General features: G+C 39.9%; 2 protein-coding genes and 5 pseudogenes across 7 annotated transcripts; 2 read left to right on the forward strand and 5 right to left on the reverse strand.

The window, feature by feature from the left end:
• Positions 1-14,690: 14,690 nt before the first annotated feature.
• On the reverse strand, positions 14,691-32,892 carry LOC308414932 (tumor protein D52-like; annotated as a pseudogene). Its single transcript has 2 exons — positions 32,792-32,892; positions 14,691-15,240 (listed from the first exon to the last, which is right to left on the reverse strand). The product of its transcript is annotated as a tumor protein D52-like (transcript).
• Positions 32,891-35,465, forward strand: LOC308414933 (adapter molecule crk-like; annotated as a pseudogene). Its single transcript has 2 exons — positions 32,891-33,048; positions 34,553-35,465. The product of its transcript is annotated as an adapter molecule crk-like (transcript).
• A 4,431-nt stretch (positions 35,466-39,896) lies between these two features.
• On the forward strand, positions 39,897-41,638 carry LOC308414392 (CTP synthase 1-like; annotated as a pseudogene). Its single transcript has one exon. The product of its transcript is annotated as a CTP synthase 1-like (transcript).
• A 4,030-nt stretch (positions 41,639-45,668) lies between these two features.
• LOC308415640 (glyceraldehyde-3-phosphate dehydrogenase-like) lies at positions 45,669-46,657 on the reverse strand (annotated as a pseudogene). The gene has a single exon. The product of its transcript is annotated as a glyceraldehyde-3-phosphate dehydrogenase-like (transcript).
• Positions 46,658-53,136: 6,479 nt separating this feature from the next.
• Positions 53,137-109,130, reverse strand: LOC308416082 (uncharacterized protein; the record flags this gene model as incomplete). Its single annotated transcript, XM_080911105.1, has 5 exons — positions 53,137-53,223; positions 88,024-88,170; positions 90,988-91,127; positions 92,198-92,445; positions 108,970-109,130. The coding sequence occupies 5 exons, from the start codon at positions 109,128-109,130 to the stop codon at positions 53,137-53,139; spliced, it is 783 nt and encodes a 260-aa protein (XP_080767231.1).
• NAP1L2 (nucleosome assembly protein 1 like 2) lies at positions 54,865-56,250 on the reverse strand (the record flags this gene model as incomplete). The annotated part of the gene is made up of 1 exon (XM_080910611.1): positions 54,865-56,250. One exon carries the CDS (start codon positions 56,248-56,250, stop codon positions 54,865-54,867), a length of 1,386 nt encoding a protein of 461 aa, XP_080766737.1.
• Positions 98,631-99,946, reverse strand: LOC308415892 (nucleolysin TIAR-like; annotated as a pseudogene). The gene has a single exon. The product of its transcript is annotated as a nucleolysin TIAR-like (transcript).
• Positions 109,131-144,179: the final 35,049 nt, after the last annotated feature.

The following is a 144,179-nucleotide window of genomic DNA, read 5'->3' on the forward strand; positions in this document are numbered from 1 at the left end:
AACCACTGAGCACACATGGAGAGACCCATGGCACCAGCTGCATATGTAGCAGAGGATGGCCTTACCTGGCATCACTGGGAGGTAAGGAGGACAAGGAGGCCCTTGGTCCTGTGAAGGCTTGATGCCCCAGTGTAGGGGAGTGCCAGGGTGGTGAGGTTGTAGTGGGTGTGTGAGGGAACACCATCGTAGAAGTAAGGGAAGAGGGAATGAGATAAGGGGGTTGCAGAGGAGAAATTGGGAAAGAGCATAACATTTGAAATGTAAATAAACAAGATATCCAATAAAAAAAAATGACATGGTTTTCTGACTTCATTAAATGAGCAGCTTTTTTTTTTTTTTTTTGGTCATGTTTCTTTTTTAATTATTAAATTATTTTATTTATTTACATTCTAAAAGTTGCCCCCATTTCTGGTCCTCCCTCCTTGAGTTCTTCACACCATCCCCCCACCTCTGAGAGTTTTGGGGTAAACGAGCACCCTGGGACGGAGGTGGAAAACAGGTGGTAGAAAACCGCCAGGGAAAGGAGTCTCTCGAACAGAGACCTGGTGGCAGAGGTGCGCATGGCTCCATACTAAAACCAGGCCTGAGGAGGGAGACCTCGGGGCCAATAAAGAGATAAGACTTTTCTATTTTTTAATATTTACTGCAACGGTGCACTCCCACCCACACACCTACCCCCCACTTGACCCCCACCAGCATCCCTCTTCCCTGGAGCATCAAGTTTCCACAAGATTAAAGGAAACCTCTCCCACTGAGGCCCGACAAGGCAGTGCTCTGCTACACATGTGTCTGGGGCCACAGACGAGCCCAGGTATGCTCCTTTGTTGGTGGCTTAGTCTCTGGGAGCTCCCGTGGGTCCGCGGTAGTTGACACTGTTGATATTCTTATGGGGTTGCAATTCTCCTCAGCTCCTTCAGTCCTTCTAACTCTTCCATATTGATACCCGACCTCAATCCAATGGTTGGCTGTAAGGATCTGTATTTGGCTCAGTCAGCTGCTGGTAAAGCCTCTCAGAGGACAATTATGCTAGGCTCCTGTCTGTAAGCACAATATGGCCTCAGTAATAGTGTCAGGGTTTGGTGTTCGTCAGGGTTTGGATCCCAAGTTGGGCCCATCGTTGGATGGCCTTTGTTTCAGTCTCTTGTCCATCTTTGTCCCTTTGACAAAAACAATTCTGGGTCAAAACTTTTGAAGTTGGGTGGGTGGCCCCTGCCTCAACTCAGGGCCATGTCTAGCTTGGAGGTGGTCTCCTCAGATTCTATCTCCCCCACTGTTTTTCAGGCTATCAGGACTCAATGGGAGATGACATTGGTCATCTTTCTATTCTTTGAAAACAGTATGGAGAACATGGTGATTATTTTCCTCAAAGTCTCCTTTTACTTCAAGTGTGAAAAAATCCCCTGCTGGTGTCTTATGTAAAGATAACTGACCCCCTTTTGACCTTTTGTTGAAATAGGTAAAAGATTCCTTAAAGACATTAATCACTGGGGCACTGGTTACAATGTAGCTGTAACTATTTTCTCATTAACATATGCAGCAAAGCTTCACCAGAATGGAAGGCAACATTCTCTATACTCCATTTTTTTTTTTGTTTCATTCCCTCTACAATTTCCTATAAAGTACTACTAACCACTGCATCTCAAATAACTCTATGTCTTTTGTATTCTCAGTAACAGGAAACTTCTTACCTAAAATATCAAACCTTTGATTCAATATCAGGAGAATGCCCACATTCAGCCAATTATTAGTGGTTCCTCTGTATGTGTGATACTTTTAAATGTCTCAGGTGTTCACCCCATATTTTCTTACAGCCTTTTAAATGCCATAGGTCTGCTGTCTACACATATTGGCTGTGCTACTATTTGTTCAAAAACATCTTTTTAAAATCTTTCCCCAGTTTGGAATAGCACAGTCTGGAATAGATCTTATTTTCCATAGTACTGGAGCAATTCCTAGTGCTGAAAATGTTTCTTTGAAGAAAACCAAATAAGCAGGTGTCTCTTTCCCAGCAGTCTTTTGTAAAGAGATTCCCCTGTAGCCAGATTGTGTAACTTCTATTCTAGACCATAGAAGTTACTGTGATGGTTTGTAACTGCCTGGCCTTATTACAGTAGGTGTGTCACTGTGGGCGTGTGCTTTTAGACCCTCATCCTACCTGCCTGGATGCCAGTATTCTGCTAGAAGCCTTGGGATAATGCCATGTTCCCACCTTGATGATGATGACTGGTCCTATGAACCTGTAAGCCAGCCCCAATTAAATGTCCTTTATAAGAGTTACCTCGGTCATGTGTCTGTTCACAGCAGTAAAACCTTATTTTCTCCTGCTGTCTAGAATTTGTGGCCACTATGATGATATCAGGACTGAACAAGAATAGTCTCAAATCAGTGTATAAGCAGATAGCACTCTGAGGTTATGTTTTCTAATGTGAAAGGGTTTCTGTGGGGATGTCAGACCCCTCAGGAATAGTCTTTCCCTTAATGGGACATGACTAGTGTAGTACTCATTAAGCTCCAAACAACCAATGACTTTCCCAGACCAAGGTACAAATATTACCATAAACCTTCCCCAAAACATATGGCCACATCTGTTACAGAAAATACCCGTGAACATGAGACCAATTTCTGTCATATTGTGTTGAAACAAAAAGGTCCTTGCACTCACGGGTAGCACTAAGGAAACCAGAAATGTTAAACATGCAGGGTTGTCTTCTCAAATAAAAAGATGTATAACCTGTTTCCACCCAGAAATTTGGGGATGAAGGTGGCTTATAACCCAGGTAATCTTTGCCATCTTTAGGGCGAGGCCATAGCAAGATATCACAAGCAAGACTAGAAGTGGCTAATAGTCTAGGTGACTTCAGTATTATCTATATGACTGGAGGTGGCTAATAGTCCGGATGACCACTACAGAGACCACATTTGATCCTCTCCTCGGCCCTTAAGAAGAAATGACATGCACTTTGAGAAGCGTTTCAAAATAATTATGCTTGTGTGGCTCCAGGAAAAAGTTGTATTGTACTTAAATATGCTTAAAATAAACTATTTAGGGTCAGACCTTAAAAATTTGAACCAACACCATCTCACAGATCTGTGTTGAACCAGATTTCCTTCTTCTCTCATGTGAATTCTTATTCTGCCTGCCCTGGTGATCAGAGACCCCCCCCCTCATTATTGCTGTGATAAAACACCATGGTTAAAAGAAACTTGAGGAGTAAAGGGTCTAGTTGAAGTATACAGTTACACATTAAAGAAAATCAGGGCAGAAACTCAAGGCAAGCACATGAAGGCAGGAAATGAAGCAGAAGCCATGGAGAAGTGCTGATTATTAGTTTTCCTTCCATCGTTTACTCAGCCTGCTTCCTAATACACCCTAGGACCACCTGCCCAGGGGAGTAACTGTGCACAATGGGCTTGACCTACTCACACCATTATTAATTAATTACTAATTAATAAAACGACTCATAGTCTTGCCTCTAGGCAATCTGGTGAGGACATTTTCTCAAATGATACTCTCCCTCTCCAAATGACCCTAACTTGTATGAAGTTGACAGAAAAATCAGCCAGCACACTTGGGCAGGCAAAAGTCAAGCAAATTGACTAGATGGGGCTGGAACATGGGACTTGCCGCTTGGACAAAGCTTCCAGACTGAGAGTAGCACAGGCAGAACTATCCAGACTGTTGGCAACAGCACAGATGGGTTTAACCAGATTCTGTATCAGTACATTTTAAAAGTGTAATTAGAAATCATCTAGCAGTCTAACATATGGGAGCACAATTTAAACATTATTTTAACAAGGTTATTACTTTTTGATTTACATAATTATATTTGTAGTGGTTTGGAAAAGAGAGGCTCTCATGTGTCCATATGTTTAAATACTTGGTCCCCAGTTTGTGGAACTGTTTGGGAAGGAATAAGACGCATGCCTTCATAAACAAGATGTGTCACTGGGTGTGGACTTTGAGGTTTCACAAGACTCAATCTATTTCCACTGTGTGTCTTTATCTCTGCCTCCTAGTTGTGTATCAAAATGTGAAATCATAAACTCAATTAAATACTTTCATTTATAAGTTGCTTTGAGCTTATGTTTTCAGAATGTTAGAATCTATAGTGGTAGAGCAAAGGCATGGTGGCAGAAACAACAGATGGCTCACAATACCATTCTCTCTATCTGCTTCATGGTTGTTATCACAATATGTAATCGCCCGGCTACTTCTGTAAGCAAGCCTCTGACTGTGTGCCTTCAAAAAATGAGTTGCCTTGGTCATTCATTGACTTAGTTAGGGTTTGACTGCTGTGAAGAGACACCATGAGCAAGGCAACTCATATAAAGAAAAACATTTAATTGGGGATGGCTTATATTTTCAGAGGTTTAATCCATTATCATCATGGTTGGAAGCATGACACATGCAGACAGACGTGGTTTTGGACAAGCCGAGAGCTCTGTATCTTGATCTGAAAGCAGTAAGGAGGAAACTGTGTTTCACACTGGGCATAGCTTGAGTATATATGAGACCTCAAAGCCCACCTCAACAGTGACACACTTCCACCAATGAGGCCACCTACTTCAAAAGGCCACACCTTCTAATAGTGCCATTTCCTATGGGCCAAGCATTCATCCTCAGGAGTCTATCAGGGCCATACTTATACAAACCACCAGTCATGCTGTCTCTTCTCAGCAATGAAAAAGCAACTAGAATACTTTCTAAGTCTTCATGTTCCAAATTATCCTTGAACCATACATCCAGGCCTCCTTTGTATAGTTATAATTTAAAATTTTGCACCTTATAGTCTTTTGTGGGCCCATGTAAGACATTGATGATCTGGCATCTTTTGCCAATAAGGGCCTGTATATCCTAGCAAATTTCCTTTTGATAAAATGAAATTTCCTGGAATATTTGACCTCTAGGTCAGAGGATTTAGCTTTAAGCCTTTTGAGAGCATACTTAACCACCAAAGTCAGGCTCTCATTTGGTTCTAAGTTTAAGGAATACTCCTATCAAAGCATTCAGAAAGACTGTGGTTACCATAGTAACTGCCTCACTTGTCAAGCTTGTGTATCTCCCAATCCCTTGCACTTTTAGTTTTGGGGACCAGGAAGGATTCACTGAAATGATATAGTTTGGCCTGGGTAAGATTGAGGCACAGACATGGGAGGGGCTAAGAAAAGCAGAAGGGCGGAGGAAACAAACAGGTTTTGTTAAAGCTGGCCCAAGATGAAGACAGCAGCAGAGGACCTGACCTGTATTATCATGAAGAAGGCTTAAAGCTAAGTTGGAGCAGTCCACTAAAAAAGAAAAAAAGAAAAGAAAGAAAGAAAAGTATTAGCCGTGTGACAAATGGAAAAAGTGCCCCAAATTAATTGCACAGAAGATGATATGTAAATTCCCTTTCCTTCACACATTGCTCTATTTGCTAAGTAGCTTTGATATAGAATAAGGTAGAGAAGACCAATTATTTATTCTGAGTTATTGATTTATTTAGTGATTTTCTTAAAGCACTGCTTGTACTGCCTATTTACCAAGCAGGATGTCACTGGCTATCTGAAACAGAGAAATGGCTGGAGAAGTATCTGTAGACTTATGTTAAGGTGATATATGATTAGACATTACAAAGATAGGTGGAGAAAGGTCGAGGAGCCAAAGGAGAGACAGGGAGCAAAGAGAGAAGGAAGGAATCAAGATGGAGCTCCAGAAGGAGGAGCTGGATCCAGGTGGACTTAATTGGTGTTAGGTAGATAGGAATATTTTAAGGGATTTTATAGGTCTTTTATCTCATATAGAAGGGCAGTTTGTATCTTTGTCTATTGGATATAATCTTATTGTTGAGAGGGTATGTGGACTGAGAATTTAAAAATAAGCCTACATAAAAAGCTATTGGGCTTTGGAGTCATGTTTGTGCTGGGCAATGGAGAGATGGAACACGTCGTGACGGTTGTATCTTCCCGGGACAGAAATAACAGGGCGAGCAGAGTGAACAGCCTAAAAAGGGAATCTCGTAGAGAGTGTAGTCTGCTGACCGAGTGACAGAATCCATCTGCTCGGCTCCACACTAGAGTGAGACTGTGGGGACCGATAAAGGTTAAGCCATCCTTTTAATGATTACCACAACAGTATCTGGAAAAAGAGATGAAACAATAGGTTGTTGCCCTTACCAACCAGCTGACTGCCACATAAGCATCAGTAAAATGTTGCTGGCTTGTTTGCCCCACCTTGTGGTTGTATCATATAAATTAGAATGCAAACTGGACCTGGGATGGAGGGCTTTCAGGAGCTGTCCTGGCTTTAATGCAGCATTGACGTTTCCTCTCTTTCATGCTCACTGGTGTCAGAGTGATGATTCCAGAAAGACTCTCACAACAGCTATAAACAGCAAAACTTCATGCAACAAGTGTCCTTCCTGGCAATGGAGCTTCCCAAATATCTTTACTCTTCATTCCTGTGTTGATAGCTTTTGGTTATTTTATACATTTTTATTTCAAATATAATTACATCACTTGCCTTTTTCCTTTACTCCCTCCAGTTTCTTCATATTCCCCACTCACAAATTTGTAGCTTCTTCTTAGATTATTATCACTACATGTAGATATATCAGCACAAAGTCATAATGTAACATTCTGAGTCCATCTTTATTCATGTATACATGGTTTTGGAGCTGACTATCCTATACTAGACAAACAATTAGGAGACTTATTTCTTGGAGAGGCTCTTTTTCTCTCTCTGTCTCTATCTGCCTGTCTGTCTGTCTGTCTATCTCAACAGTCATCAGTTGTCTGTAGTTCCTTATCCAGGGATATAATACTGTGAGGATTTTCACATTCCTGTGTTAGCATTTCCATTGATATTGTCACTGTTCTGATCTTTTTTACATAACCATTTCTATGAGAGACTGTTTCACAACATACTTCATGGTATTCTGGCTCTTATAATCTTTCTGATTTATTTTTCCCAATACTTCCCTAGCCATAAATGCAGGAACTGCATTGTAAATATACCCATTAGGGTGCAGCTTCCCATAATCCACTGATTTCTGCATTGGTCCATGTATTAGCCAGAGTTCTCTGGAGAAACAGCATGGATACAATGGATTTATATACATAAAAACAAAAATTTATTAGACTAGGTTATTGGAGTTATTAGGCAGGCTGTGGCATGTCTGTTCCAATAATGGCAGTCTCCTGAAAGAAAGCGTTCCAGTAATTACTTGGTCTCTGGGGCTGGATGTCTGAGATGGTCTTCAATATATTCCAGAGCCCAAAGAAGTAGGCTCTTCCATGCCAGTGAAGAAATTAACTTGCCAGCTGCTTGGGCTTCAGTTAATTCCACATATAGTCTAGTTGACAACAAAAAATAGCCATTGCAGTTCTGTTGTGGCTTTTTGTGATAACTTCCATTTGCTGTAAAGAGATTTTTATGAGGGGCAATAGTTACACACATCTGCATGTATAAAGATAAGATTTATGAGATAGCTAAGAATTATACTAGTAATAGATTATCTTCTAAGATCTATGAACTCAATAGCCCTGGGAAATTGGCCAGTACCAGACTTTGTTTCCCTCCTGTTGAGTGGGCTTGAAGCCTAACCAGACAGCTGGTGGTTAACAATAACATATGAGCGCCAGTTACCGCACCTTAAAAGAAATCTTGCCATACTGGTCACTACCTATTGTGGCTTATAAGTGTCACAGATGAGCAGAACTATTAATTGCTTTCACAATTATCCTTACAAAGATAAATGGATAGTGCACTTGTGGTATATAAAAACAGTGCAATTCTATTCATCTAAAAATAAAACTCAATTTGCAGGTAAATGGATGGACCTAGGAAAGATTATATTGAGTGAGTAACCCAGACCTCAAGAGACAAATGCCCGACGTTTTCTCTCATCTGCCATTCCTTCTTGCTCAGGTGGGTGTGTACAACCACAGAAAATGGGAAAGTATAAGGGGATAAGGGGAGAGAGGCTTGAAAGGGGGTACCACTATACAGCTGGTATGAAGTGTAAAATAGAATAATGGAGAAGGTGCTCTAACTGGGGTTGAGAGAAGTCAACACCCAGTGAGAAGGGGCAAATAATGTCGAGGTTGCTTAAGAATGCCTCAGGGAATCTTTAACATTTACCTATGACTGGAGAGATGGCTCAGTGGTTAAGAGCACTGACTGCTCTTCCAGAAGTCCTGAGTTCAAATCCCAGCAACCACATGGTGACTCACAACCATCTGTAATGGGATCTGATGCCCTCTTCTGGTGTGTTTGAAGACAGTTACAGTGTACTCGTACATATAAAATATAATTAAATTAATTAATTAAAACGGATTTACCTAAAAACTCATACACAATACATATAAGGAAGTTATGCCCTAGGCCTGACAATGTTCCACACAAGAACCATAGGCTAACAAAAATTCTAGTACCAGGCACTAAAAACCTCCTTTCAAATTATTGGTCAGGGTAGACTGAGTCCCAAAACAAGATAGAATACGGCTGTTCCCCTTAGTTGCTTCTCAGAGATTAAAGATAAGTCTCTATTACTGAGAACACAGGGCTCAGATACTTGGAGCTGAATCTAATTTGAAAGCTTCATTTCTGTAGTTTAACTTCCATGGTACCAGTTCCACAAAAAAAAAAAAAATCCTGATCAGGAGGAAACACTTCAAAGTGCCCCAATGTAAATCTTAAAGAATCCTGAGAAAACTAAATAGACAAGCAAAGAAAGAGGGTGAAGGGAGGTTTTAGAGGCAAGAAGGGTAGCTCAAAAGCCTTGTACTCAAATGGACAAGAAAAAAGGCAGGGAAAAATCCCAAATATTGACAATAAGATGAAATGGAAGAGGGAAAAGAAAACCCATGGTAATTGGTGCCCATATTCGTGTGTCATGAGTCCTCATTAATCAGTTACATCACATTATTAACAGAGTACTGTTATTAAGTTGCCAATTACTCTGTGTCTGTTTTGGCTATTTTGGAGTCCAAAGATGAGGAAACTCAACTATGAGATTGCTAGAAAAGAATGACATTTATCTTCAAATTCATAAGGAAAACAGGACAGGTTTCAGTGGTAGTTCAGTATAGATGAAAAAAAATGAAAGCTGTTCATTTTAAGAGAAGGTTTATGATATTTCAGCTCTAACAGTTTGTGGTTCAGTTTTTAAAAACAGAAATTTGTAGTTAAGATGTTAATGCATTCTTTGCAGCTTTTTAGGTATGTAGAAGTATATTTTTAGTTTAAGAAAATGATAAATATAGATTTGGTTCAGGGATTCTCCCCACTTTGCCTCACAGCCTCCCTGTTAGATGACAGGTTTCTCGAGACTGGTGGCATCTTTGATATGCTGCCAGTGCCACTTTTTAAAAAAAGAAAGTCTACTACTTTTAGCTAAGGCAGATTTTTCACTAAATAAACTGTTAGGCAATGAGAAAGAAGGGAGGGTAGAAGACAAGAACTGAGAACAGAGGAAAAAGAGGACAGTCTTCTTATACTGGATTGAGAGGCGCATATTAGGTAATCGCAGCGTGGGTAGGTTCCCCAGGCCATCTTGTGAAGCAGTTATAGCAAAAACATTCAATGAATGCAAACACAGATGCTTTGTCCTTACTAAATATCATCTCCATGGCTAATTACTCCTATTGTGCTATGTATATCTAATTAAGCCACATCTCATTTAAAATTCATTGGAAGCAAAAGGCTCAAATAATGTGTGAATAATCAGTTGGGGTTTAAGTCCAAGTACTAGTCTAATATTTTCTCAGTTGATCCCTACATTGCTTCAGTGTGCACTTATGGGTACGTGGAGTGCACATGCAAGTGAAGGTCAGCCATTCATGGTGGATGCCTTTCTCTATCACTCTCCAAATTTTGAGTTAATTTCTTTCACTAAAACTAGAGTTCACCAGTGTTGCTAGACCGGCTGGCTAGAAGGTTCCAAGGCCCTTCCTGTCTCTGTCTCACCAGCACTAGTGTTACAAGAACATGGGTGCTCAATTTGAACCCTGGTTCTCATGCTTGTGAAGCAAGCACTGCACTGAGAAAACTCCCCAGCTCCAATTTGCTTCATTTTAAAATCAGTTTACATAATCATAAAATCCAGTTTTTTCATTTCTGGTAATATACATAATATGGAAGGGGGAAATTTTACAGGATTTTACCGCTAAACAAAAAAATACAGGCAACTAAGGAAAAAAGGTATTCCCAGGAATAAGCCTCATAATTGATTATTCAGTATGAATTGATCATCTATGAAACAACATACATACAACTAACAATAAACAAACTAAAAAATTGTACTGTGGGTCTTTGTTCCCGGCTGGGTTGCTGGCGGCCCCACACGGAGATCTCTGGTCAGGGACAGGAGTGGCTTCTGCCACCTCTGCTGCTGGGTCTGGCTGAGCATGTGGGCTCAGGTGAAGAGAGGAAGCCTCAGGCAGGGAAAGGGGAAATCTGTTCCGCCACTTCCGCTGGGTTTGGGCTGTCCCCATTTTCGTTGCTGCCACTGGATGCCAGGCTGGGCTGAACTGAGCCAGTGGGAGGCTCATGTTGATGAATTAAAATTCCTCTACAGGCATAGATTTATCAACAGGTATCTTCATTAAGTGAAATAGTTCTATAATATTATAGGGCACTGGCCTGCTTTATGAAGAACAAAGCAGTATTATATGGCTTTAAGAGAAAATTATTATTTCTGTTCAAATCTGGCCGTAGTCATGGAAACCATACAGAAAGGGAACCTGAGATGAAATAACTATGACTGATGCCCTGTTCATCTCTAGAATCCATCTATGTAGTAACTCTGATGTCAGCCATCACAGGGCCTTCACCCTCTGCTTACGCTAATTACTGTTGGGTCTTATATCACTGAAACCTTTACGAGATGATAATTTCTATCTGGGTACAATTAAGATAATAGTTATTAGATCATTTAAATCCTACCAAGACTTCTGATTTCTGCATTCTAGCTCATCTGATTCCTTAAGTGTATTCAGAAAGAGACTGAGAACATTTAGGACTTATACACTGAACTTGCTCAATCAGAGCATACCAGGTGCCAGTACTCCTGATAATAGGGTTGCGAATAGATGGATCCATAGGATTGGAAACTCCCAAGCCAACAGATTTATCAACATCTATCTGAGCTGGAAGCATCCACCAACTATGTGGATGCTTTCTCTTGGGATTCCATGGCAGAGAACATATTACAGAACAGAAAGGGACTGGACCTCCTCTTTATGTAAGAAAGGGCTCTGGCAAGAGATCACATCCAAAGTACATCTGGATATGTACAATATGGCTGATATAAACCAGTTTGGCTGATGTGAATGATCCCTCTTCATCTGGGTTACATAGCCAGATGCTCTGATGAATGACGCATTGCCCCAGCCTTTGACTAGCCTTTGAGCCTTCCTGGACCCTGACAACAGACACCCTAGTTTCGGCTAGAAGTTACAGAAGACAACACATCATCCCTTGTCCTCCTAACAGGCTGAAATATTAAATCAAAAGGAAATTCCCTGTCATAGGGGGCAAAATAGCTACCTATAATGCCAATTGGCACACCTGGAAAGTGGGCCCATGTAAATATTACTATACGAGGCTTGGACTGAGCCCAGAGCATTGCTTTCTCTATTCTAACATAGGCCAGGAAGCTTCTAGCCTCTGTACAATCTAATCTTCCAAGCTGGCTGATTCAAGATGGCTTCTCTCGGCTTCTGGCTAAATCTCACAGCTCAGAAAATCTGTCTGTTCCCAGTTGCACTTGCATCACCTTTAATCCCAAACAATAACATCTAAATGAGGAACAAAGTGATGAATCAGAAAAAGATTTGACAGAATGAATCAAAGATAAGGATACGCCCAACTCTCATGAGCACAGACAGTAAAGAACCAGTATAGAAAGAGAATTAAGTTCAATTCAGATGGTGTAATTCAGTTGAGTACATTTGAGTTCATGCAATTCTGTTAGGTTCTGTTCAGCTTCTGCAGTGAGTGAAGTCATTGTGGTTCATTTCATGAAATTCACAGTGTCCTGTTTGTTCACAGTTTGGGATGGGTCCTGGCAGCAGGTGAGGCACTGGGGCACTGGTACCCAGTGGTTAGCATTACCACAATCCAGGTGGAGTAATTGTTGCCATGCTCTATCATCTTCTTGGAGATCTTACAGGGTCACTTCTGGAATCTGGGGTCTCTGTCATAGCAGGCTTAAATAACTTAAATGCCCATATTCAGCAGATCTCTAACAAGTTTGAGGACCATTATTTATTAAGTATATAGGAGCTGAACAACCTTGCTTAGCTTTTACTTGCTTTAGGCTATATCTTGAAAGCATACATGAGGCTAAATAAAGCTTTCCCCTCTGTAATTAATGTAATTAGCACTTAGCATACTACAAGAATAATTCTGATCATATTAAAGAATTTGATCCTTTATGAAATGACTATTAACTTGTATGTCTTAATTGTCTTTAACAGTTTTTAAGTTAATCGCTTTTATAAGGTTAGGATTTTGTAGCTTTATTTCTGTTAAGTTTAGCCTTAAAAATAACAATTTATGAATTGACTCTCTTTTGGTGTCAAGATAAGACTTTTAACTCATAAACAGCCCGCAAAGGGACTGGGGGCTTTCCTGATCTTTTTATGGTATAACATATCAGAATATAACAGTTTCATATGTGACTCAGTTTATCAAAATAGCTAAAGTTTAACAAAGCATTCAAAGACAAGGAGGTTAGATATACATTTTAAGCCTGAATAAACCTTAGGTAGAAAAATATCTTCTCTAAGCCAGTGGATCTCAGCTTTCCTAATGCTGTGACCCTCAACACAGTTGCCTGTGCTGTGGAGACCCCTAAATATAAACTCATTCTCATTGCTATTTCATAACTGCAATTTTTCCACAGTTTTGAATCACAATGCAAACATCCAACATGAAGGTGGATCTAGGCTACTCCTATAGAAGGATCTTTTGACCTCCAAAGGATCTCAACCCATAGGTTCAGAACCACTGCTCCAAAACCTTTGGCAGACTGTTTAAATTATTGTCTTGCTGTGTCATAATATATGAATACTTCACTCTCTGATGTTTAATATTTGGTGTATGAACAAATATTAGCAGTGACCCAAATTTTTAGCCTTTTCAAGATAACATATTAATAAAAATATTATAATAAAATACCTTGTAAACTTAAAATTCCCCACAGATTTATAAATTTAAATATTTTTAAAATCTGTTCCTTTGATGTATCCAGGTTTTTTATTTAAATTATCTGTAAAGCTCCAAAAATGTTTTAAAGTAAATTTAAATCTCTCATCTCTGTGTTCTAGTAATATCACAGTAAAGTACATTTTTTACTTCAAGAGTGAAGACACAGGGCACAGCCATAATCCATACAAGGCAAACCCAAGCTCCAACAGTGCAAACAATTCAATGTCTCTAAAACCAATACCACCTGGGTGACTTTTACCTTAGTTACAAAGTTTGGCTTCCAGCAAGGTATGTTCTTGCTTATGAACATATGAAAAAGATACAACTTTAATACCTTACTAAACAATCACTGTTTTTTTTAACTGAGACACAGACTTTATTAAGATTTTCATATGTAATAGAGCACAGTTTCCTTTGCATCCAAGTAGCAATCAGGAATGACAGCATGTCATTTTGTAACATGTAACACTGTGGCTTTTCAATATTGGTTTGCAGAAACCGTATCCTCAATTAAATCTAGTCAAGCTTTTGAAAAATGCTTTAGGGCACTCCAAGCTTGGCAACGAACATTTGGCATGAACAATGGTAAAACTACCACAATTGATAAGTAACAGATACAACCTCATAAGCCATAAACGTACACAGCAAAGGAAAAGGTAGTGGATCAGTAGTAACCGGTTAATAGAGGAACGTAACAGAAACATCTGGAGTCCCGACAGTTCTCAAAGTGGGAACAATTTATACAGTACAGTTCACAGTCACAGACAAACTGACAACATGGGAAGCTCATTTGTACTGGTGCCTTACACCCTTCGGGGTTATCAACGACACCTCAATATAAAGAATACTCAAGTTGTATTTCTCATACAGCTTTCTGTGCTTCCTAAAGGGTGTTAACTTACAGAACTAATGAAATGCACACACACACACACACACACACACACACACACACACACACACACAGACAGACAGACACACACAGACACACCAGTCTACTTTAGTCTGGTATCTTCAGAAACCCAAGCTATGGTCATCATATAACTGTATATCCAAGAAATAAAATGCATCTGGCAGTTTCTCCTTTGAAAATAATGAAATAATTTCAAGACTTTTAATAACCAGAATTTAGGAAAGAACAGTTTTAGTTAGAAATTGATTAAGTGTACAGAGATCCAAAAAAGAATGACTCATATAGATAGCAAAGAAAGATCAAACTAGAATCCAGATGTAAGGGGATTTTAAGGAGAAACACAGTGGTTGCCTGCAGGGACTGCCGGAGGCTCTATGATGTTGTTTCCTATACAGAGAGCCTTCCACACACAATAACTGGTGTTTCCCTGGAGTGGCAGTGAAGATGGTTTCACTTTGTCTCTTTCACAGACTATTTGGCCAAAGAAACAAGTAAAGCTAAATAAAAGCACATCTGGTAGAAATATGCAGTCATCAGTGTTGTCAAAACATGCTTGCAGCACCTGGCAGTGAGCAGCAGGTCGGCAGCTCAGGACACTCGTTTCATCAGCCCTAGAGGTGGCCCCATGGTTGTGGTACTGGTAGCATTCACTGTGGAATTCAGGACTTCTCCAAAATCGACACCAGCAGGCTTGGCTCCTCCTACTTTAGACTTTAAGTTTTCCACTTTTCCTTCGAATGACTTGAAAGTTGTAGAGTTTTTCACGTCTTCCATCTCTTTGGTGATGACCAAGCCAACTGAGGAAATCGCAGCGGAGGCCTGCTGTCCGACTTGTGATAGTTTCGGATGTCGTCTGGTATGCATTGGTTGCCGTCATGTCTTGCCACCCTTTGGCGATATTATGCTTGAATTCCTGAAGTGAGGTGATCCCAAGTTTCCTCTTGATTTCTGCAAGATGCTTCCTTTTTGAAGCCAACACTTGGGACAGAGTCTGGATTTCTTCTTCCACCTGAGTTCCCCTCTCAGCTCCTCTTGCTCCTCCTCCATCAGCATCTCTGGGGCACTGAGCATGGCAACAGCATCCTCTCCTTCCTCAGCCACTGGCTCTGTCTTCAGCAGACCTTGCTCGCCGCGGTCCCTGTCTCAGCAAGCATGGTTTTTAAATCATATCCTTATATCCTTTATAAACTTTTTCTAAATAGGACAGAAATTATCATACAAAAATTCACAGCCCAAAATATCTTGAGGACCTCTTCTCTCCCTGGTCGGTCCACAAGATGTAGTTGCACTTGGTGAAATGGTGGTGAAGCCATAGGTCATCCTTTCCAACACTATCGAAGATGGCTGCCAGTCACATGACTGCCTAAGGATGGCAGCAGGCCACATGTTGATTACAAGTACCATATGGTTCCTTTAAGATTATCTATGCACACACTTTTAATTATCAACCCTATGTTGTAAGTATTACATTAACTTTTTTGTTACAAATATTCTAGATTCTTAGCCATGCCCAAATGATGTTTGAATCCCTATTAGATCTAGTGGCTAGAAAGACCAGAGATAAATTCTAAAGTGGGGAGTGAGTACTCAGGGCAGGAGAAACAATAAGCTTGTAGATTCAAGGAGGAACAGTCATACAAAACAGACAGCAAAATTACACAGTAAGTTCACACACTCAAGGAAGACCAGTCAGAACACACCTCTACCATCTGGTTTTGTGTCAACCTAACACAAGCTGGAGTTATCACAGAGAAAGGAGCCTCAGTTGAGGAAATGCCTCCATGAGATTCAGCTGTAAGGCATTTTCTCAACTAGTGATCAAGGGGAGGAGAGCCCAGCCCGTTGTGGGTGGTGCCACCCCTGGGCTGGTAGACCTGGGTTCTATAATAAAGCAAGCTGAGCTCCAGCTGTTGGAGAATTCACAAGAAGACCAAGACTTTTATTATGAAGGGGTGTTAAATTTTGTGGGTTGATATTAAGGTACATGATACATGATTGGATAGTTGAGAGGTAGGCAGGTAAAAGGCTAGGAAAATGGAAGAGGAGGAAAGGAAGTGAGATTCCAGGGGGAATGAAGATGGAGGCAGATGTTTATATATCTCTTGGCATATCTCTAGCTTGATGAGGTTGTTATTACTATTTTTAAGGGTTTCTATGGGTCTTTTTAAATCTTGTATAGAAGGGTAGTTTGAATCTTTGTCCATTAGTTGTAAGCTTATTGTGTAGAGGGTTTGTGGATTGAGAATTTGACGTATAAACCCATTTGATAAGCTACTGGGCTTTGGAGTCATGTTTATACCAGGTGGTGGAGAAAGGAACATGCCGAGGTGGTCGTATCCACCCAGTACAGAAGAAACTGGGTAGAGTCTGTGCACTCTGTTGCACACTGGAGTAGTGTCTGAGGAGTGAGACCACAGGGGCTGATAAAAGGTTAAGCAATTCATTTTAATATTTACCACACAGGATTTTATCAAACTTTATTTTTGGCCTTTAGTGAAAGGACCATGGTGGGGTTTTTTTGTTTGTTTGTTTGTTTTGTTTTGTTTTGCTTTTGTTGTTGTTGTTGTTGTTGTTGTTTTCAGTTTTTTTATATAGTGGATTACAATGGTAGATTTTTATATGTTGAACTATGCCTGTATCCCTGGGACAAAGCACATATAACCATAGTGGATGGCGTCTTTTTATGTATTCTTGGATTCAGTTTGGTAGTATTATATTGCATATTTTGGCTCAGTGTTCATTAGACAAATTGGTCTGAAATTCTCTTTGTTGTGACTTTGTGTGGTTTAGGTATCAGCATGTCTCAGTTAGGGTTTCCATTTCTAACAGAAACACCATGACCAAGGCAACTCTAATAAGAAACAACAACTTAATTGTGGCTGGCTTGCAGGTTTAGAGGTTCAGTCCATTATCATCATGGCAGCATCCAGGCAGGCATGGTGGTAGAGAAGCAACTGAGAGTTTTGGCATTTTGATCGGAAGTCAGCCAGGAGAAGACTGACTCTTCCATACTGGGCAGAGCTTCAAAGCCTACCGCAACATGGACATACTTTCTCCAATAAGACCACATCTCCTAACAGTTCCATGCCCTATGGAACAAAAATATTTAGACCACCACACAGGATGACTGTGACCTTATAGAATGAGTTTGGCATTATTTCCTCTGTTTCTGTTTTGTGGAATAGTTTGAGGAGTATTGTCATTGGGTTTTCTTTGAAACTCTGGTAGAATTATGCACCAAATCATTATTCCAGGGGCATTTTTTTAATCGGGAGATCTTAATGATTGCTTCTATTTCCTTACAGGTTATAGGACTACTAATTAAGTCCTAATGGTTCTTTGAATTTCTTCAGTGTTTGCTCTCATTTGTCCTTTTCATTTCTGATTTTTGTTAATATGGGTACTTTCTCTCTGTCTTTTAGTTAGTTTGGCTAAGGGTTTGTCTATCTTGTTGATTTTCTCAAAGAACCAGCTTTTGGTTTTGTTGGTTCTTTGCATTGTTCTCTTTGTTTCTAATTGATTAATTTCATTGAGTTTCATTATTTCCTGCAGTCTAATCCTCCTTGGTGTATTTGCTTCTTTTTTTCTAGAGCTTTCATGTGTACTTTTAATTCATTGGTGTGAGAACTCTTCAGTTTCTTTATGTACGCACTTAGTCCTATGAACTTTCCTCTTAGCATGGCTCCCATAGTGTCCTGTAAGTTTGGGAGTGTTGTGCCTTCATTTTCATTGAACTCTAGAAAGTCTTTAATTTCTTTCTTTATTTCTCCCCTGACCCAGTGATCATTGAGTGGAGAGGTATGTAGTTTTCATGAGTTTGTAGGCTTTCTTTTGTTTCTGTTGATGTTGAAGTCAAGCTTTAATCCATGGTGGTCTGATAACATAACAAGGAGTTATTTCAATCTTCTTGGTTTTTATGGTGTGTAATTATTTGTTTCTTGTATTTTCTTGAGTGCAGTTAGTCTTCTCCTAATGATGCCTTATGTCTGTAGTTTCTGATCTCTTTCTTAGGTTTTCCATCTCCAGGATTGCCTCAGTTTGTATATTTTTATTGCTTTAATTTCATTTTCAGGTCTTGGACAGTTTTATTCATATCTTTCACCTGTTTAATTGCATTTTCCTGTATTTATTTTTATTTGTCTCCTCTTCAAATGTCTCTCTACCTGCTTGGATGTAATTTCCTGTATTTCCTTAGGAATTTATTCCTTCCTCTTTAAATGGTTCTATCATCTTTATAAAAAAGTACTTAAGATCATTTTCTTGTACTTCATTTCCATTGGAAATCCAGGGTGTGTTGTAGCAGGATATCAGGCTCTGATGATGTTATATCATCCTGGGTCTTGTTGATTGTGTTCACATGCTGTACTTAAGCAACTGTTTTTTCCTGGTGTTAGATAAATAATCTTGATAGCCGCAGAAATTTTTGGGAATGTGGGGGGGGGGGTTGTGGACCAGACAATGGAGGTCAGGGTACCCCCACTCTAATGGCTGTGCTTTAGGCAGGCCCCACTAGCAAGGTATTAGTGTGGTAATGTTCCAAGATGTTAGTACTTGGGGGTCTCTGCAGGTCTCCACAGGGAAGCAGAATGCTCTTGGAGTCCTGCAAAGCACATAATAACTGAAGATTGAACCCAGAACTAGACAGTGGAGTTCAGGGCCTGTGTGAAACTCATTTCTGTAGGCCATGTCCCAGGAGGACCCAACTGGAATAGGATTAGTGAAGCAAGGTTCCAAGATGGCTAGTCTAAAGGCCACTGAAGGCTACCATGGGGTACAGGAAACTCTTGGGGTCCTGCAAGGCTCCTTAGGATGGAAGAGTAAACCCAAAGCTAGACAATAGGTTTCAGGGGACCACTAACAGCTCCTGCTTCCTGATCTGCTTGAGTTCCAGTCCTGACTTCCTTTGGTGATGAACAACAAAGTGGAAAGTGTGAGCTGAATAAACCCCCTCCCCCAACTTGTTTCTTGGTCATGATGTTTGTACAGGAATAGAAACACTGACTAAGACAAATTGGTACCAGGAGTGGGGTATTTCTGTGACAACCTGATCATGTTTTGGGGAGACTGTGGAAGGACTTTGAAACTTTGAGCTAGAAGAGACAATGAGATGTTAAGAGCTCTGTGGGATGTTCTGTAGGAGCTTGGAAGGTAATGTTGAGAAAAGTGCAGAAGATGGAGGCCTGGCTTGTGAAATTTCAGAGGGAAGATTGAAGACTCTTGTGAGGGCTGTTGCTGTTTTGATTGTGAAGATTCTGTGGTTTTGGTTAGCTGGAGCTGAAGAATCAGCTGTGATTAACAAGATACCAAAACTATCAAAGCAAAACCTTTGCATTACTGGGGCTATTGATGCTGGTCATCTGGAGGTAAGAAATTAGTGGTGATTAAGAAGAGACCAGCATCATTAAGATGAAGTCTTCTGGGAAGGGTTTCCTGAGAGCACAAAGAAGCTGTGTTCCAGAGATACCCAAAATTGTACCTTGTTCTGTAGCTAAACTTGGTAATGTGTAAGAGTCACCCATGTGGTACTGGTTTTAAAAGAATGAAGGGGTTCATGGAGAGCAGCTGAGGCTCCGCACTGTGAGAGGCCATGTATTAGTGAAGGTGCATCCTCAGTTGCAATTAGTGCCCCAGTACTGACAGCAGTGTTTTGGAGATGCCAGTACCATGAAATAACCACCAAGAACAGCAGCGGCAGTGGAGAACCGGCATCTGGAGCCTAGAAGATAAGGTGTGTGCTACAAAGGGCAGATCTGGAGAAGTGACCCAAGTCCTTTGAGGAGCCCAGAAGTTCATAAGTGGATTCCCAGACATTGGTTGGTTAGAGGTTGATTTTGCTTCTGATTGTGACTGTGCGCTGATATTTTTCCCACTTAAAGGAAGCAGTAGAACCCACAGTTAATAGACTTTGAATTGAAAAAAAGACTTTGAATTTTAAAAGAGATTGGATATTTTAATGGGACTGAAATTTTATTATGTGAGATTTTGTAAGACTGTGGGACTCTTAAAGTTATTTAGATCTTGGGGATGAATAAGAAAGTAAGGGTTGAGGCTTAATGGTGGTGTGTTTGTGTGTCAAGTTGACAAGGGGTTACATGTACTGGCCAGTTGTATGTCAACTTTACAGAAGCTGGAGTTATCACAGAGAAAGGAGGCTCAGTTGAGGAAATGCCTTCATGAGATCCAGCTGTAAGGCATCTTCTCAACTAGTGATCAAGGGGGGAGGGCCCAGCCCATTGTGAGTCATACCATCCCTGGGCTGGTAGACCTGGGTTCTATAAGAAAGCAGACTGAGAAAGCCAGGGGAAGTAAGCCAGTAAGTGACATCCCTTAATGGCCTCTGCATCAGCTCCTGCTTCCTGACATGCTTGAGTTCCAGTCCTGACTTCCTTTAGTGATGAACAGCAATGTGGAAGTGTAAGCTGAATAAACCCTTTCCTCCCCAACTTGCCTCTTAGTCATGATGTTTTGTGCAAGAATAGAGACTCTGACTAGGACATCCATGTTAGTTGAGACTGCTGGTCAACCTAAAAGGCCACCCTCTTCCTCAGCTTCTTCCATTTTTTTCTCTAATTCAACAACAGGGGTCATCAGCTTCTGTCCATTGGGTGGATGTGAGTATCTGTCTCAGTCATCAACTTGTTGGGCCTCTTGAAGGGCAGCCATGCTAGGCTCCTCTCTGTAAGCACACCATAGTATCATTAATAGTGTCAGGCCTTGCCCCACCCCACCTTGAGATGGATCCCAATTTGGGTGGGTCACTGGTTCTCCTTTCCCTCAGTCTCTTCTCCATTTTTGTCCCTGATGTTCTTTTAGACAGAAACAATTCTGGGTCAAAGTTTTGGACTGTGGGATGGCAACTCCATCCCTCCACTTGATGCTCCATCTTTCTATTGGATTTGGACTCTACAAGTTCCCTCTCTCCACTGTTGGGCATTTCAGGGGAAGAGGAAAAGGGAAACATGATTAGGTATTTGTGGCAGGGGAAACGGGAGTGAAGCCCTGAGGGCCAGCACAATGAATGGAACAGGCAACCTTGGGAGGTGGGACATGAGGGGACCTTCTAGAATGTACCAGAAAGATGAACTAGTTTCTTACTGGGTAAAGTTTGATAGGCTGTTAATGGTATTTTTTTTTACATGCATCACAATTTTGGCTAATTGCCAAAAAGGAATTACCTTCAGGAAAAAAAGAGGCAACAAGGGGTTCATTTACCGTATCAGAACCCCTTCACTGAACTAGGGTCATGAGAACAAGAAGGGATTAAGCTCTGAAAATCTGAAGTCAGACACCCTGGGTGATTCTCTTTCTGGTGTCTCACTTCTGATATTATAGTGGGGTTTGTGCCATCTAGTTTCAAACTAGATGCTGCTTTTCTACAGCAGATACCATCCTTACCCTGGTCGTTATGTACAGGGGATCTCCAGTAGCACAAATGATATTGTTATGACAGTGGTCAAGACTGTCCTTGCAAGTACCTTGAAAGTAGATAAACTGTTGAAAATGAGCAAGTAGGAGAAAGCAAGCATTCATCAGTTGTGCCATGAACCTTTCTGATGATCCTTGGGACTATTACTACTTTTGTTTCCATTAGATATCCCCCGTGCCCTACGAGGAATGACTTTAAATCTCTCTCCTAGTTGAGAATCTGCCCACTTTGTGACTGCCTTTTATGTTATGTGACTTGCTGCAACCTTGAACCCTTAGCCTCATGGTTGTAAATGAGATGTAACAGGGAAGGTAGATATACTGTTGAAAATGAGCAAGTGGGGGAAAGCCAAGATGGTAGCATCTGCTTGCACCCACTGGAACTCTGAGGAGTCTGAGAGAACCATGGAGGCTCTGCGGGGTGACAACATGGTAGAAAATCAATCTGCAGAGCCCTTAGTACCTTCAGAACAACTAAAAAAATAAAAGTCAAATCTTTATGGGAAGATGCTTTTAAAAATTTAACTCATGAAACTGGAAAGAAAGATCTCAGCCAGGAGGTTGGAAGCACATGGGCCATGTCTGCTGAACTGTGGGGCAACCATGCTGCTTGCCCTGCTGGGAGATAGAAATCACAGGGCAGTAGTACTCCCCTGGCCTACAAGCTCAACAGTTGTGTTTGATAAGCCTTGGGGCAGCAAACACCAAGGACGGTGGTGGTGGTGGTGGTGGTGGTGGTGTGTGTGTGTGTGAGAGAGAGAGAGAGAGAGAGAGAGAGAGGGAGAGAGAGAGAGAGATGAAAGTTCCTGTGGAGACATGTTAATGAACAGGGCTGGTCCTAGGTCCACTTGATGGCCCCAACTTGGAGTCACTGCAGCTCCAACCTATATTGCTTGCTTTGCTAGAAGATGAAGAGTGGTGGCAGTAGTGCTTCCAGCAGGCTACAAGCACAGAGGTAAAGCCCGGTCCTTTAGATAACTTTTAGAGTGTCAAGACATGGAGACCCAGAGGTGTGTGGCAACCAGGAGCTTACTCAGAATCTGCCCCCAGATACCCTGCCTAGCCACAACATCACCCTGACTCCAGACAACAGCAGGATATCTGAGAGGAGCCTTGGCAATGGCCCAGTATTTTTAGTATTTCAGAAACAAGAAAATTTGAACCAGATCAGTGACTCATTGCAATGAATATTTGCATGCAAAGCTTTTTGGGCAAAAAAAAATATACTGTGTGACACCGTGCCGTTTCCAGCCTCACTATGACAAATAAATATGCAGTAGAGAAATGGGAAAGACAGAGGAACAGAGCGGTGAGTGCTCAATGGAGAAAGATGGGACTAGAAACGCAATGGTGGTGATAGGTATGAGAGAAGGCTGTGATGAATGGGGAACATATAGATGCTAAATAGTGCTGACAGGGTGATGTACAGCAGATTTTAGCTTAGGCAGACTCAGCCTTCAAATGTACTAACCAGCTTCACGATCACCCAGGCTCTGAGCAAAGACTGGATATTGAAAGGATTGGGCATCCCAGACCCCGCCCCCAAAGACCTCTATGGTCATGCTGCCCCTGAAGGCCATGCTGTTATCCATGATCTACTGCCCAGGGATGTATTAAAATGTGAAGTTCACGTGGATATCCATGGTCTGGGCTGTCACTGGAGGCCATGTTGATGTGGGTGACCTATCGTTCCAAGGAGGGCCATGTGGATTCACAATCTTGCTGTGGTAGAAGGCCATGATGATGTCTATGGCCTGCACTGCCACCAGAGAGCATGCTGGGGTTTGTGGCATTTGTTAATATGAAGATCATGTGGATGTCCATGCCCCATGCTATTGCTAGAAACCATGTGGAAATCCATAATCCATGGTCCCGCCAACTATGAAGGGAAAGAAAGCTACTTGTACAGTGGTATCAATAACTGCATACTCACAGTTGTAAAAGAGAAGGCTTCTGTGACAACCCCTATCTACACTCCACCCCACCAAAACAAACAAACAAAAAAAAAACATTGTTAGACAGAATGTCAATGTTAGACAGAAAAACATTGACGAGAACTCTTAAAAATTGGGATATTGATGCTGAAGTGTAGCTCTCTACAACTGATGACTTCTAGTGAGGTGTGGGTAGAGAAAGACTCAGTTTTCTTTCAGAGGCTGGCCACTAGGAGTTTGACCATGCTCCAGTGTGTGTATGGGCAACACAAATTGAACTCGGATTTTGTCTTTTGTTTTCTCCTCCTCATTCTTCATTTACCCTCTCCTCCTCCTCCTCTTCCTCCTCCTCCTCCTCCTCCTCCTTTTCTTTTTCTTCTCCACCTTCTTGTCACAAGTAGGGTCAGACATGAAAGGACTGGGAAGTGAGTTTAATTGAGGTACATGATGTGAAATTCTCAGATAATCAATAAAAAATATCATGTTGGAAAAAAAAAGAAACAATCAAATAGATGATGAGTAGCAGTATCCTGAGTGCAAGCCCAGTACATGTTGGAAACCTTGTTGGCTGAGTCTAGAAGGACCTGTGAGTTGCATGTAACCTGTTTTGGTTGGGTGATGTTATATTTCAGGGCCAAGTTACAGGTATGAAGCTTACATAACCAAAATTGTTTCTCCAAAAGGCCTCCAGTCTCCCAATCTGGGGACTAGATAGGAATGGGATGAATGTCTGTGAGCTCCCTGTCATCCATGGCTAATTATAGGATAATAGGTTTGGCTTCTGAAGGTTCTGAGAGAAGTTTGAGTCTCTTAAATACTATTTCAGGATAGTTAATGTGATCTGTGGTTCTCATTAGTTGGGGCTGAAGAGTCATCTGTGATAAACAAGAGTCCCCTGGAGGAAAAGTTTTGCTTTGGGGACAATAGATACTGGTTATCTGGGGTTGAAGAACCAGCTGTGATTAATAAGAGATCAGGGCCATTGAGATGAATCATCTGGAAAGTATTTCTTCAGGATCAATATACACATAATGTAGTCCAGAGGGGCCGAAGCTGCATTTTATGCTGTCAGCCTAACTTGGCAATATGTGAGAGTACTATGTAAGTACTATGTGGTACTGGAGTTGGTGGTATAAAAGTTGCAAAAATGTCAGGACTGTGGGATGAGCACCACAGCAGCAGCTATGATATGAGCTTATGATATGAGCTGTGTGTGGTATAGAGAGCAAAGAATTGTAACTTCCCAAGCCTTTTAGGTCCCAGAAAATTACAAATGCATCCCAGACATTGGACACTAACCTACTTCTGATGGTCATTGTTCCCTGGTTCTTCACTCTTAGAGCTATAATTCTAATTGCTTGCTTATTTCTGCATATGGGCTCCAGAATGAGATGGATAAGTCTTGGATCCTGGGCTTCTCCTAAGTGTATCAATGAGCTAATAAGCTAGAACCTACATGCCTACATGTTTTTTTTTTCATCTGGTTCTGTTTTCAGTTCTGTGTCTGATCACTAGATTATGTGAGACTGGAGAATGGATGAATGGAGCTCCTGGTTTCTCTTAGAGCTTGTGTAATTTACTGAAGGAGGACATTAAGAGATGACCCAGGATTGAGCCATCAGTAAAGCATGGAATCCCACTACTCAGTAGGACCTTCCAGGGGTAGAATAGACCATAATAGCTGTTCCCTGATCACAGACTGGACATACCCATTCAGGTGGACTAGGAAATTAGGATAGGGAAAGGACAACTCTGACCCAAGACTTCTCTATCTTTCCTTCTAAGTAAGTGTTTTTGAGGATTTTGGAATTCAAAAGAAGGAATCTGGAATATGGCAGAGAACTGGAGCATCAAAGAACACACCAAAATACTCTGATCCAATTGCTATGATATAATTTGCCCACCTAGATAAGTCAGATCATCCTGTACAATTCCATCTCTCATTAAATACCCACAACAACCTGTATCCATATAAAGATGTGCAGAGAGGAATATCTATGTCTGCCTCCATGTTGCTTCTTCTTGAGATCTCCTTTCTCTTCTCCCACCTTACCAAAACTTTGTTCCTGCCTCACTCTCTACTGTCCAATCATGTATTACCTTGACATCAACCTATAGGTACACACCTTTAGTCCCAGGAGACAAATCCAAACACAAACAGATATCTGAATTCAAGGCCAGCCTGGGACAAATCAGGTTCTAGGTGAAGAAAAGCTTAAATCCAGACATGGTAGTACCTGCATTTAATCCCAGCATTACAGGAGAAAGAGCCATGGAGATATCACAGTTCAAGGTGAATCTACAGAGCAAGTACCAGGAAAGCCAAACTTAGGTAGAAACAAAGTCAGAAAATAGAAACCTGGTAATATAATAAGGGGGCCATGTTCCAGCCCCAGAAAACAGCAGAACATGGCAGCTTCAGTCATATGGTTCTGGCTTTAGAATGAAAAAAAAGAAGGAATACTGGAACAATTGATGCTGGTTAGCTGGAGCTAAGAAATTAGTGATTTTAAAAGCCTATGGGAGCCAGGGAGTGGAATGTGATGGTTTGTATATGCTTTGGCCCAGGGATTGGTACTTTTAGAAGGTGTGGCACTGTTGGAGTAGGTGTGGTCTTATTGGAGGAGGTGTGGGCTATAAAACCCTCATCCTAGCTGCCTGGAATCTAGTATTCTAGCAGCCTTCAGAAGATCAAAAAGTCTTCTCAGCTCCTCCTGTACCGTGCCTGCCTGGGCACTACCATGCTCCCACCTTGATGATAATGGACTGAGCCTCTGAACCTGTAAGCCAGCCCCAATTAAATATTGTTTTTATAAGATTTGCCTTGGTCATGGTGTCTATTCACAGCAGTAAAACCTTAACTAAGACAATAACCAAAAAATGTTTATGTCTTTAATGTTTAAAGATTGCATTCCCTGGACATTAGACTTATAACCATATGAGATGTTTAGACAACTGTTTTTCACTAATTTTTTTCTACCCAGATATAGAACACCATGACCTCATATCAGTTCAACATTGTAATCCCCAAATGCAGTCATGAGAAACAGTCACACTTTCGGGTGTACTTTTAAATTGCTGATATAAGAACTTTCTCATTTCTTTGTGAGCTATGATCTTTCCTCTTAATACTGTTCTCATTGTGTCCCATAAGTTTGGGTATGTTGTGCCCTCATTTTCTTTATTTTTCCCTCACTCAGTGATCATTGAGTAGAGAGTTGTTCAGTTTCCATGAGAATGTAGGCTTTCTGTTGTTTCTGCTGTTGTTGAAGTCCATCTTTAGTCCATGGTGGTTTGATAAGATAAAAGGCATTATTTCAATTATAGTATTTTCTGTAGGGCTGAATTTGTGGATAGATATTGTTTGAATCTGGGGTTATAGAGTATCTAGCAAAACCCTTCTAGCTTTTACAATATCTGTTGAGAAGTCAGGTGTGATTTTCATAGGTCTGTCTTTGTATGTTACTGGAAATTTTTCCTTAAGCTCTTTTAATATTCTTTTTTGTTCTGTAGATTTTGTTTTGATTATTATGTGCTAGGAGGAGTCTCATTTCTGGATGTTTTGTGTCAGGAAATTTTTAGCTTTAACATTTTCTTTGACTTATGTATCAATTTCTTCTATTGTATCTTCTTCTTTTTATAAAGACCAACATTTAATTGGGACTAGAAGGATCAGAGGTTCATTATCAAGGCAGGAGCATGGCAGCATCCAAGTAGGCATGGTGCAGGAGGAGCTGAAGGCAGCTTGGATGAGGGACTTAAAGCCCAAGTCCACAGTGGCACACCTACTCCAACAAGGCCATTCCTCCTAATAGTGCCACTCTCTGGGCTAAGCACATACAAACCATCACATTCTCTGACTCACATAGACTTGTTCAAACACATGAGTCTATGTGAGTCAAACACATGGGGACTATACCTAGCCATAGCATAAGGAAAAATACATATAGTCCAACTTCCAAAGTCCCTGTAGTATATAGCAGTCTCAACAAAGTTAAAAGTTCAAAGTCTTTTCTGATATTCATCCATTCATATAATTGTAATCCCCAAAGCAAGACAGGAAACCAGCTGGGCAAACTCCAAACTCTTTACCTTCATGTCTGATGTTAAAATGGTCTTCAGGTCTCCAACTCCTTTTTCATCTTTGTTGACTGCAACAAACTTCTTTCTCCTGGGCTGTTTCAACTCCCTGTTAGCTTTCCTCAGCAGGTAACTCACAGCTCTGGCATCTGGAACTGCTTGGGGTCTCCAAGGTAGCTTCAATTTTACAGCTTCTTATTCCAATGTCTGAGATATACACATGATCTTCTGGGCTCCTCTAAAGGGCTTGGGTCACTTCTCCAGCTCTGCCCCCTGTAGTACTCTAGGCTCTGAATAACACTACTCCACTGCAGCTGCTGTTCTTAGTGGTCATCCCATGGTACCAGCATCTCCAAAATGCTGGGGCCTTCTGCTGCAACTAGGCTTCATAGGCTCTCTTCATGGTGCCAAACATTTACGTGATGACTCCTTCAGTCCTGGGCCATCAATTGCAACTGGGACTGCACCTTCACCAATGGCCTTCCCCAGCCTCTCACAGCTGATCTCCATGACCCCTTCATACTTTCAAAACCAGCACCACCTGGGTGATTCTTACACATTATCAAGTATAGCTGCATTATGAGGTATAACCTTGGATATCTCTGGAACACAGTTTCTTTGTGCTCTCGGAAAATAAACTTTCTTGAAGATTTCCCTTCAGTGATGATGGTCTCTTCATAATTACTGCTAATTTCTTAACTCCAGTTAACCAGAATTAATTGCTCTAGTAGACCCTTCTATTCTTGATTCTAAAGCCAGAGACAAATGGCCAAAGTTGCTGAGTTCAGCTGCTTGCTGGGGCTGGAGCATGACCCTTTCTTAATCTAGTACAAACTTTCTGTTTTCCAACTCTCTCATTGCCTAAATTTGCCTGATCTGGAACTTGCTCTGTAGATTAATTTTAACCCAGAGATCAACTTGGCTCTGTCTCCTGAAGGCTGGAATTGAAGGCATGTACCACCATGCCTAGATTTAAGCATTTTCTTTCACTTAGAACTAGCTCGGTCCCAAGCTAGCCTGGAATTTAGAAATATGCTTGGCTTTGACTCCTGGGATTAAAAGCTTGAAATAACATGCCTTGAAACTCAATTTAACAGGGTGGGATCTTTTACCAAGGTAACCACTGTGTTAATTCAATTTCATATCCTTGAATGAAGGATTCAGTTCCATTTCACTTCCTGAAGCCCCTTTATTGTTATTTGAACCATGCATTTTATAGTTTTTCTTTCTAAGCTGTTACTCTTGTTCAAAATGCTCTTTATGAGACTTAAACAGAGAACAAAGTCTCTGTCAGGATTTTTTGAGACTTCTTTGTCAGTACAATTAATATAAATCTCTTCACTTTAGCCTCAAGAAGATTCTTCAGGCAATAGTAAAAAGAAGCCACATTCTTCACCAAAATGCCACAAAAACAGTCTTTAGGCCACATACCGAAATTCTTCTCCACTGAATCTTCTTGGGCTAGGTCAACACACTTCAAATCACACTCAGTAACAAAGTCTTCCATATTACTACTAGAATACCTCATTAACTCCCACTTAAAACTTTTTACTTCATTCCAAATCCAAAGTCCCCAAATCACATTCTTCCAAACAAAAGCATGGTCAAGCCTATCGCAGTCCTTGGTACCAACTTCTGTCTTAGGGTTTGAATTGATATGAAGAGACACCATGACCAAGGCACCTCTTAATAAAGGACAACATTTAATTGGGGCTGGCTTATAATTTCAGAGGTTCAGTCTATTATAATCAAGGTGGGAGTGTGGCAGCATCCAGGGAGTCATGGTGCAGAAGGAGCTGAGAGTTCTACATCTTCATTTGGAGGTTGCTAGAAGACTCTATTTTATGTTCTAATATGCCTAAAATTCTCTCTTCTATCTCCTGTATTCTGTTGGTGATGCTTGCATCTGTTGTTCCTGTTCTCTTCCCCAAGTTTTTCATCTCCAGGATCCCCTCAGTTTGTGTTTTCTTTATTGCTTCTATTTCCACTTTCAGGTCTCACACGGTTTTATTTATTTCCTTCACCTGTTTAATTGTATTTTCCTGTATGTCTTTAAGGGACATATTTGTTTCCTCTTTAAAAACCTCTGCCTGCTTGATTGTATTTTTCTATATTTCTTTAAGGGATATTTTATTTACTCAATAAAGGCCTTTTATTATCTTTATAAGATTTAAGGTTATTTTTTATGTTTGAGCTTTGTTAGGATATCCATAGCTTCCTGTAGTGGGATGGCTGTGCTTTGAAGGTATCATGTTGCCCTGGCTTTTGGTGACTGTGTTCTTTTGAGGTTCTTTAATCATCTGGGTGGTTTTGGTCCTTGGATGTTTTTGTAGTAGTTATTAAGAGGGGGTTGGGACTGGAGAGATGGCTCAGTGGTTAAGAGCACTGACTGCTCTTCCAGAGATCCTGAGTTCAAATCCCAGCAACCACATGGTGGCTCACAACCATCTGTAATGAGATCTGATGACCTCCTTAGGTGTGTCTGAAGACAGCTAAGTGTACTTATATATAATAAATTAATTAATTAAAATTGTTATAAAAAAGAGGGGATTGATCCTTGATGGTCCTAGTATGTCAAGCCTCTGGTGGATATCCTTGGAGTGTATGGTTCCAGACCTGCAGTTCTGTATGGTTAAGGAGCCTCATGTCTGGTGGAGGTGGGTGGAGATGTGGCAGGAGGATGGATATGTCCCTTGGATATCAGGCTGCTCAGTTCAGTTTGGCCTAGCCCAGAGGGCTCGGAGAGCAGGGATGATGAGTGGGGGAAGGGAAGCTTACCTGTATATTTCAGGAGTTACTGGAGGTGGAAGAGAGGCAATAGGAGAATGGGGCATGAATGCTTCTTTTATCTATAAGTGTGTTTCCCTAATTTGTGGAAGTTTTCTTCTATGATATGGGGGTTCTTCATTCTTTTCCATGATGTTCCACATTTTCTGCACATTTCTTTTTGTGTGTTTCTTTTCCTTTTTGTATATTCTTTGCCTATTTGGTCTAGTTCTCTACTTTTAAGCTCTGATACTCTGTCTTCTGTTTGAATTATTCTACTTGCTAGGCTTTTGTTATGGAGTTTATGACCCCTGGGAAGGACTTTTAAAGGCAAAACCACAAAAAGACCTTCAATATCTATGTAAAAACCTGTTCTGTACTGCTAACCTAAGTGATTATGGCAACTCAAAACAATATTTGGGTACCTGTGTATGCAAGTTACAGAAGCAAAAAAATATTAATCCCAGACAAAGGCACGAAGGCCTTCTTATAGGGAACTGAGGTAACTCTTTAGAAGGATTTGTTAATCTAAAATTTCATTGGTGGGTGCTAGGGAGTCACAAGTGGTCAGTGGTCTGCATTTCTGTCATGAACATTTATTTAACCATAGGATGAGATAGAGATACCCAGAGCAGATGGCCCATTCTGAGATAAGATATTTCCCCATTTTTGTGGTTATCTCCAGGCCGTTCTTTGGGAAGGAGTTTTATGACCTTAAGGCCTAGTTCCTGGGACTAATAGTCTGTTCCTAGAGTTGGTACCTTATGGCCTTCTTTTCAAATTCAGGCCTGGTTCGTAAATGGGGACAAATGGGGTTTGTGTTGTCCTTTGGAAAGGATTACTGAAAACTTATCTTCCAGAGACCAGGGTCAGAGACAAACAGCTGGTCTTCTTTAGACATAACAAATTTCCCTTGAGTTTTCTGGTTTAATTATTTTATTTGCTTGGTGTGTTTGCTTATTTACAACTCCATTTTAATTTCAGCTTGAGTTCTCTCCAGTATTTTTCTTTGTTGAATTCTGTTTTCAAGTCCTGGATTGTCTCTGCCATGTCATTTCCATCAATTTCACATTTGTTCTGGGTTTTTTGTGCATCACTCAGGAGTTTGTTTTTTCTTTTTAAAATCAATCTGTTTAAGTTCATTGAGTTGTGTCTTTGCATACTCTTAAATTCTTTGACCTCTTTGATGAGGTTTCTGTTGTTCTTTTAAATTCTGAATCCTGGTATTCAAGATGGCAACAGCTGCCAGCACCCAAGGGACCTTGAAGCAGCTGTAAAGAACCTGAAAGACCCATGGAGGCTTCAAGGGGAGACAAAGCAGAGGATGAGTCTGCAGAGTATACAGTGTCTCATTAACAACTAAAAAAGACACGTCTTAAGGGAAGATGCTTTTTTAAATGGTCTCATGGAATTGGAAAAAAAAGTGGCAGAGTGGAACCATATGTTCAATAGAGTAGCAAAACCGGAGATGTTGCAGTAGTAATGGGTATGGGGTTACTGCAGACAAGGGAGCTTGTCATTGTTAAGTAGGACTAGTCCTCAGCCTTCCAGGAGCTACATGGAACCACTATTGCTGCATCTCGCACTGCCCACTTTGCTGGGGGAGAAGATCAGGGAGCCAATGGCACTGCCCACTGTCTAAGCATAATGGTGATGCTGGGCAAGTTGGTCAAACAGTCAGCACTGAGAGAAGAGAGGTGCGCAGCAGCCTAGACCTCTCACAGATCCTGTTCTGGATGCACTGCCGAGCCACAAGATCACCCTGACTTTGGACAACAACAAGTTATTCTAGATGAGTCTCTGCAGTGGTCTAGTATTTATGGTGCTTCAGAAACCACAAATCTTGAAGCAGACCAATGAGTCATCGCAATAAATACTTGTTTATAAAATTGTTTGGGAGATATATACATATACACAACAGTTTGTAATCCTGCTTTGAAGGATGAATGTGCAATGGAAAAGTAGAAAAGATGACAGAATGGTGGGTGAGTGTGTAGGGGAGGGAGGCAAAACTAAAAGATGCCTTGGGGAAACTGACAGCTCTAGGATCATAGCTACACTGGGGAAATAAGCAGGTTATTGATGAATAGGGCCTTCAGGGTGGTGTGCAGAAGCCTGAAGCTCACATAAGTTCTGTTCCCAAATGCACTGCCCAGTCACCCAATTACCCTGGCTCTAGGCAACAAGATATCCAAGAGGAAAAGTGGTTCATTTTCTGGTTTAAGACTCCTCAAAAGACCTTTAAGGTCCATGCTATGGCCGAGGGCCATGCTGGCATCTGTGGTTCATGCTGCCACCACAGTCTGTTGATTCCCATGGTCCAATTTGCTGCCAGAGGCCATTGAATGTCCATGGTTTGTGATGCTGCCTGAGACCATGTTAATGTCCATGGTCTTTGTTACTGCTAGACAATATATTGGTATCTGTGGCCTGGGCTGCCTACTGAAGTTGTGTTAATTAATGTCCATGGTATGTGTTACCTACCAAAGGCTATGTTGATGTCCATAGTCTGTGCTCCCTTTGGAGGTCATGTTGATGTTATAGTTTCTGTTACCACTGAGGTCTGTGTTGTTACCAGAGACCATGTTTATGTCTGTGATCAAGGCTGTTGAGGTCTACAAATCCATGCTGCTACTAGAGGCCATGTGGATGTCTGCAGTTCATGTTGCCACTGGAAGCTATGTTGAAGTCCATGGCCTGCCACTGGAAATCATGATCTATGCTGCTGCTGACTGCTTTGGGCAAGGAAGTTTCTTTTGAAGTGGTACTCATGACTTTACACTCCTAATTGAGAATGGGAGACATTGATGTCTTCTGTGACAACCTGCCCCCTCAAACAAAAGATAAAAAGAAAGGAGAGAGAGAAAGAGAAAGAGAGAGAGAGAGAGAGAGAGAGAGAGAGAGAGAGAGAGAGAGAGAGAGAGACCTAGGCCATACTACAGTGAGTATATGGGCAACACAAATTGGACTTGGTATATTCTTTTCTTTTGACAAAAAGGGCACAAGGAGGGGAAGGTGGACATGGGAGGAATAAGAAGCAAGTGTAATTGGGGTGTATTGTGTTCTATTTCTAAATAACCAATAAAAAAATACTATGTTGGGAAAAAAGAAAATCTGGGTTTCATCTAAACAACTCCCATTAGAGAACACATCTATAGAACTGCTAGGTTAGGGTGGGTACATATTGACTTGGTCTTTCATAGTGTTTGTATTTTTGAAATGCAATTTGGCCAAAGGCACTTCTTTTATTAGCTATATTATTATTCATTTATTAGATCTGATATGAACACACCACACTGAACCAGAGTACAGGATCTATGGGCTAGGATGAGCCTGAACATTGTATATGGCAAAGACAGAATGAAGATAGAATGAAGTCATGCAGAAAAGGAGCTGGACTGGAGTACAGGCTATACATCTGATCTAAACATGGAGTTTGGAGGTAGCTCTGTAGTTTTGAGAAGGTACATGAAAGGGAGAATCGGGTGAAATCACCTGCCTAGACCCTGGCACAAGGTATGCAGGTCCTGGCTTGGTTGAGTGGTTGGATGGGAATGCAAGAGGTCTTTGACAAAAGAGCTAGAAACATTCAATGGAAAAAGGACAGCCTCTTCAACAAATGGTGTTGGTTCAACTGGCAATCAGCATGCAGAAGAATGCAAATTAATCCTTTCTTATCTCCTTGTACAAAGCTCAAGTCCAAATAGATCAAAGACCTTCACGTAAAAACACTATAACTATTAGAAGAGAAAGTGGGGCAAACCTTAGAACACATAGGTACAAGGGAAATTTTCCTGAACCTATGGCCTATGCTCTAAGATCAAAAATTGATAAATGAGACCTCATGAGATTGCAAAGTTTCTGTAAGGCTAAGAACACTGTCAAGAAAACAAAATGGCAGCCAACAGACTGGGAAAGGATCTTTACCAATCCCACATCTAATAGAGGTCTAATATCTAATATATACAAAGAACTCAAGTCAGATTCCAGAGAATCAAACGATCCTATTTAAAAATGGGGTTCAGAGATAAACAAAGAATTCTCAGCTGAGGAATATTAAATGGCTGAGAAGCACCTAAAGAAATGCTCAACATCCCTAGTCATCAGGGAAATGCAAATTAAAACAACCCCAAGATTCCATCTCACACCAGTCAGAATGGCTAAGATAAACAACTCAGATGTACTTTATGCTCATTGTAACTAGTAAGATTTCAATGCATACTATTAAACCTTTAAAAAATCAAGTACTGAAGGCCCGCAGGGCGCTGCTGGGAGGCTGACACCGGAGCCAGTCCGCTGGGCGGCGGGCGCCAGGGCTGGAGGAGCGCGTGTGCGGGCGGCGGCCCAGCGTGAAGGCGCGGAGGCGGCCCTGGCGGGCAACTTCGACTCGGAGGAGCGGAGTAGCTGGTACTGGGGCCGCTTGAGCCGGCAGGAGGCGGTGGCACTATTGCAGGGCCAGCGGCACGAGGTGTTCCTGGTGCAGGACTCGAGCACCAGCCCCGGGGACTATGTGCTCAGCGTCTCCGAAAACTCGCGCGACTCCCAATACATCATCAACAGCAGCGGCCCGCGCCCTCCAGTGCCTCCGTCGCCCGCTCAGCCTCCGAATAGGAGATCAAGAATTTGATTCATTGCCTGCTTTACTGGAATTCTACAAAATAGACTATTTGGACACTACAACATTGATAGAACCAGTTTCCAGATCAAGGCAGGGTAGTGGAGTGATTCTCAGGCAGGAGGAGGCAGAGTATGTGCGGGCCCTCTTTGACTTTAATGGGAATGATAAAGAAGATCTTCCCTTTAAGAAAGGAGACATCCTGAGAATCCGGGATAAGCCTGAAGAGCAGTGGTGGAATGCAGAGGACATCGAAAGAAAGAGGGGGATGATTCCTGTCCCTTACATGGAGAAGTTTAGACCTGCCTCCGCCTCAGTATCGGCTCTGATTGGTGGTTGGTGAGCTGGTAAAGGTTATGAAGATTAATGTGAGTGGTCAGTGGGAAGGGGAGTGTAATGGCAAACGAGGTCACTTCCCATTCACACATGTCCGTCTGCTGGATCAACAGAATCCCGATGAGGACTTCAGCTGAGTATAGCTCAACAGTTTGCTGACAGATGGGAACAATCTGTTTTTTCCCCCAATTGCCATCTATACAATTTTCTTACAGGTGTCAAAAGCAGTCTAGTTTATATAAGCATTCTGTTACCTGTGATCTATTTTAAGACTGAATTACTCCATTCTCACTTGTATTTACCATATTCAGGGTACGAAACCGGAGGGCTTGTGTGGTTAACTTCTGAGTTGGCAGTTTTAGGTGGCAGTGGCCGTGCCTGTATGAGAAGACGTAAATACATTGCCTCCTTTCTCTTGGGCAAAACAGATCAACCTGTGGAACGCTGATGGGCAGGAAAAAAATGTTACACACTGCTGACCCTGATTTCTTCAGAGGTTCTGTTTTCGTTCTGAATCCATACTGTCAAACGGCAGCAGACTGTTTCCCCCACTCCCATGAAGTAATTGTGCACTGTGTGAACATTACCCAGTGGGATTGCATTTGTGTTTATGGACCATGACCATTGTATGACTCATTCTGACATTTCAAATCCTGAGGATTCTGAGAACACTACTAGAGGCATTTGTCTTCCCTGGATTTTTTTTCTTGGATTCTTTCCTTGTTACTCTCCTCCCCTGTACCTATAAATGGCTTGACTCTTAGGATAGTGTATATCTTCATTCCAGATGAGAAGCAGGATGTGCAGAGCACTTTATTCAGTGCATAGCTTTAAGCCAGTATTGGATTCACTCAGTGGATAAACTCCCAGCTCTCTGCCTTCCCCCAAAGGGGCATCGTAGGTTCACACTGCTACCACAGCTAAAGAATCTTCTTATTGTTGGGACGGATCTGACAGGGTCATTTTTCCTGATTGCTAGTATCCTAATGGGATGCTTAGAGTTCTCAGATTCTACTTGGAGTGGAAGGACCAATCACTTACTGTATCCTATAGAAAGTATCAAGGGCCAAACTTTGCCCTGTGCATCATGTGCAAGTTGTATAAAAGGCAGGTTAGAATTCTATGCATTTGGGGTAGGATTGGTACTTTGAAAACTGTTCCAGTCATAAATTGCTTATGTATAATTTTACATGGCCAAAATAGTTCTTGAAGTGTATTACATTGCCTTAATTTGTGTTCTCCTTTGTCCAGATTTAGTTTACAAGCCCCTTAAAGTATAGGATGATTTATATGAGGTCAGATGCTCCAGAGACTAGGCCTCTGAGACCACAAATTGTAGGGTTTCTTTAGACTATAACATGAGACTTTCAGGTGATAAAGGCACTTGCTGGTCTCTGGTGTAGGTGACCAATAGAAATACCTTATACTTTGTTTTGAACCTCATTTTAGAAAAATAATGTACCTTCTTAGTTGTCCTGTATAGACTGATAAGATGAATTAGTATTCATTGAATATACACCAAATCATGTAATTGCAGTGATGAGCACATTGCTTAGCACATGTGTGTAGAATTTCTGTATGAGAAAGAATGAGCAGGGTGCAGACTTGTTAATGGCCCAGGAACACCAGTTGGCCTAGGGTTGCATGTTACCACAGGCAGACTCAATGAGTTGATGCTAATTAATATACTTTTACCTCACTCTAAGGTAAACGCTTGATAACAACAGTAAATACTCAACTTTAAAGATGTTGGCCCAGTGCTGAGCTCATAATAGGTGCTCAGTGATACTGAATGGACAGATTTGTAGCACGTGACATATTCCACCTAACTACTTGTTAGCATAGATTCTGTAAATCCAAATGCACATTAAATCCTGTTTTCCTAAGCCAGGTGTAATGACCAACACCTTTAGTCCGAGCCATTGGGAGACAGTGGATCTCTGAGTTCAAGACCAGTCTGGTCTACAGAGCTACTTTAGGACAGTCCGTTACAAAGTGAGACCTTGTTTCAAAAACCAAAAATAAATTAAACAAAAAATATGTTTCTGAAATTACGGCATCTAAAACATTTGTAGAAAATCATTGTCACAGCTGATTTGATTGTTGGTATTTTCTTTTGCCTTTGATGCTGGCTTGTGTTGTCTCTTCATTGTGTGTGGTGGTGATGGGATATGCAGCTCTACGGGAATCATAAGAACTCCTCAGTGATTAGTTGTTCAGAGCCATTACATGAACTGTTTGGTTGGATTTGGCTGGGTGTAGCTGTTATTGAACCTCAGAAGATCAAAGGACTTCTTACAAATATCTTCCAAAAACAGTGAGTGCAGTAACCCTGGTCAGAGGCGCTTGTGCACTGTCACGGAGCAAAGTAAACTGAAACCGGCTGCTACGTTCTCTATAATCACTTCTGCAAGAGCCCACTTTTGGATACTAATATTTGACATGGTTAATTCTTATTAATTTGTTGGAATTGTTTATTAATAATACAAATAGATAATTTTAATTTTCCACAAGTAACATTTCACTATTAATGGTTTGAAATGGGTGATAAGCAAACCAATTTGAAATAAAATATGAACATGTGCCATTGTATTATAACACTATACACTTTCTTGACAGTTTAAGTAAATTTTTAAAAAAATGAAAAAAAATCAAGTACTGACAAAAATAGATTCATATAGTTTTATGCAAAAATGCTTTTAAAAATCTGTACATTTATCTCTGATTTTTAAAATAAAGTTGTTTATTAAAAAAAAAAACCCTCAGATGACAGCAGATGCTAGTGAGGATGCAGAGAAAGAGGAACACTCCTTCACCATTGGTGGGTTTGTAAGGTGGTACAACCACTCTGGAAATCAGTCTGGTGGTTCATCAGAAAATTGTACATAGTACTACCTGAAGACCCAGCTATTCCACTTCTGGGCATATACCCCAAAGATACTCCAACATATAATAAGGACACATGTTCCACCATGTTCATAGCAGCCTTATTTATGATAGCCAGAAGCTGGAAAGAACCCAGATGTCCTTCAACAGAGGAATGGATACAGAAATTGTGGTACATTTACACAATTACTCAGCTATTAGAAACAATGACTTTACAAAATTCCTAGGCAAATGGATGGAACTAGAGAATATCATCCTGAGTGAGGTAACCCAGTCACAAAAGAACAGACATAATATGCAGTCACTGATAATGGGATACTAACCCCAGAAAGCTCTGAACACCCCAGAAACAACTCACAGACTGTGTGAAGCTCAAAAAGAAGGAAGGCCAAAATGTGGAAGCCTCAGTCCTTCTTATAAAAAAGAAGAAAAAGGTAAAAAAAAAAAGTGTGTTCATCACTTATTATATAAAAAGTTTTTGAACCATAATATTTTGTAAAATAAATATTTTTTAAAGTTTTGGCATTAAAATCTTTATCATTAAATTCTGTGGTCATTAAAAGATTATTCATGGACTAAATAGATTAGTCATGTTAGGAGCTCTTACTGAGCCATCATGAAGATTGAAGCTTGGATCTCAGCACTCATGCTGGCATTGAAGCAGAAAAGGTACTGCTGGCACTTATTAGCTTCTAGACTAGCTGGTAAAATGTGAGTCATGGGCTTGGGGGGATCCAGCCTCAAAAGAATAGGTGGGGAGTGATAACAGTGGATATTCATCAGCCTTAAGTGGGATGTCTCCATCAAATCCCTTCCCCCAAGGGCTCAAGGAAACACAGAGAAAAGGGGCCATAAAGAATGTAAAAGCGAGGGGATGGAAGACACCAAGAAAACAAGTTCATCTAAATCAATCAACCAAAGCTCATGTGAGCTCACAGAGACTGAAGCAGCAAACACAGGGTTGGCACCCAGGTCCTCAGTGTAGATATTATGGCTTCCTATTTAGTATTTTTATGGTATACCTAAGTGTGCAAATAAATGAGTCACTGATTCTTATGCCTTCTCTTGACCTCTTTTCCTTCTGTTGAGTTGCCTTGTCTGTCTTCAATGGAATGGGTTTTGTTTTATCTTATTATATTTTATTTTGTTTTATTATCTCTTAGATGCTTGTTCTTTTCTAATGAGAGATACAAAGTGAGGGGATCCAGATGGGAGGGGTGTGGGGAGGAACTGGGAGGAGTAGAGGGAGAGGAAACTGTAATCAGGATATATTGTTTGAGAAAAGAATCTATTTTTAATAAAGGGGGAAAATATAATAAAGTAAATGAAATGAAATGAAAGAAATGAAAGAAATAATCAGGAAAAAACTGAATTTCAAAGCTTAAGTATTGAAAAGGTAAAGGTAAATGTATAAATGATATAACATATATGGAAACTCCCAAATATTACACAAAATACTACAGAATTCAGTAAAGTTACAGTATACAACTAAATAGTTGCATTTCTATGCACTAATAATAAAGAATCAAAAAAGTAAATTAAAAATGCCAGAGTTAAATTCATAATATCATTAAAAAATAAAATATTTGAGAATTAATTTAACTAACAAAGCAGGAAACTTGTACACTATTGATTCCAGAACAGAAATGAAGGAAATTCAGTTAGATACAAATGGAGACATATTCATGACCTGTAAGATCCTGTATTGTGAATATGACACTGGGACACGAGACTCTGAAGGTTACAAGAAAAATGATGTATATTCTAGTTAGTGGTGGTGTTATATCAGGAACTGGAAAAGGAGTCATCGCTAGCAGTGTGGGCACAATACTCAAGTCATGTGGCTTACATGTAACATCAATTAAAATTGACCCCTATATTAACATTGAGGCAGGAACATTCTCTCCTTATGAGAACGGAGAAGTCCTTGTGCTAGATGATGGTGGAGAAATTGACCTTGACTTGGGAAATTATGAGTGGTTCCTTGATATTTGCCTCAACAAGGACAATAATCTGACTACAGGGAAAATATACCAGTATGTCATTTACAAGGAGTGCAAAGGAGATTACTTAGGGAAAACTGTTCAGATTGTCCCTCACATCACAGTTGCAAGCCAAGAGTGGGTAATGAGACACATTAATACCTGTAGACAAAAATGGCTTAGAGCCTCAGGTGTGTGTTATTGAGCTTGGTGGCACAGTGGGAGACATTGAAAGCATGCCCTTCATTGAGGTCTTCTGCCAGTTACAGTTCAGGGTCAAGAGGGAGAACTTTTGTAATATCCATGTCTGTCTGGTTTCTCAGCCAAGTTCAACAGGGGAACATAAGACAAAATACACCCAGAACAGTGTTGGGGTACTGAGAGGACTCGGGCTTTCTCAAGACTTGGTGGTGTGCAGGTGTTCAAATCCTCTTGACACATCTGTGAAAGAGAAAATGTCAATGTTTTGCCATGTGGAACCTGAACAAGTGATCTGTGTTCATGATGTTTCATCCATCTACCAGGTACTCTTGTTGTTAGAAGAGCAAGGGGTTGTAGACTACTTTCTTTGGAGACGACCTTCTTATTGAGAGATAGTCACGAAAAAAGTGATGAAATAGAAGGAGATGGCAGACAGATATGATTGCTAACTGGAGACCTGCTCTATTGCTCTTGTGGGCAAATACACCAAATTCTCAGACTCGTATGCCTCTGTCATTAAAGCTCTACTGCATTGGCTATTAACCATAAGTTGGAGATCAAGTATATCGATTCCACAGACCTGGAGCCGAGCACCCTGCAGGAAGAACCTATGCATTACCATGGGGCATGGCAGAAGCTCTGCAGTACTCATGGAGTGCTGGTTCCAGGAGGATTTGGTGTTTGGGGAACAGAAGGAAAAATTCAAGCAATTGCCTGGGCTCAGAAACATAAGAAGCCTTTTTTGAGTGTGTGCTTAGAAATGCAGCTAGCAGTGGTAGAATTTTCAAGAAATGTGCTGGGATGGCAAGATGCCAATTCTACAGAGTCTGACCCCAAGATTAGTCATCCTGTGGTCATAGACATGCCAGAACATAACCCTGGGCAAATGGGTGGAACCGTGAGGTTGGGCAAGAGAAGAACCCTGTTCCAGACCAAGAAATCAGTCATGAGGAAACTCTATGAAGACACAGACTACTTGGAAGAAAGGCACCATCACCGATTTGAGGTGAATCCAGTCCTGAAAAAGTGCTTGAAAGAGCAAGGCTTGAAGTTTGTTGGCCAAGATGTTGAAGGCGAGAGGATGGAGATCATGGAATTGGAAGATTATCCGTTTTTTGTTGGAGTGCAATATCACCCCGAATTCCTGTCCAGGCCCACACCCACCCTACTTTGGCCTCCTGGCCTCTGTGGGGCCTCTCCCATAAAGGTTGTCGCCTCTCACCCAGGGACACTTACAGTGACAGAAGTGGGAGCAGCTCCCTCGTCTCTGACATCACTGAGCTGAAGTTTCCATCAATAAGTCAGGACTGATCCAGATGATTCTTCAAGAAGCCTTCAACTTTTGATAGTTTATAACTATGATTTTACACCCTGCTTTAACACTTTTAAATTATGTTTTTATTAAGATTATTTTATCATGGGGAAAGGCATTTGGAAAACTTTGTCACTTGCATGTCCCATCATTTACACTGGATCCTGCAACACACGTATTTGTGGGACAATACCTTTCAGTTTGTGTGCTTCTTCGATAGGAAGTAGGACTCTGGAAGGGACCTGATGGTGGCCACTGGCTGTTTCTCCAGTCACTTGAGTCATGTCATTGGAATGAATTGCTGTTATTTCCCTAAAATTGGCTCTAAAGCCCTCTCTTGTGTGTGCACCTTTGATTTGAGGGTATTTTTTTTCCAGAATGGTGTTATTGCAGTTGAAATGCAATTTGAAGTTATTTTCTTAATGTGACATATAGCAACGGGCATGGCCATGTGCGTACAATATAGTAGCTGACTTGATGTATACTCCTAACTTAATAAATAATGCGGAACCATTCAAAAAAAAGAGATGACAGTACTACCAAAAGCAACTAGTAAATAAATTCTATCACAATAAAAACATCATGGATGATTTTGTACAAATAGAAAAAATATCCTAAAAATTCACATGTAGTCTCAAAATACCCCTATATAGGGTAATAAGTTTGAAAATAAAAAATAGACTTCTATGACTTAAACTCCCTAACATCAGACTTCTTATAAAGTTGTAATAAGTGAAACATGGGTCTATCATAAAGATAGACAAATGGAGTGAAACATAGAAACCAGGACAGAAACCTGTGAATATGTGGTCAAATGATTTTTACAAAGTTTCCATAGCTGCTAAATGTAGGAAAGACAGTCTTCTTGTGATTAATGGTACCAGAAAATCAATGATGTACATATAAGAATGAAAGTGGAACAATCCTATACATACCCATTCTAACACTGGAATGGTCTATAACCACCATTATTAATTGATGGTAAGAATGTGGAAGTTTAGTGCTTGGACATGAAATGTAAATATATTGATTGGCTAATATGGGTCTATCTTAGTCAGGATTTCTATCCCTGCACAAACATCATGACCAAGAACCAAGTTGGGGAGGAGAGGGTTTATTCAGCTTACACTACCACATCACTGTTCATCACCAAAGGAAGTCAGGACTGGAACTCAAGCAGGTCATGAAGCAGGAGCTGATGCAGAAGCCATGGAGGGATGTTACTTACTGGCTTGCTTCCCCTGGCTTGCTCAGCCTGCTTTCTTATAGAACCCAGGTCTACCAGCCCAGGGATGGCACCACCCACAATGGGCTGGGCCCTCCTCCCTTGATCACTAGTTGAGAAAAATGCCTTACAGCTAAATCTCATGGAGGCAGTTCCTCAACTGAGGCTCCTTTCCCTGTGATAACTCCAGCTTTTGTTAAGTTGACATACAACCAGCCAGTACAGGGTCTTAGAAAAGAAAAACTATTCAGTTCCTCTAATATGTACATAAAAAATACCTTGTCATACTAAGAAATGGCATCACATATTACTGATTCTTCCTTTATCCATAGGATACTTGGCAACATCTAGGCAATGTTTGAAATGGAAAAAATGATCTGAATATTTGCACTTATTGCTGGTGAATCCTTCAATGGAATAAGCACATTCACACAGAGGTAAGATGTACACATATGAAAAACTATTGAGAACTGGGGGAGAATTAATAAATATCAATGTGCTCATTGATATTGGCTTCTTCTGAGTATCTGAGTTCTCATTCTGGATCATCTAGGCTTGTATATGTGTGGGGGGTGGATGACAGAGAAATAATGTGATTGTATAAAAGCATATTAAGTTTGAAATATGAAATTTAATGAAAACATGTAGTTACTTGTCCTGATTAATTTCAACTATCAAGTTGATACAACCTGAGTCACTGAAGGGATTCTCGGGTATGAGATTGATCAGATTAGACATGGCCCGTGGCCATGTCTGTGAGAGATTGTCTTGACTAATGATTGATGTGGGAAAGTTCAACTCACAGTGGGTGGCACCAACCCTAGTCAGGTGGTCCTGGGATGTATAAAATGTCTACCTGAACATGATTCAAGGACTAAGCCAGAATGCAGTTCAGAAAGTAAATCAGTGAACAATGTTCCTTCATCGTTGCTGCCTCAATTTTTGCTTGAGTTTCTGTCCTAACATCCCTTGTTGATAGACTTGTACTTGTAAGCTTAAGCTTCCTTTCTGTAGGTTGCTTTTTGTGTGAGCAACAAAATGAAACTAGAGCAGAAACTGTTACTGGGAGTGTAGTGTTGTTATAATGAATGTGACCATATTGTTTAATGGGGAAGAGTGTGGAAAGTTTCAGAACTTTCAACTAGAAAAGCTGGTAAGTTTAATGGACTTGTTTTCAAACCAGGCCTCCATTATCTGCATTCCTCTGAACACTCTTATTGAGAAAGCCTGATTTGAAAAACTTCAAAAGGAAGCAAAAACTCTTTCAGGGCCATTTGAGTCAGAGTCGGCTGTGGTTAATAAGAAGTCACCATCATTAAGAGGAAATCTGAGCAGTATTTTCTCAGGGTCAGCATAAGGGAGGCAAGGGTATATAACAAGCCAACAGAAAGAACTTGGAAAATAATGTGTAAGGTCTTCCACATGGAATTTGTTTTGAAGGCATGAAAAAATCATAGAGAGCAGTGGAGGCTTTGCACTTTGTGGAAGAGTTGGAATCCCTGTAGAGACACCCTGAGTGGCCACTGATAAAGTGAAGCATCAGTAACAGTAAAGAGACCCCAGTATACTAGAGATGTCAGAAGCATGGGTTGCTCACCAGGACAGTGGGAGGTGTGGAATAGAGCCAACTTAAGCTTATGTTTGAGATAAGTTATGTGTGCTGTAGATGGCAGAGCATGAGTAGTGTAGTGATTTGGAGATCAGATAACCATAAGTGATTTCCAGATATGAGAAATGAAAGTAAAGGATGTGATAGACACTGTTGAATTTTGGGAGTTGCTTTGATCTCATTTTAACTGCACACTAATTTTTTTTTCCATCTTGGAATAATGAATTCTGTAACATGTTGTTTTTATTTTACAGTATTCCACACTTAAGAGATTTTGGATATTTAAATAGACCTTGGACTTTTAAAGTATTAAAATTTTTAGATTGTGGAACTTGTAAAATTTGGGCTGTTTGGGGACTAGAGAGATGGCTCAGGTATTAAGAGCACTTGTTCTTGCAGAGGACCTGGGATCAGTTCCCAGCATCCACATAATGGTTCACAACCGTCACACTCAGACATGCATGTACATAGACATACATGCAAGTCAAAAGCTTAAGCATAAAATGCAAATCCAAAGTTGAATCGTGTTTTATATTTTAATCTTAACATGAGATCTTGGAGACAAGAATTGAAAGGTTGTGGCTTTAAATGTGTGTTTTTGTGTCAGGCTGACAAGTGTATCAGCTGAGACAGCTTAGAGTCTTCTGATGGAGTCTCAGATGTGGAGTTAAGTGGATCAAATTGGGCTCTGGCCATGTCTGTGATGAATTATCTTGACCAATGACTGATGTGAGAGGGCCCAACCCACCCTAGGCAAGTAGGGCTTGATCTGCCTAGCTGATCATAATCCAGAGTACAATCCAGAAGGTAAGCCAATTCTTCAGTTCTTGATTAGGTTCCCACCCTGAATTCCCTCAGTGATGAATTGTTGTTAAAACAAGTACAAAAATGAAACTACACAAGGAGAATTCTGAGTGCTTATGAGAAAACTCCAAGAAAACAAGAAAAGTGACCTTAGTTCCTTCAAAAACACAACATTCTTTTTTTTGGTGCAGCAGAACTTTATTGATGGTATTCAAGAGAGTAGGGAGGGCTCCCTAGGCCCCTCCTATTACTATGGGGGTCTGGGATGGAAATTGTGAGGGAGATGCTCAGTGAATGTTGAGGACCGAGTTAAGATGGGATTCCTCAGCAACTGGGGGCCTCTCTCTAGTTCTCAGTGTCCTTGCTGGGAGGGTGGATGGTCCAGGGTTTCTTACTCCTTAGAGGCCATGTAGGCCATGAGGTCCACACCCTGTTGCTGTAGCCATATTCATTGTCATACCAGGAAATGAGCTTCACAAAGTTGTCATTAAGAACAATGCCTGCTCTTGCATTAAAGGTGGAAGAGTGGGAGTTGCTGTTGAAGTCGCAGGAGACAACCTGGTCCTCAGTGTAGCCCAAGATGCCATTTAGTGGGCCCTCAGCTGCCTGCTTCAACACCTTTTTGATGTCATCATACTTGGCAGGATTCTCCAGGCGGCATGTCAGATCCACAACAGATACATTTGGGGTAGGAACATGGAAGCCATGCCAGTGAGCTTCCCATTCAGCTCTGGGATGACCTTGCCCACAGCCTTGGCAGCACCAGTGGATGCAGGGATGATGTTCTAAGCTGCCCCACGGCCATCACGCCACAGCTTTCCAGAGGGGCCATCCACAGTCTTCTGAGTGGCAGTGATGGCATGAACTGTGGTCATGGGCCCTTCTATGATGCCAAAGTTGTCACGGATGACCTTAGCAGGAGGGCTAAGCAGTTGGTGGTGCAGGATGCATTGCTGACAATCTTGAGGGAGTTATCATATTTCTCATGGTTCACACCCATCACAAACATGGGGGCATCAGCTGAAGGGATGGAGATGATGACCCTTTTTGCCCCACCTTCAAGTGGCCCTGGTGAAGATGCCAGTAGACTCCACGACATACTCATCACCAGCATCACCCCATTTGATGTTAGCGGGATCCCGCTCCTGGAAGATGGTGGTAGGCTTCCCATTGATGACAAGCTTCCCATTCTCAGCCTTGACTGTGCCATTGAGTTTGCCATGGGTAGAGTCACACTGGAACATGTATACCATGTAGTTGACGTCAATGAAGGGGTCGTTGATGACAACAAGTCTCCACTTTGACAGATCCTGAGCAGAAGGCAGCCCTGGTAACCACGCGCCCAACACGGTCAAATCCATTCACACCAACCTTCACCATCTTGTCTAAGAGATGAGGCAGGCACTGCATGAGAAGATGCGGCGGTCTGCCAAACAGGGAGGAGCAGAGAGCCCACAACATTACTCTTGGAATGTATTTTTGTGCCCTGCAGATTGTGTTATAATCACCTATTATCTAAATGCATCTACAGGAGAATTGACATGGATGTACTCTTCAGGTGTCACAAGCAGTAACCCTTTTTATGTACCATTTCTTGTGTATATGTACATACTTGCTGTACACCTGAGCTGCCATTCTGTCCTAGAACCAAGGCACAATCATATTTAATTCATCAAAAGAATACTTATTTTATGGGTACTTGAGATCTTAGTTTCATTAAAGCTGAACTAATCTAAAACCTTCTTCATTGCCCATTTCTAAGACACTCCACTTAAATTTTTATATCCCTCTAGGTTGCTACCGGAGCTTCTCTACTTAAATTCAGCCAAAAGCCAAAAAGAATGATTACCAATATTTCTTTATACTACCTATGATCTCTTTGGAGGGCACAAGAGAAGACTTTGGACTTCAAAGTTGAAAAAAAAAACATTTAAATATTTCCCAAATTCTGCAAAGCTGCTTAAGGCACCTGTTTACACCAGAACTTTCTTCTCACCAACCACAGACCACATGTATCCTTACACATAAAGCATGGGGTCATAAAGCACATGGGCAATGCTTCTTCACCCATTCCTTTTAGCTAATGTGTATGTGCTCCCACACCACTCAGTGACATACTTGAAGACATGGTTCCATGCCTTCATAGTCTGAGACCAAAGATTAGTCTAAAGAAGTTTTTATATCCTAGAAGAGCAAAGCCATAGAAGACATATGTAGAATGTCCATGCCCCTCCCCACACATTCCTGTACACTTCATGTTCCATCTCAGGTTTGTTGGTGTACACACAGAAAAATGGGTTGGCACACAAAAACCCATGCATGCACAGTCAATGGGGGGGGGTGTGATCGTATATGAGCAAACAGACTATGGAGGAAGTAGGTTACATATAGTCTGCTTGAACTCCAGCTTTATTGTCTTTGAACACATAGAATAGATAAACGAACAAATAGTTAATTCTGTTTATTTTTAAATGGCAGACAGAAACTACTTCATTTTGAACATTCCTCTCCAGTTTTAAAATGTGTCATTAGGCAAATAATCTGAAGAAAATACATCTCACACATGTGTTCTGTTTTTTTAATATTTTCTGTTTTATAAATATCATGCTTTATATTTGCACATATTTGTATGCTAAATGAAAGTGTAAATGTTATGTATCTATAGATTGAATATAATTTTACACAATTTTTATTTTCTATAATCTGTTTGTCTCTGGTTACCTCATATTTAAAATGAGATTCATGATATATTTGTTGGCCGCTGTCTTAGACTCCCTTTTACTGCTGTGAACAAACACCATGACCAAGGCAGCTCTTGTAAAGGAAAGCATTTAATTGGGGCTGGCTTACAGTTTCAGTGGTTTAATCCATTATTATCATGGCAGGAAGTATAGTGGTAGTATATGGGTAGACCTGATGCTAAAGAAATAGTTGAAAGTTTCATATTTGGATCTGCAGACAACAGGAAAAGAGAGAAATTGTGCCTAGCTTAGGCCTTTGAAACCTCAAGCCTACCCCCAGCAGCACACTTCCTCCAACAATACCACAGGTACTCCCAGAAGGCCACACCTCCTAATTCTTTATAAGTAGTGCTATGTGGGACCTGAAGCCAGAAGTCCCACACAGCTCTCTGGCTAGAGATGAGAGCCACCTCCGCCACCCCCGCCATTGAATCTGGCTGGCCAGACAGGAGCTTGAATGAATGGAGAGAAAAAAAAAACAGTTTGGCCTATTCGCTGCTGGGTCTGGGAGAGCGGTTCCACTGCATCAGCTATTGGGCTTAGCTGGGCACAAGAGCTCAGGCAAGTGGACAGAAAAACTGGTTTGGCCACCTCCACTGCTGACCTCGGCTTGCTCACGCTTCCACCACTGCCTCAGGGCACTAGGCCAGACTGAATTGGGCCAGGCTGAACCAGGCTAGTGAGAGACTTTGGCACAGGATGCAAGAAGCTTTGGGAGTGAAAAAATCTCTTCCCAATCAAAGGTGTTATCAATTCTTAGAACAAAGGCTTTCAGATGGTGGAATGATTCTTACATGCATTTTTTTTTTTTTTTTTTTTTTTTTTTTTTTACTTTCGACCCAAGCCCCGTGTACATATACAGTTTTGAAATGGTTTGGAGTTTGACCACTGGTACTTTCTATTGGCCTGGCCTGAGGGCTTGGGAAGTCCTTTTCTACATATTTGAGGGAGGTCCTGCTTCTGCCTGGAGCGTGATCGGGTCACGTCTACCTGTGGGGGAGGGAATTGAGGTGTGGCTGATCCTACCTCACCTACGGAGGAGGGACTTGGGGTGCGGTCAATACCCAAAGGGGCAGTGTGGTGCTTATGGCAAGGATTCCTGATTTTAGGGAGACTAGGAAGCTTCCGGCAGTCTCACTTATTATTCCCAGGGATTCAAATGGTCTCAACTGGGAACAGGGTATTCTTAACAGCCTAAGTCCCACTGTGATACTCCCTGATTAGTAAGCATTCAAATATATAAGCCCATGTGGGCCATTCTTATTCAAACCACAGCAGCCACTGGAAAATGGCCTCAAATAAATATTGGGCTTAGTGTACACAAATCAGAAGCTATGAATATACTTGGCAATGTGGAAATACCTCAATAGTATGAGTCTTTTTATGAGACAGATGTGGTGATTAGAATGACAAATGTCCTCTGTAGGACTCAGATATTTGAAAACTTGGTCCCCAGTTGGTGGCAGAGTTTTTGGGCATTTATAGGAAGGTATACCCCTACTAAAGGAAGGAAAATATTGGAAGAGGTTTGAAAGTTTATAGCATAGTTCACTTCCAGTTATCTCTCTTGGTTTTCTGCTTGCAGTTGAATATTTAATCCCCTCTTCCTGTTTTCTGCTGTCATGTCTGCTACTTGTTTCCATACTAACCCACCATGATAGAATCTTATCCATCTGGAACTATAAGCCAAAATAAACTGTTTCTTTCATAAATTGCTTCGGATTGCGATGTGTTGTCTCAATAACAAAAGAGTAATTAATACACTGGTCTTGTGAATAATTTAAATACTGCTGCTCAGCTTGACACTTAGTCTATCTTAGTATTTGCAAATAACTTGGAGACTTCTTGAAATGCAAAGTGTGAACTTTTTACTTTATTTACATTGTAAAATAACTTGGGTAATCATCATTAATTAGTAATTTAGTAATGTATAGTTTAGAATATTTCACAAATGCAAACATTAATAAAATAACAAAAACATTCATATACCTTGTTTATCTAACGTTAAGTTACAGGGGTTGGGATTGGAATTCAGATAGCCTGATCTTAAAGACTAATCCCTCTGATATATAATAGCCAAATACTTTATTTTTATTATCATGTATTAAAAATGGTATTTTATTATATTTATGTTTTTCAAACTATTCCCTAGGAAGATGAAAATTCTCAGAAGTCCTTCCTGACTGTTACTTCAAGTAACATTCAGAAGTCCAAAATCATGTGAATAATTTAAATGCAAGTATAGGTCTCTGGCTTGTCCAAAAGATGCCCCCTCAATTTCTGTTCTCTCTCTCAGCCCTCTCACCCCCACCTTGCTCTCCCCACAATTGAACCCAACCATCCCTGTTCCCCTACCTACCTCTTCTCCCACCCAGTTCCTTCCCTCCATCCACTTCTGATGTCTATTTTATTTCCCCTTCTGATTGAGATTAAAGCATCCTCCCTTAGGCTTTCCTTCTTTTTTGGTGTGCAGCTTGGTCTTCATATAGGTTCCCTAACAATTCTATCGGGGCTATCTCTGATTCTGTTGACTGCCTTTAGTCCCCTTCCCCTAGCTGGGCTGCCTTGACTAGCCCCAGTGGAAGAGGATGCATTTAGTCCTGCAGTGACTCTAAAAAGAAGGTGAGGAGGGAATGGGAGAGGGGGTATGAGGTGGGATGGGGAGGAGTGGGGGACTATGGTCAGGATGTAAAGTGAATAAGTAGATTAATGAAAGTATAAAAAGAATTAAGGTAAAAATTATATATATATATATTGCTTTTTTAATGTTTTAAAGAGTTATTTTTTGTATGTGTGGGTACTTAGCACACATGTATGTGTGTACGCTATATGTACAATTCCCAGGGAGACAAAAAGATGGTGATAAATTCCCCTGGAACTGTAGTTACAGATGACTGTGAGCCACCTGATATGACTTCTGGGAATTGAACCCAGGTCCTTTTCAAGAACTGAAAGTGCTCTTAACCATTGAGCCATCTTTCCAGCCACAAGATTTAAAAATGTGTGTGAGAATTGTGGTACATATACACAATGGAATACTACTCAGCCACCAGAAACAATGACTTTATGAAATTCTTAAGAAAATGGATGCATCTAGAGAATATCATCCTGAGTGAGATAACCCAGTCACAAAAGAACAGACATAATATGCAGTCACTGATAGTAGGATGCTAACCCCAGAGGCTCGCACTGCCCCAGAAACAACTCACAGACTGTATGAAGTCCAAGAAATAAAGAAAACAAAACAAAACAAAACAATCTTTACACAACAAGAAAACTTTGACTATTTCCATGTTACATTTTGTTTTACATGTACTTTATGCTCATTGTAACTATTAAGTTTTCAATGCATACTATCAAACCTTTAAAAAAATCAAGTACTGACTAAAAAATATATTCATATAGTTTTATGTAAAAATTATTTTAAAATCTGAAAAAAAAGTACTGACAAAAATGTATTGTATAATTTTATGCAAAAAATGCTTAAAATCTGTACATTTATCTTTGTTTTGTAAAATAAAGTTGTTAAAAAATGTGTGTGAGAATATATGTCTTTGTCTGTGTGGGAGTATGTATATATATGAGTGCAGATACCTGTAGAAGTCAGATGAGGATGTCAGATACCCTGAAGCTGGAAGCAGGTAACTTGGAACCTGGACCCTCTGCGAAAGTGTTATTACTTGACAGCCTCCAATCATATTTTTAACATAGTTGGAATCTAAACTCTACTACAGGACTATGTGATTGCCTGAGATTGATAGCCTAACTTCAAGGTGTGAAAGACCCTAACACTAAAGATAAATCAAATGAACCTGCATCCCACTCCAAAGTAGGGGAGTAATGAGAGCCTCAAATTGTTTCCCTGGGGAAAAGATTTAAAAAGAAAGAGAAAAATGAAAAACAATCTCTGATATCAAGAATCTGGCCTGGTTCATACAGGTAGGCCATATTAGTCCCTTGTTGGACACAATTCATTTTGTGTAACCTTATACAAAGTCACTTTAGAAGTATAATAAAATGAGACAAAGCTAGGCCAGTTAATTTGTCTAAGAATATGCAAATGGAAGAGTATTATGTCACTCTCATTAATATCAAATACCCCCATGCAAATGCTAAAATGTGTGCATCTTTTTTTTTTTACATTGTAGCACACACGTGTATCTGTGGAAGTCAGAGCACAACTTGCAAAAGTGCATTATGTTCCTTCCCATGTGGGTTCTGAGGATCAAACTCAGGTCATCAGGCTCATTGTCAAGTACCTTTCCCTGATAAGGAATCTTGCCAGCCAGGCTTCAACTGTTTACCAAGTATAGCTTTATCATTTTTCCACTTTTCCAAGGTATAATATGGCCAATATTTATTGAACTAGTACTAATAAATGGTTTCTACTTTTGCCAGTATCTAATCAATCTACAGCAACCCCCTTCTTCTTTAAATATTCCACCAAACTCACAAAGACCAAATTCTCCATTGTGTTCTAACACTTATGGTTCTGTTCTATTCTCTGTGATACACATTATCTTTCTCTGCAGTGAGGACTGTAAAAGCCTTGATAAACCCTAGGTACATTCATTCTTTACAGACCTTTGACCGAGGACACTAACATGAAAGTTATCGAAATGGAGTCCTAGCCTGCTAGCAGGGTAAATCCACACAAAGCACATTAACCATTCTAGTTTATAGACAACAGAAAAGGCCATGGGAAGCTGCAAGGTACTAAGCATTCTTTGCAAAGCAGCAGGAGAGTCACCCATGTTCCTGATGTTTGTTTGTTTGCACAACAGTGTCTCACATAGCCCAGGCTGTTATTAAATGCCTTATATAGCTGAAGCTGGCCTTGAACTCCTGGTCCTCCTGCAGATATCCACCTTCCCAGTTCTGGGATTACAGGAGAATGCCACCACCCCCAGCTTGAAAAGTATCTTTTTATGTTGGGGGGGGGGGTTGTGCACAGTAACAGTATCAAAATGAAAAGAAAAAAATGTGGGGTGAGTTTGAGGGTAGTAGTAAATTTCAAATGTCTATTAATTATTGTGAAAAGTATGCAAATATCTGTATTTATAGGATGCATGTTCGCAGAATCACTTGGTTCTTTAAAGTAGTAAGTTGTCTGTTTCCCTATATACTTCCACTTACTGCATTCAAAAGAAAAGCACAAGAACATCTATTATCATATCTGGAAGATCTTGGCTTTGAAGGTCCTGCCTAGAATGGAATAGAAAAGGTAAAGCTTTTATTTTCTTCTCCAGTTGTACCAGATAGAAATAAGAAAAATAGGCAGTGCTAAAAACTTACCTCTCTGGACCACAATTTAAAGAAAGAGGCATGTTCAATAGAGGATAGTAGAGTTACAGCAATGCTTTTGTTCCACTTGGGTTATATATAGTTCAGTGAGATCACTTCACAAACATTTGGGATGGAAGTGTAGGTAGGCAGCAATAACAAAACAGAGTTAGCATTTCCTTGCCACTCACAGCTTCTATGTGACACAAAAGTGACCAAGAAGGTCCCTTATCCTAGGAGGATAAGTGTAATTCTTCAGAGTTTGTCAAAAGAAAAAGCCTTTTGAAGGGACATCTGAGTGTCCTCAAAGGACAAAAGCAAATTCATCTCTGGACAGTCTGAGCCACTTATTCCACTGTCCCCAGTCAGTGCTGCCCCCAGGGGATACACACAAATAACACTGTAAAAAGATAGATAAGAAATTTAAAATATAGAATAGCACAGAGGAATGTGTTATTTGTAAAGAATACTTACATTATAAAGTAGAAATGAATTTACTGGATTAATTAAAATTAAGGTTCTTGTTTCCCTGCAACTCAATCTGAAAATTAAAATTAGAGCAGTTATAATTAATTTTAAAATATGCATGCTAGACAGTATTGGTAAATTTGCATACATATATAAACACATAAGAATACTTGTAGAAAATAATTTGTAGAAAACAAATCAAAATATTAATAGTGTTTATCCTTGGTGAATAAGAATATGTCTTTTGATTTTAATTAATGTATATTTTTAATATTTTATGTTTCTTCCAATGAACATACTGCCTTTATAGGTAAAAAGTTCATTTTTAAAACATATAACACCATAAAATTTTTATTCATTTTATTTTTCAGTGAATGAACAGAATATGAAATATATTTTCAAAAATGGTGAAGTGTCCACTTCAATGAATGACTCAATACATTATAAAAGAAAAATGCACACTGTATTCACAGTTTACACAATGACACAGGACAATATTTGCAACATTTGAAAATACTATAACTCACATATCAATGATAAACAGTAATTTCAATACAGCTGAGTTTTATTATTTGTCACAGTCACATACAATCAGAAGTTTTGCACTAGCTGTTATCAATAATAAATATGATTTTGCCTGAAATTCTCAACCATATGCAGGCCTCTTAAGCATTCAAGTTTTAAATTCTACTGCATACTTACTGCAAAATGAAGCAGGCACAAAAATAATTAAGTCCACTGGCTAAAGTACTAATAAGGGGGGGAAAGCAAAGCATTCTTAGGTAGGTTTTCAACATTTTCTTTGCAAATTAATAATCTCATTTAGCACTTCTAATAATATTCACAGGCACAGATTAATAGATACATGGCACAAGGACTTCAGAAGAATTATAACTACTCACTATATTAATGCCTTTAATCATTTATCACACATCTTGAAAACATCATACCACTACAATGCAAGGTCAGATTAATTAGTATTTGAATTTTTAAATTGGCATGACAGGAAAAATGCAGAACACAAGACAATATTAAGTGCTTATGTCTTCAGTAACTGCACGTAGGGCAGTTAATTTCAAAAGCATTTACTCTGCTTTAACGATCAATGTCTTCTACTAATGCCTCAAGATTTTTGCAACAGGCTTTAACCTCCTCAATTGCAGCCATCCAATCATCATAAATAATTTTGTCATAAATCTCATCATTAACTTCCCTAACTACACCCTCCTGCTGAGATTCAAGTGCATCACCTGAGAAAAATAACACTGATCTTGGAATTATGTAAGTACGCAAATTATGACCAAGTAAAAAATCATCATTTTCATCCCCTCCATTTAAGGTGATTCCATGAGGAGAGAAGAAATTGAAGAAAGAGTCCTTGGGGAAATCTTCAGTCACCGTTCGGACAGTTCCCCAGACGCGATGTCTCTGTTTCTTCTTGATGGTTCTCAAAGTGACATTCTTCCCTTCGTTCCAATCTATGTCGCAGCCAGTGGCATACTCAATGGCAGTTCCCCTATAAGGGTGCGGATCGTAGCATGCAAGCTTCGACTTCAGCACATAAGTCTTTGTCAACAGCTCATTTTTAAAATATTCATTGGGTTTGAAGTGAAATTCGAGTGTGAAGCTGAGAGGCTCACCGGGATCTGAGAGCTTCACTTTAATATCTGTCAGCAGCTTCAGAATTGGCTCATCATACTTCTTAATCATGGGAGTGAGAGCTTCAACATTTTTTAAAACAGTCAGCCAGAAATCCGGAATCCCCTTAGGATCCTCTTCGTTAACCTCTTCTCCTCCGGTGGCCCCAGGGCTGTCATCCTCCTCCGCCTCCTCCTCTTCCTCGTCATCATAATCATAATAACAGTCCTCATAGCCATCATCTTCATCCACATATTCATGCACCATGCCCTCTTCGTTGCCGTTAGTCTCTTCCTCCTCATCCATCTCCTCCTCAAAATAGTCCTCACAGTCTGATTTATACTCACACTCCTCTTCTGTAGGTTCATAGACTGCATTGATGATCTGCCGTCTTTTTTCTAGTAAGGGTTGATACATTTCGGCAAACTTCCTTTCAATGTCATGAAATTCCCTCAGGAATTTGGATTCCAAATGGGCAGCTCTTGTTTGAAGCTTTTTAAGAGCCAACACTCGGTACTTAACTTTCACTGGGAGACTTTCAACAAAGTCAGTATCTAAAAGATAACCTATAAGTCCTTTTGGACGGTCTGAGTCTGAGTCCTCATCGGTACCTCCGCATTTCCCTGCATCTTCCCCAGACCCTGCAGCAGCTTCGTCACCTTTTCCCTCTTCCCCGTCTCCAGCAGCCACGGTTTCTTCACCATGTTGCCCGCCATCGCCAGGCTCAGTGGTGGCACCTTCACTGTTGTCCTGACTTCCCCCAGGCCCCTCCGCCATTACCTGGCTACCAAGCTCTTCTTGGGTGGATTCAGACAGTTCCTTATGGTCGGCCGACTCAGCCATTGTTTTCAAAAGATCGCCTGCACTTATTATGGTGGCTAAGCCCGCAGATCAGGAGACCTGACCTTCGCAGGAAGACTCACCAATATAGCAGATGAGCGATGATCAGGCAGAGATGGACCAAGAGGCAGCGGTGGCTGGACTGCTGGAGTGATGACAGGCAGCAGGCAGAAGGGATAAAAGGCGGTGCTGAAGCTGAGATGGCAGAATTGAAACCCGGCTGTCTGGGCGGAGACTCGGAGCCGCCTCTAGGCTCTGAAGGAACAGGCTAGAGACTGCAGAGAGAGAGCCGCAGTGGGCAGACCTCCGCAAGCAGCTGCTCCAGCCACTCGGCGGGGCGGGGGGGATGGGGGAACTGGTGCCGCAGTATGATTACGCAGTTGTCTCTTGGATTTTTTTTTAAGTGTATGCAGCTTGCTGCGTCACCCCTTCGCTCCCAGGACTCTTCTCTAATCTCATTTGCCAGATTGTAATGATTGACAAATCCTGGACCAGTAAATTAGTAGATGAATCAAGTTTTAAACTCCACTCGCCTTCCCAGGTTCTCTAATATGGCTGATTCGTCCACCTATGGCTCGTCTTCCACCCTGTATCCGGTGGCATTTTGCAGAAATGCAGTATCATTCATCCAGTTTTCAACTGATGCTATACGTTCAGAAATCCAAAAGAACCATATGGAAACAAAAACAAGGGATGAAAAATTGGGCTAGGCACCAGCGTATTTAGTCCACCCCTATGGTTATAACCTGAGGCTCTGGGGAGGAGAAGAGGGTGGTGGAGGAGCCCACAAACAGATTCTTTGTGGTTTAAAAATACCAAAAATAAGCATAGATGGCCTGTGGGTGATGTGACTGACAGTAGTTTAAATATGCTGTACCCTAGTTTCTGTATTCTTCACAGACTGTATGATTTTTCATTGGAAAATTCTCATATTTCCTGATGAGGAAGTGATGACAGATGAGTATAGGCGAAATGTTGGCTGTGTGTCTGTGTGTGTCTATATGTATGTGTCTGTGTGTGTGTGTGAATAATTCTGTGTGTGTGTCTATGTGTGTGTGTCTGTGTGTATGTCTGTGTGTGTGTGTGTTTGTGTGTATGTGTCTGTGAATGTGTCTGTGTGTGTCTATGTGTATGTGTCTGTGTGTGTGTCTGTGAGTGTCTGTGTGTGTCTGTGTATGTCTGTGTGTGTGCCTGTGTGTATGTCTGTGTGTGTGTCTGTGTATGTGTTTGTGTGTGTCTGTGTGTGTGTGTGTGTGTGTGTACTGAAGCCTTTTGTAAAAGAGCCAGCTATGTGAGTGGTGAGCATATAGGATAATACCCCAGTCCTAAACTGTCTTTCCACTTTCCCTTTTGTGATATTTTAACCTGTAATCACAGCACTGGGAAGGAAAATCAAAAGTTCAGGGGTAGTCTCCACATCTTGCAGTTCTATGGTAGCTTGGACCACGTGAGACTTTGTCTTAAAAAACCAAAACAAACAAAACAAAATAAAAGCCAATAGGAATTTTCCAAAGAAATGCCAAATGTAAAGTACCATTTTGTTTTTAAAATCACAGAATTTGCTTGACATTTTGAAGTTTATTGGAAATAATGCAAATATTAGCACTAAAGAGGTGTTTAAATATCTGATTGCATATTCATACAATAGAAGAATGTGCAGTAAATGAAAATTTCCTCTAAGTAGGGAGCAGTAAGTTATCCCAGTGGGTGGAGGTGCTTGTTGCATAAACCTGGCAAACTGATTCCTAAACCCATGCAAATGTTAAAGGAGAGAACTGACTATGTAGTTGCACCCTGGCCTCCACACATGTTCTTTAGAACTCACCTTGATGATACCCATCCAATAATAACATTTTCAAAATTTGTCTTTAAGGATGACCAGTACATTAATTGTATAAGTATAAGTTAAAATCATAACTAGATACAATTTCATACCCATTAGGAAAGCTTAAAATAAAGAAAGTAGCAAGCAGTGGTGAGAGTAAGGACCCTGGAAACTAGTATGACAATACCTCAAACATCAAGCATGATTATCATGTGATCAAGCAATTCCACTTGTAGATATATACTGAAACACTTGAAGGCAGTCTCAGATGTTTGCATACCCATGTCCACTGCAACACAAGTACATTAGCAAACAGTTGGAAACAGAGCTGCAGAGATGGCTTAGCAAGTGTGATGGTTTGCATATGCTTGGCCCAGGGAGTGGCACTATTAGAAGGTGTGGCCTTGTTGGAGGAAGTGTGTCATTCTGGGGGTGGGCTTGGAGACACTCCTCCTGGCTGCCTGAGGATGCCAGTCTGTTCCTGGCTTCCTTTGGATGAGGAGGTAGAACTCTCAGCTCCTCCTGCACCATGCCTGCCTGGATGCTGTCATGCCTTGATGATAATGGATTGAACCTCTGAACCTGTAAGCCAGCCCCAATTAAATGTTGTCCTTATAAGACTTGCCTTGGTCATGGTGTCTGTTCACAACAGTAAAACCCTAACTAAGACAGCAAGTAAGAGCACTTGCTGCTTTTATAGGGGCACCAGATTTTGTTCTCAACATCAACATGGTGGATCACAACTGCCTGTAACTACAGTTCCAGGTCATCAGACCTTTTTCTTCTGACCTCTGCATATACCAGACATGCATGTGTTACATACATACAGGTAAAGATACATGTAAAATCTTTTTCAATTTTGGAAATAGCCATGTTCACTGACGAGTCAATGGAGAAAAAAATGTTGATAATTTCTCTCAATATGTTGCATATCTTTTAGTGCCCAATAAAATAGTGTTTTTGAAACACTTATAATTTTGATGATTCATTTTATCATTTATATATATATAAGTCCAAGTATAAATACATGCATACGTATATGGAGATCAGACATAGACATCAGATATCTTCTTCAATTACTCTCTGCTTAGTTTTTGAGTAAAGGTCTTTCACTGAACCTAGAGCTCACGATTCAGCTAGACTGGCTGGCCAGCAGGCTCCAAGGATTCTGCTGTCTCTTTCCCCCCACTACTGCCGCAGCTAACTTTCATGTAGATGGCTAGAGATCTGAACATAGGTCCTCCTGTTTGAGCAGCAAGTACTTTACTGCCTGCCTGCAGCATCTTCCTATCCCAATTTTATTATTTTAGTGGACCATGTTTATTGTCACAAGTAAGAAATCAATGTAATCTAAAGTATCAAAGACTTCCTCTTGTGCTGCTCTTAAATATTTATACTTTTAGGTCTATAATGTAGGTTGATGGATCTCTCTTTGAACTAATTTTTATGTTGTCTTATGAGCCTTAGCTTAGCTACAAAAAACTTACATTTACTTCTTTTGCCCTTGCTTGGTCCAGAAATCTTCAAACTCACTAGACCCATAAATATAAGGAATTCTAGGCCTTCTGTTTCATTAATCTGCACATGCCTGTCCTTATAACCACATCGTCACGCTGTCTTGATTACCACTTCTTGAGTTAACTTTTACTGTAAAGTACAAGCCCATCATCATTTCTTTTTCAAATTAACTTTGGCTATTATACTACTTTTGCAATTCTATACATAGTTTGTTTACTTGTTTGATTTCTAAAATTGGGTTACACTATATTGCCCAGGCTGTTCTTGAGCTATACAGAGAGCCCAGGACAACATTAAATTTGCAGCACTTTTGCCTCTGCTCCCTGGGTGCTGAGATTTCAAGCATGAATCAACATATCTATAACTCACCATATATATTTATGTTCAGCCTGTCAATTTTTGGTTAGGGAGACTAAAAATTGTTATGATGTTTCATTGGGTTAATAGATCAATTTATAGAGAATTAGAATTTTAACAATATAAAGTTTTATATGAACAAATGTAAATTCTTTCAGTCTATTTTTTAAATTTCTCTGAAGTACAGTGTCTTGAAGGTTCATTTATGCTGTGACTACTAGCAGTGTCTTCTTCTATTTCAAACCTTAAAAACATCCCATTAGATCTGCCACTTTTGGTTGAAAATCTACTTTATTTGATATTAGAATGGCCACTCCAGCTTGCTTCTTGGGGCCATTTTCTTGAAAGGTTTGTTCCCAACCTTTTACACTGAGATAGTGTTTGTCTTTGTCTCTGAGATGAGTTTCCTGTATGCAGCAAAATGCTGGATTTTTTGGGGGGTTTTTTTTGTTTTTGTTTTTTTTGTTTTTTTTTTTTTTTTTTTTTTTTTTTTTTTTTTTTTTTTTTATGTATCCTGTCTGATAGCCTATGTCTTTTTATTGAGGAATTGAGTCCATTATGTTAACAGATATCAAGGAATAGTGGTTGCTGTTTCCTGCTATTTTTGCTTTTGGAGGTTGAATTGTGCCTGTAAGTCTTTCTTCTTTTGGTTTTCTTGCTTAGGAGTTTTCTTGTTTTTATTAGGATGTAGTTCCCCTCGTTGTATTGGGTTTTCCCCCTATAATTCATTGTAGTGCTGGGTTTGTGGTCAGATATTGTGTAAATTTAGTTTTGTCTTGGAATATCTTAGTCTCTCCATCTATGGTGATTGATAGTTTTGCTGGGTATAGCAGCTTTGGCTGGCACCTGTGCTCTCTTGGGGTCTGCATGATGTCTGTCCAGGCTCTTCTAGCTTTCATAGTCTCTGTTGAGAAATCGGGTGTGATTCTGATTGGTCTGACTTTATATGTTTCCTGACCTTTTTCCCTGACTGCTTTTAATATTTTTTCTTTACTTTGGGCACTTGGCATTTTGACTATTATGTGTCTGGAGGAATTTCTTTTCTGGTCCAACCTATTTGGAGTTCGGTAGGCTTGTTTTATGCTCATGGTCATCTCATTCTTAAGGGTAGGGAAGTTTTCTTTTATAATTTGGTTGAAGATATTTACTGTTCCTATTAGTTGATATTCTTCGCCCTCTTCTATTCCTATTATCCTTAGGTTTGGTCTTCTCATTGTGTCCTGGCTCTCCTGGACATTTTGGGTTAGGAGCTTTTTGGTTTTTGCATCTTCTCTGACTGTTTTTTCTACGTTTTCAATATTGTCTTTGGCCCTCGAGATTCTCTCTTCCATCTCTTGTAGTCTGTTGGAAATGCTTGCATCTGTGACTCCTGATTTCTTTTTTAGGTTTTCTACCTCTAGGGTTGTCTCTTTTAGTGTTTTCTTTATTGTGTCTATTTCCGTTTTAAATTCCTTCTTCCATTCCTTCATCTCTTTGGTTCTGTTTTCCTCTAGTTCTTTGAGTGTTTTTCTTGTTTCCTCTTTAAAAGCTTCTAATTCTTTATGCTTTTCCTCCCGTTCTTTTTTAAGGATCTCTATCATCATCTTAAGGTATGATTTCAGGTCTGCATCTTCTTTTTCTGGAGTATTTGGCATTCTGCTGTTTGCTGTGATGGGAGAGCTGGGTTCTGGTGTTGCCGGGTTGTCTTGGTTTCCTTGGGGTATGTTCTTTCGCTTTCCTCTTGCCATCTTGTTGTCTGTGGTTATATGTGGTCTTGTTGTCAGTTATGGGTTCTTGCCTGTCCCTTGTACCTGGCCTGTGTCCCTGGATATCCTGATCCCTGGCTACTCGGAATCCCTTCTCACCAGGCCTGTGTCCCTGGATCTCTGCTGTTCCTGGTGGCGGATGATCTGAGCGCCTGTTCTGCACTCAAAGTCCTCAGGCTGAGAGAATAGCCCGATGCTGGGTTACTGGTTCCCTGAACCAAGCTGAGGCAGGGGGGGGTCCGCACTTTCCGCATGCTCGGCAGAGATCTCTCTGCAAAGATCTCTCTGCACCCGGGCTATACTATGCCTTAATCATCACAAGAGCTGGACATATATCTATCCTCTATGCTATTGTACCTATTTCCCAACAATATCATTATATAATTTGCCCTTGTTTTGTCTGGACTACTCTTAATTCCAATTAGACAACCCACATGGCTATTATTTTAAGATTCTTACTCCATGACAGCTATTCTCTGTAGCAGGAAAAAATAAAAAATAAAAAAGACACCACACCATGCTACTACCAGTTACTCTCTGGCCCCAGCAGCGATCTCACCACAATAGCCCCAGCAGCAACTGCCTGTCTCATGGCTCTCTTTCTGCTCAGTTACAGTTCCCAGTGACCTGGAAAAAATCAAAACTCTTGAGGCTTGTAATTTATCACTCAGATTTATATCAATAAATTCTCACTCCATATAACGTCTACACAATAAACTCAGAGCCAATTGATGTTGATATAAACTGCCCACCTAGATAAGACAAATTGTCCTGTAATAAGCCATCCTTTATAAGATATTCATAGGTACCTGTGGCTATTTAAAGCCACTTGGATCTAGGTTGTCCTTCTCTTCCTCCATCTTGTTCCTAATTTCTCTTCTATCTTTCACACCTCTCAAAACCTCTGCACCTGCCCTCCTTTTCTACTGTCCAATCACAGGCCTTGCCTTATCTGGTGCCTTCCCTCACCTGCATATAGACATCAATCTACAATTCTCTATTCAAACTCTTCTGTCTCCTCTCCTCATGATTCTCCTTTGACTCTAAACCTAAAAACACTAACCCCCACCTAAGTCCCTTCTACCCAGCTATTGGCTGTCAGGATCTTTATTCACCAATCAGGGATAACTTGAGGATCAAGGTCACATAGCATCACCTGGGTCTATGTCTGTATAGTCTCTGGGAGCAACCAGTATTCCCTTTTGTCTGATCAAAAAAGCTCTTTCTCGAGGAACACTTCTCCATTGTTGGTGGAATTGCAAACTGGCACAACCACTCTGAAAGTCAATCTGGTGGTTCCTTAAAAAATTGGAAATAAATCTATCTGAAGATCCAGCTATACCACTCTTGGGCATATACTCAAAAGATGCCTCACCATGCCACAGTGATACATGTTCAACTATGTTCATAGTGGCCAGCTTTGTTTGTGATAGCTAGAAGCTGGAAACAACCCAGATGTCCCACAATAGAAGAATGGATATAGAAAATATGGTTCATTCACATAATGGAATTCAATTCAGCTATTAAGAACGAGGACTTCATGAGTTTTGCAGGCAAATGGATAGAACTAGAAAATATCATCCTGAGTGAGGTAACTCTGACTCAAAAGGGCATGAATGTTATACACTCACTAACAAGGGGATATTATCAAAAAAAAAAGTACAGAATATCCAAGATACAGTGCACAGAACTCAAGAAGGTTAACAAGCTAAAGGGCCCAAGTGAGGATGCTTCAATCTCACTTGGGAGAAAGAAGAAAGCAATCACGAGGGAGCAGATGGGGGAGGGAGAGACCAAGGTGGGAGAAGGAAGGGGAGGGGAAAGGGGAACATGATTGGATATTGAGGGGACAGGAGTGAATCCCTGAGGACCAGCAGAATGAATGAAAACAGGAAACTGGGAGTTGGGAGCTGGTGGGACCCTCTGGATTGTACCAGAGACCTGGGAGGCGAGAGGCTCTCAGGACTCAAATGGAGGAGCCCTAGATGAAAGGCCCTACAGTGGGGAGAGGGAACTTGTAGAACCCACCTCCAGAACAAATTCACTGGGTGGGGGATGGGGTTGCCATCTCACAGTTAAAACTCTGACCCAGAATTGTTCCTGCCTAAAAAAAAACTTCAGGGACAAAAATGGAGAAAAGAGTGAACAGTAGGAGGATCAATGACTGGCCCAAATTGGGATCTAACTTAAGGGAAGGTTCCAAAGCCTGACACTATTACTGATGGTACTGATGGTATAGTGTGCTTACAGACAGGAGCCTAGCATGCCTGCCCTCAAAGCAACTGACTGAGACAGACAGAGATAATTACACCAACCAGTGAACTGAAGTTGGGAACCCATGTGGTTGAATTAGGGAAAGGTTGGAAGAAGGTGAGGAGGAGGGCAACCCCATAGAAAGACCAGCAGTCTCAACTATATTGAACCCTGAGATCTCTCAGACACTGAGCCACCAACCAGGCAGTATACATTTGCCGGTCCGAAGCCTCTGACACATATACAGCAGAGGACTGCCTGGTCTGGCCTCAGTGAGAGAAGATGCACCTAATCCTCAAGAAACTGAAGGCCTCAGGGAGTGGGGAGGTCTGGCAGGGTGGAGTGGGTCGGAAGATACCTTCTTACAGAGGAGGGTCTGGGGAGGAGGAATAAGATGAGAAACTGTCTGAGGGAAGACTGGGCGGGGCATAAGGAGTGGACTGTAAATAAAAAGATTAAAGATAACTAAAGAATAAAATAAAATATATTACATCACAAAAAAAGCTTTCTCTTGTGATAATAAATAACATACAGTAGAAACAATTATGAAACACTTATGGAAACTTTTAGGTATGAGTTACATTAAAAAATCAAGTCTGTTCATATTTGGCCAAGATAAGGTCTTTTACCAGTTATACTATCTTAATAAGTTTAGAGTTTTGTATATAAATCATTTATCATCTTAACCAGTATTACAATTCTAAAAGCATCTTTTTAGACAAAGAACATCTTATTTATTTATTTTCATCCCAAATGCTGCCCCTAAATCTTAAACAACTTAAATATAATTGTGAGAATATAACTGTCTACTCTTCGACCCTATTAGAAATGTAAGAAGGAATAAATATTATTTGTGTTGGGGCTCAGAAATTGCACCACAACCCATATGTACACCAATCTCATTTTAAAAAGAATAGTTTATTAAACACACACCATAATATTGGACATCCAGGACCACAGAAAGGACTTAGGAGCTTAATTGTGGTACTAATGTGCTCTCAGAGTAAACATTTTTTTTTAATATTTTTATTGAGTATAATATTTATTTACATGTTAAATGTTATCCCCTTTCCTGGTTCTCCCCTCTCCCATCCACCCTCACTCTGCTTTCATGAAGATGTTCCCACTCCCACCCACCCACTCCCACCTCACTGCCTGGCATTCCCCAACACTGGGTATACTGGCTGCTTTTGTGTGTCTACTTGACACATGCTAGAGTTATCACAAAAAAAGAAGCCTCAGTTGAGGAAATGCCTCCATGAGATCCAACTATAAGGTAAAAGACACCCAAACTGGGGAAGCCCCTCACTCAAGTACTGGGAGAACGAAAACCCAAAAACTCAGAGAGAGCCTATCTTGCTGCAATCAGGCAAGAGGTTATTCAAGGGGGAGGGAGGCCAGAGCTCTGGGGACAACACATATCTCACACAGGAGATAGAGGAGTCGACCCTGAACTCAATTAGGGGAGCATATTTATAGGGAAAATTACATAGGCAGTTAGCAACAAGCACATAACAATTTCATTGGTTTATTCAGATTGGCACATTCTGTCTGCTTTTGGATATGATTCAACTCTAGGCCTCTATGTTTTGGGGCACACTGACCTTCATACTAGTTTTTCTCAGGACTGCAGAATCAGACCTTATCAAGACCAGGAGGTCTGCAGTTTTTGTTCTCAGCCTTGAGACATACTTGTCCTCAAGGCAGGGTTAGTGGAGCTAGCTTAAAATTTTAACTCTTTCAAAGGTATTTTCTCAACTAGTGATCAAGGAAGAGGACCCAGCCATTGTGGGTGGTGCCATCCCTGTGCCGGTAGACTTGGGTTCTATAAGAAAGCAAACTGAGCAAGCCAACTTGCATCTTGGTCATGATGTTTTGTACAGGAATAGAAACAATGACTAAGACAAATTGGTACTAGCATAGTGGGGTATTCCTGTGGCAATCTGACTATGTTTTGGGAAGGACTGTGAAAGGACTGTGGAACTCTGAGCTGGAAGAGCCATTGGGATATCCAGAGCCCTGTGGGATGTTCTGTAGGAGCTTGGACTATAATGTTGAGAACAGTGCAGAAGATGGAGGCCTGGCTTGTGAAATTTCAGAGGGAAAATTAAAGACTCTTATTAGGACTGTTGGTGTTTTGATTGTGAAGATTCTGGGGTTTGGTTAGCTGAGGCTGAAGAATCAGCTGTAATTAACAAGATACCAGTACTACTAAATTGAAAGCTTTTCATTACTGGGACTATTGATGCTGGTCAGCTAGAGCTAAGAAATTAGTGGTGATTAAGAAGAGACCAGCATCACTGAGGTGAAGACTTCTGGGAAGTGTTTTCTGAGAGCACAAAGAAGCTGTGTTCCAGAGATAGCCAAGGTTGTACCTCTTGCTGTGGCTGGACTTGGTAATGTGTAAGAGTCACCCAGGTGGTACCAGTTTTGAAGGAATGAAGGGGTCATGAAGAGCAGTTGAGGCTCATCAACACGAAGACAGTTATTGGAGAAGCCTAGTTGCAGCAAAGACAGCAGTGTTTTGAAGATGCCAGTACCATGAAATGACCACCAAGACCAGCAGCAGCAGTGGAGTATAGGCATCTGGAGCCTAAAAGACAAGGTATGAGCTACAATGAGCAGAGCTGGAGAAGTGACCCAAGACCTTGGAGGAGCTCAGAAGATCATGAGTGGATCCCAGATATTGAAAGGTTAGAATTTAATTTTTCTTTTGATTGTGATTGTGCCATGATATTTTTCCCTCTTAAAGGAAGAAAGTACTTTATTTTAGTGTAGCCCACAGTTAAGAGACTTTCTGTTGAAAATAAATAAATAAATAAATAAATAAATAAATAAATAAATAAATAAATAAATAAAAGAGACTTTCAGTTGTAAAAAGACTTTGAATTTTAAAAGAGATTGGATGTTTTAAATAGATTGAAATTTTAATATGTAAGAATTTGTAAGACTGTGGGACTTTTAAATTTTTATTTAGATCTTGGGGATGAATAAGAAAGTACGGGTTGAGGCTTAATAGTGATGTTTGTGTGTCAAGTTGACAAGGGGTCACGTCTTTGTATCTCAACTTGACACAAGCTGGAGTTATCACAGAGAAAGGAGCCTCAGTTGAGGAAATGCCTCCATGAGATCCAGCTGTAAGGCATTTTCTCAACTAGTGATCAAGCGGGGAGGGCCCAGCCCATTGTGGGTGGTGCCATCCCTGGACTGGTAGATCTGGGTTCTATAAGAAAGCAGGCTGAGCAAACCAGGAGAAACAAGCCAGTAAGTAACATCCCTCCATGGCCTCTGTATCAGCTCCTGCTTCCTGACCTGCTTGAGTTCCAGTCCTGACTTCCTTTGGTGATGAACAGCAATATGGAAGTGTAAGCTGAATAAACCCTTTCCCCCCCAACTTGCTTCTTGGTCATGATGTTTTGTGCAGGAATAAAAATCCTGAATATGACACTGCAGAAACGAGCCTTCCCAGTACCAAGGGCCTCTACTCCTATTGATGCCAGACAAGGCCATCCTCTGCTACATATGCAGCTGGAGCCATGGGTCTCTCCATGTGTACTCTTTCGTTAGTGTTTTAGTCCCTGAGAGCTCTGGGGGGTAAGAGTAGACATTTTTCAGGAAAAAAAGTTTTTTAAAGCAACTTTTTAAAAACAACTTTTCAGATGTTTAAAGAGCAAGGAGGGGAGCAGTTGGTTTACTAGGCAAAGTATTATCAGCTAACCTTTAAGCTGGTTTGGTCCTGAGTAAGGCAAGAGGGTAGTGGATGAGTGGTGAATGGGGGCATTCCAGAACTTTGAGATAATAGATCATGACTATTATAACCATAACTTTTTGGCTTATTTCTAGCATTCTTCAGTGTCAGTCACACAAACCATAGTGAGCTCATAAGTAGGTGCACTAAGGGCTGCCGGGTGGTCAGCTCCGACTCAAGATATTTTGACATAAAAGTTCATATTGACCTTTGATTTGATAGGTTCTTTGTAAAGCTTTGTAGAATTTCATTTTTAAAGAGTTGTTTATTTATTTTAATGTATGTGAGTACACTGTAACTATCTTCAGACACACCAGAAGAAGGCATCAGATCCCATTACAGATGGCTGTGAGCCACCATGTGGTTGCTGGGAATTGAACTCAGGACCTCTGGAAGAGCAGTTAGTGCTCTTAACCACTGAGCCATCTCTCCAGACCACATGCAATTTCTTAAGATTAGCAAACCTAGTATAAAACATTCAGAATATACAGAACAAAACATGATATGTGGTCAGTATGTCCTTGAGCCTAGTCACTCCTGTGTTAATGACCCATACGCATGTTGTAGGAACATTAATGAAATAGCTAGCAGGCATGGAACAAAATGGCCACAGCTCTTCTTGGAAAGACCATAACAATTTGAGTATGCAGGAAATACAGGGATGTAGCTTCCAAAAATCATAGAAACGACAGAGATAGTTTACCACCTGGACAGTTCCCAATATTCCTTATAGTGCTGGAGCATCTATCTATATCCTTCTGGCCCAGAACATCTTACAGACTTTAAGTGAAGTAGACATTATGGCAGACTGACTTATCCTGTCTTGGCAAAGCTGAGCAATCGACTTATCCTGCTTCCATTTGTCCTCTCTGGACAGCATTCTGTTTGCAGATGGAGTTAGGGCATTTTTTTGCCCAATGGCTACCTTGACCTTGTCACAGTTGAAGATACCCAATACGTAGGTTATTGATGCTCATCATCTTTGAAGTGGAATGGGGGTACTGTTAGGAGCAAATTTGTCTCATAGCCAAAAGAATTTTTTTATTAATGAAATTATTTTAAATGCCATGTTTTGTGGATCTCTGATGCTTTTGAAGACCATGTATCTATTCATAGCATATCTGAACAAACAAACAAGAGTTTCAGGGAATCTTCCTCTAACAAATCTGATCCTTATTACTTTGGAAGGAGTCCAAGCCTCTTTTTTTCTTTCCTGTTAACACAAATACACAGCCTCTCTCCCAAAATAGTATATCCTTGGTCCAGCAATCCAAAATAATCAAAAGTATAGATTGATTCAACTTAACAACCTCTTTTTTGTTTAGGTCTGTTCTATTCTGACCTCTCTCGTAGAGGATTTATAATACTATTATAACCATTGAAATTATAACAACCTTCATTTTGATAAATTAAAACAAAGCAATTTAAAACAATTTAAAAAACTATAATTATTTATTAAGACAAAGTCTCTCTGCATAGCCTAAGCTGACCTGAATATTTCTGTAGATTTGTATAACCTCAGACACACAAGAAACCTCACTATCCTTACCTTTGTCTTCTAAACATTCAGATCAAAAGCTTGGATTTACTCATTCATCCATGTATCCTTAAAAACATTTATATCCATTTCCATTTATTTCTCCCTTCTGTGGATATACTTATATCCCGCTGTTCTTTATAAAAATTAAATTAACAACTCTTTCCATATTTAACTTTATTTAAATCCTCTTCAATTTACTGTATGCACATATTCTTAAACCATCATGTATTCGTCATGTGCTAGACCAAGCAGTCCCAATATTCCTGTGGAGCCGATGTTGAAGAAAAACAATTTTTAAGGTTGGCATCTTAATTGATGATGTTCTATGTACATTTTTTATTTCAAGAGGCTTGCAGCCTTGCTTTCTGCTCTCTGAGCAGCAATACTTTGCCTGCTGTGGCTTTGCATAGCTAGGACTTTTAGCATTTGTAAGATTAAGCTGCATCTCCAAGGCAGCGTAGCGCAGCATTTGGGAAGATCCCAGGCTGGAGTTCAAATCTGCCACTTTGTTTTATTTTGGGAGGCACAGCTGTGTTCTGGCTTACACTATGAGCCTCAGAATCATATTGCCAAATCAGTATGTATTTTTGCCCTAGTCCTGAACCCCATGCAGCTTGAGCGAAAACAGCACATCTGTTGGAACCTACTTCTTCAGGATTCCAGCTTATATAGAAGGCCAGCTAAAACACCTAAGCTTGTGGGACTAAGAAACTACTAGATGCCTGAACTTCCCATTGTTGGGTGAGTTGGACTACAGACCAATAAATTCCCTTAATATAGAGAGACATCCCATAAATTCCGTGAATCTAGAGAGCCCTAATGTAATATGCTAGATTGCTAATTCCCCAACTACACTCCCCAAATATTTGCTGTCTGAGTCACCCCGGGGTTATTCTGCTTTATTAGTCTTTTCTCAGGGGGCATTTCACTAGACCACATGCTCTTTGTCCATCACATCTAATGGAGACTTTCTGCCCTCTCCGTCTTCTTTCTCCTCCTCCCTCCTTCTCCTCTCTCCTTCTTCTTCCTACTCTTTCTCTTCATGGTCCCTACCTGTGACCCCCAGCCAGGTACCTGAAGCCCTGTCTACCTCTATTCTCCTTGATAATTGGCTGTAGCCACATGTATTTAACCAGTTAGAGAATAAGACAAAATTTACATAGCATCATTTGGTGTGTGTGAGGATCTGCTTGTTAGTGGCAACCAGATTTGGAGGGCAGTATTTAACACTTGAATAAATAGCAACAGCAGACAAACTCCCAACATACATATATACCCAAATAAATCAAAGGCAGGATTTCAAAGAGATCTGTGCATACCCATGTTCATTATAGCACCATTCACAATTCTCAGCATTTGGAAATAAAGAAATAAAGAAATATTTATAAAATATGATAATGTAATTAAATAGTCAATGAAATACAATTTAGCTTCCAAAATGGTACCATGAATGAAATTTGAACATTTTATACAAAGATAAGCAAACCAGTATCAAGAAAGCTAATATGATATGATTTAACTCAAGTAAAGTAATCAAACTCATAGAAACAGAAAATAGAATGGTCATTGCTAGAAAGTAGATGGAAGACAGGGGAGTTGTCAGTGCAAAGTTTCAGTAATGCCAGATGAAAAATTGTGAAAATCTGTTATAGAAAAATATGAAGACCTATAACAATTAGTGTACTGAATGGTTAGGAGTTAATTTTCTATAATGTATTTTGCCACAATTCAAATTTGTTAATGAGGGGCTGGAGAGATGACTCAGCAGTTTAGAGTACTGGCTGACTTTAGAGTACCTAAGTTCAATTCCCAGCACCCACATGGCAGCTCACAACTATCTGTAACTCCTGTTCCCGGGGATCTGACTCCCTCACACAGAGACACATGCAGACAAAACACCCATGTATGTAAAACTGTTAATGAAAAACTTATAAAAGTAATACAGATGAATCTCTCATGAGTGAGGAGAATTTCCCTAGTCAGATTTTCATTGACTCTAAGAAAAACTTATGAGGAGGAAAGCTTTATTTTGGTTGACAGTTTTATAAGGTTCATTCTGTAGTCATCTGTTCTAATTGCTTTGTACCCAAAGAGGCCACAGTAAAATCATGATGATATAATCATGAGGTAGAGGAAAGTAATTCACCATTTGGCAACTGAGGATCAAAGAGAAAGATCCAAAGAGATTTGAGTCCCAATATCTCTTTCAGGTGCATGTATCCAAGGCCTCATCTCCTTATTTTGGGTCTGACCTCCAAAAAGTTCCAACACTTTCCATGGTACCACAAGCTGGATCAGAATCAGATGAACTTCTGAGACACATCTGAGATCCAAAACCTTAGGAGTTCTAAGATGGCCACATAATAACATTTCTGAGCTATTCCTGAAAGTGATTTAGACTGTCTTACCATGTGTGTTATAATTTCCTAAACGTAATATGGTGTGTGTGTGTGTGTGTGTGTGTGTGTGTGTGTGTGTGTTAGAAGTTACTTTGTCTTGATTGTGGTAATTTTATAGTAAGTATTAAAATCTGAAAGTATAAATACCCTAGCTTTATTTTTATTTCAATAATATTTGACTATTCAAAGATTTGGCAATTCTCTATAAATTTTTAATCAATTTTCCATTTCTGCACAAAGGAAAAAAAGGCTATGTTTTACAGCTGTTGTTAAGTGCACTTTGTCACATCTTCTTGATGAAATTATCATTTAAAAGCTTCATATCTCAACTCCTTTGAGGGAACCAAGGAAGCTGACTGTAGATCATCAAATAATCTCTCCTTCTGTTCCTCTAGATCCAGTCTAACAGTCTTAAACCCCACTCTGCAGCAAAATACCTGATGCAGACTTCCCTGCTCTCCCCCATGCTGATCTGCTCTGGATTACACAGATACCCCCTTCTAATTTCTCTCCTCCCAATCAGTGTTATCCCAGCCCCAACAACATTCTATGCTAATCGAAAAGCAACACCTGCCAGGGAAGCAGGCAGACTGACTGTAGATCTTCACCGCTCCTTCTACTCCTCAAGATACAATCCCTCCAGTCTCATCCCCAACTCTGAGGCAAAATATCTGCTGTGGTCTCCCTTTTTCTCAGACCCTATCCCCAATGGATCATAAAAATCTTCTCTAACATTCCCTCCCCCAATTCATCCTAGCCTCCAACACCAGCAGACTTTCCCTGGGAACAAACTAGCTTAGTAGGACATGAAAAACAGGTTCACAGACCATCTTCTACCAGGAAACACATAACCAACACACTCTCCTAAAGTCCAGGGAGGAAGCAGAAAACGAGGAACAAAACAATTAACCAACAAAGACAAAATTAGAACCTAGACCCCATAATCATTTCAGTCCCATATGCCAGTGGAAAAACACTATTAAGAGTCCCCCTCCCCCATTCAATCAGAGGCCAGACCAGCTTCAAGAATTCTGTGGAAAGCCACTGCATTCGCCATTACAAGATGGCGCCCAACCCGAAGGGAGGGTGGCCAGTTTTGAGATAAACAACCTAAGTGAGCATGCACATATGCCTGTTTTGCTGACTCATGCTGACTCTGAGTATGCTAATTAGGGCGCACAGAATGCACCAATCAGATAGCGACACATTCCTCCTAAGCATATATAAGGAGGGTTGGTTTCTGGGCTCAGGGTCCTTCGCCACTGCAATCAAACCCACAATAAACGCCTGTAGAAGGATCCTGTTGTGGCGCATCTTCCTTGCCAGCGAGATAGGCGATCGCTACAGAATTCCAGATAAGCCACCTACCCATTGATATCTCCCACTCTTTCAGTGCCCACACACCCTACCCTCAATATTCCCTCTCATCCTTAATGCCAGGTCAAATGTCTAACATGGGCCGAGAGTATCTGCCCAACCACTGGCTAGGCTGGCCACAAGAAACCCAGGTAGACCACTGACATCAGTGGATAACCCCCACTATCTGGGGACCTGCTAACCCTGTAAAGACCCCCTTCTCAACAAGAGGCCATCCTGGATTCCAGAAGTCAAAGGCCCTCTATTCAATCACAGGCCTCACTGTTCAGAAGACCAGAGAGGAAACAGAAATAAAGGAACAAAACACCAATCAAAAAAGATAAACCCAAAAATGTGCACCTAGACCTATAATCACCCCAAATCCAGTTGACCAAACACTAGCAGAAGAACAGAACCAACAACAGGCAAGGCAATATGTTACCACCAGAACCCAGCTATCCTTCAACAGCAAGCTCTGAATAGTCCAACACAGCTGAAGTACAAGAAAAAGACCTTAAAATCAACTTTATGAAGATAATAGAGGTCCTTAAAGAAGTGATTGAATCCCTTAAACAAATCAAAGAAAACTCAAAAGCTGGAAGAAATTAATAAATTCTTTCTAGAAAACCAACCAAACAGTTGAAGGAAACAAATAAAACAGTTTATCTTAGTTAGGGTTTTATTGTTGTGAAGAGACACCATGACAAAATCAACTCTTATAAAGGACAATATTTAACTGGGACTGGCTTACCGGTTCAGAGGTTCAGTTCATTATTATCATGGTGGGAAACATGGCAATTCCAGTCAGGCATGGCACTAGAGGAGGTGAGAATTCTATGTCTTGTTACAAAAGCACCCACAGTGGCACACATTCTTCAACAAGGCTACACTACTTCAACAAGGTCACACCTTCTAATATAGTGCCACTTCTTGGGCCAAGCATATCCAAACCACCACTTTCCACTCCCTGGCCCCATAGGTTTGTTCTATGGGGGCCATACCTAAACATAGCATAATAAAAAATACATCTAGTCCAACTTTCAAAGTCCCCATAGTCTATAGCAGTATCAACAATGTTAACAGTTCAAAGTCTCTTCTGGATTCACCCAATCACTTAACTGTAATCTCAAAAGCAAGATGGAAAACCAACTGAGCAAACTTCAAACTCTGCATCTTTATGTCTGATGTCAAAGCAATTGGTCTTCAAATTTCCACTACCTTTTCATCATTGTTGAATGCAACAAACTTCTTTCTCATGGGCTGATTCCACTCCATGTTACCAGCTTTCCTAACAGGTATCCCACGGCTCTTAGGGTCTCCAAGGCAACCTCAACACTTCAATGTTATAGCTTTTTGTTCCAATACCTGGGATCCACACATAATCTTCTAGGCTCCTCCAAAAGGTTTGCATCACTTTTCCAGCTCTGCCTGTAGCTCTCTAGGCTCTGGTTGACTCCACTCCACTGCTGCTGAGCTTCTTGGTGATAATCTCGTGGTACTGGCATCTCCAATATGCTGGGGTCTTCTGTTACAACCAGGCTTCGCCGATAGCACCTCATAGGCTCTCTTCATGGTGCCAAACCTCAACTTCTTTGTATGACTCCATCAGTCCTGGGCCATCAACTGCAACTGAGGCTGTAACTTCACCAGTGGCCTTCTTTGTCATCTCATGATACCAAACTTCAGCTGCTCTGTAGGATCTCTTTATGCCTTCAAATCCAGCACTGCCTGAGTGATTCTTACACATTACCAAGTCCAGCTGTAGCACAAGGTACAAGTTTGGCTACTTCTGGAACACAGCTTCTTTGTGCTTTCAGAAAATACTTCCCAAATTTCACCTCAGTGGTGCTGGTCTCTTTTTAATCACTGCCAACTTCTTAGCTCCAGCTAACCAACATCAGTTGTCCCAGTAGTCCCTTCTATTTTTCACTCTAACCCAGAGCGAGATGGCCAAAGCTGCTGTGTTCTGTGCTTTCTGGGGGTGGAACATGGCCCCCCTTGTTCTATTATATTATCACCAGCTTTTTTTTCCAACTCCTTCACTGCCTAAGCTTGGCTGTCCTGAAACTGGCTCTGTATATTGACCTTGAACTCAGAGATCGGCACATCTCTGTCTTCTGAATGCTTGGATCAAAGGCTTATACCAGTATGCATGGACTTAAGCTTTTCTCTACTTGGAACTTGTTCTATTCCAGACTGGCCTTGAATTCAAGAGATCTGCTTGCCTCTGTCTCCTGGGATTAAAAGTATGTACCACCATGGTTGGACCTAAACATAGCTGGGTGGGATCATCCCCAAATTCACCACTCCCTTAATCTGTTTATCTTCTTGAACACAGGGTTCAGCTCCATTTCACTTTTTGGTGCCCCTTTATTACTTGAACCATACATTTTATATTTTTCCTTTCTAAGCTTGCTACACTTGTTCAAAGTGTTCTTCATGAGACTTAACCAGAAAACAAAGTCTCTGTTGGGCTTTTCTGAGACTTCCTTTGTCGATGCAATTAATATAAATTTCTTTACCTTAGTTTCAGGTACACTCTTCAGACAAAGGCAAAAATCAGCCACATTCTTCAGCAAAATCACAAGAAGAATCTTTCTGCCACATACTAAAATTCTTCTCTGAAACTTCTAGAACCAAGCTTCCACAGTTCAAATCACCTTCAGCAACAAAGTCTTGCATATTCCTACTAGAATAGCCCACTAAACTCTGCTTAAAGAATTCCACTGCTTTCCAAATCCAAAGTTTAAGAATCCACATTCTTCCAAACAAAGTCATGGTCAGGCCTTATGACAGTGATACCCCAGTCTCTTGTGCCAACTTCAGTCTTAGTTAAATTTTACTGCTGTGAAGAGACACCCTGAAAAAGGCAACTTTTTTTTTGAACAACTTTATTTTAAAAAACAAAGATAAATGTACAAATTTTAAGCATTTTTGCATAAAAGTATAAGAATACATTTTTGTCAGTGCTTGGTTTTTTTTTAAAGGTTTGATAGTGTGCATTAAGATCTTACTAGTTGGGCTGGAGAGATGGCTAAGTGGTTAAGAGCACTGACTGCTCTTCCAGAGGTCCTGAGTTCAATTCCCAGCAACCACATGGTGGCTCACAACCATCTGTAATGAGATCTGATGCCCTCTTCTAGTGTGTCTGAACACAGCTACAGTGTACTTATATTTAATAAATAAATATACTTATATATTAAAAAAAAGATCTTACTAGTTACAATGAGCATAAAGTACATGTAAAACAGGATGTAATCTAGAATTAGTCAAAGTTTTTTTTTTTTTGGTGTGTAAGGTTTAAGCATAATGGTTTTTTCTTTTCTATTTTTTTTCTTCTCTTGAACTTCACATAGTCTGAGAGTTGTTTCTGGAGTGTTCAGAGTTTTCTGGGGTTAGTATCTAATTATCAGTAATTGCATATCATGTCTGTTATTTTGTGACTGGGATATCTCACTCAGGATGATATTCTCTAGATGCATCCATTTTCTTAAGAATTTCATAAAGTTGTTTCTGATAGCTGAGTAGTACTCACTCCATTTTAAAAATATACCACAATTTTTGTATCCATTCATCTACTGAAGGACATCTGGTTTCTTTCCGGCTTCTGACTATTATAAATAGAGCTGCTATGAACATTGTGGTGCATGTGTCTTTGTTGTATATTGGCGTGTCTCTGGGGTATATGCCCAGAAGTGGAATAACTGGGTCTTCAGTTAGCACAATGTCCAATTTTCTGAGGAACCACCACACTGATTTCCAGAGTGGTTGTATCAGTTTACAACCCCACCAGCAGTGGAGGAGTGTTCCTCTTTCTCCACATCCTCGCCAGCTTGTGCTGTCATCTGAGTTTTGGGTCTTGGCTAATCTGACTGGTATGAGGTGGAATCTCAGGGTTGTTTTAATTTGCATTTCCCTGATGGCTAAGGATGGATGCTTCTCAGACAAGGCAACTCTTATAAAGGACATTTAATTGAAGCTGGCTTACAGGTTCAGAGGTTCAGTTCATTACCATCATGTTTGGAAGCTTGGCAGCATCCAGGCAGGCACGGCACTGAAGAATCTGAGAGTTCTACATCTTGTTCCAAAGGCAACCAGGAGAAGACTGTCTTCTAGGCCACAAGGAGGAGGGTCTCAAAGGCCACTCCCACAATGGTACACTTCTTCCAACAAGCCCACACCTACTCCAATGAGGCTGTATCTCCTAATAGCACCACTTTCTGGGCCAAGCATATTCAAACACATGTCTATGGGGACCAAACCTATCCAAACCACTACAATGTCCAAGTCTGAAGTAACACTGGCTGTAGTACCAAGCATTAGATCTGAAATATTTACTGGCTGTTTTTCTGCCTACTTGTTACTGCCTTGTTGACAAAAGGCAAGTGGCTCATACTTTTTGCTGAAGAGCCTCAAGCTAGCCTACCCCCTACCATTTTGTTTCCCAACAGCAAAATTTTGCCTTGGATATCTCTCTTGGACCTGCACTCATTTATTCAGTAGCAACCTTTGCCACATGGCCTACACAACTCTGGAAGCCTACAACTTTCTTCTGATTTATATTTAAAAAGAACATTGCCCTTAGAGATACCTTGTTCACAATTTTGTTTCAAATGTCCATATGTCACACAATTAATGCCTTTTGATATCCAAGACCTCTAGCTATATCTTGGCATATTTTCATAGTATATGTTAGAACCATTATCAATCATATTCTTTATCCATTCATCTATAGGTACTGCCTACACCTTCAGTGGTTTTATGACTTTTTTACATTCTGTATTTACATTTTTGAAGGCTAGGGTCTCTATCAGCTGTACTACTTCTGGGTCAGATATGATCTTATTTACTCCTGAGATCAATCTTGGTAAAAAAAAATTGTATAACTTTTGTAAATGAGGTAGACTTCATCTTGCCACCTCAGCTTTGCCCCAAGCTCCTAAATGACATTACTCTATGATTGTGTCTTCAAATTAAACCTGTATATCAGCATAATGACCTTCAGCTACCAGCTATTCTTTCACTATAGTAATTCCCTTTGCTCTGCCGTGCTGTTCCAAATTCCTGGCTTCTTCCTTCCACCATGACAACCAATTGCAATTGAGAGGCAGCCTCTAGTACAGCTTACTTACCAATCTTCTCCAGGCTTAGAGAGTGTGATTCTATTTTGAGTAGCCCAATTATTTAGAGTTTGTTTCACATAGAGAAAGTGCATCCCCCAGCACTGCATCTTTAAAAACATCTTAGGTTCATCACTTCTACAGGACACCATCCTATTTCATCATAACTTTGTGGATTATCCCCATTAGCAGGCATATGCTACATAACTGCTGGGAATATTTTCATGATTTTGTAACCCAGGACTGCTGCCTGTTAAAAAGTGCTGTGGGTTTAACCCTGTCTCCTGAAAAAGTCTGTCTCATCTGACCATCTTCCTGTTTTTCCATTCTTTGACTTGACTGCCTTTTGACACATTTCTGTCCCTTCTTTTTTCCTAGGAATACTTCTCCCTCTCTCTGATTCTGTTACTGGGAATGAGCATATTTGTTCTCCTTTTTCTTATATTTGACATTTTTCTTTCTTTTTTTTAATTTCCATTCTTTTCTAATTCACTTTTTTTTCAATTGCTAAGCCAGTCTTTACTCTAATTCAACCTGATTTTTTTTTCCAGTTGCTTAGCTAATCCTTTGTATAGAAAACAACCCATAATGAGGAAAAGAAGGAAAAAATGCTGCAGAAAACCATAAAAGGCTTGTCCCAGTAACAGCCTCAGCAAATACCCTTCTGAAGTTTTTGAAATTAAGTATCCATCTCTTCTTTTCCTGCCTTTTTCTCCATGATACTTGAAATCAAGCCTCCCATTCTGCCTAGCCACACAGGTGACCACTTGTCTTATAATGATTCTTTTTTCTTTAAACAGCATTCATATTAGACACCAACTGTAACTTTTATTTTATTTTATTCATAGTTTTGCTACTTTGTGGGTTCTTCTCCTGTCTCCTAATATCTTCTCTGGCTCATTTTAGCTTCTCCTGTCTCAACTGCCACTGTGATGCTTTGAATAGGCTTGGCCCTGTGAATGACTCTATTAGGAGGTATGGCCTTGTTGGAGGAAATGTGTCACTGTGTGGGGGTAAGCAATGAGACCTTCCTCCTAAACACATGAAAGCCAGCATTCTCCTAGCAGCTTCCAGATAAAGATGTGGAACCCTCAGCTCCTCCGGAACCATGCTGCCTGGACACTGTCATGTTCCAGCCTTGATGATAATGGACTGAACCTCTGAAACTGTAAGCCAGCCCCAATTAAGTGTTGTCCTTTATAAGAGTTGCTTTGGTCATGGTGTCTGTTCACAGCATTAAAACCCAAACTAAGACAGTCTGCAACTGTATTCCCTTCTCATGCTGCTCTCTGACCCTATTTTTCTGTCTCCTGGAACACCTATCTGCTACCTCTGAATCCTACTCCCAGATATAATACTTTGCTAGCTTTTTAAATATAATTTTCCCCAGAATTCCAAGAGGCAAGTGACATTAAAGGACATAGTATCTTTTAAAGAACCAGGCATATAAAAGATATACTACTACATTCAATAACCCACACTTACCAATGGAGAAGTCATTCTGACAAATACTAAACAGAGAAATGCTGGAGCTAATGGATGCTATAAACCAAATGGACCTAACAGATGTCTATAAAACATTTTACCCAACCCTCCCCCCAACACACAAACACACTACCTTCTTCTCAAGACATCATGGAACCTTAAACAAAACTGACTACATGCTTGAACACAAAGCAAATCTCAACAGACACAATAAAATTGAAATAACTGCCTACATTCCATTAGACCACCACAGTTTAAAGCTGGATTTCAACAACACCAGAAACAACAGAAGGTCTACAAACTCATGAAACTGAAAAACTCTTTATTGAATGACTATTGGGTCAGGACAGAAGAAAGAAATTAAAAACTTCCTATACTTCAATTAAAATATACATACAAAATACCCAAACTTATGGGACATAATGAAAGTGGTTCTAAGGAGAAAGTCCATAACACTAAGTACCTACATAAAGAAATTGGAGAAGTATATCAACTTAACAGCAAACCTAAAAAGCTCTAGAAAAAAGAAACAAACATACTCAAAAAGGATAATGGCAAGAAACAATCAAACTTAGAATAGAAATCAATAAAACAAAAACAAAAAAAAACAATACAAAGAATCAATGAGACAACTAGTTGGTTCTTTGAGAAAATCAACAAGACAGACAAACCCTTATCCAAAGTAACTAGAAGGCAGAGAGACCAATTACCAAAATCAGAAATGAAAAGGGGGACATAACAACAGACACTGAGAGCATTCAAAGAATCAGTCATATTTCAAAAACCTGTAAGCCACAAAATTGGAAAATTTAAAACAATTTTCTCAATCAATACCACTAACCAAAGTTAAGTCAAAATCAGATAAAAACTTTAAATAGACTAGATTTAAATAGATTAAATATAATTCCTAAGGAAATAGAAGCAGACATTAAAAGTTTCCCTACCGGGCTGGAGAGGTGGCTCAGTGGTTAAGAGCACTGACTGCTCTTCCAGAGGTCCTGAGTTCAATTCCCAGCAACCACATGGTGGCTCACAACCATCTGTAATGGGATCTGATGCCCTTTTTTTGGTGTGTCTGAAGACAGCTACAATTTACTCATATAAATAAAATAATCTTTTTTTTAAAGTCACGAAACCAAAAAGAAAACAGAAAAACAAAACAAAACCAGAACCAGAGTTTCAAACTATTTCACAAACTAGAAACAGAAGGAAGATGTCAAAATCATCTCAAGAGGCCACAGTCACCCTAATAGCCAAACCACACAAAGATTCAACCAAAAAGGGGATTACAGACCAATTTTTTTTCATGAACATAGATGTAAAAATACTCAATAAAGTTCTCAGAACTAGAATCCAAGAACACATCAAAAACATTATTCACCATGATCAAGTAGGCTTCATCCCAGGAATGCCAGGATTGCTCAATATATGAAAATCCATCAATGTAATCCACTATGAAGACAAACTGAAAGAAAAAAATCACAAATGATCATCTTATTAGATGCTGAAAAGGCTTTGAGCAAAAAATAAACGACTTACTACCAATTATAATTACTATCAGTCAAGTAATTCATATTTTATTCTTAATAGCCAAGGTGCATTTTTCTGCCAAATATAAAATGTGCATTTATAAGTTATAAACCTTAGAAATATTTATAAAATGAAAATAAGAAAAATAGTCAAGACAAAAACCTACCACCATACCACATGATGAAACTGAAGAGGGGCAATTCAAGGTTGTAAGAAAACTGACCTTAAAGAGGGATAGTCCAAGTTTGTAAGAAAACCAACCTTAGTTTATCCAATTACTATAAAAGATCTAAAAAATGATAGGCACCCCCAAGGTTATGAAAAAGTTATATGAAATCCTATAGACATATTAAATCTGGGGAGATTTGATAGCTCTGTCTTCCTTCTAGTCTGCACCTGTACCAGCAGTGGCAAATTGGCCACTCCCTCTTCGAAGCTCTACCTGACCCCAGAGGCCTGCTCAATCACACAGTGAACCACACACAATAATAGTGGGGACTTAACCCCACACTAATCCATTATCTTAGGATTTTACTGCTGTAAAAAGACACCATGACTAAGACAACTCTTATAAAAACAACATTTAGTTGGGGCTGGCTTACAAATTTAGATATTTAGTACAATATTATCAAGGTAGGGGCATGACAGTGTCCAGGCAGGCATGGTTTAGGCACAGCTGAGAGTTCTACATCTTCATCTGAAGTCTGCTAACAGAATACTGACTTCCAGGAAGCCAGCGTGAGGGTTTTTATAACCCACACCCACAGTGACACACTTACTCCAACAAGGCCACACGTTCTAATAGTGCCACTTCCTGAGTTTACCATATAGAAATCATCACAGTTGGTGTTCACAGCAGTAAAATTCCTAATGCAAAACCTAAACAAGAAAGCGAATTACATCTACAAAGAAAACTTAAGGTGTATTATGCACACTTGGTGATAAACACAATGTGTCATTGTCACAATGATATACATTTAAATCAATGAAACAAAATCAAAGACCCAAACATAAGCTTGCTTAACTCCAGCCACTTAACATTTGACAACAATGTCAAAAACATGTGAAGAAAAGAATTTTCAACCAATGTTGCTGGGCAAACCGGATGCCCACGTTCAAGAGAATGAAAGTGGACCTGTACTGTTGCGATATCCTTTTCAACCCAATCGCCAATTTGTTGCATTTTCCTCTTCAACCAAAATAAACCCATTCAATGAAAACACAACTCAGTGATTAGGAAAACAAACTGCGGTCTATTTTGGGCAGATTTACCACTTCACTCTCTATTCCCCTCCTAAGAAATCCCTCTCACTTGCCGTGAACAGTCCTCTTGTTCCCATTCCAGCCACTGCTCCTTGTCCTCTGACCCCTCCTCTTCCGTTTTACTCCCTGACTCCTCCTCTTCCATTTCCTCTTTTTCCTACCTCCTCTCCCTGTCTAATCATGTATTGCCTTAACATAAATCTACACTGTTACCTATCTATCACCTTGCACAAAAATTAACCCAAAATGTAGCAAAGCCCTAAACCTGAGACCAAAATGTGACTGCTTCAGTGCTTTTAAAAGGGGTAACAGATACTTATGGGAGAAAATACAGGGACAAAGAGTGGAGCAGAGACTGAAGCAAAGGCTATCCAGAGACTGCTCCACCTGGAGATCCATCCCATATGCAACCACCAAACCCAGACACTATTGCTGACAATAAGTGCTTGCTGACAGGAACCTGATAAGGATGTCTCCTGAGAGGCCCTGCCAGAGCCTTACTGATACAGATGAGGATGCTTGCAGATAACAATCAGACTGAGCATGGGGTCCCCAATGTAGGAGTTAGAGAAAGGAATGAAGAAGCTGAAAGGGTTTACAACCACACAGGAAGAACAACAATATCAACCAACCAGACCCCCTAGAGCTCCCAGAGACTAAACCACAATTAAAGAGTACACATGGATGGACCCATGGCTTCAGCCGCATATGTAGCAGAGGATGGCCTTGTTGGGCATCAGTGGGAGGAGAGGCTCTTGGTCCTGCCAAGGCTCGATGCCCCAGTGTAGGCAGGATGGGGAACAATAGAGAAGTAAAGAGCAGGATACAAATCATCCAATTAGGGAAATGGCAAAAGGACTTCTTACAAGGTGGGGGTGAGAGGGTTGAGTGGGAATAAATACAGAAGATGGTTAGAGTCCAGATAAAGGGGAATAGCAGGACATAAGTGGTCTGATATTAAACATGGGAAGGGACAGGCTCCGTAGTAACAGCGAAAGGTGGTAAATACATGAGAAGGCAAGACATAAGAAAAACAATGTATTCTTTTTATTACATAACAATTTATTAGATATCTGATAAAACACAAGGAATAATCTTATTAACTATTTACCTAAAAACAGTAATACATGTAGTTTTGTGCATAGATATACATATATAGTTTAATAAACTTTTCCCATGATGGAGTGCCCTCCAAGAACTGAAGACCACATAACTAAAACCCCAAAACCAGTCATGAGAAGCCCTCTTTTGAGTTGTTGACAAGAGCTGTTCATGAGACTCCTGAAGCAAACTATTACTGTTGCCCTTGGTTACCTCTCAGAGGTAGAAGTTAAGTCCTTATTGCTGAAGACACCACAAGCTTAAAGAAAAAAAAAACAGGCCCAAAGACCCCCTGAACAGGAATTGACCTGAATGTATCCTTCATAAAGACTGGCTTTCATGGTACCAGAAGGTGTAATGAAATCTTCTAAAGGAGAAAATCAACCAATAATCCTACTCAGCTATAACACCTATGAACCACATCAAAGGCCAGCATAGCACAATCACCCTAAGTGTGCAACAGTGGCACACATATTTTAGTGATAGCTAATAGCTCTATGATTGGACTCAAAACCTACTCAAGAAAAGGGGAGTCATGCTTGGTACTGGAAACCTATCAAATTAATCAATGCTAGTGATTAATGGATGTTGGAGAGGAACCAACAACCAATACGTCAATAAACTACTATAATTCCTAACAATCTAAACATTTATCTTCATTCCCACACATAAGTGTAGTCTTTACCCTTCATCAAGGAAACTTCTCTATGCAACAGTTGGGGACCATGACAGAAAACCATAAGCAATCAAAATACAGAATTGTGTAGACGGGTCCCAAAGAATACATCTACAGTACAACTCTCACACCTAATTCTCAGAGAACATTACAGATGAGAATGAGAAGATTGTAAGAGACAAAGGGTCAGGGCATTTGCTGTAAGGTTTTGCCTCTTAGTAATGTTAGAAGCTTCATCTATCAAGTCTCACTAACAGGACATCCTGAATATGAGCAAAACAAAAACAACACAAATACACGTGGTCTTTGGATGAGGAAAAGACCACAAGTCCTCAACCTTAAACAAATAAACAAAACAAACAAACAAAAACAACAACAACAAAAACCTACAGGCAACTAGGGAACACTACTTCTCCAATACCAAATGGTCCTTCCTGAAAACATACATACAAGTAACATTATACAGACTGAGAACATTCTATTCAGGAGTGTGTGTGTGTGTGTGTGTGTGTGTGTGTGTGTACGTATGTATGTGTGAGTATGTGTGTGTGTGTGTGTGTGTGCGCGTGTGCGTGCATGTATACATATGCATGTAATACCAGTGGGAAAAAGAGGCAGTGATTGTCTCTCACTTTTCTCCTAGCTCATGATCTAAATAGCACTTTCCCCCTCAAACAGGAAGCATAAATATATAGTATTTATAAATATAAACATGCAGTACCATCTAGTGAATAGTGAGATGCACAAAGATGTTCTACTTTTATTGTGATTGTTGTGTGGCATACCATTTTTTATTTTCAACAGAAACTAACGCTTTTCTTTGATAGAAAAGATACAGTGGTATTCTTTTTAAAAATTCTTCCAATCTTTTTTTCTTACCTAGATAGTTTAATTAGGTTTAATGCAATGTATAAGAAGAACTGTGGCAATTTGCATTCTTTATAGTGCTTCATTTCCTGCACTACTGCTACTGCTGCATATTCCCTGTCGCCAATTCACTGACCTTGCCATTTCTTTTAATATAAAATTTGGGGGTTTTTTCTTAGCATTTAGTCAGTTTCTTACAAGACTAAACTAATCATTGCTTTATTATTACCACAGGACTCATAAATTTCAGTCTTGGGTTTTCCCAGGGGAAAAAACCTAAGGAAAAATTTACACATAATCCTGTGAATGAACTTTTCACAGTTTAGTACATTTAAGCAAGAACTTGATGTAATTTTTCTCCCTATTCAGCAACAGAGTTATTAAACACACTATGATACCTATATACCACAAAATAAAATGAAAAAAAAAAAAAACCTCTGTCATAGTCACTGTGAAGAGACATGGCAAGGAATTCTGGGCTGTATGCAATGGAGAAAATGAGATAAGCATGTTTCCTGACTGTGGACGTCATATGCCCAGTTCCTTCAAGCTCCTGCAGTTGTAATTTCCTCACCACAGTGAACTATAATCGGAACCATGAACTAAAATAAACTCATCTTCCTTAAAGTTGCTCTTATCAGAAGGTTTTATCACATCAACAGGAAAAAACAAACTAAGATGAGTTAACAAGAAATCTTGATCCTAGAAAAAATAAGTTTTGGGTTTATACAAATACTGCATATTAATATCCACAGAAAACAGCTGCAACAATAAAAACCAGAAATAATCTAGATAGTTTTCAATGTGCAGGTGGATAGAGAAACAGTGATATGTACATACCTTCTAACATAATACATATTGGCACAAGAATTAACTTAAATACTAAGGAAGTTATGCTTAATAAAAAGGCCATTTTTCAAAATATCTTATACAATATGATTCTAATCATAACATTGTCAAAATGATCCAAGTTTTGTGATGGAGAACATATTAATGTCTATTAAGGATAGTGACAGGATTCTTGTGAGAAGGCAGTAGATGTGACTATAAAATGGTAACATGAGGAAGCTTTATAGCAATAAAACTATTATATCTCATGACCATGAAGATGTATACATGAGTCTCGTGTATTGAAAGTTACAAAGCAAGCATATATGCAAATGAGTAAAGAAAACAAAAATTATAAATAAAATGGATGACTTGTATCTATATTAATATTCTGATTATGCTGTTGAGCTACAGTTTTTCAAAATATTTACAATTTAGGAAAAACATAGCATAGCTTACTTTTTTGTATGAATGTTTGAAAGATTTTTTATGTGTGTGAAGTGATTGATCTGCATGTACACCTTCATGCCAGAAGAGGGCATCAGATCCCATCACAGATGGTTGTGAGCCACCATGTGGTTGCTGGGAGTTGAACTCAGGACCTCTGGAAGAGTAGCCAGTGCTCTTAATGACTGAGTCATCTCTCCAGCCCCTAGTAGAGGTTTTAAACTGTGTGACTCTTCAGTTATCTTGGAATACTTTTCAACATGAAAACTTTCAAAACATCAAATTGATCCACATATAAAAATAATCCTCGTAAAACTAACAAAATCCAGAACAAAATAAGATCTAGTTAATAAGAAAGCTATTTTCTTTTCAATTTGTTTTTATTTTAATTTTTTGAAAAGAGATAAGTTTATGTAATATTCCATAAGAACAAATGACATTTCAAATGAGATAAGACCGTAAGTTGTTCCAAGGAAATAAAAATAATTTGTCTCAATAAACATGTAAGCTTTGATACAGACAAGAATTCTTACTATGTCTACTTCATTTTAGAGATACTTTAGGGTAACATTAATCTGGGTGTCTAGCTCTCTCATATTTAGCTTTCAGTTGGGGTTCAGTTTCAATTATAGGCTGCATCATGGCCTTAAATTAAGACTGGCCTTGTTTTGGCATTGTACTGGGCTAATTTGGGATTTTGCCTCAAGATCAACAGGCAAAGATTCATAGGTAACCAATTTAGGATTGGAAGGCATACCTATACTGTCCATTGGTAGAATCTGGAATCTATTGGCATCAGTTCCAGGATGATTCTGAGCTCTTACTGAATCAGTAAGTGGTTGATCTTCTGCATAGTAGTCAGAAGGAGAACTCCAGAGCTCAATTATACCACTTGGTTTAGAAACTCTTCTACTTCCAAAAGAAGGCATATCAAATGTTTCATTTTGTAGTAGAGATTCCATGGACAGGTCTATTTTGCTAACAGCTGCACCTGAAGTAGAGAGTCCCCCGGGTTCCTCTCCTTCAGATAAAGAGAAAATTTGTGGTAAGTTGGCCTTGGTTATATATTGATTCTGAGGTCCATTTGACATGACCCCCCAAAAACCCCTGTATTCATTTAAATCAGTAGTTTTTCCCATCCAAGTATCATCAGTCAGACTATCTTCATGGAAATTCACAGGCTTCACTCCATCATCTTCTGGTGGACTCGATTGTTTAATTATATCTGCCATTTTATCAAAAGACTCATCAGCATTATATACTACAAAACCCCAGGGTTTAGCACCATCAGTCTTAGGAGAAGTATATGATATAGTTGTGTCAAAAATAAGCTGAGATAATGGAGATTTACTTAAATTACCTGTATTATGTGGAGGTGTATCCTGATGATATTGAATTAAGTTCTGTCCAGAATTTTCTGGAAGTCCAGCAACAGGCAATGAACTGGTAGATTGTAGGGTCTGACTTTTATCAAGGAATAATCTATGACTATCAGCAAAATAATTTACATCACTAAAATTAAAGATTGTTGGTACATTGTTAATATGTTTGGCTTGTGGAGAAATACTTATGTTTCCTTGTAAAACTATCAAGGAGGAATTATGGGAGGGTAGGGTTGGGATATAATTATAGCTATGTCTGATTTGGGGAACATGATCATTTTCATACAATGTCCCACAGTGTAAGGAGGAAGTAGGATTCAGTAGCTTCTTAGATGCCTTGATGAATCGTTTTATCCAGGTAAAGTAAGGAGTTATTCTAATGATGACTGTGGGATTCTGACATATCCTTGAAGTCTTATGTATGAGGCCCACTAGTTCCCAGCGTTTCTTTAGGAGACATAGGACAGGACTGGCTCTCTGTATCTGAATAAGGAAACCAAGAAATGTATGTCACTTATGCAGTCTGCTGTTTATATAATCCATATACTTTGTGGGGGAGAGGGAAAAATTCAAATAATATTCATTATCAAGCAGCTCCCAAAAATTACCCATGTAAGACATGGGCACATACAGTTGAAACATTTGATAAGAGAATATAGAATGTGTCAGTACTAATTATAAATTTTCTAACTCTTACAATCAGTCATTTTATCAGCACTGAAATTGGATTTCTAAGTGTTATATCAAACTTAATGTTAAAACCCAAAAGAACCATTGGTCATCTTCATATAAAATCTTTCTTTTGCTCTATTTTCCTAGTGACAGTCACAACACCCCTCCAAAAGTTCAACTTTAAAAAGAAAACTTAACGGTGATACCTAAGGGAGGCTCCCCTTCGCTGAGGAAATGGATATGGGCAGTGGGGGAGAGAGTTATAAGGGTAGATCTGGGATGAAAGAAGTGGGGGGGGGGGGGCTGTGATCGGGAAGTAAAGTTTAAAAAAAATGAGATCATTTTTAGTGCCTCTTTTTTCTCTGCACCATGTTACCTACTGGTAACATATTCTCAATGAATAATGATTCTGATACTTTAAATAATTTCCCAAAGAATATTTTAATAGTTAAATAACTTTCTTATCTAGGGATTTTCTATTGTTCGGAAATGTAGTGTCTTTACAAAAAGGCATTTTTTTCTTGTCCTTTTCACATCTGATCTTAACACAGCATCTAAACTTATCCTCTTGAAATCTAAGAAAGACCAATAAATACATCTTTCTGCTTAAAAACTCTCCAATGCGTGCTTTTAATTCTTAACACTGTTAGAAGAGTAGTTGTCCTAATTGCTTATAAGGCCTTAGAAACCCTTATTACTACTTTGATGCCACCTACTGCTGGTGTTGGCTAAGAAGTCACTTGGCTTGTCCTTTATTTAAATATTCCAGACATATTTACATATCAAAATCTTTGTATTGGCCTTTCCTACCCCTATAACACTGCTCCGTTACTCAAATTACTTGCTTCATCAGCTATCACCTAATTCCATTCAAACACTTTTATTAATGTATTTTACAAATGCCTTTTCTGATTACCTAGTTGTATTAGATGGGATTATATAGACGAAAACTCTTACTTCTCTTTTGTATTGCAAGGATTTTAGGCTAACACTGTCTCTGGAGTCCAATTCTTTGAGATTGCAGACAGAATTCAAGGTTATAATAAGCCCTGCTCTATATTTATTATCCTGGCGTTTTTTACTAAAAATAGTTAGTAACTCTGTTATTTACTTATTATTTATCAGCGCTCAAAAAATATATAAACTCATGAGAACATGAACTGCCCTATCATCACTGTCATGACCCTAGTTCAGATATGGTTAGTTCGTAAATTGTTTTGCATTTCTTCAACAGGTCTTTCCTTTTAGAGCACTTTCACACCAACTTTGAGTAAGCATCAACACATAAATTTTGTCATATCATTTCTCATGACAAAATCCTTGCATGTCTCTTCATTCTCTAAAAAACACAGCATGTTTATGTTATAAGGTGATAAAATCTGCAGAATCTGCCCCATGATTATTGGTCTTTTGTTTCCCTCCTAGCTCATGATCTAAATAACACGGTTTCCCCCAAACCAAGGTATTTTTACATTTCTCAGACTTGTCTTACTCTGCTTCCTTTGATCTGAATACCAGCATATCATTTTATACTTATTCTATTTGGTAAATGGCTACTTATCTTTAGTCAGTAGTTGAAACATTAACTTCAACACATCTTAAAATGATCTTTCTTTTACCCTCGGTGCCAATTTTAGATCGTGCAGATATCTTCTATGCTTATTTGCCCCATGGAGTGACTACACTTAACCTTCTGTACAAGAAGGTGAGCTTTGGGTGCTGGTACCATGGATGATTTTTCTACCACCTCCGTACCACTGTAAATCCTTTGATGTTTGTATCTACTCTGGCACCTTTATCTTCACTATCAGACTGTCATTCTAAGGACTGACCTCAGCTGATTCGTTTCTATCTCACCAAATTAACAGCAGTCCCGTCAGTGCTTGCTGAAATTTCTAGAAACTAACATGAGTCCTGATAGTCAATATGTTTCCAGAAACAGTGCAGGTATTTGTCTCATTCCTTGTGATGATTCTCTATGACACTTAGCTACTAACTCTACAGCTTTGCATGTGTCATTCTCTCATCTCAATTTGAAGCACGGTTTTGAACAGTGTTCCATTCATTCTTGTTTACACAAGTATTTCTCATCTCTCAAGACTTAGCACCCAAGGCTGGTTATATCCTACAGTAACTCAGTCAGGATTTCCACAGTTCAAATCAATGCTTTTCTTGAAGTCTTTCAATATTATTTCTATGTGTGATTGTAAATTATCCAAGATATTTTAGTACCTAAAATTTTCCTTGTGCAAGGCTTTATTTTCTACAGCTGTTCTACATAAATGGGTGGAATGAGTTGTATCTATGTCTCCTAAACCTCCACACAACTAAGTTTGAACCATACAATGTTTATTATAGTCTCTAGAGAAGCTATAGTAAAAATTTAAAAAGAAAGATAAAATGTATTTGTGTCCATTGATTCTTTTTTTTTGCATTTTTCACTTGTTTCTAAAACCTTCCTTGTGTAAACTCTATGCCACTCAAATATCCAATGAAACTTTCCAGATTCACATATTTTCCTGACACCAACTTTCTTATGTTCTGTTATCTAACATTTACTTGCATATTTATATAATTGTACATTTTTCACATTTTCTTGTTTTTAATATTGTTCTACTATATGATTACCCAGCAGTCTTCCCGTGGTTGACTCTGAATACACAAGCCCACAGTTTTCTCTAGATAGGAATGCTGGTGGTGGCATGTTGAAAAATCTAGTAGCTGCACTTCTATCTTTTTTACTCTGGTGGTTCCAAGCTTCTTGCTACCTGAAAGCATACATAAAGGATGATTCTGAGAAACAAAGCACTACATTTCAGATTTTGGTTTGTCACCACTCTCAGTTCAATCACATCATCTTCCCAAAACAGTCTTCTTTCCCTTTCATCCCTTCCTTTCATTTCCTCCTTTCTTTCTCTTCTCCCTTTACATATCTCCTTGCCTTCTACTTTCTGAACCATTCACACCGTCCTTAAACTGTTGTGATGGTTAGTGTTTTGTTTTTTCAAGACAGGGTTTCTCTGTGTATAGCCCTGGATATCCTTGAACTTGCTAGGCTAGGCTGGTCTTGAATTCACATAGCTCAACCTGTCTTTGCCTCCGAAGGGTTGGGACGAAAGGTATGTGCCACTAATACCCAACATGATGCTTAGTCTTGATTATAAACTTCATCAGATTAAGAAACACCTTGGAGTAGCTAAGTAAAGCCTACCTCTGGACATGTCTTATAGCATTTCCAAACATCTAGTTCTGAACAAAACAATGAATTATAATCATTTGATGGATATGATAGCAATATTGAGATAGGGTTAAAGGTAAAAAGTGTACCCTGGTTGAAGAAGTAGTTAACTAGAGGCATACTCTTGGGCCAATATCTTACTCTTGCTCTTTCCTATACTTTTTACTTCTCTCTACTGCCTGATCACCAAAAAGTGAAGAGCAGCGTCTACAGCATGCTTGAACTGCAATAGTATTCTCCCCAGTATACAAGGACAAGCAGCCAAATATAGAACTTTCTGAAACCATGAGACAAAATAAATCTCTCCTGTCTCAAATAATTTCTGTTAGCTCTTTCATCACAACAAGACATAGTCAAAAATACCTGTGTATAGAAAGAGTTCTGTAACAAGATTTGAGACTTAAATCCAGGCATAGCCCATTTCTTTCATATGCTTCAGTTTATCATCCAATGGACTGATGTGATATGGACATAAGTAATGACCTCCACTTCTTTTTCTAGATTATATTTTCCTCTTTAGAGACTTAATTTCTTTAGAAGAGAAGTCATATTCCTAGAGCCAATATCACAAAATAATGTAACTTGACTCCTTTTACTTACTCTGATATTCATATATATAACAGCGTTTGTACTGGCACTTAGAACAGCTCTTCAAGGATATATCAGTGGACTGAGACAGTGGTATTTCATCCCCATAAATAGGCTCTTCAAGAATGACCAAGCCAATATCTGCTTTCAGTGGATTATTTTCATCTTTGGGATTAAACTTGGGGTGGAGGCAGGTTCTTTGGCCACGTGGAATGCTTTCTGGGTCATTTATTCCTGAAATGTCCAGGTGTAATGGTTTCCTGGGATAAGAGAATGTGCAACAATCTAATTGATTATAATAAAGGATCATCAATATAATATCTTATAAAAGGCATTGTTCGGCAGCATAGGTCAAATTCAATGTTATAAAATAACCCAGTTCCTCATTTATTTGACATCATAACCTTATCTTAATTCCAGGCCAAACAGTACCTATATAAGGCCTTCTATTGGCCTTTGGTTCCTTTATAGTTCTACTGTTCTACCACTAACTATTTTATTCTCAAAAAATACTTGGATCTTAATGAGTTCAATAAATCAAGAAGAAAAGGACTAGTCAGCCTATCTAAACGCCATTTCATATGTAGCATTCTCTAAATTGAAACTAAGCCCAGATTCCCTACCTTGGATCCCCAGTGTCTACAACAGTCTGAGATTAAAGTAGGCACTCTCCACTGTCCCTTCTATCTTCCAGGACAAATCCTCCAGCATTATCCCCAACCCAGTAACAGACTGTTTTGATGTGCCTCTCCTTCCATACTACCTTCAATCCCTGAGAACTCCACAGAACTTGCTTTGAACCTGGCCAAGGAATGACATAGAAAGAAATTTTACCTGAGTCCTGCTGTAGACACTCTAATACTAGATTTGGGTAGATTATTTTCACTCTCCTTCCTGTCCTCCATTAAAAATTCTCCCATCTCATAAAGCTATATGAGTCCTATAGCTACATACTTGCAGTCATCTGTCCTCCCACCCTATCTCTATTCCCTGGGGAACTCTACCAAACCTTGCGGTGAACACAGAATTTCTTCCTTCCTGTGGCCTATCTCCACCACCCCCTCCTTGTACCACATCTCTATTCCTTCGTTTTAACCCCCGCCCCCCTGATGTTTCTGTCCTCCATTAGGACCTTCCCATTCTTACTCTGAGCCTGGTAACAACTTGCTTACAAGGGTCTCTTCTCCTACCTCAATTTTACTGACAGAAAACTCCAGCTCCTAGTTCAGACCCAAAGTCCCCCTAGTACATTCACCCATTTCTCCAGGTTAGTCTTTGTCCTACTGCAACTTACTTGTAAAATCCCATCTTCCCACCACACATGCAATTCCCAGGGACACTGCCTCTCAGTTTAGACAGGATCCTCTTAGCTCTTTCCTGAAGCGCCTTTAAGCATTTCCTCTTAACCCACCCTCTATAGCTTTCTACCAACAACTGACATGAAGAAGCATTACCCATGAACCCCACTACCATGAAACCCACAACCAGCACACTTTTTCTAAGATTAAGAAAGAACAAGAGTCCTTTTTTGAGTGGCAGCGAATAAAGACACACTGCCATGAAGATATTGGGCACACTTCAGGAGTGTGGGCTTGCCAACCCCAAAGTGCCATACACTGCCATTGTACCAAATGTGCATCTATGCACCCAACCATGTGGTTGCCAAGTTCCGCTTCTGGTACTTCATATCACAGCTGAAGAAGATGAAGAAGTCATTCAGGAAGAATGTGTACTGCAGGCGGGTCCCCCTATCCTGCCTGTGAAGGACTTTGGCATCTGGCTGCTCTACAATTCCCTCAGTAGCAAACACAAAATGTACCGAGAGTACAAGGACTGGACCACTGCTGGTGCAGTCACACAGTGCTACCGGTACAGTGCCTGCGTGCACTCCATGTAGATCATGACTGTAGAAGAGATTGCAGCTGGAAGGTGCCCCTGGGAGGCTGTCAAACAGTTCCAGGACGCCATGAACAATTTCCCATTGCCCCACTGCATGCTATGGTGCCAGCACGAGCCACACTTCACCACCAAAAGGCCCAGCGCCTTCTTCCAGAGCTAGAGACCCACTGAATAAAAACTCTAGACAGAGAGAAAGAGAAAGAGAGAGAAAAATATGGAAAGAAGGAAGGAAGGAAAAAGATAAGACAACAGAAACCAAGGAATAGAACACTCACTAAGAAAGACAAGGCCAGGCAGCAACACTAGAATCACCTCAATCACCCCAACAGCATATGTACAGGCACTAGCATTAAAACACAAACGTTAACAACCAAGAAAATATGAAATCTGCTTGCTTCCACCAGAGCACAGCAACAACCCTACTACGATAAGCCCTGAGAAATGCAATATAGTTGAATCGAAGGACTTCAAAATAGAAACTGTGAATATATTAAAGAACCTTAAAGAAAATATTAATAAATCCCTTAATGAAGTCTGTGAAAACATAAACAATAGAACAAAATAATGAGAGTAGTTCAACATGACAGTAGAAGCATAATCACTATGAGAAACCCAAACTAAGATAAAATTGACAGTGGAAAACTTAGAGATAAGCCTCACCACCAGAGTACAAGACATGGAAGAAAGAATCTCAGGCATTGAAATCAAGATAGAATAAACAGATACGTCAGTCAAATAAAATGTTAAATCTAAAAATTCCCTACATAAAACATTCAAGAATTCTGAGCCACTAAGAGAAGACCAAATCTATAAGTAATAAGACAAAAAATCCCAGTCAAAAGCAGAGAAATATTTTCAACAAAATCATTGAAGAAAATTTCACATGGAGCCACTTGGGTAGGTATGGGTGAGGAACAAGCCTGAGATGACCACCAGACCAATGCCATTGGGACCAGACAGGGACCACTAGTTGATGCCACATAGTTGGTGTCTTTGAGGCAGACTGGGCTGGAGATGAACTCTGCCCAGCACCATAATGCACACGTGGGACACAGTACTTCACAGACCACTTATGAGATGACCCCAAACACTCAGGGACCCCAGGTGCCACTAAAAGAAGCAAGCAAGTGGTAGAGAGATGAAAAAAAGAAAAACAGAAGGTGCTAATGGATAAGTAGAATGAATATAGTGAAAATGGCCATCTTACCAAAAGTAATGTACAGATTCAATGCAATCTCAATCAAAACTCCAGGGGATAGAGAGATGGCTCAGTGGTTAAGAGCACTGGCTGCTCTTCCAGAGGTCCTGAGTTCAATTCCCAGCGATCACATGGTGGCTCACAACCATCTATAATGAGATCTGATGTCCTCTTCTGGTGTGTCTGAAGACAGCCACGGTGTACTCAAATCAAAACTCCAGCACAGTTCTTCACAGATCTTGAAAGAAAAATTTCTCAGCTTCATTTGAAAACACACACACACACACACACACACACACACACACACACACACACACGGATAGCTAAAACAGTCCTGGATAATAAAAATAAATAATGGAGAGATCACCATTCCTGTCTGCAAATTGTGCTACAGAGCTACAGTGATAAAAAACAGCATATTACTAGCATGAAAATATACACATTAGTCAATTGAATTAAAGACACAGACATAAATCCACACATCTATCAACACCTAATTTTTGATAAAGAAGCCATAAATTCCCACTGGGGAAAAATACAGAATTTTAAACAAATGATGATGGTCAATGTCAAACTGGATAGCCAGATGTAGAAGAATACAAATAGGTCCATAATTATCACCCTGCACAAAACTCAACTCTAAATGGATCAAGGACTTCAACATAAGTCCAGATACCCTGAATTTAATAGAAGATAAAGTGAGAAATAGAAATGAACTCAATAGCACATGAAAAGACTTCCTGAACAGAACACCAGTAGCACAGACACTAAGACCAACAATTGTTAAATGGGCCTCCATGAAACTGAAAAGCTTCTGTTAGGCAAAGAACACTATCATTCAAAGAAAGTAGAAACCTACAGAATGGGAAACAGTTTTTACCAATTACATTTCTGGTTGAGAGTTAAGAACTAAAATACATAAAGAACTCAAAAAAATAGATATCAAACAGCCAAATAATCCAATTAAAATAGATACAAATCTAAACAGAATTCTAAACAGAGGAATCTCAAATGACTGAAAAACAATCAAATATTCAACATCCTTATCAATCAGAGGAATGCAAGTCAAAACTACCTTGAGATTCCATTTTACACCTGTCAGGATTGCTAAAAATAAAAAACACAAATAAATAACAGCTCATGCTGACTGTGATATAAAAACTCCTCCATTGTTGGTAGGAGTAAAAACTTGTACAGCCACTATGGAAATCAGTGTGGCAGTTCCCCAGGGAGTTTGGACTAGATAGACCTTAAGATCCAGGTAACCATTCTTGGGCATATATCCAAAGGACCCTTCATACTACTATAGAGACATTTGCTCAATGTGCTCTATTTACAATAACCAAAAATTGTAAACAACCTAGATGTTCATCAACAGATGAATGGATAATGGAAAATTGGTACATTTACACAATAAAATAGTATTCAGTTCTTTAAAAGGCCATAAGGGGCTGGAGAGATGGCTCAGAGGTTAAGCACACCGACTGCTCTTCCAGAAGTCCTGAGTTCAATTCCCAAAAACCACATGGTGGCTTAGAACCATCTGTAATAAGAGCTGATGCCCTCCTCTGGTGTTTCTGAAGATAGCTACAGTGTATTCATATATAATAAGTAAATAAATCTTTTTTCTTAAAAAAAGGTTACTAAATTCACAGGTAAAGGGTTGAAACTAGAAAAAAAATCAGTGACGTAACTCAGACCCCCCAAAAAACAAATATTGTATGTATTCACTTATATGTGGATGTTAGCTTTTAAGCATTTGATAGATGTGCTCTAATTCATGTAACCACAGTGGATAGATGTAGAGTAAGCAACCAGAGTAGAAGGGAAGTTCTCCCAAGGAAGGAAAAATAGTGTATATATAGTTATGAAGAGATGGGGAGGGGAGCTAGGACAGGAAGACTAAATGGGAAAGGGGAGGAAAGAGAGGGTAAGAAATAGAATATAGGGAGAGAAGGGGCCATTTGAGGGGTCATGGAAACCTACTACAGAAGCTTCTTAAAACATATGCAAATATGAAGGAACTGTAGAGTTACCAAACAATAGGGAGACAGTATCCCAGCTAGCCATCTTTTGTCACCAAGAGAAACTTCCAGTGCCACACATATACTGCATATAATTGAATTGTTGGCCAAAGGCCCCTCATGGGCATCACTCAAACAACTCAGGCTATTACTAAGGTTGCTCCCCATAAACTGATGGTAAGGCTCTATTGCTGAAGACAATATACATTGTCTCTATGTTCTCATTGAACATAGGTAAGTTGAGCTGTTACCTAAGGAAAGCTACTGGAGGGTACTCTGTATGCCACCAGAGGGAAAAAAAGGAAACACTAACTCTGACAAAAGCCCTTTGATCTGAAATAGAAACCTGTCTGCATAGTTTGCTGCTGATGAAATAGTGGCCCAAATGGTGTGGGAATAACCAACAACTATCTGGCTGGATTTAAGGCCCACTCTATGAGATAAATAGAATACATGCTTAACACTGTTCAGATAGCCAAGAACATGAGACTGGATTGGCTATGAGTCTAGGGGAAAACTAAATACTGCTGTTCTGCTAATGAAAGATAGCAATAAAATGACTCCTAGCAACATTCTGCTATACCCATATATCAGTGCGTTGCTCAATCATTGTTATAAAATCTTCCTCTTGCAATAGATGGGAACTAATATAGGGGAAAATGTGCAGAGAATGAGAGATCTTAGAACACTTGTCAGTTTGTTCCAAAGGAACTCAGGACAAAAGGCTAACTGTGGTGCCTATTAGTACCAAAGTGTACCAAAGTGTACCAAAGTGCACACTGGCCCCCAGTCTCACTCAATACCTATTGCTCCTCTCAGATCTTCTCACCTTGCTACATACCCTAAATCTTTATATCCCAGGGTCTTCCCTTCCCTTAGTTTCTGATTCCTATGTTTAAAGAACTGTCATTTTGGCCATATACTCTCTTCATGTCATCTCTTGGCTCCACCTTTAATTCTCTTTGCTCTTTGTCCTTCTTCGCTCCTCTCCCTCTCTTTCTCGCTCTTCCTACCTCTCCATCCACTCATGGTCCAGTTCATTCTGCCTGCCATGTTCTATCTACTACTTTTTCTCTCTATACTTGTACTGGCTGGTTTTGTGTCAACTTGACACAAGCTGGAGTTATCACAGAGAAAGGGACTTCAGTTGAGGAAATGCCTCCATGAGATCCAACTGTAAGGCATTTTCTCAACTAGTGATCAAGGGGGAGGGCACAGCCCATTGTGGGTGGTGCCATCCCTGGGCTGGTAGACCTGGGTTCTTTTTTTTTTTTTGTCTTTATTGACTTTATTTTAGTTTTTGTACACAAAGAAAAATCATGTTCATATCCATCATGAACAAAAAAACTTAAAAAGGCAGAACTAGAAGACACGTGTCCTTCACCAAGCAAAGCTGTGCTAAAGGTTCCAAACATTTCAATTTTTAAAATAAATATTTTCGTTTTTCGATGTTTACTTTTCATGTCTTCAGAGTGTCACAGGAGATCGCAGCCTTCAGTGAGTTACAATTGTGTTTAGAGTCCCAGCTCACTGTGTTGGGAAACTTGCCATTCCATACCCAGCTTGGTTTGGAGGAGGTATTACAGGGGGAGGAGCTTGTCCTTGAGGAGGCTGAGCACCAAATCCACCCATCCAAGCAGCAGAAGGTGATTGATCTACTCCAAATCCTTGTTGGTTCCATGGCTGCCCATATACTCCATAGGGAGGTACTTGCCACCCGTTTGCCATATACTGTCCGTACTCTTGTGGGTTTCCATACACTTGGCTCCACTGGCCCCACTGACTGTAGTCAACCTGTTGGAAGTTTTTAGTCATATCAGGAGATTCTTTACCCCAATAGCATTTAACCACATGTCCTTCGATTGTAGTACCGTTCACAGAAACAATGGCATGGGCTGCACTTTCATGAGTTGAAAATCTGACAAATGAATAACCCTTCTCTGGAAAAACTCGTATTTCCATAATTTGTCCAAATGGTGAAAATGTTTGTCTCATAAGTTGATCTGTTAGCCCCGAAGCAATTCCTCCACAGTACACAGTACAGTTTTTGGGACTTGACTGGTTTACTACATCTTCAAATCTCAATTGCTTAGTGTTAGTTTCTTGTGTACTTTTAGGAGCAGATGGTACCTCCCAATCACTGACACCCCATATGCACAATTGCATTCTCTGCATCCTATGGAGAAAAAGATACAAAACCATAGCCTTTGGACTTTCCAGTTGCCATATCTTTAACTACCCGGGCATCCGATATTTTACCAAAGGGGGCAAATGCTGATTTGATATCTTCTGTTGTAATTTCTGGACTCAAATCCCCAACAAACACATGGAAGTGATTGGAAGCATCTTTTTTCTGGCTACTTGGTGTTGTTGCCCAGTTTACTTTGACCTCCTTTCCCAAAATTTTTCTCCCATTCATAGCAGCTAATGCAGCAGCTGCATCTCTGTGTTCATAAAATTCCACAAAGCAATATGGGTCATTGCTTGTATGCTCTGTTATCATTTTACAGCTTTTGCAGGGTCCAATCTGACTGAATAACTGCAGAATAAGGACTTCTGTCACATCTCTGGAGAGGTTACCTAAGTATCTAGGCTATAAACACCATATTGTTTTCTGAAGATAACCATATGTCTTAGCTTGTGTGTGTAGAGTCCGGGGCTGTCCGTCGTCTTCCATCATGGTGGTTGCGACGGAGTGATCCCGGGACAAGGGGGAGGGCAGGGCTGGGGAGGGGAGGGGGCGGGAAGGAAGGGGAGGGGGGCTCCGGGCTCCGGCTGGGGGCAGAGGAAAAGGTACTGAACCCGGCTCTTGTGTTCGCTCCCCCCAGCCCGCTCCGGACACTGCGCTCCAACCAGGAGGAGCAGGAGGAGGAGGAGGAGGATCAGACCTGGGTTCTGTAAGAAAGCAGGCTGAGCAAGCCAGGGGAAGCAAGCCAATAAGTAACATCCCTCCATGGCCTCTGTATCAGCTCCTGCTTCCTGACCTGTTTGAGTTCCAGTCCTGACTTCCTTTGGTGATGAACAGCAATGTGGAAGTGTAAGCTGAATAAACCCTTTCCTCCCCAACTTGCTTCTTGGTCATGATGTTTGTGCAGGAATAGAAACCCTGACTAAGACAATACTGGACTCTTTCAGATGCCTCTGGCTATCCTCTCCATCATATCTACAGTAAAAACTTTCTCCTCAATCATAACCTGGCAGTCTCATCTTTTTCATTCATCTGGTGCTCGACACCCTGGAGGGGCATGTGTGAGCTCCCTTCCAAGGGACTCAGTCTCTCCGAACCAAGCTCCTGATCTGAGTCTTCCAAGGTGTGGATGAATCATTTGTTTTCTGTGGACTTCTGCCACCTACCATATCTGACTCCAAATTCTGGAGTCTGCCTCTTTGTCCTCTTTTTCCCTCTACTAAGGTACTACCAATCTATCTCTGTTGGAACCTTCCCTTTTCCCAAAAGCCTCTCCCATCCCACCTCAGCTGTTTTATCCTTTACCTGCTCTACAGCTTCCTTACTCACTCCTGGTCCTATACAGTGACCCTTTCTTTGCCTCCCACTAGGAGCTGTCTCTTCTTTATAACCTACTAGGAGCTGTCTCTTCTCTATACCCTACTGGGTCTTTATAATATTGGAATCTTCCCTCTGGGGGAGTTTCTATACCATGACCTGCTCACATCTTTCAGCTCCCTCTTGGAACCTATTGGAATACTCCTTCTTATGAAGTTTATATTGAAATTCTTTCTCTTTTCCTCCTAGAACTCAATTTTCTTCTCAGACTCTGAGATTTTATTAAAGCCTTTCTGTATTGCTGAAAACAGCCTCGCCTCATAGAGCTCAATGGCCAAAGATGGCACACTCACTTTTCAAATTCTCTCATATGGTGACACATTCTGTCCTTGCATAAGCAGATGATCCCAAAATCTCTTATATCTAAATTTTCTCTGTTCTACACTTCAAAAAGTGTAATCTTATCTCTAAGCTTTTTCTACTTTCCACTCTTGAAAATCCTTTATCTCTATGAGTTCTTTGCTCTCAAAAAAAATCTAATATTATATTTTAAACTATCTTAGAATCTGTGAGTTTTCTGTAGTGTAATTTTTTTGAAATATATAAAACCTTTAACAAAAAAATTAGCTTAAAACTTGTGGCAAAAGATTGATAGTTAAAAAACTATATATAGATACTCTATTATATTGTATATATGTGTATATCTATGTGTGCTACTTGGATTCCATTCTTGTTTAAAAAAATAGATCTACCGTATCATTATGTATGTGTGTATGTAACTTGGATTCAACTCTTGTTTAGTAAAATAGATACTTTGAAATAAGAACTATATGGCTTGCCTCCATCTTGCCTAATGACCTCATCAGGGTAGAAGCAACCACATGGCTGGCAGCCATCTTTATTAAGGTTAAAAAGAGTATGTGCAATGCAGCTTCACCATCTTGATTAATGCAAACACATGTTATAAACCAACTAAGGTAACAATTATAAACTTTCTTAGCCCACTTAGTCCTCTGCTTAACATTGTCTCCTTTTTAGACCAAGGAGGCAACAGCAGGTCTCCAAAATATTTTGGATTAATATGTAGAGTTAGATTTTTTATATGATCAATTCGTAAGGTTATAAAGGTCTACTCAGATTAACAGAAACTGACATAGAGGGCGGGAGAGATGGTTCTGTGGTTAAGAACACTGGCTGCAGAGGCTGCCAGAACTCTCCCAGCACAGGCAGTGGTACTGCCTGGGAGTGCACACTTCTGGCCCAAGGCCAGAACCATCTCAGATGCATCAGGACTGGGCTCTGCCTTCAGAACTCACAGCCTACCCAGAGAGACGAATACCAGGGAAAAATCTCCCTCTGGAGACCACAGGCCCACAGACCCACAAGAGAGACAAGCTCCAGTAAGAGACAAGATCACCTAACATCACCTATAACAAGATGGCAAGAGGCAAACACAAGAATCTAAGAAACAGAAACCAAGACAATCTGTCAAAATAAGAACCCAGTCCCTCCCACCACTGCAAATAATGGATATCCCAACTCACCAGAAATATAAGATTTATACTTAAAATCATGCTTTACGATGATGATGGAGATCTTTGAGAAGCACATAAATAACACACTTAAAGAAGTACAGGAAAACCAGGAGAACACACACAAACAAGTTGAAACTCTTAAAGAAGAAACACAAAAATCACTTAAAGGAAAAAGAGGTTAAGAGCACTGACTGCTCTTCCAGAGGTCCTGAGTTCAATTCCCAGCAACCACATGGTGGCTCACAACCATCTGTAATAAGATCTGATGCCCTCTTCTGGTGTGTCTGAAGACAGCTACAGTGTACTACCATATAATAAATCTTTTGTTAAAAAAGAAAGCTATATGTCTAACTATTGTTTCTTTGCTAGCTGTTCAACACCAATCTCCTAGAAATTTTTAAGGAACAACATATGTTTGATAAATAAAATTTACAAACCCCTAAAATCTACTCAGTTTAACAATAACTGTCTAGTCTCTGTGTCTCTGCAAACTTTGTTAACATTTAGCTATTTAAATAATCTGAATCATAAAAAAGTCTGTGATAGTCTATAAGGTTATGCTATAAAGGAATCAGAAGCATAAGGTTTCTAGTCTTGATATGGGCTATATTTATGTTTTATAAAGTTCTCAGTTTCTCTGTAGACTGCACTTACAGTTTAGTTTAATTTTGATGCTGAAGGATCTTCAATTAAATCTTGAACTCTGTAAAATACTCATCTTATAAAAGCTACCAACTTAGGTAAAACATGCAAGTTAGTCATCAGTCACTTCATGATCAAATTCTTTAACATGCTCAGAACTATGCTCACAATCATGTTAATTCACTATATAGGCATAAGCTTTATTTAACCTTTGTATGTGATTCCAAGATTAAACCTAAAGCAAGTAACTAAAACCAAGTAAGACTTAATAGATAGTCCACAACTCCTCAGAGATCTGCTGAATGTGGCAGCTCCTAGAAGCAACCCTAAGATCTCCAAAAGATACTGAAACGCAAATGACTCTACCTAGATTATGGTAATGGTAACCACTTGAAAAAAAACTGTTCCATGCCTCACCCAGTGCCAGAGCCCTGTCCAAAGTGTGGACACCGTTAGGTTGACTGCCCTAATCTGTCTGTTTCACTGGGGTAAGTTTTCCCAAATTCCTGCTCCACAGGAAAATCTCTCGGACATTCTGGGTCTGGCATCTGAAAGCCAATGATGTCTTTGATGAAAGTATAATGCTGTGTGACAGCCAAAACCAACTAATTCTGCCCCCAACAAAATGATCAAGACCATCATCTGGAGCCTAGGGTAATTGTCCAGGTAGTGGAATGTCTCTGCCATTTTAATTGATACAGAAAACATTTGTATGATATTTCCTGCTATAATTTATCTTTCTCAGATCTAATGATGTTGATGGCTAACTGCAGCTCTATCAGTTTTGCAGCAGTAGGCCCTCAACTCCTCCCCCTGTGGCAGCTGACTGGTCAACCATTTAATGTGCAAAATCAGGCCTTTTTGTAGAGCTACTAGGTTTCAGACTGGCAGACTTCACATTGAAATACATAAATTCACAAATCAAGTTGCAATGTAACTTTTTTACTGTTCCTTTATTTAAAGGAACTTGTTTTGCAATGACTGCTCTCAGAAATCTGTAACTTATGTAAATGGGCAGAAAGAAAAGGTTTGAAGATATTGTAAGTCCTGGCAGGGGTCTAAGACAGTAATTTAATGTATGTAATTGCAAGTTGTAAAGGTCTAAGGATGTGAAATCTTAAATAAGTTGTGAGGGTGTAGGAAAGTAATTTAAACTGAGTAAAAGAATGTTGTAAGGCTATACCTGATTTAAGGTATGTGGAAAATGAGTAGTTTAGATTGCTTTTCCTTTCGCTCTGCCACTTTTATACTAAGACTTAAAATGTTCAAGAGTTTTAACTGAGACCAGCTAGGCTGATTCCATGACAGGCTTCAAATTGAAAGTTCAGGAAACTAGACCTAAACCTAATTTCTTTTTTTTTTTAGTTGAACAACTTTATTTTATAAAACAAAGATAAATGTACAGATTTTAAGCATTTTTGAATAAAAGTATAAGAATACATTTTTGTCAGTACTTGGTTTTAAAAAAAAGAAAAAAAAAAAGAAAAACCATTATGTTTAATCCTTACATACCAAGAAATCCTTGACTACTTCCAGGTTACATCCTGTTTTACATGTACTTTATGCTCATTGTAACTAGTAAGATCTTAATGCACACTATCAAACCTTTAAAAAAAACCAAGTACTGACAAAAATGTATTCGTATACTAAATCTAATTTCTAAGAACTTGGAAAGTCCCATCAGATTTCCAATGAACTGCAGACTGCAAACTGGTCCAAATCAAAACCAACATTCCCTGGAATTGCTGAAAGCAGATGTGCTGAAAGCTTCCTATGTGTCAGCTCCAGGTGTTTCTTAGGAACCCACATCCCAGACTGCTCCAAAGGGGCTAGCCCCAGATGGTCCCACAGGACCTAGGCAGCAGGCAAAACAGATGCCCTCCATCCTCCTCCCTCCCTTCCTGGTGTCAATCACCTTTCAGACAGTGATTCCCAAATTTCAGCTAAGAAGCAATTACAATAGATTATGTTGCCTTTTATCATTGACAAAAAGGCTGGAATGTCAGATCCTCAGGACAAAGGGCTACCTGGGGTGCCTACCTGTGGCTCCTCTCCTTCTTCTCACCTACCACCCAGGGTCTTCACTTCCCTTCCCCCAGCTTCTAATTCCTATTTTTAAAAAAAAAAAACAAACCGCCATTTTGTGCTCTTAGCTCCACTTTCAATTCTCTTTGTTTTGTCCTCCTTTGCTTTCCTCCCTTCCCCTCTCACCCTCATCCCCTCTCCCTCTTCTCATGGCCCAGTTTAGTCTACTGGCCATGTTCAGTCTACTTCTTTCTCTCAGGACTCTTCCTGATGCCACTGGCTGTATACTCTCCCTCATATCTACAATAAAAACCTTCTCCTCGACCTTACCTTAGAGTGGTCATGTCTTCCTTTCACTCATACTCAGTCTTAAGTTGTATATATCCATCAAACCCCTCCCCTCAGGGCTCAGAAAACAATATTGAAAAGAAGGTGGGATGATTCAACAATGAATCACACCAAGGAAACAGTGTCTTCCAGATATAACATGGCTAAAACATAGAAACCCACAGAGACTATGGCAGCATACATAGGGCCTCCACAAGTTTAAGCCATATGGAGTCCCAGTGCTGAGAGAAGTAGACACAACCTCTCATCCCTAACCAAGAAGTTATCCAATTGACAACTCTTGCAAAAGAAAACTTGCTTTTCTTCAATGGAGTTTCACCACCAGAAGACAGTTAACAAAAACAACAATTATATTTTTTGTCTTTTTTGCTTGTATTCTTATACAGTTTCCAATTTGGTTTTCTTTTGTGGTATGTGTCTGTGTGTGTGTGTGTGTCTATGTGTGTGTCTGTGTGTGTGGTGTGTGTGTCTGTGTGTTTTGTGTGCTTTTTTCCTTGTTTCTTTTGTTCCATTTTTTGTGGGTTTTTTTTTTTTTTTTTTTTTTTTTTTTTTTTTTTTTTTGCCTGTTTTGTTTTCTAAAAAGAAAGAAAGAAAATCATGGGGTTGGATGGCTGGGGAAGTGGAGAGAATATGGGAGGAGAAACCATGATCAGAATATATTGTATAAAAATTATTTTCAACAAAAAGCCACTTATTTAAGGGATTGAAATCAAATTATATGAGTAAAAGCACAATGAGAAGAATGACATAGTAATATTTTCTGAAATAGAGTAATGAGTGTATGAGATTTAATTTTACTTTTCTCTCCACTTGTGAATGTTGGTATTCCCTTAGCAAAAGTTAAATAAAAATTCCCATGGGAAAATAACTGTTGATTCATGTATAATTCTAATGGGTAGCAACATGTGATTTTGTAAGGAGAAATTAATTTGCTGTTAAAGAATATAGAGTACAGAGATAAGAACTGAAGCCATTCCACCTGCCTGGCTACTTACTAGTCTCTGCCACCTCCCACAACAACCCACCTCACACTACAACAATCTGGGACCACATATGGCCCAATCTGGAACTCCAAATAGGAACCCTGAGACATAAGCTGCCCACCTGCTTGCCACCTCATCCCACTGCACAGCTCCAGCAAGCAAACTCCGCCTACTGACTGAGGGACCTCATGTGGTTTACTCACTATATGTACTCATGGGGCTTCTGAACCTCCTGTTTGACATCTCTACTCCCTTTGCCCTTATGGACAGAATCAGCTGATAATCCATGAGGGCCAGGAGACCTACAAGAACCTATGACAATTATTCTGCCAAAATGGACATAGTATTAAAACTACCCCTAATAACTTATTGCTATATTCATACATCAGTGTGTCTCTCAACTACCATCAGAGAAGCTTCTTCTTTTTTTTTTAAGATTTTTTAAATTATTTATTTATTTATTTAATGTATGTGAGTACACTGAATCTGTATTCAGACACACCAGAAGAGGACATCAGGTCTCATTACAGATGGTTGTGGGCCACCATGTGGTTGCTGGGAATTGAACTCAGGACCTCTGGAAGAGCAGTCAGTGCTCTTAACCACTGAGCCACCTCTCCAGCCCCAGAGAAGCTTCTTCTTGTGGAAGATGGCATTTAACAGAGACCCACAACTGGTCAGCATGTAGAGAGTAAAAGACTTTAGAGAGCTCAACCCTTAGTATGACATTTAATTCACACCTCTATCCCAAGGGTCAGGGATCTTCACGGAAGAGGAAGTTAAAAGATCATAAGAGTCAGGGGATGTGGGTAATTTCAAGGAAATAGTGTTTTCTGGGCACAACAGCAAACTTGCACATATAAACTCAGCATTTGTGACAGCATGCATAAGACCTGTATAAACTCAAACCAGGAAAAAAAAAGTCCTAGCATAGAAGGGGAAAGATTATCATGAAGTCTAACCCCTAGCTGGGGAGCTATTGACATTTGTTAGTTGCTGGAGACTCTTTTTTTTTAAATACTAGGATGACCACATCAAGGGACAGGCTCCACACCCAGAAACATTTGAACAGCACATTTTGGACTTCATGAATCTTAGGGAGAGAAAGCACTTAAATTTGGATGCGTAGGGAGGTAGGAATAGACCTTGGAGTAGGTGGGGTGATATGATCAAAACTTTTTGTATGCAAATTCCCAAATAATTAATTAATTTTGTAATTGTTTTATTTATTTACATTCCAAATGTTGCCACCTTCCTGGTCCCCCTCCCAAAAATTTTAAAAGACAAAAAGAATATAGATAATAGACTAAAGAACAGTTATAGAAGTATTCCAGAGTCAACACCATAAATATCTGAATTAAAGTAATGGCCATAGGGAATGAAGACAAAGGAGAAAAGACTGAACAAGATTTTGTCACTGAACTGATACAAGATTAAGTAATCATGAACAGATTATAACCTTAGTAATATTGCCATTCCCAAAACTAATATTTCTGGTTTGTTACATTGGTGATAAAATCCAATTTCTTCAGATGACACAAATTTCTTCCTTTATTTTTGATAAAACACTAACATGTCTTCAAGTATAGAGATTGTATCTTTCCTTTTTAAAAAGTTTTATTTCATATTATAAATTTATTTATTTTTATGTATGCCTGTATATATATAATGAAAGGACAATATAAACCCATTTGTCTCCATTTTAAAGACCAGCACTGATTTTTTTTTTTAAAAGGCCATAAGGCACCAGCTTCAGGAATAGACCACAAGTCCCAGAAAGTAAGTCATGAGACACCAGCTCTAAAAACAGATCATAAAATTCAGAACAACAAATCATAACCCTCCTCCCAAAGAACAGCCTGGGGATAACCACAAAAATGGGGAAATATCTTAACTCAGAATCTGTGCTGGACAGCCCTACTTCATCCTATGGTTGAACATTCATGACATAGGAATGCAGACTACTGACCACCTGTGACCCTCCCCCCCAGAACCCACCAGTGAAATTTTAGATTACCTAATCCGTCTACAAGTTCCCTGGTTCCCTAGAGGAAGACCTTCATTCCTTTGTTTGGCACTGCCATTTTTAGAGAATGGTTTGCATACACACAGATTCACACACACATCTCCCCTCTCCCTTGTCTGCTTGTTGATTCTGCAGAATAATTGCTTTTTGTTTTTGCATACTAGCTGAGTCTGGGGTCTTCCTTCAGTGATTTCCGGACCTTTATAATACACAAGCCACAGCAAGTGCATCGCACTCAGAATAACTTGCAGGAGTTCATTATCCCTCCAGGAATCAGCCTCCAGCCATCAGGCTTGATTACAGGCACGATTTAACCATTTATCTGACTCCTCAGAAATCAGTTTTGAGCATGTCAATGGTGAATATTCAATTAACTTTCAATAGAATGAATGAGAGAGAAGGAAATGGGAAAATAAAGTGTGAGAAGACAGAAAACATGTTGGCTGTGTAATAGTAAAAAGCCCATTACAGGCTCTGAGTACCAGAAAGTGATTCATATCAGCATTTTCTTCAGTTTCTCTGGAATAATACACCTGAAATGGAAAATTCACTTAATCATATCCAAGAAGACCCAAGAATGTTTTCTCTTCCATACTCACGATTTCTTCAGACAGTTAGCTGTAGAAAGAAGCAGCCATGGAGTCAGAACAATGCCCTGGCAATTTCCAGGCATCGATGCCAGCCACGGTGCATCAATGTAGCTATTTGTTGCTGATAGATTCTCAGTCAATGAGCTTGAACTCACACTCATTCTTGACATTCGGGGCACTGAAAGGGGGGTATGATAGGAATAGGGATAATGAACATAACAAAACATTTTCAGTACTGAAGATCTGTTTTTTATTAATATACTCAAATTCAACTAGAAAGTTCCTGTTGCATGTTCAGTGTGGCCTAGCTTCTTTTGCATGTGTGATTGATCTTCTATGTGAGTAGATGTGAATGTGTTATTTCCATCATGACAACAACGTGAGAGTGACGCTACATCTCTTCTTCTGTGAGCATTTAAACTAAATGAAAATAAGGAATGTGTGAGGAAAGATAGACAAAGGCATCATATCTGATGCAGAGAAATTAAACAGGTGGGGCAGAAAGTCATGGAAGAGAGGAGAAGGAAGTGAAAGGAAGGGAAGCAGATGTATAAATGTATTAGACAGAAGATACTGAGAGGAGGAGGCAAAGAAGCAGACTGAAGTAATTCCGAAAGGAATGAGTAAAATAGGGATGGGAAGAGCAGAAGAATGGTCTTTGGACATAGAAAGGAAAGAAAAATAAACAAGGATGTCCAGGTATCTATGACTTACCAGCACAGCAATAGCAAACAAAACACAAAACATGGTGAAGCAAAGGAAAAGACTTCATTCTGACTCAACTGGCAAGAAGTGTGTTGTGGAAATCCCAAGGCAACAGCAGCTCTAATAGTCTAAAGGTAGAGTTCAGAGGTTATGGAATGTGACATCATAACAGCTGCTATGAGACTCGTTCTCCTTGTAGCCTCCTTATGGCTGCCTAAGATGAAGAACTAGAAACAGCGTGTATGTTAAAATCAAGCATTATTTGATTTTTAAACTCTATTTTTAATGCTTTATCTGTTCAGGAAAGAGCTGATATTTGTCCGAGCCTGTTGTGAGAAGCTAATTTCTCTGCTCAACAGAATGAATAATTATGGTACCATTGGCATCATCTTTCTTTAGCTCAGCTTCAGTTTCTCATTGGATAAGCAAGGACTTTGTAACTGTTGCCAAATATTTAAGAGCCTAATCTGCCATCTTAGTTTCACTGTATTTTTTTTTTAAGAAACAGAAATTGGCAAAAGAAAATGAAGTAAGAAAACTACTTTCCTTCCCAACATGCCTTTGGCTGTCTTATAATTTCTAGAAAATCATGGAACAAGGGGTAGAAGATATGTAAACTCAAGTTTTACCCAGTACTTTCCTCAGTGAAAGAGAATTTAAGCCTGTTTCAGTTTTTTTTTTTTTTTTTTTTTTTTTTTTTTTTTTTTTTTACTACAGAGACAGTTTTTTTATTTATCCTAGCCAAGAAAAAATGGGAGTCTTAATAATTCTTCATTTTGAAAAAGGAAAAGATTTTTTGTGGGATGTTTAAGACTCCCACTCAGTCCTGGTCTGGCAGGGATCTTTTTCCTTATGTTCATGCCTTTGATAGGTAGGTAGAATGGAAGGTTTTGGTATCTTTTCTGTGGAGGTTAGCTCCAGATACTCCAACTACTTCATTCCAGTTAAAAACAATTATTTCGAAAGTTTAAAAATAGTTGTGACAGTCTGATAGCCAAAGGGACAAGCATGAATATCATTCTTGAGAATTTCTCCTTTTCCTACCAGTGCTTGCAATATTAAAACAAATTCTCCTCCGATAGGAACCTGTGAAATCAAACAATTGTGTGCTTTCAAAATACAAGGCAATATTAGGCTTGAAAGCAATCTTCTTTGATTCCATACCTTCTTTTTAGACACATAGGAATGGAATTAGATTCCCAAACCTCCAGGAGGCTTTACTCCCTCAAATTTTCTAGGAAGAGCTTATGCCATGTGTCTTACAGATTGGAGGATATCTACCCATAAAAGTTTCATCACACAGTGACTCTAAAGTTCTGCTTTCTTGGATATAGACCTATTTCTATGGCCCCACCAGTTCTTTATGTGGACATCATATAGTGGCCTTAATACAGGGTCCCTTCTTGGATTGTTCTTCTGGGAGTTCTCACTTCTGGAGTAGTCTTGTTCCTACAGCATTCTCTACCTGGTTTCTGTGGGCCTCCATACTGGCTGGTTTTATGTGTCAACTTGCTTCCTGGGCTGCTTGAGTTCTAGTCCTGACTTTCTCTAGTGATAAACGGCAATATGAAAGTGTAACCTGTTTCCTCCTCAACTTGCTTCCTGGTCATGTTTTGTGCAGGAACAGAAACCCTGACTAAGACAAATTGGTACCAGAACTGGGGTATTCCTGTGACAACCTGACCATGTTTTGGGGAGGACTGTAGAAGGACTTTGTAACTCTGAGCTAGGAGAGCCATTAGAATGTTAAGAGCTCTGTAGACTGTTCTGTAGGAGCTTCGAAGGTAATGTTGAGAACAGTGCAGAAGATGGAAGACTGGCTTGTGAAGGTTAAAATTTCAGAGGGAAGGTTAAAGACTCTTGTCTGTTGCTATTTTGATTGTGATGATTCTGTGGTTTTGGTTAGCTAGGGCTGAAGAATCAGCTGTGATTAAGAAGGTACCAGAACTACTAAATTGAAAGCTTTTCAATACTGGGACTATTGATGCTGGTGAGCTGGAGTTAAGAAATTAGTGGTGATTAAGAAGAGATCAGTGTCACTGAGGTGAAATCTTCTGGGAAGTGTTTCCTGAGAGCACAAAGAGGCAGTGTTCCAGAGATAGCCAAGTTGTACCTTGTGCTGTGGGTGGACTTGGTAATGTGTAAGAGTCACCCAGGTGGTACTGGTTTTGAAGGAATGAAGGGGTCATAGAGAGCAACTGAGGCTCAGCACTGTGAGAGTCCATTTGTAAAGGTGCAGCCTCAGTTGCAATTAATGCCCTAGAACTGAAGGGGTCATGCAAAGGAGTTGAGGCTTGTTCCTATGAAGAGAGCCTATGAAAAGCTATTGGTGAAGCCTCATTGCAGCAGAAGACAGCAGTGTTTTGGAGATGCCAATACTATGAGTTGACCACCAAGAACAGCAGCGTCAGTGGAGAACAGGCAGCTGGAGCCTAGAAGACAAGGTGTGTGCTACAAAGGGCAGAGCTGGAGAAGCGAGCCAAGCCCTTGGAGAAACCCAGAAGTTCTTGAGTGGATCCCAGACACTGAATGGTTAAAGTTTGATTTTGATTTTGATTTTGATTGTGACCATGACCATGCCTTGATATTTTTTTCCTCTTGAAGGAAGAAGTGGAGCCCACAGTTAAGAGACTTTGAATTGTAAAAAGAATTTGATTTTTAAGAGAATAGATATATTAAAGGTGTTGAAATTTTAATATGTAAGAATTTGTAAAGACTGTGGGACACCAGGCTATTTAGATGTTGGGGATGAATAAGAAAGTAAAGGCTAAGGCTTAATAGTGCTTTGTGTGTCAAGTTGACAAGGGGTCAATTGTACTGGAAGGTTTTATGTATCAACTTGACACAAGCTGGAGGTATCACAGAGAAAGGAGCCTCAGTTGAGGAAATGACTCTATGAGATCCAGCTGTAAGGCATTTTCTCAACTAGTGATCAAGGGGGGGGGGGCAGCCCATTGTGGGTGGTGCCATCCCTGGGCTGGTAGACCTGGGTTCTAGAAGAAAGCAAACTGAGCAAGCCAAAGGAGGCAAGCCAGTAAGTAACATCCCTCCATGGCCTCCTAATCCCTGACCTGCTTGAGTTCCAGTCCTGACTTCCTTTGGTGATGAACAGATGTGGAAGTGTAAGCTGAATAAACCCTTTCCTCCCCTCCCCAACTTGCTTCTTGGTCATATTGTTTAATGCAGGAATGGAAACCCTGACTAAGACAGCCTCTAAGACATTCTCAGAAATGCAGATGAAAGTGCAGTACCCCTACAGCTTATGCATCCTGTGTGCCTGCAGAGTTAAAACTATGTAGATGCTGTCAAGGTTTATGACTTATGCCTTCTGGAGTAATAGTTTAAGCTGCCCTCTGGCCTTTTAAAATGACAGGTAGAGTAACCAAAGAACACTTACTACCAAATGTTGTTAAATAGAGACATAAAGTGGCCTTAGACAGTAATTCAAAAAAATCAATATGTTCTGCCACCCCGTCACTTTCTAGTGGTCTGGAATTTCCCTTTTAAACCATTTTTTCCTCAAGGTTTGGAAATCTGAACCTGTAAAGTGTATGGCACTCTACTGTCATAACGGAAAACAACTAACTTCCTTTTCTTCATTCTGATTTCCTTACCAAGAGATCCTTTGATAATGGCTCTGGTTTTATTCTCTCAACACATGCTTTATTTTTTACATGGACAGGCTAAAAAAAATTTCAAATCTTTACTTTCAGTTTCCATCTGGATTATAAATTCAGTGTAAATAATTTCTCTATTTTCATATTATATAATACATGGAGAATACTGTAAGACCTAAATGGAGTCTTATTTATATAAGGTTCCCAAGAATGAGGCGAGAGATCAGGGATTGATGCAAAAGCAAGAGGTTTATTAGTCCAGTGCACAGGGGTGGCTTAAATCCAAAGGAGAGGCAACCCTGAAAGGCTGTTACAAACAGTTTTTATACTTTTAGGAGTGCAAGTTACATTAGCAAGGTTATAATTTAAATTCATTGACCAAACATATTGACCTTTAAACCTGTTGGTTAGTGAGCATATTTGTCAGGACCCTAACTGGGACTTTCCAGGGGGTCAGATGGCTATCAATCAGCACATTTTATGATTCTCCTAAGAATTATTTACTCAAGGAAGTCCCTTAGGCTGAGGCAGGGTGGGCTGCTGGGCCATTGTTTCCGCACAGGTGGGGAGAAGGAGAATTTAAGGAATGTGTAGAGAGGAAGCCAAGGGTAGAGAATTTCCCACTGTGACTTCCTTCAATACTACAGTCTAGATCTAAAATGTCCCCTAAAAGCTCATGTGTTTATGACTTTGTTCTCCAGCCTATGACACTGCTTATGAGGGATGCCCTAGAAGATCCACCCATTGGTGTAATTGTGGCAACACTGTTTATGGAGGTAACCAGCGACTCTCTTGATTGGATTGGATGCTGTCTCTACCTGAAAAAAAATGCCTAGTATTGTTAATATAACTAGGGAAGTCATTAAGCCCAAGGAGAAAATCTAATGTTGTTTTCTAAATTCTCTTGCCATCAAACTGCTTTCTGAATACTTATATCCATAGATTGGCATCCCTCAACCTTTTTTATTAATTTATTTATTTTATAAAATATTATTATAGCACACAAAATTTGTTACATAATAATATATGATAATACACAATTTTTTCCTTTTTATTTTTCTTCTAAAAAGGACTGAGGCTTCCACATTTTGGCCTTCCTTCTTTTTGAGCTTCATATGGTCTGAGAGTTTTTTCTTAGGTATTAAGAGCTTTCTAGTGCTAGTATCTAATTATCAGTGACTGCATATCAAGTGTGTTCTGCATCTCTCAACTTTAATCAGAGAAGCTTCTTATTTCAGTTTATAGTGACTGATGCTGAGACATATAACTGTTCAAAGCACTGAAAATATGCAATTGTAAATGTTCATTCATAGATAGGACATCTATATCAACACTCCTCACCAAGACAATGGGAACATGGAAGATGGGGATGAAATGAAAGTAAAAGCCAAAGAATTGAAAGGAATGCTGTAAAATTGTGTCCTCCAGATATGCTATGTATAGATGAATTTATTGCTAAATTGTCTCTAACCCCACTAGCTCCTGAACAATAACACGGATACCTATATCTATTTATGAAAGCTTAGGCTTTAGGATCTTTGTTAAGTCAATCAGAAAATGCCTTAGTCAGGTGAAGAAGGAACAAATATAGAGACACACCTCCATAGAGTGCAAAAAATGTTATCCTAACATTTTCCCCTTTTAGTCCAATAAATGGCTTTTTCTCTAATATCAATAAACTATATGCAACAGGAACAATTATGAGAACTCTCAGGTAAGAATTTGATTTACAATATACAGTTCAGTTGTATTTTGCAGCTTTGGAGAAAGTACTTGACTATCCTATCTTGGTGAGTTCAAAGTTCTATACCTAAATCATTTTCTATCATAACTTTAACATATCAAACTATAAACATCTTTTTAAACCTTAAAACATTTTCTTAGACAACATAAGTTTGTATATGAGGCTACAACTATCTGGTCTTTAACCCCATCAGAAACCTGAGAAAGATAAATATTACCTGAGAATGTTCCATAGGTCTGTATGTTTGAATGCTTGGTCCTCAGTTAGTAGAACTGCTATTGAAGGATTAGGAAGTAGGTCCTTGGAGTAAGTGTGACCTTGTTGAAAGAGGTATATAATTGAAGGTGGCCTTTGAGGTTTTAAAATCCCACAGCACACTGGTCTGTCTCTTTTACCTGCTGCCTGAAGATCAGGATGTAAAGCTCTCAGCTACTGTTCCACTGCCATGTCTGTCTGCTTCCCATGATGATTATGAACTAGATGATTACTCTAAAACTGTAAGCCAGCCCCAATTAAATGTTTTCTCTTATAGGTTGCCTTTGTCATGGTATCACTGCAGAACCATAGAACAGTGTAAGACAGAGGACAAAGAAACAGCTCAAAAAGGAACAAGTGAAAAGATGATGTTTACCGAAAAGGTTAAGATCAATGTTAAGTAAGCTTGTTAGGGCTTGCCATTAGTAACAGTGAGGATGCCTAGAAACTGGGTAGTCTAATAAAGGAAGAAATAGTAAGGAATGTAATTTTGGTCCCAGCCACATTGAGGATTGCCCAAAGCTTATCCACAGAAATAGTGAATACAGGAGCTTTTCCTGTGGCCTCAATAATCCTCAGAGAAAGGTTTCTTGACTCACTAAGTTCCTAATAGTCCAGAAACAATGTTAAGGGCATTTTTTTTCTTTTTTCATGTTTAACTTATGGCTAAGTTCTTGAATGAATGGAGGCTGGCCTTCCCTCACAGATGAGAGAGGGGCATTTTCTCTTCCAATAATGTTTCACTTTTCAGATTAGACATGGCCCTAGGGAAAGCCTGTCATCTAGAAATATAAGTCTCTCTCTGAGGACAGGAGAGACAGTGTGAAGCTGTGTTGGTACCTTTATTCTGAAACAGATGACCACTAGATGGTGGTATAGGATTTTTCTAGGATTAATGTATCACACAATTGACATAGCTATATATTGAACTTTTTATCTTTTTCTTCTAGTTTATCTCCTCTGCCTCTCAAGATCTCCACCCAGTTATTGAAAATGACTATTATAAAGTAGAAAAATAATTCTGGGTTTTTAAAGATTTATTTATTATATGTAAGTACACTTTCACTGTCTTCAGACACACCAGAAGAGGGCATCAGATCCTATTACATATGGTTGTGAGCCACCATGTGGTTTCTGAGAATTGAGCTCAAAACCTCTAGAAGAGCAGTCAGTGCTCTTAACCATGGAGCCATCTCTCCAGCCCTTGAATCTAATTTTTGAAGCTATCCAGAGGAGCTTGTATTATAAAAGGTAAAACTACTATAACTTGACCTTCTTGACTTTTGAGGTACAGATTGGTATACTTGTGCATTGCTTCAACTGACCTAGATTGAATGATAACAATGTTCTCAAAATCTTCCTGTGTTACATCTTACAACTAATTCTAGTTAAGAAGCAGCACCTGTGAGCTCAAAGAAGAGCCACAAAGCCTGGGTGGGTGTGAGAGCTTTATTTCTCCCCTAACAGGTCCACTCAACCTCTTGGTTTCCAGGATGCTTGGATGTTTATTTATGGAAATCTGAACAAGATCTATAAATGGCACACACATCTTCATTGAACATCTTCTAATATCCCGCCCAGACAAACCAAACTGCTCTTTGGACAGCTTCTTTTTCTCTTGGCTTAATCTCTTAGTTAGTAGTCTTTTCCCTTCCTAACTCCATTTTTACTTCAACCATCATATGCTGCACCAGAATTCCAATGTAGGGAGGATTACAATAGCTATAGTATTCTGGCAGGTATTCTACTGAGTGTCTGAGTGGCCAGTACATTTCACAGCACCTGAGATTTCCTTTCTAAACTGGACAGACACTTCATAGACCAAAGGAAGCTTGTTTTGTTGTTTTCTCTTGGAGCCTTTTCTTCCTGGTGGCAAATCTTTTGCTTTGAGGAATAGGGTGGACCCAGCCTCCTGCAGGCAAGCAGCCTCATGGATGGAAGGAAGGGAAAATGGAAAGATGTTAGGTAGGAGTTCAGCCATGGGTAGGTAGTGAAATCCTATAACTTGGTCCAGCATCCTCCTGGAACAGACAACACCATAGTAGTTGCTTCCCTTTTTATACTAGAGATGCTTCTCCAGAATAGAGAATGTAGGTGAAGAAGGGCTACCCTCATCCAAGAATTCTCTTTACTCCTACAAAATCTTGAGTAAGAGAGTATAATCTTTTTCAACTAGGGAGCTTGGCCTTGATACCACCAAGGAGATCATGTGAAATGGTCTCCTAGAGGAGCCTCAAATATAATTAAGGCTTAGAAATTTGTCAAAGGTACCTTGTATTTTCAGGGCCACCCTCAAATTAGCCAGGGAGTACCACCTAGGTCCTGGTATGCTAGCTGCAGTCTGTGGATCATGTGTTTTCATTATTTTTATTTATTGTTAATTTTTAACTTAATTATTTTTTATATCCCAATTGTTTCCCCCCTCCTGGACTCCCTCTCAGAGTTCTTTACCCCATTCCCCCCTCATTCATCTCTTAGAGGGTGATCTCCTCATCTCTATAGGTTTAGGTACACCCTCTCCCACTGAGGCCAGACAAGGCAGACCTCCGCTATGTATGTGCCAGGAGCTATGTATGCCTTGGTTGGTGGCTTAGTCTCTGGGAGCTCCCAGGGGCCCAGGTTAGTTGACCCTGTCAGTCTTCCTATAGGGTTGCCAAGCTGAAGAGGCTCCTTCAATCCTTCCCCTTACTCTTCCATAGAAGTGTCCAACCTTAGTACAATGGTTGGCTGTAAGTATGTGCATCTGTCTCAGTCAGCTGCTGATAGAGGCTCTCATAGGACAGCTATGCTAGGCCTCTGTCTGCAAGCATAACGCAGCATCAGTAATTTCAGGGTTTGGTGATGGATCCCTGACCCATCCAGCAGGTCAGGTTATTCAGGGTCCCGAAGAGGCCTTCGTCCTGAAAGTCATGGGGGTGAGAGAGAAAGGAAGCCAAGCGCGTAAAGAATGACACAGAGTCAGTCTGGATGGTATCAAGGCTTCATTGAGAATAGAATGCTTTCACCTTATATAGGCTTAAGCAGGGGGAAGGCAGGATGCAGTGAAATTTTACAAAATCTTCAGAACACGGAAGAGGTTGATGCTGTGGTCTAGCACCAACGGTCTCGTGCTTTTTCTGGAACATCCTGTTTTGTCACCTGGCAGTTATTCTTGGCAGGGCCCATTGTGGTGCTTCCCGGAAGGCTCAGGCAAAAGGTCAGGTTCCCACAGGTGGGGGTGCAGGTTGCTGTGTCAAGATGGCTGTAGTTTGGCTATTTTCTTAGCCATGGCTCCCCGCAGATCTCCAGTTAAATTGGTCACTAAATCACCTTTCCTTCAGTCTCTGCTCCATTTTCTTGTCACTGCATTTATTTATTTTAAACAATAACAATTCTGAGTCAAGAACTTTGAAGATGGTGGCCCCATGTCTTGAATCCCGGTGGTCTCTTCAGGTTTCATCTCCCTGTTATTGGGCATTTTGGCTAGGGTTACCCCCAGTGAGTCCTGGGAACCTCTCATGTCCCAGATCTCTGGGACTTTCTAGAGGCTCTTCCCACTCCCCGGCCCCAGCAGCTACATATTTCTATCCATTCTCCTGGCCCTTTGGCCTTCTCTCCTGTCTCCCCCCATACATGATCCTGCTCCCCTTTTCCCTCCTCCTCCCCTCTTCTACCCATGTCCCTCCCTCACTCTATCTTCAATAATTATTTTGTTCCCCTTTCTAAGTGGAATTGAAGCATCTTCCCTTGGGCCTTCCTTCTTGTTAAACTTCTTAGGGTCTGTGGGTTGTGTCCTGGGTATTCTGTACTTTTTGGCTAATGTCCACTTATCAGTGAGTACATACTATGCATGTCCTCTTGGATCTGGGATACTTCACTCAGGATATTTTCTAATTCCATCCATTGCCTGAGAATTTTATGAAGTCCTTGTTTTTAATCGCTGAGTAGTACTTCATTGTGTTATGTTCCACGTGTTCTGTATACATTCTCCCGTTGAGGGAATCCTATTAGAAGGGCCTGAAATGACACTGAAAACCTGCCCCTCTCTCAACCCTTGCTACTTGCTTCCCTGATGAGACAAATCTTGAACACTCATGTTATGAGACCTTGCTAAAAACCCTTAGTGTGACACCTGCTCTTAGAATCCAACTCTTGAAAATTATCAATGTCCAATTTTTTACTGATGGAAGTTTAGTTGTAAGAATGGAACTAAAAAGGATGTATAGTGGTAACCAAATCTGAGATTCTTGTGTCTGACCCTGTCCAAGCTAACACTGGTGCTTAACTGACAGACTTCATTATCCTAAAGAGGTCTTTGACCCTTAGAAAAGGAAAATGAGTAAATACTTATAAAAATTGCAAATATGTATACTGGAGGCTGCATGATCATGCTGCCTTCTGGAAGGAGGCAAGATTACTGACCACCTTATAGACATCTATCAACTTAAGGAGATCTTGGACTTGCTAGATATGGTCCTGCTTCCCCAGGATATTACAATCATACACGGCTGAGGGTACCTGATGAGAGAAGATCCAATAGTCTTGGCTCTAGCAGATGCTGCTTTTGAGGCTGCAGGACATAGAAGAAATATGTTGCCTTTTATTGGAAAACTTTCTTCTACTTCCAGAAAGATCCTATTATATTCTCTCAGTACTGGCTGGGTTGTGTCAACTTAACACAAGCTGGAGTTATCACAGAGAAAAGAGCCTCAGTTGAGGAAATGCCTCCATGAAATCCAGCTGTAAGGCATTTTCTCAACTAGTGATCAAGAGGGAAGGGCCCAGTCCATTGTGGGTGGTGCCATCCCTTGGCTGGTAGACCTAGGTTCTAGAAGAAAGCAGGCTGAGCAAGCCATGGGAAGCAAGCCAGTAAGTAGCATCCATCCATGGCCTCTGCATCAGCTCCTGCTTCCTGACCTGCTTGAGTTCCAGTTCTGACTTCCTTTGGTGATGAACAGCAATGTGGAAGTGTAAGCTGAATAAACCCTTTCCTCCCCAGTTTGCTTCTTGGTCATGATGTTTGTGCAGGAATAGCAATCCTGACTAAGACACTCTCCAAGAAAGAAGAGGCCTAAGGACAAGGTTGCAGCCTGGATGACCATGGAAGGCTCATTTCTGCGGTGTCATAGTCAGGATTTTTTCCATATGGGAAAAATATTAAAGCCCTCCATCAAATGTATCACATAGGAAGAAGAAACTCCATTTTATTAAAAGGATGTTTATAGAGAGAGAAATATCAGAATCTGTGAACCAGCTTACTAAATCTGTAATTGAGTCAAAAGACTTGTCCTTATAGTGATCATCTTTCTCCCTCTGGCATTTGAAGAAAATACCTAGGTAACTATTAGCAAATAGATTTTACCTGTGTGTCAAGGGGACCTAAAACCCATCTTCAACTAGTATGAGTGGACACATTTTTTTTAACTACTTGTTAAATAATTTAATGTGCATTAATGTTTTGCCTGCATGTATGTCTGTGTGAGGGTAAGACCCTCCTGAAACAGGAGTTACAGAATCTTGTGAGCTGCCATGTGGGTGATGGGAATTGAATCCAGGTCCTCTGGACAAGCAGCCAATGCTCTTAATCTCTGAGCCAGTTCTCCAGCCCCATGGGTGGACATCTTCACTAGATGAGTTGAAGCCTTTCTTTGCCAAACAGAAAAGGTAAGGAAGGTGATAAAGTCTTACTTAAGTGAAATAATTCTTAGGTTCCCAATATGTGGAAGCATGAAGAGTAACCATGAATGAAAGTCAACAGGAGTCTCTTGAACACTAGGCACACAACTGAATGTCCTTCGTGCCTTGTATCCCCAGTCTAGATGGTCTACTCAAAACACAGATCACTCAGTTAATGCAAGTAGTCCAAATTGCTTGGACAAAACTGTTACCTTTAGCTTTGGGGTGCTTAAGGAGTACTCCAAGTCCATTAATGCTAACTTCTTTTGTGGTTTTGTATGCCAAACCTTTCCCTTCAAGAAACCTACTGCACCGCCCAGCTGGTATCCCACATTGAGCCAGTTCCAGCACATATTTTAGGGCTTACACAGGGACCCCTTGAAGGGAGAGAGATGGATTGTCCCCTATTCTGTCCTGGAGATCTGGTCCTAGTCAAAGGTCTCAAGGAGACACCTTCATTGAGGCCAAGCTGGGTGGGTCCTAATCTTGTCTTCCTGTCTACTTCTACATCCAGCAAGGCAGCTGGTGTGGATTTTCTGACTAAAATGAAACAGGAAGTACCCTGAACTTATGTCCTGAGCCTAGAAAAAAACATTTCTTTCAATACTTCCCTGATGAATTTTTGTGTTAGGAATCATAATGGTCAGATCCCTGCCTATGTTACCATCAAGATAATAAGTCCCCTTGGCCAGCAACGATTAACAGATTGTAAGATCCATTCCCAATCAAGCATACCCATGTGTAAACCTGCTTTATCTAGGTAAAGTCCATTGAAACATACAGCACTGACCCAAAACAGTACCCCATATTGAGAGATAGGAATAGAATTCCCTCATAGATGAATCCAGATGCTGGGTGTGGCCTGCTGAACCAACCCATCTCTCTAAATCAATCTCACCTTATTCTCTGGATTGAGCAGTGAATACAAAGGGCTTGGAGAGTTAATCTTGCCGTGAGGGCTAGAAGTTTCTATGACACACCCAGAGCTTTGTTTACCAAGGAGAAATACCTACCATGTTTACCCTCCAATGAGATATTTCCAGGTTCTAGATTCATCCCAGGTCACAGATTTTCAGCAGACCCAGTTTCTCTGGTTGGAATCCCAGGTGTGGCTCAGGGAAACTGTATTAAGGTTCTCCCACAATTGTAGCCTCCCATTATAAGGACCTACTAGGGAAATTAGTAAAAAGCCTAGATATTTCAGGGCAACTAATTGGATCACTTCGAACCTAAACATTTCCTTAGAAAAGGACTCCCTAGCTGGGATATAACAATATAACAAAGTCAGCCTACTATTTTAGGAAGAAGGGAAAGGCCTAAAATGACTTAAGAAAGAAATTTTCAGGGTTAGAAAAATAGGTAAGGAATGCAGAATGGATTTTCCAGAAATATGCCTCCACCACTACTTGGGAGAGAGACTACATTTAAACCAACAAGGTCTAGGCTTGAATATCTTAGTTTTGATGGAATCTGATATGTCCATAAGCCAATGCCCCACTCTCCTGAATGCAGAGGCAAGGTCTTTATTTGCCACTTACAATACCTTTTCTTTCTGGAAAATAGCCTCTCATAATTGTAATATGACATCTTCTAAATACCCATGTTCCCTGAGTGAATGATTAAGGTCCCAGTAATCAAACTCAACAGAATTAAGTATAATTGTTAGTCAGAATACCCATCTTGAAACCATGGGATATTACTAGGTAGCTTTACAAAACAGAACCCAATGGGATTATATTTCCCTTCTAGACTGAGTTAGAGAGTGACATCTGGTTTTGCTACCAGTGAGAATGGGACCTTGACTTCATCCAGACCTCTGATCTCTACTCCCATCAAAGAGTAAGTTTGATACATGGGAAGTGGCAGTTACTGTTGGGAGGGAAGTAACAGCACAGTTATCCTCACAGATCTTTCATGTGAGCTTTCCAGGCATTTCCTCTGTATTACAAGGCTCTGATACACAGTTTAGCCTATTGCACAGTTAGAGTTCATCTTGCTGAATAAAACTGAAATTATTACAATAAAAAGTTCTCTTCATTAGCCTTGTCTCTTAATGTTTCCCATGAGGTGATGGTGATAGAAGAGACAGAGAGGCTGACTTCTAAACTGGCTGTGAAGAGACACCATTGCCAACACAACTCTTATAAAGAAAACAATTTGAATTGGAAATTAAAATTAAATTTTAGTTAAAAATTTAAATTTGGCTGCTTACAGTTCAGAGATTTAGTCCATTATCATCATGGTGGGAAGCATGGGGGCATGTAGGCAGATATAGTGCTGAGAGTTCTACATCTGGATCAGCAGGCAACAGGAAGACATAGTCTCACTCACTAGGCCTGGCTTGGGCATTTTTTAACTCAGAGTCCATCCCCAGTGACACACTTTCTCCAACAATGCCATACCTACTCCAACAAGGCCAGACCTTGTAATAGCGCCTCCTATTCTACCCTATAAACCTATGGGAGCCATTATTATTCAAACCACCACATTCCACTCTCTGGACCCCATAACCATATCAGAATGCAAAATACATTCTGTCTAACTTCAAAAGGCCCTGTGATGGTTTGAATATGCTTGGCCCAGGGAGTGGCATTATTTGGAGGTGTAGCCTTGTTGCAGTAGGTGTGTCACTGTGGGTGTGGCCTTTAAGACCCTCATACTAACAGTCTGGAAATCAGTCTTCTTCTAGCTGCCTTTGGATCAAGACACAGAACTCTCAAATCCTTATCCAGGACTATGTCTACCTGGATGCTGTCATGCTTCCTGCCATGATGATAATGGACTGAATCTCTGATCCTATAATCCAGCCCTAATTAAATGGTGTCCTTGTAAGAATTGCCTTGGTTATGGTGTCTCTTCAAAGCAATGAAACCCTAACTAAGAGATACCCTAAAACAGCACCCCCTCTTAGTAGGACATGTCAGAGCAGTTGTCACTCTCATCCCTACAGCAGTTACGTGTCAGCCTCTGAAAGGGGTACTGAAAAGGAACCAGTAAAACTTGGGCTTATCTGGGAAACAAGATATGGCTCATTTAAAAAGAAAAGGCTGCTCCTTGTTCAAGGGATTACCCCACCCCTGTGAGATTTCAAATGCTACAAAATGGTGGTCAAGGAGAAAAGAGCCTAACCAAGGAAGACTATGTTGGAGAGAACCAATAAAGGATAAAAGGAAGTCTGAGCAGAGAAGGACCCCAATATCCTATAAAAAGTACAACACACATAGGCCCTTGGCAGGAGCCCCTCACATTCCATTGAGTTGTTTATTCTAATAAAGTATGACATTTGATTTTTCTCTCTGAGGCTGGTATCCCACTGTTGTCTGTCAACCTCTAAATTCGTGTCAGAAACCTTCAGAATCTCTAGCTCACTCTAGGAGATTAATGTTTTTCCCTCCTGCTTCAGATCTATAACAGTAACTCTAGGGTGTGGCAGTTGAGTTCCTGCTTAAGATCTCTAACCATTATTTTGTGTCCTGGAATCCTCAAGATCTCTACTCTCCCTCTCAGGTGGATTGGGAGTGCTTTATAATTCTGCCTCGGGGTCCATAACCATTACTTTGTGTCTTAGATCCTTTAGGGTCTCTACTTTCACTCTCCTGCCTCAGATCTTCAAGCTGTTAGAATCTACCAGTGGCCCCTCATTCTAAAACTGCCACTTCACTTTTCTTCCTGAGCGGGTCATTTTTCTAAGATGTACAGTTTTTGTCTGTTCCAGGGAATGAATTCAGCAATAAACCTAGGTGACAACTACTCACTCAAGAAGGGGTTGGGTTGTTCAGTTAGTTGGTTTGCTTGTAACTTATTGTTTGGGAAGTTTGCTTTTTTTTAAGGTAAGTTCTTATTATAGACCCTCCTGCCTTAGTCTCAAGATTGTCAAGATTACAAATCTGTATCAACATGCCCAGCTTTCTTTTGAGTTATTTTTATATTTTTGTTCAAATAAAGTAGTCAATATTTTTACATTTAGATTCAAGTTTCCTGTTAATATAACTTCATATTTTGTTAAGCTTTAAAAATGTAAAACGTTTAATAAATCTGTTTATCATCTTAGTCAAAACTAATCTTTGTATCATTCTAATTCTAGTACATGTGCTACTAAAGCAAGCATCTTTTATTAAGCCTTTGAACTTTCTATATATTCAGTCTTGTTGGCTGCAAATAAAGGGTTTTTTCTCCTTCCTTCTCAAATCATTTTTAGATTGTTTCTCTAAAGTGGGTAAATCTGTGTATGAAACTAAAATGGTGGAAATAATGAAGATAAGATGCATCCTTAAGAAGATAAACAGACTCAGAACATTGTTAACAAGATGCTTCTAGTCATTAATTCTCATGTCTTCTCTTTCCTAAAATTAATATACCAAGGATTGACACTATTTTTCTATATTCATACAGATATTCACGTGTTCATTGATACAAAAGTGTGTGTGCATATTTACCCACAAACACATAGTGTACGCACACAGACACACACTGCTGTATCTCATACACCCAGTATCTAAATACTTACAAAGAGACATGTTAGAGCGTAAATGAGAGTTCTCCTTTAACGAAAGCATTTCTCTGACTATATTTTTAGCCATAGTCTTCATGCTGTACTGAGGGCAGAGTAAGAATACCAACTAGGCTGACAGGCCCAGGAGAAAAATTTTATAGAGTCTGGGAGAACACTCCTACTACATTTTCTCCCCTGACTTCATTAGGAACAGGAGAGCATTGCTTCCATTGTAGCCTCCTAAGGAAGGAAAGCTTAGGTCATATTGTCTCTTAGAATTGGGAGTTGAACACACAGAGAATTCTGTAGCAACTGACAGAGTTAAACCAATCCACAGTAATGGCACCAGCCTTACCAAAGTTGATAATTTAGGAAGTCTTCTATGCCGTGAAGAGACACCATGATTACTGCAACTCTTAAAAAGGAAAATATTTAATTGGGGATGGCTTACAGTTTCAGAGATTTAATCCATATCATCCTGGTGGGAAGCATGGCAACATTCAGGTGTGGTGTTGGAGGAGCTGAGAGTTCTGCATCTGGATCTATAGGCAGCAGAAAGAGTGAGTGACATTGGGCCTGGATTGAGCATTTGAAACCATAAAGCTACCCCCCCCACACACACACCCATGACAAATTTCTTTCAGCAAGCCCACAATCACTCTAGCAAGACTTTTAATCTGTCATAACTAGCACCACACCCTAATAACTAAGCATTAAATTACCTGAGCTTAGGGTTACCACTCTTATTCAAATTACCACAGAAAATCTGCTTTCTTATTTTGATTCTTTTATCTGACAAAGTGTGACAGGGGAAAACATTGCAGAGGTTTCCACATCTTATATTTTTTCTGAGAACATTTTAGGATTGACCAGAATTTGATCTCTTTGATGTGAAGCCCATTGTGAAAACCTAGCTCTGTTCTAGGAATCCAAGGTCAAGATTGCCTAGTTACTAAATTGCTTGCTTTTGAAAACCTCCAGATAACTGCTTATATTGGCTTCTGTTAAACTTACTTTTTATATAGACATCCTCCTCCAGAAAACTGTTTATCTTAGATTCTGTTAAATTGTTTGCTTGATTCCTTATACAGAGCACCCCCCACCTTCAGCTAACTGCTTGTCATATCTTCTATTACACTGCTTGCCTGCACAAACTTACCCATGCACCTATCAAAATATCCATGTGTGGTTTTTGCCTTCAAAAATCCTTTACCCTAAATACCTGAAGCTATACTTGAGTTCCAAATTCCTAAGTATAGTTCTAACTTGCTGGAATAAAGACTTTTATTGGCTATAAAGTATGTCTGAGTAATTGTCTCTAGTGGGTTCCCTATAACATAAGTAGTGAAGGTGTCCAGCAACTTGAGGAAGAATTTTTGGAAACATCAACACTGTGGAAACAGGAAGTCCCTGCTCTTAATCAGCCACTGGCTTGCCTTCCTGTCAGTAACAGGAATCATGGAGTTGGCCTAGTCTAACTACCCTGAGAGACATGTCATAGGTTTTTTGGGTTAGGGTATATGACACCTGGGCTCTGTGTGCCTTTCAGTTCTGAGAAATCAAGGCACTTTCAGGCAGTGAAGCAATTCAGGTCTACTCTGTTTCTCTGTGTCCCCTAAAAGTCAATGATGCTTATAGTAGTTTGACAGGACAATTGGTCTTAGATATTAATCTTGTTTATCTTGTAGCGCTTGTAAATGTCATTGTATCCTAGCAACTACAATTGTATTGATCCTGGCAACCTCCATTGTATTCTGTTTCTCATAAGGGAAAGTCTAATTGCTTGCAATAAACTTGTCACAGCCTCATTCTTGTGTGACCCATACAATCTGTACCTGATAAATGACATTTCTATCTACCATAAGTGCTAGCACTTATAGGTAATGCCTGAACAGAGACCTGAAATATGGAAGTTTAAGAAAAAGTAAAAAGAAAAATTAAGGTGAGGAATTCTTGGATATTGGAATGCTGAGATAGGAGATTAATTCACTGGATGTAAAAAACATAGAACAGGTAGGGTTTAGGAAGTGACATTTGCTTGTAGAAGTTCTGAAAATTTGTTGTTGGAGGAAGGAGTTAAAGCAGGACACCATCAGTTGATGAAATTCCTGGAGTTCATTAGAAACTCTGCCTTCTTCCCATGAAGAGGGATCTCTGGATTCCAGAACTTAATCCCAGTTAGGAATAAGGCTTCGGGAAGAATTAGATGCAAGGGAACCCAAGAAAATCTCTAGTGATGTTTTTCAGCTTTTGAAAAAAAAAAAACAAAATAGCTAAAAATAGCACAGTTAAAATTAAAAATGAAAGTGATTTTAAAAGGTGAAACTAATGTTGGAAATAGAAGAAAAATTAGAACTTAAAGATATGTTGCCTAATGTCGCTCTGATAAAGTTAACTGTCCTCCTCCTTGTGCTAATTTGCCCACTTCCCCTCTCCTCCAGCTCCAATTTCTTCCTATCCTAACACCTACTCATCATGTACAGTTCCTGATAGCATGAAGACTTTTTTCATCTCTTACTGAAGTTATTAAAGATGTTTATCATCTCCTGTTAAAACAATTGATTCCTTCTAAATCAAAGTAAAGGTCTCCAGTGCAAGAAGTTTTACATCACACCCAGGAGATGGAGAAGTCATGAGGGAATTTTCACCTTTTCTAGTGAGTGAAACACTGAATCCTAATAACCCAGGGCAAAGAGTTAGACATTACATACCCATTTCATTTAAGACTCTTAGGGATCTTAAGCAGGTTTGTGCTCAATGTGGGCCAACTGTTCCTTTTATATTGTCTCTCCTTGATTCTATTTCTGGGGCTGCTTCTGTTCCCTCTGACTGAAAACTCTTAGCAAAAGCTTATCTTACTAGGGATGAATATTTACTATAGATGTCTGATTATTCAGGAAAATGTCAGACCAAGCTATGAAATCAACAAAACCAATGTGCCCATAACTTGAAATGTTTACAAGAGAAGGCATGTATAGCGATGCTCAGTGATACACTTCTGAGGGTTATAGACAAATAAATGCTTTGGCACTTCAATCATGGAGATAGATACCAGATTCTGAAAGAAAGATTGAGAAAATTTCTACAATTGTACAGGAACCTGATGAGCCATATCAAGATTGTGTTTCTTGTCCTTTATAAGCAATCAGTCACAGGATGGTTGATGGAGCGGTGGGAATGATTATTGTAAAGAAACTGGCATATGAGAATCCTAATGCTGCATGCCAGACTATTATCTATACCTTTCAAAAGAATTAAAGATTTCAAAAGAATATTAATGACTACATCTGCCTCTATACTAATATTGGGCCTTCATTGGGTCTTCATGGTTAGCTCTGGCTGTGGCCCTCCTACTAATCCTTTTTAAAAAATGAGGTACAGAGCTAAACAAAGAATTTGCAACTAGGGAATTCCAAATGGCTGAGAAGCACCTGAAGAAATGTTTAACATCTTTAGCCATCAGGGAAATGAAAATCAAAACAACCCTGAGATCCCACCTCACACCAGTCAGAATGGCCAAGATTAAAACCTCAGATGACAGCAGATGCTGCCGAGGATGTGGAAAAAGAGGAACACTCCTCCATTGCTGGTAAGATTGCAAGTTGATAAAACCACTTTGGAAACCATTCTGGCGGTTACTCAGAAAACTGGAAATAGGTCCACCTGAAGAACCAGTTATTCCACTCCTGGGCACATACCCAAAAGATGCTCCAACATATAACAAGGACACATGCTCCACTATGTTCATAGCAGCCATATTTATAACAGCCAGAAGCTGGAAAGAACCCAGATGTCCTTCTACAGAGGAATGGATAGAGAAAATGGGGTACATTTACACAATGGAATATTACTCATATATTTAAAAACACTGACTTCATGAAATTCACAGGCAAATCGATGGAACTTTAAAATATCATTCTGAGTGAGCTAATTATGGACTCACTGATAAGTGGATATTAACCCAAAAGCTTAGAATACCCATGGTACAACTTACAGACCATATGAAGCCCAAGCAAAAAGAAACCAAAGAGTAGATGCTTCAGTTCCACTTAGAAGGGGGAACAAAATAATCATGAGAGGTAGAGGGGGAGATCTGGGAGGGAGAGAGGAGGGTGAGGGAAAAGGGGGAACAGGATCAGGTGTAGGATGAGACAGGAGCAGGAAGTACAGAGGATGGGGAAATTAAACAGAGGTGTGTAGCAGTGGAGGATGGGGAACTGGGAGTAGCCACTAGAAAGTCCTAGTTTCCGGGAAAGGAAGAGGCTCCCAGGACCCAAAGGGAATGACATTAGCTGAAATATACAACAAATGGGAGAGAGAACCTGTAGAGACCATATCCAGTGATTAAGTATGGCCTCCTGTTGAGGGATGGGGCCACCCACTCATCTCCAAATTTTAACCCAGAATTTCTTCTGTCTAAAAGACATGCAGGGACAACAAAGAGTGTAGCAGAGACTGAAGGAAATGCCATCCAGAGACTGCCTCACCTGGACATCCATCCATCCATCCCATATACAAACACCAAACCCAGACAATATTGCTGATGCCAAGAACTGCTTACTGACAGGATCCCTGTATAGCTGTCCCCTGAGAGGCTCTGCTAGAGCCTGACAAATACAGATGGGGATGCTCGCAGCCAACCTTTGGACTGAGCACAGGAACCCCAATGGAGGAGTTAGAGAAAGGACTGAAGGAGCTGAAGGGGGTTGCAATCCCATAGGAGGAACATTATAAACCCAGCAGACTCCCCAGAGCTCCTTAGGTAAGTTAGGCAGGAGTGGGTGGTGGGGGAGCACACTGATAGAAGCCAGGGTAGGGGGTTGGGGTTGGGATAGGGGAGTTGTGGAGGGAGGGAAAGCCAGGAAGGAGGATAAGATTTGAAATGTAAAAAATAAAATAACCAATAAAAAAGGTTAAAATTTTGATTAAACATTTTAATTGTTAAATATTATTTATTAAATATTTTCTTAAAGTTTTATTTGATGAAAATAGCTAATGGACAACCTAAATATTATTTAAAAATTAAAAATGGATATAAACAGTAATATGGCTACTACCTACAATATTTTATTTTCTATTTTATATATTTTAAACTTTCAAAATTTGGGCAAGCACGGCCTTACTGCTGCAGAACGTTTTGGAGGCCCTCCAAAACAATTCAGGGCCGTGGTTCCTGGAAGAGATGTTATATCAGGTCAATGGAATGACCCAGATTCAGCAGTTCACTGTAGTTGAGGCTTTGTTTGTGTTTCTTCCTCGGGGTGTTGAAAAGCCAATGTGGATGCCTAAGGGACTGACTAGACCTATGAAAGATGAACCAGGAAGTCCCAAAGCATCTACAAAGGCCACAGAGAGGGGGAAGGGAGGGAGGAAGAGAGGAGGGAGAAAGAGACAGAGAGACAGAGACCAGGGCAATGGAGTCACCAAAGCTACAAAGAGCAAAGTCTCCTACCAACAATGACTCTAAGAAACTAGGCAATCTCAAGGAAAAGATGTGACTGTAGAATTGCTGCTTCTTGTTATGGGTGTATGTTCCTGATCCCCCTTGTATTTTGCTTTGTTAATTAGAAAAAAATATCATTCCTTTTTATGTAATGACTCTGAGATCTGGGTGCCCCACTGTTAATCATATTGTTCCTTAGGCAAAGGTGGTCATATGACAAGTTAAGCATTGATAGTCAGGCCTTGCATATTGATATACTGACTATTCATCATTCAAAGTTAGATAAATCACCCTCCTTCATTGCTGCACAAAACCTGCCAAAGACTATATTGGTCATTAGTATCTGTCTCTAATTGGGTTCTAAACTGTGGTCCATAGGGAATAACTGGGAAATTGTTTTTGACTGTCTTAATCTGGGATTCCATTGTTGTGAAGAGACACTATGACCAAGGCATCTATTACAAGGACACCATTTCATTGGGGCTGGTTTACAGGTTCAGAGGTTCAGTCCATTATCATCATGGCAGGAAGCATGGTAGCATCCAAGCAGAGATGGTGCAGGATAAGGATTTGAGAGTTCTCTGTCTCGATCCACAGGCAGCTAGAAGACTGGCTTCCAGGAAGCTAGTAAAAGGATCTTAAAGGCCACTTGCACAGTGATACATCTACTTCAACAAGGCCACACCTCCAAATAGTGCTACTCCCTGGGCTAAGCATATTCAAACTACCACACTGGTTATACTGGGAAACATTATAGCCCTTTTCTTTTTTGATTATATTAAGGTCAGATTTATTGGAAAGCTGCTCTTGGGTGAGTTTACTGGCCCCAAGGATTGATGCCAGGGGAGTCACCATGAGGAAGTGGAGGGAAGGGGGGGGGAGGAGAAAAGAGAGAAAGGGTGTTTCCTTAAGTTTAATTTGCTACTCCATATTTATTGTGAAGGATTTGTATACTCAAATTAAAATATAAAAATGGAGAAACTTCAGGAAATCATGAAGTTGGCCTTGTCTAGCTCCTTTAGAGGCATGAATCATAGATTTTTCAGGTTCCAGTCTGGCATTCCCACAGACAGTGAGACATTCAGGCTGCCTCTGTTTCTCTGGGTTCCCTAGAAGCCAACAAAGCATATACTAGTTTGACAGGACAATTGTTCTTAAATATTAATCTTGTATACCCTGTAGAGCTTGAAAATGTCATTGTATATATCCTGGCAACTGCAAGTTTATTGATTGTGGCAACCCCCATGGTATTCTGTTTCTGATAAAAGTATAAAGAAGTGTGATTGCTTGGAATGAACTTGTCACAACCTCATTCTAGAGTGACCCCTCAAACCCATGCTTGATAAATGACATTCCCACCAACTCACAATCAGGAGACTTAGTTTGCTAAGTAAGTACTGGTGCTTACACATATCTATGTGTGAGGAACCCTAAGGGCTTTTACAGTCCCACACTCTCTTTACCTGCCTGAAGATAAGGCTACCAGAGCAAGTAGCAGTATGCCTGGCACTATCCTTCAGTGGTTATAAAAGGAATCCCACAACAGCCAGGAAAGCCTGTACACTAATTATAGATCTTACCTCCTGATCCATTCCTCCTTATCTAATGCCTCAGTCTCAATCCCAGCTCTGAAGCAGACCACCTGCTACGGCCTCTCCTATTTCTTGAACTCATTTTCCAAGAGACTAAACAGATCATCTTGGAATACTCGACTTTTCTCCCTCCTATTGCCGCCCTCAGTTCCCCCTCCTAGGCCATCCCTATTTCCAGGTGTCAGCACCTTGTACCTAGAAACACATTTTACAAACAGTCAGTGGCCACACATAGAACACTCACACATGCAAGCAAAACACCAATGCACATAAATTTCTTAAAAAGCTAAGAATAGGGCTGGAGAGATGGCTCAGTGGTTAAGAGCACTGACTGCTCTTCCAGAGGTCCTGAGTCCAATTCCCAGCAACCACATGGTGGCTCACAACCATCTGTAATGGGATCTGATGCCGTCCTCTGGTGTGTCTGAAGACAGTGTACTCATATACATCAAATAAATAAATTTATCTTTTAAAAACCTAAGAACAACAGTGCTCATGTATAATCCCAGCACTAGAGGTAAAGGGAGGAAATTTCAAGAGCTTGCTGGCTAGCCAATCTAGCCAACTGGTGAGGTCCAGATTCAAGGAGAGTCTTTGTCTCCTAAAATAATATAGACATTGATAGAGCAAGGCACTTGGCATTCACATCTTTTTGTGTGTGCCTGCATACACACACACACACACACACACACACAAAGATTTTTAAATGTATCCCTTTAATTCCAGTACTGGTAAGACCACTTCAGGCCACCAGGTGGCAGTTTCATACAAATTGTTAGGAGACTGAAAACCCACAGCAAGGTGCCCATTTCTCTCTGATCTGCTCCTGTGCAGGGGTCTAATGAGGTTGTGTCTGCCTCTGTCCTGAGTAGAGTATAGGCTCCATCTAGACCCCCTTTTTGCAGCAGCTCCCCAAGCTAAGCGGCCAGGACAGTTTAGTCTCTGATACAACAGCCAAGTTTATTAGTGCCGGGGTCACAGCAGTTGGTGTGGCCAGATCAGAGGTTGGCATGGGAACCATGTTTAACTGATGCTTAGACTCCATTCCAGTGTCACTGCAGTGGGCTAAGCGTTCCTGTCAACCACAGCTTTTCTATAGTTAACAAAACCAAATACTGGTTGCCTGTCCTTGACTCTAATTAGGAAACGAGAACAGCACCTCACTGGAATTTATGGAAGTCAGATTTAAGAAGCAAAGAACTAACTTTTGTCTCCAATACTCCAAGTACTGGCTGGCCCTTCCCCTCACTGCCTATCTGCTTTATTGACGAGAATGGAAGCCCTGCTCCATACTTGGTTCCACTGCCACCACACGTTTGAGGTAATCAAAGACTTACCTTATAATACTGCCTTCAATACACTGTCAATTGAAACACTGGTGTTAATGATTTTCTAGTGTGGACTCGGAAGTAGCTGTGCGAAGAGAATACCATCCTCAATCATGCCTTAGTCATCATGTACATGATGATGTGAGACTGATGACAGAAATGTAGTTATGAAAGGTACCCTGTGAAGAAGGACCGACACAGTAATCCTGCTAAAATGGGCAACAACAAAAAAAAAAAAATAGAACAGGACCTTCAGAAGAAAAATCTACAAGTTGTCAATAAACATATGAAAATGTATTAAGCAACTTTAGGTATGGAGAAAATCCATATCCAAATAGTATGTGCATATACGTTTGTATAAAATATGAGAATCATAAATTGTGGCAAGTACATGGAATAAGGTGCATATTGGTGGCAGAAACACAAACAACTTGTCTTTGGACAGTGATTTGTTATCTAGGAAATGTCAACATAAATACTCACTCTACAATTCCAGTCCTGTATATAGTCTCAAGAGAAATGAATGCGTCTACCCACCAAAAATGCTTATGATAATTTTAGAGAAGCCTTGTTATTAATAGTTGAAATCTGGAGAAAATTCATATATAGAGCAAGATCCAGGATAGCCAGGGCTACACAGAGAAACCCTGTCTCAAATACCCAAAACATGAAGGTGGGAGGAAGAAATAGAATAATATAAAACAAACTAAAATAGCAGGGCTGAGCCCTGATGTGTTAACGACTACAGTTAAAAGTAGTTCCTGAGCCCCTGGCAATAGACAAAGGGACACCTTTTTGGTGGTGTTGCTCTTTTTTTTAAAGATTTATTTACTTATTTTATGTGAGTATACTGTAGCTGCTTTCAGACACACCAGAAGAGGGCATTGGATCCCATTACAGATGGCTGTGAGTCACCATGTGGTTTCTGGGATTTGAACTCAGGTCCTCTAGAAGAGCAGTCAGTGCTCTTACTCACTGAATACTAATCATCTCTCCAACCTGGTGGTGTTGCTCTTATATCAGCCAGCGGCAGAGCAGATAGCAGTCTTTTGTTCATCCTAGCTTTATACCTGGCTTGGTGGCCTAAGCTGTCTTATGCATAGACTCATAAAAATCAAATCAAATCAAATCCAGGTAGTACAGCACAGGAAGAAGACAGAAACCTATGGACCATCAGACCACCCACAGACTTGCCCTTCAGTGCTTGGCACAGATGGGCCATAAACACCTGCCAGCCACCACACAGCATGGAAGTAAGATGTTCACCAGGGGCAGCCATCTGTGTGGTCATCCTGCAGTGGGAGCCACCACAATGTTGAGTGTGTGGTGGTCAGATGGGGGAGAGATGAGTAGAACTGGGGTGCATGATGGGAAACTCACAAAGAATCAATACAAGTTTCTTTTTTAATTCCCAATTGTATTGTTTTCTAATTTGTACTTATGTCTTCAGATAGTAACTTTTTGAATAAAAAATAAACCTGCTGACACATACCTTAATCCCAGCAGTCAGGAGAAAGAGGCAGGAAGATCTCTGTGAGTTCAAGGACAGCCTGGTCTACAGGGTGCCAGGATAGCCAAGGTTACAGAGAGAAAACCTGTCTTGAGAAAACAAAATAGGAATCAGTGATTGTTCAACAAGATAGATGTTATCTCACAAATGTTATATTGAACAAAATAAACAATATACAAATTTTATTTACTGTATGATTGCATTAATGACAAACAAGTTCTGGCAAAATTTACATATGATAATATAATTTATCTCCATGGTAAGCAATAATTGTACATAGAAGCTTCTTGGTACTAGAAAATTCTACATTTGATCTGAATAGTTTTTATACTTGGTACATACACAAGTAACTAAAATTCATGGACTTTACTTACTTTTATATCTTTTTTAAAGATTTATTTATCTATGTATTTTATGTACATGAGGACATAAAATATTTGCATTTATGGCTGCATGACAGAAGAGGGCATCAGATCCAGGATTTGAACTCAGGAGCTCTGGAAGAACAACTAGTGCTCTTAACCACGGAGCCATCTCACAAGACCCTTACTTTTATATCTTGATTTAAAACTGTATGTACTAAGTGAAAGTGTGAGTAGAAGGGATGAATCTGGAGAGATGGCTCAGTGGTTAAGAGCACTGACTGTTCTTCCAGAGGTCCTGAGTTCAGTTCCCAGCAGCCACATGGTGGCTCACAGCCATCAGTAGTAGAAACCTATGCTGGCTTCTGAGGATGGCTACAGTGTACTCACATATATAAAAAAAAGAAAATCTTTTTAAAAATTAAAAATATCTCTGGATGACTTCTTACTTCTGATGCAGTGCATTACTTGGCCACCTTTCAAGATGCAACTACAAATATCACAACTCTTTCTGGAAATCTTTTCCCCAGTAACCTAATAAGTGAACGTTTTCCAAAGAAACCTTAATCTTAGTACCTCTGTCTTGGAGTTTCGATTATGGGATACTGTTCTTGAAAACAGTGATTATGGAAACATTATTCCCGGAAACTGAACCATAAGGTTGTTGGCAGAATATTGCTCCTAGAAGTATTTATTTTAGGAGCCTTAGCCCCATGAGTATCATCCCCAAGTTGCTGCTGCAAAGGAGTAAGCTAGGGTGCTGTCCTCATAGGATTGTTGTGGATGGCATAGGTTTGTCAAACGAAATACATGCTTCCTGATTAAATGTGTTTCACAAGAAGCGTTTCTAAAACAAAACCTTCATCAGCACAGAAGTAGGAGACACATCTTTTGGTCATTTATCTGATGGTTACCCTATGTGACAGAAAGACTGCAGCGATATAAGCATAGCAAGCCCTGGATTGGTTTTGTTAGCGTGTTTTTCTTAAGATTTATTTATTTTATGAGTACAATGGCGCTGTCTTCAGACACACCAGAAGAGGGCATCAGATCTCATTACAGATGGTTGTGAGCCACCATGTGGTTGCTGGGAATTGAACTCAGGACCTCTGGAAGAGCAGTTGGTGCTCTTAACCACTGAGCCATCTCTCCAGCCCAAGCTGTTTGTTTTTCAATGCCAGTGATTCTGAATCACTTGGTCTACAGTGGTACCAAGAAAGTAGACTTTTGAAATTTCTCCAATATACAATCAAATTTAAGAGTTCCTAAACACAGTGTGGTACAGGTGCTAAGGATGTTCCTAAGTGACTATTTGCCAACTATGGGCTAAACCCTGGGTTCATCCCCATCAGTGCTCCCCCCCCCATCCCATTCATATAAATTATTCAGCCTGAGCTAGGAATAATACCATACACCTTTAGTGCCAGAATTCAGGGGGCAGAGAGGCAGGTAGGTTTTGAGTTTAAGGCCAGCCTGGTCTACAGGGTGAATTCTAGGACAGCCAGGGCTACATAGTGAGAGCCTGTCTCAAAAACAAACAAAAGATTAATTACCCATTCAAGTTTGTCTTCTCTATGTATTTGAAAAGGGGAGACGTGTATTTATAGCAGACATAGCAAGCAGTAATGGGTGAAAATAAAAATTTTCCCAGTCCTTGTTAGATCTTTCTATGGAAGACTCTAATTTTTGCCTATGCTACTTTGATAAATTTCTACAAGCTCCCATCTCCCACATTAATTAATTACTTGCTAATAATCTGATGACAAGTAATGTTTTATTGCCCTACTTCTCAAAAGGCCATAGAGTAATAAGTAGTTAAGTCATCTTTGCTTAACTAATAAATGTAAAACAAAAATCCTTTCTCAAACTATAACCATTGGTATTCCATCTTAACCATATATTTAGAGGAATTCTTATATCTGCATTTTAACATATTCTGTTTTATTCACCCTGATTTCTCATTTTCTTCATTTCTAAGTTCACACTGAACTTAAAATCACAGATTCCCCCTTGAGAATCCAAACTTCCTTGAGACACACCAGCCTTGCTTTTATATGTAAGAAAACTGACTTCAGCTCATTGTCAATACTTAGGCTGAACCATCCTTGAAGGACTTGTGGAAGCACAAAGAACTGAGCAGTGCCACAAATGAAGAAATAATGATAGAGGGTGAAAAAGAAAAACAGAGATGTGCTCACAGAACGTTCTAGAAATTTAATGGGGTTAGAACTTATAATATTAAGTCTCACACTCTCATAAAAAAAAAACCCACATATTCTTCCTCATATTCAGAATCTAGCCAAAAAGTATATATGTGGGTACCATGAAGAAAAAGTGAACAAGAAAGGTTAAATATTATGGGATGAGGAAAGACTGAATGTAGGTAATGGGCAAGAGTTATGAAGGGGACATCAAGCTAATTTTTTCTTTTAGTTCTAATTCTGTTATGGTTAATTTTGCTATTTTGGTGATCAATAGGTACATATAATATATTCAAGAGTAAAAGTATAAAATACAATGTGAAGCTCCATGACATCAGTTTGAAATGTCTGTTCTAACTGTACAGATATTGTTTAGTCTTCTAGTCTGGCTAATTTCAGCGTGTGACATTTTATTTGCAATATTTTTATAATAAATACACACAGAGACACATGCACATGTGTGTGTGTATGCGTATTTAAAGGTGCTCAAAGTAACAGAAGTAAGGAAACCAAATATGCCAAAATTTTAGACTATCACTTTCTTCTCCTTCTACTTCCTTCCTACCCCAAAATGGTAGGTGAGCCTCTGATTACTCAGGAAACATTGCAAGGAATGTGCGGCATGCAGTTTTAAGTTACCTAGGTGAGTTGTCAGGGTTTTCCAGTCCTGAATATAAGAACTGTGTATTTAGCATATGGTACTGGAGTTATTGTATTTCTTTTTTGGTTCCCTCTCCCTAAACTTCTTGGTATAAGAAAAAAAAAATGTTTTTGTTGGTTGGTTGGTTTTGCATTGTTTTTATTTTTTTAATTAAAAAATCCTGAACTTTCTCTTGAACCTCTAATGTCTCAATTTTAGTGACATTTGCATGCATTTTAAAGCAAGAAAACTATTGAAGGAAGTTTCAAAAATGCACTTGCACAAGCACCCTCCATCAGCGTCAACCCTCCTCCCCAGTACAGCACAGTGATGGGACTGAGAGGACTGTGGAGAATAGGTACCATTGCTGTAGCTCTTTATCTCACTGACTTAAGAAGCTTACGACCCAGCAGCCCATCCTCCCTCCTCTCAGTGTTCTTTAGATAAAAAGAGAATCCATGTCTCCTGGAAAGATTATAAGACCTTCCTCAATTATATATCAACCGGAGGCCAGACCTAAATTGATGAGAGAAAGGAACCAGTAAGGTTTATTCCAGTGTAACCAATGGGTCATAAACACCTCCCTTCTAACAGGTTTTATCCCCTAAAAACAATAAAGACTAGGACAGCCCTTTTATTTGCTGTGAAAATCCTCACCTTTCCTTGCAATATAACCCTTGAAGAAAGGAAGACCGAGGAGGAACCCTGCTGCATATCAAAGCCATGTGAAATGTTAAAAGAGTCTGTTGCTCCAATATGACAGATAAGAGTTCAAAACCCTAGACAAAGTAGGAAGCTCTTTTCTTAGACCTCATAATTCCTAGGGGGGGAAACAGCATCAGCATTCAAAAACAAACAAAAAAAACAAAAACAGTCTTGAATCTCCTTAGTGAACATGGATAAGAGTGTCACCCTGTCACCTTCAGATTGACTAAATGAGGAAATAAGAGGGGCAGGGTAATGAAGTGACATTACATTGGAGAATGTACTTTCTTCCCACCAGGAGGGCTACATTATGGTAAACAAAGCCTTCTTACATCAACTCCTGCAAAACGTAATGGAGAACACCATTTTACAGACAGCACAGAAGCTGCATTAGTCCCAAATAGATGTTGTCTGTTGCTGGGAGGTTAAAAAACAAAAAAAAAAAAACAAAAAAAAAAAAAAACAAAAAAAAAAAACAAATGAATGCCAGATCCTCCTAAATCTAAACCAACAGACAGAGTCCTGTCTCCGGGGTGTGTCTTAAAATCCCTCCACCTTGAGAGCTGAGTAGGAAAGAGCTTATTAAACTGATGTTTGTGGTGAATCTTGGAGTTTTTAAATAGTTTCATATTTGTTTTAAAAAATGTGATTTCTGCATAGAAGAAGAACAACCAACAAAATGAAGAGTTAATCTACCAGTATCCATAACTCTGCCTGGGAATAAAGCTATTACAGGGAGAACAGAAACAATTCAACAGAAAAAAAATTGATTTTTAAGTGGTAAAAGAACTTGCAAATGTGTTAATAAAAGATGACACACAAATAAATTAACAACTGTACAAAAAGTAGTCTATATCATTGCTTTTATCAGGTGACAACCACACTGAAATATCACCTCACTATCAAAAAGACAAAAGAGAGCAAAATAAACCCAGAATGTAGATTACCTTTGCGTGCTGTTCATATGAACATGAACACAACCATTATGAAAACACTATTAAAGTTCCTTTCACTAAATAAATAAATAAATAAATAAATAAATAAATAAATAAATAAAAACAACCATATGATCCAGCAATCCTGCTACTGGGTATATAGTCAAAGGGTACAAAATCAGTATGTTAAAGAAAAGCTTGTCTTTCAATATACACCTAATTTTTTAAACTTTTATAATTATTTAATACATGTTAAGTTCACTTATTAGTAACTTTCAGTGTGATATTTCAACATAATCTGCCATGATCAAATCTAGCCAGTCTTTGCCAATCTTCTTCTCTCCGTACTTTCTAACCTCTAATAATACTATTCTACATTTAGGTTGATATTTTGGCTTTCATATATAAGGAAGAACACTTGATAGTGTAACCTATTGCAACTAATGACATGCAATATTTTCCAATACATTTTTCTGCAAAAAAAATTACGTTGTTACATATGGTTGAATGATAATCTATTATATATATTCATTATATATGACATTATAGTAATATACATTATTTGTTAATCCATTGACAGACACAAAAGTTGAATTAGTATCTTAGCTGTTATAAAGCGTTGAAATAAACTTAAATGCATCTATCATCTTGACGTACTGATCTCATTGCTTTTGCATAAGTAGAACAGCCAGATGATATCAGAGACATTTTCTAATTTTAGAGGAACTTCTGAAATAGTCTCTATTATAACTATAATTTGTATTCCTCCTAAAATGGATTCTAGGAATTAAACTCATGCAGTATACACTTGTTTTTTAAGAATTTTTTAAAGAACACACACACACACACACACACACACACACACATATCCTTCTCCCTGCATGTATGCAGGCAGGCCAAAAGAGAGCACCATTTCTCATTATATAGTTATGAGCCACCAAGTGGATGCTGAGAATTAAACTCAGGACCTCAGTGCTCCTAATCTCTGAGCCATCTCTCAAGTTCCCAAGGATTCTTTATTTTAATTATGTATGTGTGTGTATGTGGCTATAGGGCCAGAATGGTTGGATTTCTGGAGCGGGAGTTACAGGAAGTCACAAAGTCATCACAGAGCAGTGTGGGTGCAAAGAATCAAACCCAAGTCCACTCTTCTTAGGAAAGTGCTCAAGGGGTCTGCAATCCCAAAGGAAAAACAATAATATCAACCAACCAGACCTCCCCCAAGATCTCCCAGGGACTAAACCACAAACCAAAGAGTACACATGGGGGGATCCATGGCTCCAGTGCATATGTAGCAGGGGATGGCCTTGTTGGGCATCAATAAGAGGAGATGCCCTTGGTCAGGGGAAGGCTTGATTCCCCAGTGTAGGGGAATGTCAGTGCGGGGAGGTGGAAGGGAGTTGGTGGGAGGGAGTGGGTGAGTGGGTGGGGGAGTTCTCCCTCATAGAGGCAGGGGAGGGGAGATGGGATAGTGGGGATTCCAGAGGGGAAATGGGGAAAGGGGATAACATTTGAAATGTAAGTAAGGAAAATATCCAATTGAAAAAAGGGGGGGAGACAAGATAAATATGCACATGAGAGTTCTAGGGAAAGAAAAATATTCTGTATGACCTGACAATACCAACCAGCAGAGCTCTCAGGGACTTAACCACTTTCAAATAGTACACATGGACGGACCCATGACTCCAGCTGATATGTAGCAGAGGATGGCCTCATCTGGCATCAATGAGAGGAGAGGCCTTTGGTTCACTGAAGACTCATTTCTCCAGTATAGGGGAATGCCAAGGTGCTGAGGTGGGAGTGGGTGGGTGGGAGAGGGAGCTTCTTCATGGAAGCAAGGAAAAGGGGAAAGGGGGATGGGAGAGGGGAGAAAGGAGATAGCATTTGAACTGTAAATACATAAAATATCCAAGAAAATAAAGAAAAAAAGTGTTCTTTAAGAGGGAAAAGAGCAGAAAGTGTTCTTAACTACTAAACCATCTTTCCACAAATCTATTTGTGATTAAGAACATTCACTATAAAACTTCAGCCAGCCTTCCTTAATACTTAAAACTTTGACTCTTTCCTAGCTAATGCAGTAAGATTTAACTAAAGCTGGAAGAATAATAGATAGAAGACATTTTCTCCTAGTCATTGAGAATCAGGCTCTCCACCAAATTAAGTCTTCAACTGAATCAATGAAGTTAGGAAGGAAAAATTCTCAGAAAAACAGTATATCCATTTGTTTGTATGCGTAGTATTTTTTACTCTGAGTATAAACAAGACACGCTGGTAAAGGTAATGGAGCTATTGACATTCACTAAAAAGACTCTCCCTTTGCATTCCATCTATTTACTTCCTTCCCAAGCTGCAGGTGCACTCTGGAGACAGATTATACACAGGAAGTCAAGGGTTAATTAATGCAACAACATAGCTTCCATGAGATCACCATACTAATCTCCATAAGAAAGCCCAGTAAAGGGCTGGAGAGATGGCTCAGTGGTTAAAAACACTGACTGTTCTTCCAGAGGTTCTGAGTTCCCATCCCAGCAACCACATGGTGGCTCACAACCATCTGTAATGAGATCTGATGCCCTCTTCTGGTGTGTCTGAAGACAGCAATAGTGTATTTATATATAATAAATAAATAAATCTTTAAAAAGAAAAAAAGAGCCCAATAAAGTAATTGGTTTCACCAAACTGGGTCCTAGTGAAGTTGAACTTTGGTCTGTCAGTGGTACTCATCTGGAGTAATGAGATCACTTTAAAATACTTAATCTCAAAGTCAATAATAGGATAATAATTTCTCCTAAGATGGTGCATCTTTAACAATGAAACATGCACTAATTCCTTCTCCAAAAGAGGAACTATGTGATATTTACACATCTCCTTTCATCTCATAAATTAACCCTTCTGAAGTAATATATATCAATATACTTAAGTTTAATGGTATAATTGATACCTTTTATGTTTCAAGACAAGGGGATAAAAGATTAAAACAAACATGAAAAATAGGTTGTAGATATACATATACACCCAGACATGCACGCGCGCGCGCGCACACACACACACACACACACACACACACACACGTTAAATAATTATCAAAAAAGAAATACAATGAGTCAATAAATATTTGAAAATTTTTAGCATTCTTGGCTATCAGGGAATTCTAAATTAAAACAGCTTTAATACGCCATTACATCCCACTCAAAATAGTTGTAAACAAGAAAACAAATGACATGGGCTGAGGATGTAGCCTGGTGGTAAAGGGCTTGCCTAGCATACATGAGGCCTGGGATTTAATCCTCAGTACTACAAATATGGATAGATGAATAGATAAAAATTCTCAGTACTACAAATATAGATAGATAAATAGACAGACAGATAGATAGATAGAAGATAGATATGGAAGGAAAAAGAGAAACTCTATTTGGTCCTTCATTTTCCACTCTTAGCTGCTTTATTCCTAAAGGCTTTCAAATATCATCAAGTCTCTCCCACTCAAAGATAAGGTGAAGGAAGAAGAAGAGGAAGAGGAAAGGAGGGAGAAAAAGAAAAAATGACAAATACTGGCAAAGACACAGGGAAAGAAGGACCCTCACAAACTGTTGGTAGAAAATAAGCAGCTACTATCAAAGGCAGTGTGAAGTCTTCTTGGGAAAAAAAAATCCTAAAGATATAACACCCACATGAGTAAGCTGTATTACTTCTGGACATATATGCAAACAACTCTACAACCTACCATAGATATTACCACATTCTTGTTCCTTTTCAAATGTTACCCCCTTTTCCACTTTCCTCTCCAAACCCCGCCTAACCCATGCCCCTCCCCCTGTTTCTATGAAGGTACTCTGCTACCCACTCTCCCACGGCCTCCCACCTCCTTACAATGGCATTCCCCTATACTGAGGAATCAAGCCTTCACAGGACCAAAGGCCTCTCCTCCCATTGATGCCAGATAAGGTCCCTACTGCTTCTTTCAGTCCTTCCCCAAACTCCACCATTGGGGTCCCTGTGATCAGTCTGATGACAATACAGGTTATATGAATGTGG

Source organism: Micromys minutus (genome assembly GCF_963924665.1).
Source record: "Micromys minutus genome assembly, chromosome: X".
Taxonomy (NCBI): domain Eukaryota; kingdom Metazoa; phylum Chordata; class Mammalia; order Rodentia; family Muridae; genus Micromys; species Micromys minutus.